A 144179-nucleotide genomic window follows, 5' to 3' on the forward strand; every position below is an offset into this window, starting at 1 on the left:
CAAAGAAGGCCCTTAGGGGTTGCTTGATCCTTTCAACTTGAATTAGTGGGCTCTCCCAGCTACCTTCCTGCATAAATTTGAGATAAATAGAATAAAGCCCCTCTTTTCTTTTCTCCTTTTCTTTTTCTATTATTTATTTTTAATTAATAAATTTTGCACATTCATGGTATAGGCAACATGGCTTTGATGAAGCTACAGTTGTGGAACAATTACATCAGCTACTTAACATATGCATTGCCTCAGATACCCTTTTTTAGCAACACTTAAAATTGATTTTCTTATCAATTTCCAAATATACAGTATATTGTTATTACTGTAGTCATCTTGATATACATCTCTTGAACTTATTCCTCCTGTCTAACTGAAATTTTGCATCCTTTGGCCAATATTTCTTCAATCCAGCTACTTCCCAGACTCTGTCTCTATGAATTTGATGTTTTTTATCCTTCACATATATGATACCTTGTGTTATTTGTCTTTCTGTGCCTAGCTCATTTCTCTTAACATATATATGATTTTGTGTGAACCCCATGAGTGGTGTTCTAAGAAACAACAAGTTTTGAAAGCAAAAAATATATATACATACAGTATATGTATATATAATATTATATATACATTTATGTGTGTGTATGTTTACTTTGTGTAAACCCTGTGAGTGGTGTTCTAAGAAACAACATGTTTTGGAAGCAAATAAGTCCTTGAATTAACATTGGGGATGTGTGATTTGTGTCATGCTGTTAATCTTTCTGGGGTATTGGAATGTCTGTGTTTGAAATACTACCTAAAATGCCGAAGATGAGTATTCCATGTTTGGCTACTCATTATAGTCTAATGTGTTTGGAATATGCTGATAAACCTAACATTTATAATTATTAAACAAATTACAAATACCTTTCATAATGACAAGAAAGTTACAATTTTAAGAATGCTTTTTAACTTCATTAGAAAGTTAACTTCATTCTCAGTCTCCACAATAGGGAAAACTGAGAGCTCTGATTATGTGAAAAATTGAATTATTATGAGAAAGATAATATGTTTTAAAACTGAATTATAAACATGACTGAGAAGATAGATGTATCATATATATATATATATATATATATATATATATATATATATATATATATATATATTGGAAACAAAGAATTTACATTCATAATATAAAATCATTTATAAATCAATATAAAGCATAACCTAGTAGGAAACAATAGTCAAAAGATAACAAGTAATCTACAGAAAATAAAATATGAATGAGCCATAAACAAAATATATGTATTCACAAGCTTGCACATAATGAAATAAATTAGAAAGATTTAAGGGTAAGCATTTTAGTCAATCTGATTAAACAAGCTTATATATCGCTTCTCGGCCTTTTGGCTAAGATCAAGTGTAAACAAGCTTATATCTGATATGCATAAAGATGTAGGGTAACAGAGGCTCACAACTATTGTAAATGTAGATTCCATACCATATTTGGGGAGATATTTGGCAATATCAAATTTTACTTAAAACATATATTTACTTGTGCATTACCTTTTATGACTTTTTTAATTTTTGTTTTTTAACTGATATGTAAAAATGTAGAGTATACATACTAATGGAATAGAATGTAATAGTTTGATAATGTATATTATGTAATACATTATGTAATATTTAGTTAAGTATATCCATCTCTTCCTATATCTTTATGGTGAAAACATTCAAGATTCTTCCTTCTAGTTTTTTGAGATATACAGTACATAATTGTTATCTACAGCCACCCTACTGTGCAATAGCATCCCAGAGTTTCTTATTCCTGTCTGACTGCAGTTTAAGACCCATTAATAACTTCTCTACTCCCCCTCTACTTCTACAGCCCCAGTCTCTGGTTGTGTTACTTTTAAGTATCTATCCTAAAGAAATATCTGCAGAAGTGCATAAAAATATCTAGAACTATTTCAGTTCTCCATTATTTGTAAGTGGAAAAGTTAGAAGCAATCTGATAACCCTTTAATATGAGAATAAAGAAATCGTGCATTATGCCATCATAAAAAATGAGGTACATCTAGGTATACTCTTGTGGAAAGTTATCCTCAGAGACATACAGAAAGGGGCAGAAGGGGGATCCTAAGAACAGGGAGCAAAGAGTGTGCTCTGCCCTGTTAAGCTCAGCACTGACAATGTTTAGCATTGCAGGCACAAGGTGATAATGAAAGGTAGGCTGTCTTTTTGTTATTTTTGTTGCTGTGTTAAATTCTTTGCAGACAATGCACCCTCTTTCTGCCTACACCTGGATGTTCTACACCCCCGACCCTCACCCACTCTCCATAGGTGCTGTCTCCCAGGAAGACCAGGAAGATGTGCTGAATACAGAGCACAGGAGAGTAGCAACAGCCTGGCCCTGCTGGGCAACTTCATCCCTTGTCCATCACCATGTGATGCTCTAAAATATGACCTCTTGAGAGTAATGATTTCTGCTGAACTTCATCCTTACAAATTTTTTAAAAGCTCTTTGGCTAATTCTATTCCTAAAATAGCACAAGGAAGAGGGCTATGGAGAAATCATTTCCCTACCTTAGCTAAGTTGACATATACATTCCAGTGCAGCTAGATGTGGGTTTGCCATTCCTGTCCATAGGATTCTGCCAGCACAATCCAAATACACAGAATGTCTAAACTGTCATTATAAGAACATCTCACACAAACTGCCTGGGACCAAGGGACTCTTTTTAGGCCAAAGATGGTGTAGCAATGAACTCATGACCACAGAATTCATCCTTCTATCACATAATCCATTTGATAGAACAATGGAGCAATCTAATTAAACTATCTAAGGTACCAAGCAGGAAGCAATATCTTGTGAGTTGGGTAGTGTCCTTCTGGATTGTGCATATTCTTCGAGCCAACCTCAGATAAGCAGGAAGTCATCCTTCATAGCTAAAACACAGATTCAGGAGCCAATGGATAACAGCAGGAGTGGCCCTTCTCTCTCACACCCAAAGTCCAATTTAGGCAACTGTGGCTTCTCATTCCTGAAATCCTGAACCAGAGTAATTCCAAATTATAAACTGTGATAAGCAATGATCACAACCCAAACCCAGCAAGATCAGGGCCATAAGAACTGGGATCCTTCAGGGGAAAAGGTCCAACTCCCAAAGACCAACACTGGTCAACCAAACTGTGAGCTGAAGTGTGAGGGATGGAAGACAGAATATATCCATCAGAGCCTGGGTGACAGCCACAGAAGTGAAGATTCTGGAATGCATGTGGACAGCGTTCCTGCCTCAGCATTTTTGATCAAGACAAAGCATCACCTTGTGAGAGACTCTAGACCATGCCTTCTCAACAGGGACAAGTTCACATCCACATGGCCCAAATTTAGTCCTACAGGGGAGAAAAAAAAATTCTTAGATATTGTCGTAATGTGTTTCTCTCCAAAGCTCAATGCCATCTGAGAAAAATTGTTTCCCCAAAGTATTTAATGTCATGGGGGTGAGGTTGTGAAAAGAATCCAGGATAAAAGTCTACAAAGGCTCCTAAGGTAGTATCTGAGCAATAAAAAATAAAATATTAAGGAACATTTTTATGTATTGGCTGAGAGTTTTGTTTCCCCATTCAAATATTTTCATTCTCCTAAGAAAATGGAGTCACCACACTGTACTGTCGATGGGACAGCATGAGCCAATCCAGGTAGCAGGACAGGTGAACTGCATTGTACACCACATGTCCCTCCTCTTTCTAACAACACCACCCACCTCTCAAAGCCTGCTTCCTCTTCCCAACTTCTCTGAGCCAGTGACATTGAGCCTGTGCATCAACTCTTCCCGCACAAAATTCCCCTTCTCTTCTAGACTCGGAGTGAGAGACGTATATTGTGGAGCAAGGTTCCTAACTTCTTGTGTGGCTACCAAGTGGCCAGAGAATGCAAGGTGGAAGCTCAAGATATGGAGTGGACCTTAGCTACTGGAAAACAGGAGATGAGAAGGAAAGACCATATAAAGATGACTTCCTATCTCCACTCTGTAGACCGCTCCTGGCTGTGACTTCTCCTTCCATAACAAATATACCCTGAGTGAACATATCTGAGGAATAACCTTATCTGGCTCTTCCATGCCTGTTGTAAACAATGATTCTTGGAGTAATGCATTGTGTTACATTTTATTGCCTTTACCGTAGTCTCAGATGACTGTATTCCTCCTCCTAACCTCTCTGAGGTTTTTCCTTTCGGTAAAATACCAAGACTTAAATTCTTGCCTTGGGCTCTGCTTTCTAGAAGGCCCATCTTAAAACAGTAAGAAAAGGGACTGATAAATATCCCTCATGGACCAATTGCCAACAAAAAGATACTAACTCCACCCACATTTCCTTCCTGTGACTAGACATGTAGATAGATAGATAGATAGATAGATAGATAGATAGATAGATAGATATAGTCCAGAAGAGAAGAAGAATTTTATGTGGGAAGAGTTGATGCACATATAGAAAGAAAGAATAACTTGCCTTTAGTTTCTTCCCCATTACCTCGTTATTTTAAATATTAGTCATGAATACATGTTATTCAATCCATGTCATGAAACCATGTTGAGTTGCTTGCTGTTTAGAAGAGAATACATGCTCTTGGTTTGAGTGAGAAATAACTGCACCATGTTATGAGGCACATGTATATATTAGAAGAAGAGAAGTATTAATTGGGGCTGTATATCCAGCTGTGCAGCTTCTTTCATTCCTGTCCATTTTGGGGTCTGTTTTTTCAGATTTCCCAATGTATTTTGAACCACTAAATATGATTTCAAAGTTTCTTCTCAATATTATTAGCACACATCCATTTTCTTTGTTTGCTGGGTCTCGGACTCCCTTCTAATGTTGACAACCACTGGAGTGCTTAGAGGTCATGGTCTATACCCTTCCACAGGGGATGGCATCTCTTTGGAGTCAAAATCACTAGCAAAAGAATGCAAACCAGTTCTCCAGTGTTTACTAAGTGTCCCCTCCAGCAGGCTCTAGAGAGAAAACAGAGAAGGGACTTTTGAGATGCTATCATCTCCCCAGGAACATGAGACTCACACAAGTCAGTAATTGGCTTGCTCTGAAGAGCAATATCCAGCCAAATTACAAGTAGGAAATCACACATAGGAACAAAAACAGACAGGAAAAGCAGAGCTGCCTGTCTATTCCCCATTTACCTCATCAAGGGCAGGATGTGAATATTTGTCTCTGGGGAAACACTTCAGGGATGTTATCCCAAAGGACTCAGAAGGAGCTCAATGTCCCCCGTGAGCCCAACACTATGAATCCATTAACGCTGACGCTCAGAGCAAGAACTCAGCAGCTCTGTGAAGTGCATGACAGCTGCCCCCAGGCCCCATCTGCTACAAGAAAGCTTCTGAGTCCAGACTCCTGTAACTTCCTGAGATCTTACCGACATTCAGAGGTGAATCTTTTTAAAATTTAGCAACTGGTCTTACTTAACCAGCTGATCACTTCAAGGACTCAGAACAATGTGTGCAAGACGGCTGGTGGCTGGGAGAGGGGAAATGGCAAGGAGAGATTAGAGATCAACACTCAAAAACACACAAGCCCCCTTTCTAGTGAAGCCCAATCCAGCCCAAGACCTGGAACCACAAGACCCTCTAAGATCAGTCTGTGTCTTAGGCATAGATCCCTGCTGGTCCCTTCTCTCATTTTAGTTTTGTCATGGAACCTCCCCTTCCCTGTTTGATTTGTAAGCCAGGCTTCTCAGAAGCAAAGAGACCTCAAAGCTCCATTGACCTTCAGTTTTCCAGAATCCCAGAGGTGGAGATTCACTGTTTCCTGACCACTCCATGGGAATAAAAAAAAAACCTTTGAGAGACAAGGGACTTGGGAGACAAGAGAAGAAAGAGAGGAAAAATGAGAGGGTGACTATATAAGGAGATTAGAAAGATGGCAATCAACCCCCGTTTGGTTCTCACACTGATATTCTTTCCAGTAAGTCACTAATCCACGCTCCCTTCCCAGTCTTTGGTGAAACCACGTGAGTCCTGGCAGTTTTCTGGGTCACTTATGGTTTAACAATGACTTTTACTTTGGCACTGAAGATCTACTTCCAGGTATTAAAAAGCCAAGCCCAGCCAAGCCTGGCCCAATTTAATCCTTTCATTTTATATCCACTTCAAAGCCCAGGTCCTCCCTCTGCAGCTCACATCTGATGTACAGCATGGAGCTCTACAAACCAGAGGCAGCTGTTCTTCCCACGTTCTTTAACCCCACATCCCCATCACATGGCTGCCATTGTCATTGTCATTGTGGTTGTTTGGGTCCTCCTTTCTTTTCTTTTTCAGCTTTATTGAGCCAGGGAGGAAAAATGAGAGTGGGGAGGAAAAGGTGGGATGGTCCAAGTCTATTACCATAACACACCCAGCAGTTGGTGCCTCCCATGTGTCAGACATGATTCCTCTTGAGACCATTTTTGGGTTCTTCCAAGGTGTCCTTTTCAGACTACTCCATTATGCAGTTCCCTGAGAAGGGCAATAACTTTTCACCCTCATTTCTTTCGTAAGAGAGCTGTCTCTGGTGTCTTCCTGCTATAGCCACCTCTACCCAGCACACTGTTTCATGGCTGGAATCCCAACAGAGTGGCTTGAGTTCCAATGACCCCCTGTAGCATTCACTTCACAGACTCCTGCCTGGCCATGAGTGGTGATGCACGGTTTTCCTACTAACTCCCATTTTTCACTCTGCCCTGCTATAGTAAGCTGATCCAGTGAGCTTCCACTTTTAGAAGGGAGAGCTACAAGTCTGAAGGTTCACATGAATCCTCTAAATTCTCATGGATCACCTAAACAAAGGTGCCAGTGAAACAGAGTTCTGGTCATCCCTTCTTGCATTCATTTCCCAAGAGCAGTTCTTTTGGAGTCCTCCCCTAGTGTGCCTCTATAAGGATTCTCATGTTCAGTTGCGTCTCCTTCCCTGAATTCTTCAGTTTTCAAAATGTTATCTCCTTAGATTGAAAGGATGAAGTGGACAGTGGAGACAGCCTTTGGATGAGTTTGTTCATTCTTAAGTAATTCCTATAAGGGTATCTCGCATCTTTGGAATATAGGGTGCACTTCATCTGTGGTCCTCAGTTTGGGACATTTAAGAAATATTCAGAGCTACCTGGAAAAATCACATTCAGAATCCTGTTAGAGTTTAAAACATGTTAATTGAGAATTATCTACCATGTGCTGTCTTTTTCTTAAGGCATTTCCTAAGTCTCTGCACTGCTGAGATAGTTCCTTATTAAGTAGCCCTTCTACTAAGTAGGAGGAACTTCATTCTCCTTCAGTTTAGAGGAGGTGCCCCCACTCATGGAAATGGCTGAGGGGTACCATTTTGTTATTTCTTATGGGGGTATGAAGACTTTGTGTTCCATTCTTCAGGATAACAGAAATATGCATCAAGGAAACACCACCATATCAGAGTTCATCCTCCTGGGACTCTCCAACAAAGCTGAGCAGCAGAATCTCCTCTTTGTGCTTTTCCTGGGTATGTACCTGGTCATTGTGCTTGGGAATGGACTCATCATCCTGGCCGTTGGCTTGGATTCATACCTGCACACCCCCATGTATCTGTTCCTGGCCAACCTATCCTTTGCCGACATTTCCTCCACTTCCACCTCAGTCCCCAAAATGCTGATGAATATTCAGACCAAGAGTCAATCCATCTCCTATGAGAGCTGCATCACACAGATGTACTTCTCCATCGTGTTTGTCGTCATTGACAATTTCCTCCTGGGGGTCATGGCCTATGACCGCTTTGTGGCTATCTGCCACCCTCTGACCTACACGACCATCATGCATTCCAGGCTCTGTGTTTTACTCACTGTCATCCCCTGGTTCCTCAGTAATATGGTAGCCCTGACACACACCCTTCTGCTCACTCGACTGGTCTTCTGTGACAGCAATGCTCTCCCACACTTCTTCTGTGACTTGGCCCCTCTGCTCAAACTGTCCTGCACAGACACCATGATCAACGAGCTCGTGTTATTTACCGTGGGCTTATCAGTTATCAGCTTCCCCTTTGCCCTCATCTTCTTTTCCTACGCCTGCATCGTCAGGGCTGTCCTGAGAATCTCATCCGCAGAGGGGAAGTGGAAAGCCTTCTCCACCTGCAGCTCTCACCTGACCGTGGTACTGCTCTTCTATGGGACCATTGTGGGGGTTTACTTTTTCCCTTCGACCACTCACCCTGAGGACACAGATAAGATTGGGGCAGTCCTGTTCACTGTGGTGACACCCATGATGAACCCCTTCATCTATAGCCTAAGGAACAAGGATATGAAAGGAACTCTGAAGAAGCTCATCAATAAAAAAAGGTTACTTCCTTTGATACCATGAGCATCTGAATTCCTTTGATCTTCATGGCCAGATGGATGATTGAGCCCAGAGTTTGTGACAGAGATGGGATGGTTCAACTTTGATGAACTTCCAGATAGCTGCCTCCTATTCCAAACTCTGAAGGGTTGGTGATTTCCCACATAGTTCTGATCTTGAAAACAAGATCCTTCACCCCCACATACATATTGTTGTCCCAACAACACACATCTTGATTGCAATCTACAAACTCTGGTGTAAAATTTTAATAACTTAGAAACTAGTTGGTACATGTAATGCCTAGAGTCTAGTTTTTGCAGCTTTGAAGCCAGTTATTATTAATCATTTATTCAATCTGTTTTCTAGGTAGTTTTTCCCCAAAGTGTGTTTGCCAAAGTTCTATTCAGTGAGATGTTTAATAGTTGTAAAAAGGAATATTCCCACTTTCAAATACTTTGGGGCAACTCTGAGTTAAATAAGGCAAAATGTTATGAACTAGCCAACTTCTCTGAGTTTTCAGCTAATATTAATTTAAAGGGTAAAGTGGTATGCAGCACTTCTCAAAACTGAGCTGATTCGATAATACAGAAACTAATTCATCTCAGGGTGGTTTGTGGAACTAGTGTTGCATAGAATACATTTTGAAAAATGTGATTCCAGGTGACTTCAATTATTTCCATAGAAAACCATGCAAGTGTGTATACAGAAGTTATCAGTGATGGTCCTGACTCTGTCCCCAAGGTGCTATTAACCTTAAAGCATGCCAGTTCACCTTTTTGAGACTATTTTCTTATCTACAAAATAAGGTGATTGGTCTAGGCTGCTTGTGCATCAGAGTTACTGGGGAAAATTTTTTCCAAAATTCACATCTTTAGATCCTGTGATGCCTTTTTTCCTTGGCCAGATGCAGTGGTGTGGATTCAGGCTTTTTAACTCCCTTGAGTCAATTTTACTGAGTTTTAAGAAAAGAATCAGGACAGTCACATAAAGCAGTTCAGTGGAAATCTCCTGACCTCTAGGCATGCTTTTTAAATATCCCAGTTGTTCCATGTATGGTCAAGAGAGAGCACTGAGTGATATGAGCCACCACAGTTCTGGAAAACATTAAGCCTAGAGCTCCTTAGGCATTATACCCTGCTGATCATAAAAGACCCTCAGAGGCATGTGACTGATGCTCATTTGCTGGTGCAACTGCATCTCAGCAAATATAGATTACTCATCAATTATAAAGATTAGTTGCAAGAAGGCTTTGACCAAGGTTCAAACGTTCAGTCTTCTCCGAGGTTAAAAGAAATGCTACCAGCCATGTTTTACTACTTTCACCCCAAAACCCACCCTGGACATGCTGACCCAGCCTCTCTAGAGAAGGAATCAGGCACTCATGTTTGCAAAACACAGAGGGCTACCCCAAGAGATTTGGGTTAAATTGGTCTCTATCCCTATGACCTGTTCTGTCTATTGCCTTTGGATTTGAGGTTCCACAGGAGACTGGAAGGCAGGGAGTGAGTAACAGGAAAGCTAATTTGGCCAGAAATAGACTCATATGCAAATTGAGAGCTTGCTCAAGAACATGAATTAGAATTAGGATTAGAACATAGAAGATAATTGGGAAAGAAGAGAGAGTCACAAACTCTTAAGAGGACCTTGACAAATCTTCACAGAGGAGAAGTCGGGATTTGTATCTAGATGCTTGCATAATCCTTAGACCCCAATTTGTCATCGTCAACAAACATCTATTGGGAACCTTCTGTTTACCAGTCTCTGAGTCTGACCACAGGACTAAGAGAATAAATGACTCACCATGCATGACCTCAAGCACTACCAAACCAGAGAAAGATTAAAAACAATTTTACATGATTTTTAAGACTTGCTAAGCAAAGGCAATGTTTGGCCAGTAATTCGTGTCATTAAGGAAGCATAAGATTTTTGCACAACACAGTCAAATGAATTGTATATTATTTTTGCTCTAGCCATGCCTGAGAATAGCCAATTTGTGATTTGATCAATAAAAAAGAGAAACCTCTGCCATCTAACTGTAATGCAAATGTAAGATGGATGCCTATAAAGACCAAAAAAATCTATATATTTGGATATTGAGTGAGCTATAAAATCTATATGTATAAAAAGCTTGCAAATACTCACTAAGCAAAATTTTTGAGTACCTGTGGGAGTCAGAAGGAAATAGGGGCAGTGTCTCTGCTTTCTTGACTCTTACCTCATAGGTCAGGAGACAGTGAGCTTGTAAATGAATAAATGATGACTATAATACAAGGCAGAAAGAAGTAAGCAGGGTTTGGGGAAGATAATGAAATAGGGAGGAAGGTGTCTTTTAGGTAGGGAGGATTAGGAGTTGGGGGACACTTCCACTAGGCATTTGAGCAGAAAACTGAATAAAACAAAGGAGTGAGCCAAGAGAAGATCTGGAGACACTTTCAAGACAAGGGAAGAGTGAATTTAAAAGATAACCTACATAGGGACAGGGTTGTTTCTCAAGGGACAGGCAGCAGATAGCCCTAGGGCAGAATGAGGAGGAGAAGGAAGTAGAGACAGCCATGGGGTGGTTAGGAACCCATCCAGATGCAGTCTTGTAGGTCATGTCATGGCAAGGAATTTTATATCAAGTATTTATAGAAGGACTGCTTGGTACATACAGCTGAATGAAATCACCTGTGACTAGAGAGAAAGATTCTGACAAAGCCCTGGAAGACTCTGATCTTTAAGAACAGAATAACATAATGCCCAGAAAGACAAATGAATTTTTCCAAGAAGAGAAAAACTGTTTCAGATCCACTGTTACAAATACTCTCCAATTTGCTATCATCCCTAGCTATCTTTCAACCTCAGCAATGAAATCAAAATGACACTGACTTCTGCAGAACAGATTTGTAAGGAGATACAAACATCTCACATGTCTTCCTTTCATTTGCTCTATTCTCCTTGTAACAAAGGACTGTCAATAACTCAGAACACAAACCTCTTTTATAATTGACAATAAACCTATTATATATTTTATGAATAACTAGAAGAGGGGAGCTTGCAGTCTCAAAACACAAAGTAGTGATAAGGAAATAGAAATTTTAATTACCTTGATTTGATATACATATTGTATACATGCATGGAAATATCACACTGTATAAATGTGTACAATAATATGTGTCAATCAGAAATTTTTTAAATAAATAAATGGAATTAAATTAGCATACAACTTTAGGCAATATTATCTGTGGCCTTTTTGACTACTCAAGAATGATCGAAAATATCTTCTATTTTTCTCTCATAATAAAGAGAATAGTACACTATTGACCAAGTATACACATTCCAAAAGCAAACAGTGTATTCAACATATTAATAAACAAAAATTTAAAAAAACAAAAGGGTATCTCATGGATGCATAAAATCTCATGAAAAAAATCCAAAAATCCATTCCTGATATTAAAAAAAAAAAACTCTCACAAACTAGAAATCAAACAGAATTCCCTTAACCTAATGAGAAATCCTCAAATGAATGGTGAAGAATTGAAAGTTTTCCTCTAAGATCAGGAACAGGAATTTATATCCCCTCCCCACTTCTATTCAACATTGCAATTCCAATCAAATTTTCAATAAGCTTATTTTTTTAAGATTGAAAGACTGGTTTTAAAAATTATATGCAAGTTCAAAGGGCATAGAATACCTGAAATGGCCATGAGAATAGTGAAGTTTAAGGACTAGCACTAATTGAAATTGAGATACATTAGTATTCAACATGTGGTATTGGTACAAAAACAGAGAGATCATTGGAATGGAATATAGAGTCCAGAAAAAGGCCTCCACATACATGAACAACTGATTTGGGGAAGATGTGCAAAGGGAACTCAGTGAAAGTCATCCCACTGTCACCTTGAATGCATATCATCTTTATTTGTCACTTAAATATTTACATCAAATGTTTTTAAGTGGGCAACAGACATTTCTCCAAAGAAGATTCACAAATGCCCAACAGGTATGAAAAGACACTTAACCTCTTATTCAATACTCCACCATCCAAAAGATGGTTGATGAAAGGAAAATGTGCACTCACTACCATAGAGGAACGAGACAGCTTGCAATGTGCCCGGAAGCCACATCAGAGAGTGCTGCTTTGGGTACCTGAGTTATCCCAGCAATTCACCTCAACTGTCTTCTTTGGTGGGGTCCTTGATCCCATGAGGGAGCTTTTCCCATTCCCTCCTTCTCCCCTATCAATCTTCTTTCTCTGCTCCACTGATCACCCTTCTATTTTCATGGAATTCCCCTCCCCCACTTTTTGGTTCCCCTCACCCCCATTTTTTTTCTAAAATTGATTAAGGGGTAGATTTTATGTTATCTTTTCTTACTATGATTTTTAAGAAAGGTCTAGGCATGCCAAGTGTCCATGAGAATTTGGAGTAAGTGGAATTCTTATGCACTGCGAGCATTGCTGATGCAAATGTTAAGTGATACAACTACTTTGGAAAACAATTTCAGAAGATTCCCAGAAAGTTGTACACACATTCTACTTTATGAACCAATCGTTCTACCCCTAGGTATATACTTAAGAGAGGGGAAAGTATATATCCAGTCAAAGGTTTTCCATTGACAATTTATAATAGCCAAAAACCGGAAACAACCCAAAAGTCCATAAACAGATACATAGATAAACAAACATGGTATATCCTATGATATAATAATACTGAGCAATAAGGAGTAAATTGTTGACATATGCAACAATGTCAATGATTCTTGAAATAATCGTGGTAGTTGAAAAAAACTATCCATTATTCCTTTATACCAAATTTACATGATTTTGTAAGAAATTCAAATCCATGTATTATGACAAAAAGCAGATGAGTGTTTTTCTGGGATGTGGAGAAAGAGTAGTAGGAAAGGCCACAAGGGATGAAGTACAGTAGGGCATAATAAAATTTTTAAGAATGATGTATACATTTTTTATCTTGATTATGGTGAGAGTTTCATGAGCATATTCATTTGTTAAACATATCAAATAGTAAATTGTTTAAATATACAATTTGTTGCATGCCAATTAAACCTCAACAAAGCCACTTTTTTAAGTCAGCAAATCAGAAAGGATTTTTAGACACATCCTTTGAGTATATCTTAGGTTGATGATCATAGAACCAAAAATAATGAATTATATATACATAAATATTCAATTCCATGTTTTTACATGGTATTAAATAGTAAGAAATAGCAATGATCATATTTGGAAAGTAATCTCAATTCCTTCAATGATTCCTTAAGCCCAAAAAAGAAGATTTGAAGGCAAGGTTGGTGACTGCATGGTGGCACCATATTGATTAGCTGTTTATTGGAAAAAGCTTTGACAGAACAGGTCTTTCTGGGAAGGCTTTGGTAGGCATAGCTCAGCTGAACCAATCCTGTTCTTTCTGAAAATACCCCCAGACCTTCCACATTGTCCCATGGGAAGTGCCTAGGTAAGTTTCATGAACTTTCCATTTATGTCAGTCTCAAAAATGTCCCCACTGCAGCCCACAGTGACAGAACATTGAGAACAAGTGTGCAAATGAAACCCGGACCACTCTGAAGAAAATCTCAAGAATGTGGGGCCTTGGAGAAAGAAAGGGCAGAGCACGCAGAATCAGTTAAGAGGAGACACTTTGGAGTAAGAGGCCTCAGAACAGAACCTTCATCGTCTGCCACTTTCTTGCTACATAGTTTCAGTTCAGTCAGTTAAGTCACATTACCTTTCTGGTCTTAGTGGGTTTTTTTTTTTTTTCTTTTGCTAAGTGGAGTCAATAATAATTATTTTCCATTACAGTTGCTAGGACTAAAATCAATGATTCATGTAAAGCTTTTAGCATAGTGCCTTGCATGTGCTTAGGATGCATTAACTTAAGAGTTAAGTTTAAATATTATTAGTGAACTCTCCACTTGTAGAAGTGTCTACCTCCAAAGCTCAAGGGACCAGGAGGGACTATCCCAGACAGTTCTGAAATAAAAAGCCCCACAGATCAGCTCTTTGTGTTCTGAAACCTGGACGATCATTTTAGTAACATGTATGGATGGTTATAGAGCTTAATCAGCACACTCCTATTCCACAAGCATCCAGTTGGTTTTAAGAATAAATGATACATGAAAAGCCCACGCAGGGTAAGTGCTCTGTAAGTAGAATTTCACAGATGAGAAGCAGGTTGAAAGGCACTAACTAATCTGAAGCCATACAGCCAAGAAGTAATAAACTGGATACAATGATGCCAAATTCAAAGACTTTTCTACAACATAAACACATCTAACACTCACAGGAAGCCAGTGTGTTGAGGGAACACTTACATAGCAGTTGATATTTGAAAAAAGGCCAAACGTTGGATTGTTTTCACCCCATTCAGCAGTTTTTAGGTGTTTGATGCAAAGACACGAAAGCTGACAGGTGAACTCCAATGTTGTGGCCACCTGCACAATTTTTTTCCCCTATATCTTTACCTTTTAGAGTTTGAAAGCTGCCATCTGTTTAATCTGCGCACCTCGCTTTCTCATACACAACTATATGTGCAAGCACACACACACACACACACACTCAGTCACATTACACAGCACTAGCACTTGGGCTATAAAATGAATGATACCAGCTTCCTTCTACTTCCAGAGATTGGACTTTTACCTTTTCTCCACCAGACAAAAGGAAAAAGAAAAGAACAATAACAATAAATTCTGGGCTGAGTGATTTAGAGCAGGCAGTAGATCACAGCTAGAGACAGGAGGTATGGCAATTAAGAGCTCGGACTCTGGCTGGGTGGAAGTGGCACTCTACCATTTGCTTGCTGACCTTGGGAAAACAGCTCAACCTCTCTAAGCTTAAGTGCTACGTCGACCTGCAGGAATAATAAGAGACCGTGCCTTATAAGGATATCTTAAAATTAAATAAGGTAATTCCTGTAGCAAATCTCCTATTATTTCTGGAAGGTAATATCGAATAAACATTAGTTGCTATATATTAATATTATTACAGTCTTTATTATTATCATTTCAAGCCACAGAGAAAGAAGGAAAACAAAAGGAGAAGAAATAATGGGATTTGGAAAATCCCTTCGAATAAAACAGAAGTTTCCTTTGTAGACAGCTTCATGATTTTTCCAAATATTTTTTCCTAATTCATCATGTACTTCTGTGTCAGGAAATGTACTGGGGCCAGCAGATATTAGTGAATAAAGACAAACATGGTCCCTACCCATTCGTGCATAAGATGCTCAAAAAAAAAAAAAGACTTATTAAGTAAGTAAACCCATAGGGCAGATAAGAAACTAAGGACTGAAGAAGATGAAATTTGAAGGTAGACACTGAAGCTTCATTCATTCAACAAATATTTATTGAGGGCTTTTTATGTGCTCCATTCTTTGCTAAGCCCTGAGTATGAAAACATGTTTGTCTCATGTCAATTACTTTCCAGTTGTGAGTATCAGACAATATCAAACATATAAAACATCTAGTATGTCCAATTATGACAAACATTACATAGAATAATAAGTCAGAGTGTAATTAGGTGCGATTTTTACTAGAATAGTGCAGGAAAGCCTTCCTGAGAAGGTGACATTTGAGAAATGACGGGAAGGATGGAGAAACTGGGAAATGACATATTTCACAGGGGTCTGGCTAGGGCCTTCTGGAAACCTTTGATCTGCTCAAGAATTTCATAACTGCCTCCTTGACCTCCTTATTCCTCAGGCTATAGATGAGGGGGTTCAACATTGGAGTCACCACTGTGTAGAGCACAGACACCACCCTGTCGCCCTCCGAGGACTGGCCTGAATTATCTCTCAGATACATGAAGATGAGGGTTCCAAAGAAGAGAGCGACAGCAGTGAGGTGGGAGGTGCAGGTGGAGAAGGTCTTGGCCCGGCCTCCAGCGGAGCGCATCCTCATGACGGCCACGATGATAAACAGGTAGGACACCAAGATGACCAGGATGCAGGCAGGCATCACGAAAATGGCGAACACGACAATCACCACTTCCTGGGTGTAGCTGTCCCCACAACTGAGTTTTAGCAGAGGAGGGAGGTCACAGAAAATGAAGTCAATCTCATTGTTCCCGCAGAAGGAGAGAGTGAAGGCTGTCACTGTTCGAATGAAGCCACTGGCAAAACCGGCCACGTAAGCCCCAGCTACCAAGCCCACGCGGGCCTTCTCGGTCATGATGGTGATGTAGAGCAGCGGTTGGCACACGGCCACATAGCGGTCATAGGCCATGATGGCCAGGAGGTAGCAGTCAATAGAAGCAAAGAAGGTGAAGAGGAAGAACTGAGCGGCACAGCGAGCTTGGGAGATGGCCAGGCCGTGTTCCCACAGCATGGCCAGCATCTGAGGGACGATGACAGAGGAGTAGCAGATGTCCACAAAGGCAAGGTGGCTGAGGAAGAAGTACATGGGAGTGTGGAGTCGGCGATCTTTGCGGATCAGGAGGATCATCCCAGCGTTCCCCAGCAGAGTGGTGAGATAGAAACTCAAAAACACCAGGTAGAGGGGAAGCCCCCACTCGGGGTGCTCAGTGAAGGCAACGAGGAAGAACTCAGTCACCAAAGTGTGATTCACCTCAGCCATCCACGTAGCGCTTCACCAGGAGCCAGAGGAGGGGACCCCTCCAGAGAAGTTCAAGTCATTTCAAGTAATAAAGCTTAAATTGAGTGTCTGACATGTCGTCATTTTGACTTCAACACACTTTGCCATCTCAGGGTGACATAAGCAAGTTGAGAATTCGCGGTAATATAACAAGTGATGAATGGTTCTATTATAGTGGGAATGGAAAGCAAGTGATTCTCTAGGTTACAAGTCAGATCTTGTATTTGCAACTCCCTTTCCAATTAGCTGTTTGATGTTACCAAGGCACTTAACCTCTCTCGACCTCAATTTCTTCCTCTGCCAAAAGGTGATCGTAGTATCTGCCCTGCTTAGGAGCTAATGCATAAATTAAAACAGATGTAAATGCACATTGAAAAGTGAAAAGCATTCTATGGATATATGTGGGCTATTTACAATTTTAAGTGAAAACTTTAAGGAAGGAAAATTAATATTCTATGAACAAAAGAGCACAAACCAAAAAAAAAAAAACATTCATTAGCAATCAGCAACGGGCTCTGCTTATAGGAATAAATCTATTCTCAGTTTACAAACATGAATGTTTAACAAACAGCTGTTATCCTCATTAGAGTTGGCTGGTTTACTGAGGCTTTATATAAATATATACACACACTAGCATTAACCCTGGAAACAACAGCAAACATAAGCTCCTTTAGGCACCTAAAAAAGCTCCAGAAGCATTTTTCAGTTATTCCCAAAGACTCTAATAAAGGAAGAAACTTGATAATAAACAGCAGCATACAAATTTGAAATCAGGAGGAAGCAGAAATGCTTTTGCAGTCTGATGTTGTCTGAGTGCTATTGGACAGGAGTCTGGGTTGATAGATTTGGGGGTCCTTGATGGAGTTCTAGCACAAGGCTGTCAGGAGCACCTTGGTCATGTTTGAATAGCTTGGGCACCAGCAGTCAGGCCAATGCTGAGCTCACCCGAAAAGGATAATAACAAAGACAAGAAGTTGGCCCTGCAGGCCATCAGCTGGGCTTGAACTGTCCTTACCCAAATTTCACTTTGCTGGTGTCTTCATCCTCTGTTTGCTGTTTCCTCTGCCTGTAACCTGGGAATCCAGAGGACACTTGGGTTGTGGTTCATCCACATCAAGTGTGAAACCCTGGGCAAGTCACATTTCCTCCCTGGGCTTAATTACCTTGCCTGTGTTCCCTTTCAGTAAGCAACGGTGCAGCCTGTGTCCACAGTCACAGGAACCTGATAGACATGGGGTCATTTCTAGTACCTCTATCCCCTGTTCTCACTTCTTGGAATCTCTCCTCTCACCCTTGACAAAGCAATACATCTCTGACACTAGCATTTCCTGGGAGGTTTTGCAGACCCACCCCAAGTCAGCAGGGCTAGGAGACCAGCCTTTCTCCCCCTGCTTCCTCTCCAGCCTCACCCCTGCTGGTGGCACTTCTTATATTCACCGCCCCAGCATGGTACCTCTAATTGGTTCCTGAGGTGACTCTCCAGGGGAAGGTGATTTTGTGACTTCCTAACAAGGGCTCTAATACCTTTGAAGATTTCTCTTTCATTTCAAACTCCCAAAGCCCCCTCCTGTGTCTTGCCATGCCTCAGCAGGGTCTGATGGGGCTCATTTCTAGTCTTCCCTCCTTCCTGCTTTGTCCTTGGAGCCTTCCTATGTCTCAGTAGCATGCACTTTTGCTCTCTATCACCAGACTGGCTGGAACTGGTGACTGAACATTGACATGTGGCAGAAGTAGTGGATGGTGCAAGTGGGGCGTCACAAGATGACATGTGACGGAGGCAGGTGTGAGTGAGCTGTGAACAGACTTCCTTCAGAGAAACAGAACACACTTGATGATGACCACATTCTGCACCAGAGTTCTGGTTCTGAAACCTCGGTATGTATAAGAGCTACCCGGGGAATTTGTCTACCATGTGAATACCACTGTGCATCTCTCATGGGGAGCAGGAAGCTACATTGTTAATGGGTACCCCAGGCGACCTGATAGAATTAATCCTCAAAAACTATATCTAGAGACAGTGTCTAGAGGAGCATTTTGGGGAGCTCTTGCCCCACTTGACCTTCTGCCACCCCTTCCCCAGGCTGCAAAGGAACCCTGTGCAATAAACCAAATGAAAATAATAAAGACGTGTTCTTGAAGAGCCTGATTGCTCCAAAGTCCCAGTGATGTCTTCCTTCCTTGTAGGAGAACTGAGAGAGTTTTGATGTTTTTTGGTCTTATGAAAAATTTTTTAAAACCTAGATACAGAGATAACCAGGAAGGTTCTTGGTGGCAAAACAATAATTCAAAGCAGGCCAACACTCTGTCAACTAAGCCCATCCGGAAGTTGCTCAAGACAAGACGACTTCAGGGAAGTAATTCTCAAGCTATCTGCACATAAGAATCTCCTGGGGAGTTTCTAAAATCCCAAGGCACAGCCAGATGCAGTGGCAAGTTCCTGTAATCCCAGCAGCTCAGGAGTCTGAGGAAGGAGGATTGAAATTCAAAGCCAGCCTCAGCAATTTAGGGAGGCCCTCAGCAACTTAGTGAGATTAAGTCTCAAAAAATAAAAAGGGCTGGGGGTCTGGCTCAGTAGTTAGGTGCCTGTGGGTTCAATCTCTGGTATCAAGAAAAATTCTTTTTAATTAAAAATAATAATAAAATCCCAAGGCCCCAGTTGTACCCCTGAATAATTAAATCAGAGTATCTGAGTATAGGAGCCCAACATCATTCCCTGGTGATTGCAATGTGCAGCAAGGTTTAGAACTACTAACAGAAGGCTCCTGCATACCACCAGGTGTCTTGGGACATCTGGAGCTTGGAAACCGCATTGTGCTATATTCCTATATGGAGAGTCATATTGAATTACAGCACATTTGAAGATAGGTAAAGTCCTATAATTAAGAAACCTCATCAACTTTATCTAAACCATGATTTCTCTAAATTATTTAGTCACAGAACTTCTTTTTTATTAGCATCCCACAAAACCAGAGTTCCTAAGGATAGATGCTCTTTAGTAAAGAAATAAAGAAGCTCAGAAACTGTCCCAATGCCAAGCAGCAAAGCAGCAATTATTCTAAGAAACAGCGTCTCCTAATGATTCATCTCAGGATCTGGCTCCTTAAAGTCTCTGTGAGACTGGTTCCCCCAAGAGCAATTGCTCCTACTGGGAAAGGAATTGGGAGGGAATCTGGGGGAAAAACACCCTTCCAGACAGGTCCCCCAGGAGCTATGGAAGTGACACCACCTTGCCCTTTAAGAAAGGTGTCCTCTTCCATCAGGAAGTGGATCCCATGGCTGAGTCCCTCAGTTCTACTTCATGAACAACCCTGGACATACCCACCCCTTCCCCAGGCTGCAGAGGCCACTGAAACCCTGCTTTCAGGAAGCATTGAATCAAGTTGAATGAATTCAACTTACTTAATTAGGTTGATTGAATCTTTTCACAATGTTTACTTTGATCAAAACATCACATCATACACATAAACAAATACACTTATCATTTGTCTGTTAAATGAAATGAACTTAAATGGCTTAATATAAAAGCAAACTAAAATGATTATTAAGCTGATTCAGCCACCATGTGGCCGGCTCTAGAAAATGAACCTCCAAAATGAGTTTTCATCACATTTTCACACATTGTATTAGGACCCATAAAAGTAAAGTAAAAGAAGTTTAGATTATTTTTTCCTAAAACCTACAACTCTGAATAAAATTTTGAAGGAAAATCCAACAAGATAATAATAGCAAAGACTATTTTAACTGCTTACTATCTATATAGCACGCCTCTTCACTCTTCTAAAATAGATGATTGATGGATGGATTGATTGGTTGATACACTAGCTCATTTAATCCACACAATGATCCCATGACTTGCATACTATTATTACTCCCATTTATAGGAGATGAGTGCTTAAGTAGATACCCAATATTCCCACAGAAAGAGCCAAAGGTTTGAATCCTGCAGTCCGGGGGCTGGGGATGTGGCTCAAGCGGTAGCACGCTCGCCTGGCGTGCGTGCGGCCCGGGTTCGATCCTCAGCACCACATACAAACAAAGATGTTGTGTCCGCCGAAAACTAATAAATAAGTATTAAAAAATTAAAAAATAAATAAATAAAATAAAATAAAAGCTGAATCCTGCAGTCCGGCTCAGAATGAGCACTTTTAACTCCTATGCCATACTGCAAACACTCACAAAATGGTCTCTAAATTCCACAATTGGAAATGGTTGAGGGATTCTTGCATGTCTGTATTTTCCTTCTAGACTTTTGGAAAGAAAGGGTCTTGGCTTAGAGATGGCATAAAGCTACAGGTGAGTAGATAGTGATAGGAAATTCTTGGGTACTTTCCTGGGTCCCTGCTCTATTCTGCAGACTATCACCACAGCCACTGCTGATAGCAAGGACTCAGACCCACCTATTCACATGTAGTCTCACCTTCCTAGACATAGTACATCAGACAGGTCCAAGACCTGATCTGAGTTGGTTGCAAAGAATAACCCTCTCTTCTTCCAAAAGGAAGATCTGCTCCAAGTGGATATCTGTTCCCTGGAGCCCAGAAGTTGTGACATGTGACTTGGAGGGGATACTAGGAAGGATATAAGAAGGACATATCTTCAATTCTCACTTTATGATCCCTGGTCACTATCTTGCCCCATCCATACTTGGGTGGATCTCATGCCAATTTAAGGCTGAGGGACACCTAGTACCAATAAATTTGCCTTGGAAGAACTTTGGAAGGACTTATCCTGCCACAAAAACTTCTCTCTCAATTCATTATTGGTATTCCTGCTTTAGCTTTATATATTCTAGAACTGTAGGATTTTTATAGTCTCTCACAGCTATTAGAACTAATAGGAATATTAGAGGTCAAATGACCCAGGCTTTCCGATTCACAGGCAAACTGTTCCAGGCCACCAAACAGGAAGATTGTTAGTGGTTGGCTCAATTAAGTTGATTGTCATCCATGACTGATAATCCAGCACTTTACCCAGTGGGCCCTTATTGCTCACAAACAAAGAAGATGCCCCACATAAAAATGACCAGATAATCATGTTAATTCATCTTGATGCAATTCTATGCATGTCTGCCCCCTAGCCCCAAAACACTCCCAGAGGCAAATAGTCCCAAGATGAGTTTCTTCAATTGTTTCATTATAAGGTTTCTCAAAGTTTTCTCAGAGTCTCCACATCTGAACCTCACAGAAGGGTGGAGTCAGAAGGAACTCAGGAATCCAGTCCAACCCTTTACTTTATGGGCATGGAGAATGAGACCATGAGGGAGAAGGACCTATAGCCCTTGGGTTTCTTAATGAGATCTTAGTTGCAAATGACAGAAGCCCAGAACCTGGTATAACTTGAACACATAGAATTTACTGGAATATCCTGAATTCTTCAAGTGTACACCAGAAATTTCTCAACATCATTTAAAGGATGGGCCAGGATGCAGCTAAGCCTGGGGTACAACTGGGACCAGCAACTCTTGAATTGAGCAAAAATTTCTCTTTTGTCTGTAATTTTCTCTTGAATATCGGCTTTATTTTCTTCCTAAACCTACTTCTTCCACAAATTGGGGAGGGGGAAAATCCCTCTGGTTGTTCCCATACTTTACATACAACAAAGAAGATGAAAACCAGTTGTTATAGTGCAAAATTAAAACAAAAAAAAAAATCCTTTCAGATGGCAGAAGGCCAAGAAATGGGAGGCAGGGATTGGCCAATGTTGGCCAATCAGTGAAGACTAGAAGAATGGTATTTATAGGGAGATGGAAGTACTCCTGTGAACCATTTGGTTAGAATTAAGGAAGGAGCATTTCCAATATTAGAAAGATGCTGCTCTGAGAACACAAAAGAATAGATCTTCACCACAAAATGGCAGGGAGGGTCAGAGCAATTGCTACTGCCCTGTGCTTTAGGAATCCCACAGAGCTGGTGACAGGTGGCAGAACTGAAAGGTCTACCACTGGTGGGTGCTTTAAAAGTTCACGTTCACATCCTATCTGCCATCAACAAGGCATTGGAAAGACCACTGATGCTTGGGGGTTTCTTTAAGTTTTCTGCTTGACCTTCTAGAGTGAATAAAACATGTAGAAATTTTTGTCTCTGGACATTCCTTCCTTGGACTTGGCCCCCATTCCTGTACTTAATTGCCTGGTTCTCAAATGTTCTCTCTCCATCCAAACCCATCCCTGGAAAGAGTTCTGAGACAGTCCTTTTATGGCTGGCAAAAGGGTCCCTTCTCAAGTAACTTAAATGTCATCAAAGTTAAAGCCCAAACCGAGGGCTGGGGATGTAGCTCAGTGGTAGTGTTTGCCTATCCCATAGGTCTGAGCCCCAGTGCTGGTGAAATAAAAATCCCCAATAGATATATGAAATCTCAGGCCACAGAAGGATCCTTAGAATTCCCTTATTCATCTTTCTGCCTCATTTTGCCACCAAAATAAAATAAAATCTGCTGATTTGCACTTCCCTGGAAGGACCGTGGCCTTTTTTCTTCCACTGTGGTCCTCAGAACATCTCATTGATGTGTGGGTAAAAAATGGTGGGAGGGTCTTCTAAGGCCCTACCTGACACCAACAAACCCCTTCTTTGACAGCTTCCAAAGGACCTGAACCTAAAAGTAAAGCTCTCCTTGGAGGGCACCATATGTTGGCAGACACCTGAGGAAGGTGATGTGAGGAGCCACGCGAGGGCCAGGCATGAGACAGGCAGGGTGCAGGTGCGGCACCATGTCCCTCATCCCCTCGTTGAGCTGGATTTCCATGCTTTCACATCAGAAGATCTTTTTAGTCTCCTTTTAGATATGATAGCCACATTCAAAACTTCCCAGTAGATGGTGTTTCCTAATCTGAATAGCCTAGTTTTCCCTAAGCATGTATATCCAAAAGCAGAATTTAAACTTTATTGAGTTATAATAGGTACACAAAAACATTGCATTTACTTGATGTAAACATTTTACTGAGTTTGGATATATAAATATACTCATAATACTACAATCAAGGTGCAAATTTTTTCTCATGTTCTTTTTTGGATTTTCTTTTTTTGTTGTATTCTGGGTTGTTTGTTGTTATTGTTATTGTTGTGTTGTATTTTGTTTTGTTTTTGTTGGTTGATTGGTTGGATTTCTGGTGCTAAGAACATTTAAGATAAGACCTTTCTTCTTTCTTCTTAATATAGTATAAAGGGTACACTATCATATCGTTAGCTGTAGGTACTATGTTGTACAACAGATCTCTAGAACTTATTTGTCTTACTGTAACTATACCCATCAAACAATTACCTGTTTCCTCCTGACCCTAGGAACCACCATCCTACTCTCTTCTATGGGTTTGACCAGGTTCAATACTTCACGTAAGTGGAGTTCTGCAGTATTTGTCTTTTTGTGGCTTGCTTAAATCACTGAGCATATTGTCCTCTGTGTTCATCCATGTTGTCACAAATGGTAGGATTTCCTTTTTTCATGGGGCTGAATAGTATCCCTTGTACATATATATCACCTTTTCTTTATCCATTCATCTATCAATGGACATTTGGGTTGCCTCTACCTCTTGGCTGCAATGAACATGGGGACAGGGGTGAACAGATGTTGGAGATGATGATTTCAATTCTATTAAATATATACCCAGAACTGGTATTGCTGGATCCTGTTAGGATTCTATTTGTGATTCAAAAGCAGATTTCTAATGAGTTATCAGCAATCATGCATTTTCTATTAAAGCAGAACTTTTAGAATCAAAATAACTGAATAAAAACAACCACAGATTGTTTAAATAAGTTCAACACAATGTGCAGAAAGATGTACAGAAATACTAACACCATACCCAAGCGACAACCCACTGACCTCCCTATTATCAACTACTCTTAATTTATTCCTAAGTAAGTCTCATGTCCCATTTCATACATAAATAGAATGCATTTTTCAACTTTTGCTGAGCTCTTTTCGCAGTAAAAAAAAAAAAAGTAAATGGAGTCCTACCTACAACTTGGAGTTTCATAGTCAAGTTCCTACAACCTTCTCACTTAACCCTTTGATTTTGAATAGAAGTCTTTAAGTGCCTGCTTAAAATTTAACCAGAAGGAGGCAGTGAAGTGCATCCTTGGACCTGACAACTCATTCTCTTGGTACTCCCTTTCCATTCATCGTGTACCCCCTGCCTTCTGGCAGATTCTAAGGGAGCAAATAACTCTTCAGTGTACTGCGTTTTTTCCAAGACTCAATACTGCCTTTTTAAATGAAGAGTGTTTGGGTCAGCTTTTACACTGCTGTGACCAAAAGACCTGATGAGAACAATTAAAGGAGGAAATGTTTGTTTTGATGCTCACAGCATCAGAGTTCTCAGTCCATAGACTGCCAGTTTCGTTGGCTCTAGGCCCAAGGTGAGGCAGAACATAATGGCAGATGAGCGTGGTATAAGAAAGCAGCTCAGGACATCGCCACCAACGAGGAGAAAGAGCTCTCCTCACCACAGACAAAATATAAACACCAAAGGGCACATCCCCAGTGATCCACCTCCTCCAGCCACACCCTACCTGCCTGCAGTCACCACCAGGTTAATCCCTATCAGGATTATCACACTGATGTGGTTAAGGCTCTCCTAACCGAACCATTTCACCCCTAAGTTTTCTTACATTGTCTCACACGTAAGCTTCTTGGGGACATTTCATGTAAAAACCATAACAAGAAGGGAAATTCCTATGACTGACTCAAGATCTCCAACTTCTTGCTTAAGGTTGTCTACTACTGTAACACACGGACACTTGAATTATATGTTAATCATGCCCTTTGATGGAGCTATGCATTTGCAGCCTAAGCATTAATTCTCAGACAAAACTCTATTAAAAATTTAAAATGTTTCTTATAAAAATTATAATATTTGTTTTAAAATATCCTTTCCTCTAAAAAGAAACATAATGTCTTTGAAGATTTCTATGTGTTTTATTTTACTACATGATCTCAAATTGAGTATCCCTGGGGCTGTGTTCTCTGAATCTTCCACCTTTCATAAAATCTGCTTCTTCCACTTTGAAATCCTGTTACTATTCTGTGGAACTGAGTTTCGAATCATCTGTTTCTTAGATACCGTCATCCTCCACCTCCCAGAATTCTGCACATGGTTTGTTCAACCGGGATCTTGTTTATTTGGTATTCCAGGTAGCAGGGAGAGAAGGAGTTTGAGTTTTGGAAATGAACAATCAAAGAAAATGAGTAGATGGGACTGTTGCTTTCCAGTGCAACTGGAAACTGACTGAGACAAGATACCTGTGGTTGGAGAAGTGAAGATCAAGAACCAATACCCTTTAGGAGGCTTTGGGTGCAGCCTGAAGTGGTGCAGCATACAGAAAAGCAGGACAGGCTGGGATGCCTCCCCACCACCCCTCCAGGGACTGAAGCTCTGAGAGGACAGAGCCCATGCATGTGATACCATTATGGGCAATGGGAATAGTAAAATTCACCAAGTGGCTTCTCAGGTCTGCAACATGACTAGGGAGCTGGGACAGGTGGGATAGAAGAAATAATAGGGTGTGTTTCCAGTGCTGAGAGCAACTGACAGGCATGTTATCACGGGTGGCTGTCATCTAGAGATTCGTATGAAGCATCCCTGGGAACCACAACCAGGATCTGAAGGATTCATTCAGCAGGGTCAGCTTTAGTAACTGGGCCACCAAACTACCTTAACTCAGTCATTAAAAATGAATAGAATCTAAATATCGAATCCTAATTGATAGCATTGACTCTGAGGTGCATAAGGATGAAGGACAATGCCAATATCTGCAACTCACCTTGAAATTATTCAAACAACAAGGCTGGTTGATGGATGAATTGATGGATAGATGAATTAATGGATGGATTATCCATACGGGATGAAGTAAATATAGCCAAATATTAGCAATGACAGAATCCAAGTACTGAGTGTTAGGAGCTTACTATAGATTATTTTTAACTTTTCTATACGGTGGAAATCTTCCATAGAAAATTTTGCAAAGTAAATATAATCTTGTTCTACAATCACAGAGCAGTGAGGTGTGCCGTATCTGGATGACCCAGGATTTAATTTCAGATTCTGTTGCCGCTTGTCCTGGGAGTCATAGCTCTTGTTCCACTCTTTTCTCAGCCCAACTTTTCCTTCTCTTCCTTCCTCTCCCTGGCGCTGAAAGTCCTGGTTCTCTTTATGCTTTGCACCATGAGGGCCTCACTCGACCATTCTACCTGTTATAACAGGTATGGCCAAGAATGCTGGCCCTACAGAGTGGGTGACCCTAAGACTTCTCCAAGGTTAGGACAGCTGGATTCTGCTGAGAATATTCCTGAGTGCCTCCTTCACTTCCTTGTTCCTCAGGCTGTAGATGAGGGGGTTCAACATGGGAATCACGGTCGTGTAGAACACAGACACCACCCTATCTTTTCCCGAGGACTGGCCAGAGTTATCCCTCAGGTACATAAAGATGAGAGTGCCAAAGAAGAGGGACACTGCAGTGAGGTGGGAGGCACAGGTAGAGAAGGTCTTGGCCCGGCCTCCAGCTGAAGGGATCCTCACAATGGCCACGATGATGAACAGGTAGGACACCAAGATGACCACCATGCAAGCGGGGAGGACAAAAATGGCGAACAGGATAATGACCACTTCCTGGGTGTAGCTGTCCCCACAGGTCAGCTTCAACAGAGGAGGGAGGTCACAGAAAATGAAGTCGATCTCACCATTCCCGCAGAAGGAGAGAGAGAAGGCTGAGACGGTCCGCACCAAGGCGCTGAAGAGACCAGCCACGTAAGCCCCGGACACAAAACCCAGCTGGGCCTTCTGCGTCATGATGGTGACATAGAGCAGGGGTTGGCACACAGCCACATAGCGGTCGTAGGCCATGATGGCCAGGAGGTAGCAGTCAATGGAACCAAAGAAGGTGAAGAGGAAGAACTGAGCGGCACAGCGTGTATGGGATAAGGCTGCCCCGTGCTCCAACAGCACGGCCATTGTCTGGGGAACGGTGACAGACGAGTAACAGATGTCCATGAAAGAGAGGTGACGCAGAAGGAAGTACATCGGGGTGTGGAGTCGGCGGTCCATGCAGATGAGAACGATCATCCCCAAGTTCCCCGACAGAGTGATGAGATAGATGCACAAAAACAAGAGGAAAAGAGGGAATGCCCGTTCAGGATATTCGGTGAATGCGATCAGGAGGAATTCGGTCACTAAGGTGAGATTGGTCTCTGCCATGAGCCAGTGGTGCCTGAGGGGAAGAGCATGAAAAGCAAGTTAGGAAGCTGCAAATAGGACTTCCCTGCATGTCTACTTTACATTTACTAAACATGCACCATGGACAGATCCTGGCAGGTGCTACGAGGGGTTTCAGAAATGACCTATCTGAACTCCCGCCTTCAAGCAAGTTCTGTGGCCTAGAGTCATGTAAGCATGTCAAGAACAAAAGATACAGGTATAGATTTCAGAATAGGGGTGCATATTCTCCCACTTTCATTGCCAAAGAGCTGTGTGAGCTCCGAGAGTCAGATAATCACTCTGAGCCAAAATTTGCGTATGGCTCCAACGGGAGCTGACTGATCATCTCTCACCTACCCTGAGGCCACCCTTTTCCTCCATGACCACAGGTCCTCCCTTATTTCCCATCCTCTTCATCTTTTGTCTGCATTAACAGCAGCCATGGAACTGACTGTTCTCCCTGCCATCAGATTCACTTCTTGTGAATTCTTGAAACATCAGTTAAAAATCTCAGTATTTTTAAGACTTTGATCATATCACATTCCCCTGTTAAATATCACATTACCCTGCCATGGTATCCCATCGTGGATAGGGTGTCGCTCAGACTCCATAGTTTGGGAATTCTCCCCTGGAATCTCCTCCATTTACTTCCTCATGCCTCTTCTTACTTCTGAGACCTCACACCCATGTCACATCCTCCCACAGTCTCTCCAGCCACACTGAGTTAGCAGGATTTCTCTGATCCACCATGTTCTCTCACATCTCTGTGCTTTTGGCAGAATACTTGCCTGGTATACCTTATCCTTCTCACCCATGGGTTCTTGCCAACTCTTGGGCTGCCTTCAAACCTCAGCTCAGGAGTACTCTTAAAGTCTCTGGGGTCACCTCCTCCAGTCAGTGCAGGGCCCTTGGAGGTCAGCACATGGCAAGGGCTTGAGATGTTTGCACAGAAAAGCCATCAAATGAGATATGAAGCCCCTTGCAAATGGAAAGGCACCATGCACATGTTCAAGTTTTATTTTTTATTTTATTTTATTGACTTTATTCTTCTGTTGGCCAACAGAAAATGCCTAAGAATAAAACTAACTGAAATTGATGAACAATCATGAAGGTCATAAGCCATTCTTGAGTTTACATGTCTATCTTCAAACTAACAATATGCTAACTTAATATCTGCTATCATATTTAACCCTCTTGGTTTTTACCAAAAATTGATTTTTTAAAACTATATGGTCTTGCCTGTAATCCCAGCTACTGGGGAGGCTGAGAAGGGAGAATTTCTTCAGTGCATGAGTTCAAGGCCAGCCTCCTTGGCAACAGAGTAAGACACAGTCTCAAAACAATATTTATTTATTTTTCTTTTTTATTGATTTAAAAAAAATGACAGCGGAATGCATTACAAGTCTTATTACACATATACAGCACAATTTTTCATATCTCTGGTTGTATATAAAGTATGTTGACACCAATTTGTGTCTTTATACATGTACTTTGGATAATAATGTCCATCACATTCCGCCATCCTTGCTAACCCCCTGCCCCCTCCCTTTCCCTCCCACCCCTCTGCCCTATCTAGAGTTTGCCTATTCCTCCCATCTCCCCCTCCCTACCCCACTCAGCCTCCTTATATCAGAGAAAACATTCAGCATTTGTCAAAAACAATATTTAAAACAAGAAAGAAAGAAAACTCTAATTTTCTTTTTTTCCTATTGTTCTTAATAACAGAAAACAATATACACACTACTCTATGTGATTTGCATACTAATTTGCTTAATCCCCATAATCACTTTATGAAAAAGGAGATTCTCTTATCCTTATTCTACAGATGAGGAAACTGAGGCAAAAAGAGTTTAGGTAAGATGGAGAAGACAGCACAACTAGTAAATGAAGCAACCCTCATTAGGGCCAAAGCTGCACCCAGAAGTGCTGTTTACCATGCCACGAGATTTCACATGCTTCCCAGGGCTCTTCCAACAGCCCCTACTCAGGAAGTGCCCACCATTAAATCAACAAGCACAGATGCCTGCACTGCAGCCTATGAGTATCTGAAGGCTGGTGGAGGCTTTTGGACTAAGGGATAGAACGTCCTTTGGCAGACTTACAGTGTAACAGGATAGAGGAGGCATTGATCATCTTTAAAGCATAAGACTTTGGCAGCTAGAGCAGTGTTGGACTGACCTAGTGGGGAACGTGGTAAATAAAGGAAATTGGATCTGGTGACCTGAATTGAACAAAGAACCAGAAGAACCAGGTCAGTTCTCTCACCTGAATTCCACTTTGGCTTTACCTAGCTGGTCCTCTCCTTTGTCCACTATTTTTCCTTAGTCTCTAAAAGGTCATTTCTCTTTCGCTCTCTGGAGAAGGGTCCCACGGGTGTGGAGGGACCTGTGTGCACGGAACAGCAGGAGGTCGGGGTGGATCCGTTTGCACTTCCATGTCTGCTCAGTTATGATCGGAGCCAGTCTCTTGGATCCTCAGTGGCCTTCTCTCCTCCCACAACCCCTCACACACATGCCTGCAAATGTATGAATCAACGTGGGGACAATAATGCCTTAGCTGCCCGACGGTTTCTGGACTGTATGGTTCTCAAGAGTCTTCTAGGCAGCACTGTTCTGTCAAGGACTCTCTTCTCTTCCTCTCTGTTTCCATGACCTGCTAGGTCTGGTTAGGATACATTCTTCACCCTTGCTTTTGTTCTATTCCAGGCAGAAGTAGACACCCTGCTCTAACATATATCCCTTTAGGAAGACACACTAATATTTGCTAGAAAAGCCCTGAGGTCCCCAGTCAGTAAAGTGATCTCTAAGGAAAGACAATTATTGCTCACATGGACTCCTCACAAAGCACCTGGTAGATCTCACTTCAGAGGAAAGAAGCCTTCCCTCCCAGTCCCAACTCCCAAAGCCCTAACAAATACCCAGAGTGGAGTCTGAAATTAACAATCCCAATTCTGCATAGTCCCAGGAGGAACTAAATGTCTCTGGCTTTAATTTCTCCAATCAGAGCAAGGTCACAAAGGATGCCAATTGTCACCCTCACCAGTGTGGCTATATTCTGACAGAAGGGAGGCTTTGATCCACAGAATTAGGAGGGTCAACAGAGCACCCTGCAGAGAGACCTCAACAGGATGCATTCATTGTATCATTTCTTTGCCCTTTCTGGGAGTCAGAGGTTTCATTAAGCTCCCCCCTGCCTTTTTTTTTCCTTTAAACACAAATGAAACCAGAAGGAAAACAAAAGCCTGGGATGTTATCCAGAGGGGGATTGGGCAAGTTCTTCTTATTGATATGCCCTTTGCCAGTTCTCCACCTCTTTGACACCATGAGTTGTTGTTTTTTTTTTAATCCTCCAATTCATAAGCATTTTGCTAAATTGAATTTCAACAGTTCTCAATTCATAAAAGAAAACAAGATGAGAAAGAACAGAATAAATCTCCTCTTTGACAATTATGAAACCAAGAGAAAATGGGGCCGCCTGGTCCATCAATTCACCACTGTGCTAAGAATTCTAAATGAAGAATGATTAGAATAAGACATACTTCATGTTTGTATACATGTCAAAATACACTGTCATGTGTAACTAAAAGAACAAACAGAATTTTTAAAAAATGAAACACACATACAAAACACACACAACATCTGCCTGTTGGAAATAGGCAAACAAACAGGTGAGATAATCATCTATCGTTCAAGATGACAAGTACTAAGTTAAACTGTTAAGCAAAATGTGAATCATGTGCCATGGGGAGTCAGTGTAGGGTGCAGTTACTTACAGGTAGAGGAGATCAGGGAAGGCTACCCAGAGATGGGCTTTGACAGTCTGCTAGGATGGAGGAATGTTGACAAGTTCTGTAGGAAGAGGAATCAGCATGACCAAACATCCACAGTTAGATGATCCCAGGGACGACTCCTAATGCAATAATTGGCACTTTGATGACAGCTCAGAATGGTACAGATTCCAAAATGCTGGGGACATATCAGAAATCAGACATTTTCATATTTTCAAATATTTGCATGTACATAGTGACATATATAGAAGATAGGACACATATCTAAATCTGAAATTCATTTATATTTCAGGTATATCTTATGCACACAGCCTAAAGTTAATTTTATACCGTATTTTTAATACACCTATGTTTTGACCGTGACCTGTCACATGAACTCAGTGTGGAATTTTCCACTTGTGTCCTCAGGTAGGTACTCAAAAACTTGAATTTCAAATTTTCATATTAGCACTACTCAACCTATATGAGGCAAGTCAAGTCCAGGACTCAGGATAAAGTATATAGGTGTTGGTTCAAGTGCAAAAAATAAGGTGGCAACAAAAACCTCAGTATAGAAGATAAATAATATTTTAGCATAATACTTTAAAAAATCAAAATCAATGCAATATAGTCTAAGATAAACAAATATAAAAATTGTAAATAAAGGCCGCACAGCATTACTGATTTTTCCCTTGGCCTCAATCCCATCATGGTTCGACAGTTGCACCGGTGCTGGGAGATATGTTGAAACGGGAGGGCAAGACCAGAGAGCTTCCAAGGGACAGACTTTCCCTTGGAGAAAAAGCCTTTCCATCATCTAGGGATTTTCATTTCTTTTCTCTCTGTTCTCTGTGTAAAAAAAAAGAAAATGCAAGAAAGTCAACATAATAAGATCAATACTTGAAGAGTGCCTTTAACCATTTCAAATCATTCCCTTCATCTATCTTCACAAGAGCCCTATGGGATAGAGAGAGAATGAGACTCCTCATTGTACTGAGGAGTAAACAGAGGATTAGAAAGGTGTTCAGGTCATACAGTACATTTTGTCTGTCCTGCATACCCTGTTTGCTAGAGGACTCTGCCCTGGGCACAGCCCCTTCTGCCCAAGGGGATTTTTTTTTTTTTTTAATGATCATGACACTCTCATGCATATGCATGTCAGAGCTCTCTAAATGAAAAAGTCTTCCAAGCTATCCTGTGTTAACAAATAACAGTAACACAATGTGACTTGCAAAATAAACTTATTTCTAATTCATGAAAAACACAGTGTGGTTTAGGTGGTGCTGAGTCTCATAGCTATGCCCTTTGGAGCTGGTGGACTTGGGTATAGCTAGCGCAGGACACAGCAAAGAGAAGACTGTGTAGAGGAGAACCAAGGACAGCCTGGAAGCGATCTTCTTCACCCCAACATCCCAGTGACCAGAAGCAAGTCACATGCACTCAACATAACTGCAAGAGATGCCAGGAAATGCACAAGAGCACACAGATATCTGCGCAAACTAGTGTTCAGGCTAACATCTCTGCTACCTTTCCTACCCTTTGTGCAGTATAAAGTCTAGAACCCTCCTCAAAATTTTGAAGGCATGCAAGGGTTCACTATTACATTTGCATGGCTCCTCCTCATCCTGCTTCCACTAATACATTATTTATATTTGTGCACATTTCCCATAATTGTGTTCACTCTTCTCTGCACCACAGCACTCCAAGTGTGAAACATGACCTGTTTTCTTTTTGTTTGGTTTGGGGTTTTGTTGTTTTATTTTGCAGTACTGGAGATACAACCCGGGGTGCTTCACCACTCAGCCACATCCCAACCGTTTTTTATTTTATTTTATTTTTTTTTTTTTTTGAGACAACTCATTAAGTTGCCCAGGCTGTCCTTGAGCTCATGATTCTCTTTTTTTTTTAAAGAGAGAGAGAGAGAGAGAAATTTTTTATTTTTAATATTTATTCTTTAGTTCTCTGCGGACACAACATCTTTGTTTGTATGTGGTGCTGAGGATCGAACCCGGGCCGCACGCATGCCAGGCGAGTGCGCTACCGCTTGAGCCACATCCCCAGCCCGAGCCCATGATTCTCTTGTCTCAAACTCCTGAGTCTGGGATTATAGGTGTGTACCACCGCACCCAACTCATCTGTTTTCTTTTTTTCTTCATTTTCTAAAATTGATACAGAGTATGGGCAGCAGACTTTTAGTAAAGATACTGTAGAAAATTTAGGAGGTTTACAGTACTGCACAGATGGGAGGAGAATTTAGAACTGAATAATGAATGTTGTTCTGCAAGTTTCCCGGCCATTTCCATCTGAAGGAACTCATTACCAGCTGCTCCTCACCTTCACCTTCAGCCTGCCTACTACCATCCAACCCCATCTCTTTCTCTACTAAGGTAATCTTTTATTTATATCTATATTCTCCCGGTGGCAAAGTCTTCCAAACCCCTTTCTATCCAGTCCACTAGAAAGAGATTTAAAATTCTTTTCATATTGTTATGCATGATAATGTAAATCTTTAATATCTAAATTTCTTCCATTTAGATCATGCATTGAAAGTTCTTAAATTTCATTATCAAGATGCTATAAATCACCATGTGCCTCTATCTTTCAAGAGTGTTTTCTTCAACCAAAAAAAAATTCTCTAACAGAGAAAAATTAGGTCAAATGTCAGCTAAGATTTTTTTTAACATACCAATAAAGGATTCAATGTTCAAAGAAGTCTGGAAAAAAATTAAATGAAGTTAAAAAACTATCTTTCCAGAGACTTTAGTATTTCATATGCTTTATAAATCTCAAAAATAAAGAGTATATTATGAAGCAATTCTCAAAAGTATTTAACCACAGAGTGCTTTGTTGTCTACAGTGGTGTAATAAACACCCACAAATTCAGTGGTGCACAATAATGAGTGTCTTTTTCCCCTCACATTCGTGATTTCACGGTCAGCAAAATTCAGCTTTCTTAAGCTGCATTTGGCCACCTTGTCAAGCTGTCAGGCTGCAGTATGTTCCTGATCTGCTTGCATGTCGTCTTTGGATAAGCAAGCCTTTCAAGGAATGTTCTTTTTCTAACAATAATAGAAATACAAGCAGACAAAGCCCCATTATCAAAACGCATCTCCTTCATCGACTCTACTGATGTCCCATCCGTCAAAGCAAGTTGTGTGGTCAAGCTCAGCATCCTCAAGGATGGGAAGGAGGGGAATTTATTCTATTCCCAATTGGAAAGGAGTGAAATGAATATTTTCTGAACACTAGTCCAGCCATCACTGTTGTTCATAAATGTTCATGTCCTACCAACCCCCGTGAGCCACATGCAACATACATTCGTCATCACCCAATAACCCCCACCACAAGTTTCAACAAACTATATCATCGAGATGAAACTGTGGCATCTTGCAATCTTCACCATGTCCAGAGATAACTCCCCCTGAGTCTAAAGAATTATAATCTAAGATGGGCACAGTGGTGCATGCCTATAATACCTGCGCTCACCAGACTGAGATAGGAGGATATCGAATTCAAAACTAGCTTCAGCAAAAGCAAGGCACTAAGCAACATATTGAGACCCTGTCTCCAAATAAAATACAAAATAGGGCTGGGGATGTGGCTCAGTGGTCGAGTGCCCCTGAGTTCAATCCCTGATACCAAAAAAAAAAAAAGAAAGAAAGAAAAAGAAAAAGAAAGAAATATAAACTTAAAAGACAAGTTTGATGTCATCCCACAAACTTCAAAAATGCATTGATGAGTCAGCGATGAGCACTTCCATTAGAAAAGCAAAAGAGTGACAGACACCTGCAGTCATTGGTCTATAGCAATTCTGAAATCCTGGTAAAGTGTTGCTATGTCTCCTTATCCTGGAGAAGAAAACATGCCTGTCAGTGCATGAATCATCTCCCCTGGGAAGAGGAGAGTGGCAAGTGGCAGAGAAAAAAATACCATGACCATATTTTTTTTTCATAACCAGAAACATGCAAACAGTTTCTGTGTTTCACTGTCTCTTTTTTGCGGTACTGGAGATTGAATCCAGGGGCACTGTACCACTGAGCTACATCCCCATCCATTTTTATTTTTAGTGTTAGTTTGAGACAGGGTGTCTCATGAAGTTGCCCAGGCTGGCCTGGAACTTTGGATCCTCCTGCCTCAGCCTCCTGAGTCACTAGGATTATAGGCATGCGCCACCCCACCCAGCTCCTGTGTCTCTTTCAATTAGCATGCTGTAGCCACTTAGAGTTTACCAGAAAGAAGGGGTAAGAGTAAGGGTTCTGGTCTCAGATGGCTTGGGTTTAAATCCTGTCTCTATCATTTTCCATCTGTGCAATCTTAGGAAATACACAAAATCTCTGTACTTCAACTTCCTCATCTATAAGTTGGGGGATAATAGTAACAATCTCAAAACATCATGGAGAAAATCAAATAAAGACAGAAAGTAAAGCCACTGTTGAGTTAGATGCCCTGGTCTTCTCTGCATCAGAGGGTGTTTCCCAGACAATTTCCCAAATTCAACCTTTCTTCCTACTTCCAGGTCAGAATCTGCGTACATTCAATAAACACTATAGAGCTCACACCAACTAGTTACTTTAAGACAGCAGTAAAACCTATCTGGACTCTAATGAATATAGAGCCCACTAATAACAGATATGATAACCACAGAAATAGTCTCTCTGAGTGCCCATTATATGCCAGGCACCATGCCAAGCATTTCACATAAAACTCCCCTCTTAAGAATAAAATTATAAATTGTTCAAACTAAATATGGCATTTCTAATTATGTAAGAAAATATCCTCAAAGATTATTTAAAAAAAAAAAAACTTTTCTTTAGATGAGAGCTCTTATAACTCCATCACTCAATGTCTCCCATGGTTCTTCTATCCCATTTTGCTCTTCTCTAGTCCAATGTTAATTGACTATTGATGTCAGCCTTCCCTGTCATTGCCTTTACATAATTTGATTTCAAATATATGTCAATCTTTCTTTCCATTAAAATATGAAATTTTTTGTCATTATGCCTCCGTCTTTCTCTGTCTTCCCTGGTGCTAAGCTTCTTGGGAAACTCCTTATTGAAAGATTCCCTACCTCGGGGGCCTGGTTCCATGCCTAGTATGCAGTGAACACTTGCAAATGATTATGAGAGCCCAGATGGTTGGTACAACAGAGGAGGTGCTGATGGACACTTTGTACAGCTCTGGAGATAATTAGAAGAACGTGGCTTTATTAAAAGCTTTCCTCGGGGCCTCCTTTACTTCCTGGTTCCTCCGTTCATAAAACTGGAAAGTTCAACCTGGGGCTCACTACTGTGGAGAACATGGCCACAGCCTTTCCCCCCATCAGGGAGGGACTTGCCTAAATCATTATATACACAGATTAAAGCCAGAGTCCCAATGATCAGCCCAGCTGCAGTTACACAAGAGGCAAAGGGACTCTGCCTACAGACGTGATTTGTAGATGTGCAGACGCCCTGGTTGTTGAAAAGGATCACAGCTGCTCTGGGCAGAATCATCTAGAAAGAGAAGAATTAGCAGCTGCTTGAGGACACTAACCTCCGGGTCAGTGCCAGCAGCAATGGAGGTCACAGAACATGAAATCGACTGTTGAGAACAAAAGGAGAGACAAGGCGTGATGTATTGGAAGGCCAACAACTGTCAAACTCTAAATCATGCATCCATCACCCTCTGCCCGACATCTTGGGAATCATAATAGATAGGGGGGTAACAGTGCCACAAAATAATCACAGTCCCATCTAAAAACCTGACTAGTATTTCCAAAGATGAGGCCCTAATTTTAATCAAATAATACATTCAAAAATGTTAAAGCAATGGCTTTCAGTCATCCCTGTGATCACCACCACACGATGCCCTGTGTTTCTTTTGGCCCTTGTTTAGCCACCCTGCTTCAAGAAACAGCAATTACCTGTCCTATACTTTCCCTTTAGAAATAGACCTGATATATCATGGACTTAAGGAGCCAAGAGAATTTCTAAGTCAGTTTTAATGCATTAAAGATAAAAATTGCCTTAAGGCTAAAGTTTTTCATTGAAAGAGAGACTATATTGAAAATTAAAAAAAAAATTCATTGGAATTCCCCAAAAAGGATCTTCTGATATAAAGAGCAATCCTGGAAAACAAGGGAGAGATTATACCACTGAGCATAAAAGTCACACTATATAGAGTCATATTCTTTTTTGTTGTGGTTGTTATTTAATTTTTAAATTGATTTTTAAAAAATAAATGAGAGCAGAATGCATTACAATTCTTATTACACATATATAGCACAATTTTTCATAACGCTGGTTGTATATAATGTATGTTCACACCAATTCGTGTCTTCACATATGTACTTTGGGGAAGGGAGGGGGCAAGGGGTTAGCAAGGATGGTGGAATGTGATGGACATCATTATCCAAAGTATATAGAGTCATTCTCTTTGTTAAAGTGACACGTTATCTGTAGGTAAGGGGGGGGGGAGGGTACCTTGATTAGATTACAGGTGTTTTCTGGATTCTTAAGAAGTAGCCAGTGTCCGACATCCCTCAACCCAGGATGATTCCCAGAGGAAATCATCAGAAAGCCACCTAAGTCTTCATCCTGTTTTCAGCGGCATCTGGAAGATGGGATGCTTGTGTCTTGCTTCCTAGGGTAATGGCAAACCTTGGCAGAGAATCCCTGCACCCCACATGCCAGCAGAACCATGCACCAGCAATGGTTGGTAAAGGTGTCAGGGCAGAGGGGCCAAAACAACCTCACAGAACCCTAAACACCTCCATGCAATAAACTGCTGAGTGCTGGTAGCCACAGGAGCCTCTGGGCCATGCAGAGAGAACGTGGAGAGCATGGATCTGAAAAGGGAAGCTGTGGCCTGACTATGGGCAGCAGCAGCCCAAGAACAAAAAGCTAGCTAGCTGCATCTAGACAGAGGACAGGGGAGCACAGGGAACTGGCTGTGCCAAATGTCCTATCTAAATGCCAGAGTGATTGGCAAAGCCCTTGAAATTTTAAAGAGCTCCCAGGGAGAAGAAGAGAACAAAAAGGAGAATTTCAAACTAAGGTTTAATCCTGCATGGGCTTCGCTTAAAACTGAAAGTGAGAGAGTGGCCTTGCATTGGAAAGGATTTGCTTCACCCCCCACATCCCCCAGTTGAAAATGAGTGAGTTTAATTAAAACAAACTTTTAAAGTTGTTTTTTTCACACACCTATATTGAGACTATAACTTATACACCTGCTACACTTAACAGAATATAGAGCAAAAATGGGACCAGAGAGAATGAGAATTGTGAAAAAAGTTAAGAGGCACAAAAAATTTAAAAAAAAAAGGTAAAGGAAGATAAAATTAAAGAAATAACAAAAAGAAACTTTCTTGAGTCTAAGAAAATAAATCTTAGGCCTTCAGATTCAAAAAACTTGTCAAGACCCTGATGCCAATATTGAAACAAGACATACTTCTATATGCAAGGATAGAATGAGTACATTGTACATTTCTGTAGGGAAAAACAAAAAACAAAAACGGGTGATTTATAAGGAAACAAGGAGACTGCCATCAAATTTTTCATCTTCTATACTGAATAATAGAAGCCGAAAGAAAGAAAAATGTCTACATAGGTCAGAGAGAATGGCTTTCAATCTACTATTCCATACCTGGCCGACTTATCACTCAACTGTGAGTTAATCATACAAGACGCATATTCTCTGACCACAACATAAGGCATAGAGAAATTAACAAAGGACTAACTGAAAAAATGATTAGCCATTTTGACATAATGAAGTAACCTGAACAGTTACTCTTGAGATAAAATGAAGCTCATCCCAAAATCACAAACTATTTAGAAATAACTGACCTTGATTAATTACATCTTAAAATATGTGAATCAGAGCAGCAAGAGCAGAGGGGCAAAGTAGGCCTTTTAATATATTTTATTAGACAATATGGACATCAAAAAACAAACGGAACAAGGAGTCTCAGTGGCGCTTGCCTGTAATCCCAGTGGCTCTGCAGACTGAGGCAGGAGGATCACAGGTTAGAAGCAAGTCTCAGCAATTTAGCAAGGCTGTAAGCAACCTAGAGGGACCCTGTCTCAAAATAAAAAAGGGCTGGGGATGTGGCTCTGTGTTTACATACCCTTAGGTTCAATCCCTGGTACCAAAACAATAATAAATAATAAATGAATGAGTAAATAAACAAACAAATAAAATGGAATATATATTACACAAATAGCACATGCACACACACACACATCAAAAAGAAGCTACAAGAAAGTCTAAAATTTTTCAGTAGAAAGTAATGACATATGCAATAAATTTCAAATAGACCTGATAAACCATGAGTTGGTTCTTTGAAATAATCAAGAAAATAGACAAATATATTGCCAGTCCAAATGAGGGAAAAAAGACATAAAACAAAATAAAGGAGTGCCACTAAGACTGATCAATGAGAAGACACAGTTTGTGGAGTTAATAGTCTATTATAAGAAAGAACATCACAAATATATCATACTAACAAAAAAATTAAATATGACCTGAAGTCATGTGTATCAGTATGGATAAATCTCATAAGCATCAGGCTTATGATGGTTATAAATAACATTGCTGGAGAGTTGGACATTATGAACACCACAGCACCAACAGATGTGAAGTTTTAAAATAAATATAAATAAATCGTGGGTTGATATGGAGACATAAATGTGTGCTGAATAAGCAAAAGCATGTGTGGGAATGTTAGCACCAAGTTCAATGTAGTTATGATCTCTGCAGAAGAAGGAAAATGGTTACACCTGGATGAGCACTCATCATATAACTGTTTGTGTTTTGTGTGCTTAAGATATTTTGTAATAAAAACTGTGAGAGATACCCTACACAACTATTGAAGGCCTAAAAATCATGCTTCACTTCTCAAGAAAATGTTAAAATTATTAAACCAGCACAAAAGAAATAGGAAAGTATGTATATCATCAGAGTTGAAGAGTAGTAAAAGACCTACCCCCATCAAAGGCATCAAAATATTATGGGTTTTATGCCAACGACCTTTGGAACTTATAAGGATAGATCATCCCTATGATATTTTAAAACTTCTGAGCACATAATGGCTAGCACAGCATTAATATCAAAACCGGACAGAGATAGCATATATGCACACCAAAATAAAATCATACAAAAATCTCACTTTTATCTCCAGTTGCAAAGACTTTGGATAAAAATTAGCAAACTGATTTCACTATTGTCAACATATAAGCTTGTGACTTCTTACAAGAATGTAAGGATGGCTCAACAGTAGAGCATCTATTCATGAGAAGGTTTTTACATATTAAAAGGAAAAGACACGTGTCCTTTGTGATACATCCTTAAGAAAAAGCACTTGATAAAGTTGAACACTTATTCTTTACATGAAAATATAAACAACAACAATAACAAATTTGAGCAATTAATAGCAGAGCTATATTCAATCCCAAAAAGCCAAAGACCAAATGTTTTCTTCAATATGAGGATGCTGATTCATAATGGCCATGGCAGGGAGCATGGGAGGAATGGAGGAACTTTAGATAGGGCAAAGGAGAGGGAGGGAAATGGAGGAGGCAAGCGGGTAGGAATGATGGTGGAATGAGTTAGACATCATTACCCTAAGCACTTGTTTGAAGACACAATTGGTGTGAAAATACTTTGCATACAGTGACTTGAAAAGTTGGGCTCTATATGTGTAATATAAAACTAATTGCATTCTGCCATCATGTACAACAAATTAGAATAAATAAATAATTTAATAAAAAAAATAGTGGAGCTATCTTGTCTGTGCTGATGAGGGACAGTGGATTCCAGACATTAATGGCAAGTGCCACCCTGAATGGCAGGCTACAGAAGACATTTTGACTACATTCACATGCAGAGCAAAGCAGCTTCCCCTCACAGTCCTGACCCAACATTATTCTGAGGTCCTAAGCAACACAACAGATTAGAAAAATAAAGCAAAATGTTACATATTTTGATGAATTGGAAAACTATCATAATTTATAAGTCATATATTGTCAATGTAGAAAAATCAAAGAATTGGCTGAAGAGTTATCACAATCTAATCTATCAATGGGGTATCTATGTACAAGAAAAACATTAAAAATTAATAGCTACAAATGCCTACAGCCATGTTGTTTGTTATGGCAGAACTAACCACAGGTGGCTATTAAGCACTTGATATGTTGCTAGTCAGAATTCAGTTCTAAGGGGCTGGGGTTGTGGCTCAGCAGTAGACGGTTTGCCTAGCACATGAGAGGCCCTGGGTTCAATCCTTAGCACCACATAAAAATAAGTAAACAAAATAAAGGTATTGTGTCCAACCACAAATTAAAAATAAATATTAAAAAAGAATTCAGTTCTAATATCAATGCTGGATTTTGAAGATTTAATATGAGAAAGAATGTAGAATACCTTAAAATTACCCACTTGAATCAAAGTGTGGAATATGATATGTCAAGAAATTTGTAATGTTTTGAACAACCCACAATAAAAATTAAAAAAAAAAAAAAGAATACCTTAAAATTTTTATGTCACGTTTAGATGCTAGTTTTTTAGATATAGTATTAAATAAAATGTTATAAAAATTAATTTCATCTGTTAACATTAAAAGAATTTTAAATTATGTTTGTGTGCCATATTTATGGTTTATATTATATTTTTTGGATAACACTAGATTAAACAACACAGTAGAATAGAAATTTAAATCATAACAGTAACAAATACTATGATTACTATTTAGGAACAAACAATAAGAAATATTCCGCTATATGTAAACAAAATTTTAAGAATCTATTGAAGGAGCTAGGGATGAGGCTTAACGGTAAAGCACTTGCCTGGCATATGTGAGGCCCTGGATTTCATCCTCAGCATCATAAATAAATTTTAAAAATATATATCTCAATGGGGAAAAAAATATCATGTTGTTGAATGGGAAAATTCAATCTTGCAAAAACTGTCAGAATGAAATCCATTGCTTTAATTCAAATCTAATCAAAATCCCAATGAATTCCCTACTCATGTTGTTGGTTGTGTTGTAATGATGGTATATCAATGACCAAATTAAGAGTTATCCTCTACTGTGACCTTTGCAATGTGGTTGCAGCTTTGCCCTCCCAGAGATGGAGTCTGTTTCTCCACCCCTGAATATTTCTGATTTTGTGGCTTTGTCCCATGGATTGTCACTGAAGGGATGGCATGCCATTTCTGAGCATTAGCTTCAAGGCACCTCGCTCACTTCTGCTCTAATTCTTGGAGCAGCTCTAATTCTAGATCCATGTGACTATTATGAGCTATCTTGTTGGAGAATGAGATAGCACATGGAGGAACATCCAGCTGTCCCAGCCAAGGACGACCTACAGCCAGGAAACTACCAAAGATGTGAGAGAAAAGTAGCCAACCTACAACCTGGTCCACAGTTCACAGATGCGTCAGCCTCCTCAGCCAAAACCAAGAGCACTAGTCAACCCACAGACTCAGCTGAAAATTTCAGCAATCATAAAAATTTGGCAACAGATAACTGATCCATTGATAAAACACAACAAGTTGATTTTAAAGTTTATCTCAAAATTTGGAGAAATAAGAAAAATAAAGACTTTTTTTTAAATGCTAATGAGATACTTTGCCTTGTCAGAAACCAAAATCAACTCCAAAGCCTCAGAAATTCAACATTAAGTTAAATACTACTGCAGAATTAAAATATATCCATGGAACAAAAAAAGAAAAAGAAATTCAAATCAATATGGAAATATGATATGAAAATGAAGTGTCAAAATAATCGATAAAGAAACCAGTAAACAGTGATTAGAAAATTGGCATATCACATAAAATAATGTATGACTCAGTATCATTTTATTTATAAAAATAAGAAAAGTATTTTTAAACTTTGGGGAGAGAAGGATGACAGGAAATACCAGGAATTAAAGCTTTAGAAGACCCCTGGCAGGAGAAGTGGCGGCGGTCTGGGAATGGTCCACTGGTGGAACAGCAGACATAATGCTGTAGGAGGTGAGCCCCAACATTCTCCTTCTCTCCATCCCCTGGTCCCCTGCACCAGTCTTCAGAGCCTAAAATGAATATGGCTTCTACTTCATTTCCTTCATTCCTCCAACTCCCATGCAAATGTTTATTATGGCCCAAACTGAACTAAAACTATGCAAAGAAAATAATTGTAAAAAATGTTGCTCTAGCTTGGCTGGATAGTCACAGGACAAATCTATCAGCAATTCCACTTCTAACCCTTATCACGTGAAGATCCCTTCCTACTAAGAAACATTATGCAGCTTTTAATAAGAAGGCATGCCTGGTATCGTGATGCCTCCTGCTTCACTTTTCTTGCTAAGGATTGTTTTAGCTATTCTGGGTCTCTTATTTTTCCAAATGAATTTCATGTTTTTTCTATTTCTATGAAGAATTTCACTGGGATTTTAATAGAAATTGCATTAAATCTGTATAATGCTCTTGGTAGTATGGCCATTTTGACAACATTAATTCTGCCTATCCAGAAGCATAGGAGATCTTTCCATCTTCTGAGGTTTTCTTCAGTTTATTTCTTTAGTGTTCTGTAGTTTTCATTGTAGAGGTCTTTCACCTCTTTTGTTAGATTGATTCCCAGGCATTTTGATTTTTTGAGACCTGTGAATGGAACAGTTTTTCTAATTTCTCTTTCAGTAGATTCATCACTGATATATAGGAATGCGTTTGATTTATGAGTGTTGATTTTATATCCTGCTTCTTTGCTGAATTCATTTATTACTTTTAGAAGTTTTCTGGTGGAATTTTTTGGATCTTCTAGATATAGAATCATGTCATCAGCAAATAGTGATAGTTTCAGTTCTTCTTTACCTATTTGTATCCCTTTAATTTCTTTCTTTTGTCTAATTGCTGACTGGAGTTTCAAGGATGATGGTCAGAATGGCAATTATCAAGAATATAGGCAACAATAAATGTTGGTGAGGATGTGGTGAAAAAGGTACACTCACACATTGCTGGTGGGACTGCAAATTGGTGCAGCCAGTATAGAAAGCAATATGGAGATTCCTCAAAAAATTGGGAATGGAACCACTACTTGACCCATTCCTTGGTTTGTACCCAAAGGACTTAAAATCAGCATATTATAGTGATGCAGCCACATCAATGTTTATAGCAGCTCAATGTACAATAGCTAGACTATGGAACCAACCTAAGTGTCCCTCAATAGATGAATGGATAAATAAAATGTGATATATATATATACCAAATGGAATATTACTCAGTTTTAAAGAAGAGTGAAATTATGGCATTTGCCAGTAAATGGTTGGAGTTGGAGAATATCATACTAAGCGAAATAAGCCAATCCCACAAAACCAAAGGCGGAATGTTTTCTCTAATATGCAGATGCTAATTCAAAATAAGGCGGGGAGGGGGCTAGGAAAGAATAGCATTACCTTAAATTAGGTAGAGGGAAGTGATGGGAGGGGATGGTAGAGGATGTGAGGATAGGAAAGATAGTAGAATGAAATAGACATTATTACTGTATGTATATATGTGACTGCATGACTAATATGATTCTGCAACAGGTATACTCAGAAAAATGAGAAATTATATCCCATTTATGTATGATGTATCAAAGTGCATTAATGTATTCTACTATCATATATAACTAATTAAAACAAATTAAATTTTTTTAAAAAAAGAGAAGGAATGCCTGAAATTAACAAATGATGAGTTATACATAATTGTAACATAAAATGAAAAGTTTCAGAAAATGATGTAAATTATGATATGATTTTTGTTTAGAAAAAAAGCAAATAGTTTAATGAGCATAAACAGACTCATACAAAACTAATTGTGTACCTGGGTGATAAGATTGAAAGTCAGAATCTCTGAAAAGGAAGGAATCGCACTTTTTTTTTTTTACTTTATATATTTATGTATGCTTTAAGTTTGTTAAAACAAAAAAAAATCTGATTTTCGTAAAACAAAATCCAACCAAGTCTGTAAAAGAAACCAAATATCTAAAAAATGTATATTATGGAAAATTCACAGGCTGTGCACTCATTACATTTAATCATATCTCTTCCATTAGGATAAATCAAGTTATAGTGAAGGTGGTGGTGGTGGTGGTGGTGGTGATGTTATTAGAATGAGGCTTTTTGGTGGCCCACTATCTCCACCTCTATCCTACAAGTTGGAAGACTTCTGAACAGCAGTTTTAAAACATAAATAAATCCTTGGGCTGGGATTGTAGCTCAGTGGTAGAGCACTTGCCTGGCATGTGTGAGGCACTGGATTCAATTCTTAGCACCAGATGTAAATAAATTTAAAAAAAAAAAAAGGTCTATTGGCAACTAAAAAATATTTTTTAAAAATAGAGAAATCCAGGGAGTGTTTTATAATTTTCCTGTGCTAAATAAACAACAGAAATCTCTATGTTCAATCTTGAAACTCCAGAAGGTGCACAATTTTGTAAATGTCAACGGTTCAGAAGAAGGAATTTCCCACATGATGTACTCACCGAGGCACGAGGGGAGGGACTTCCCTAAAGCATCCCTCAGTGGACCCTGAAGTCAAAGAATGTATTCTACTCTCTCCTTGGCACTGCTAGTGGCACCTGGCCCCTTCCATCAACAGATACTCATTAGCTGTCCACTGACGCCAGGCAGTGAACTGAAGGTACAGAAACAGCAGCAAGCAAGGCTCACACTGCCCCTTCCCCACTGAAAAGTTCAAGGCCCCCTGGGGAAAACAGACATCAAAGCAGTCACGGGAAGTGACTGGCGTATTTCAAAAAGGAAGGGAGAGGGAGCTACAGGAGCAAACAGTCCACTGGGGGAATCACAGACAAGCTTAATAATGTCTGCAGAGGATTCTGGATGTGGAAAGCCTGTTACCTAAAGAGCCCATTTGTGACAAGATCGAGAAGAAGACTTTCTTATTGGGAGAAAGAAAGTGAGTTTTTCCTTCCACAGACATTAAGCATATGTTATGTGCCAGGAACTGTGGTATTTCTAACAAGCCATTGTACGTTTATTCATTCATCATTTATTCCACAAATATTTCCTAAGTACTTTCACCTGCCAGGGACTTTTTTTAAAGCACGGAGAACACAGCAGAGAGCTATGCCCTCATGAACTTGCATTCTTGTAGGGTGACAGAAGCTAAAATTCCAGAGGAAAACATATTAGATGGTGATAAGGGCTATCTAGAAAAATACAGCAGAAAAGAATGTCAGGGAGCCTGTTTTCCATTTTAAACAGGGTGATCAGAGAAAACCTCATTAAAAGGTGATCTGTGAGCAAAGATTTTAGAGGAATCCAGACAGCAAGCTAGCTAGGAGAATAGTATTGTAGGAGAGGATATAGTAAGTGCAAAAGTCTTGAGGTTTCATCATGCCTGGTGTGTTCAAGGGACGGCAAGGAGTTCAGAATCTAGCAAAAGAATAATCAGATGAGGGCTGGGATTGTGGCTCAGTGGCAGAGTGCTTGCCTCGTATGTGCGAGGCACTGGGTTCAATCCTCAGCATCATATAAAAATAAATAAATAAATAAAAGTATCGTGTCCGTCTACAACTAAAAAAAAAAAAAAGAAGAAGAAAAAAAATAATCAGATGAAAAGGAGCGCTCTTAAAGTTCAATGTGACAAGCAATGTGGCTGGAACATTTTGCTAATGAATTAAGGAAAGCCATGCCAGAATTCTAGAGCTGGGCCACATAGGCAAGGTTTAGTATTTGCTGGAATGAAATGTTTTTAAAGAGATGGAAATGTTAACTACCCTGAGGTGGTCATTCCACATTGTATGTCTATGTCAAATTATATACAATTAAAATAATATTTTATTACAAAGAAACTGGAAGCAAGGTCAATGTTAAACAGAGCCATTGTCCTCAGGACAAGTAAAACCAAAAGCTGACTTGGCAGCACAGGGACAGGTGTGGTCAAGGTGAATGGGATCAGACTCCTCCCTGAAGCCCCCTTCCCCTTTCCCCGGTGTGTCTCCTTTGTTCCTTGTTTTTTCTCTGCTCGTGACCTTCTGGTCATCCACTGATGGTGATCTCCGGGTGAACTCTGCTCGGGGTGACAGCACACCCTGGCCCAGCCCCACCACCATCCTTGACCAGCTGTGTGATCCTGGGTGAGTCCATCTCTGAGCTTTCACACTCACATCTGTTGCTTTTCACTATTCCCCACACGCACACACAAAATATAGAGATGATCACAGTTTAGTCACTTAACGACAGGAAGCTGGAGACGTTTCACTTAATGATTCTTTTTTCTTCCCACATGTGCATCCCCCATGCAAGCAGAAGCAGGTTGGGAGTCATCTGCTGGGGGCTCCTGGCTCCTGCACAAGATTGTACCGGTGTGTTCTGTGCTAGCCCTGTGGCCAGTCAGTGACTGGTCTGAGTCTCCAAGGAGAGGTTATTGCTGATACTGGAGTTTCCTTATGTACAGATGGCACACTGTGGCCTGAGGTTCCCCTTCAGCCCCCATTTCTTAAAGCCACAGGCTTTATTGGGCCATCGTTAAGAAGGATGAGGGAGCCTGAAGTTCCAGTTCTGCCTTGTCCCATGAGGAAGCATCTATCTCCCAGTTTCCTCTGTCATAGTGATGTCATGAATGAATAGGCTGCCACCCTTGCCACCTGTGACCTGGGAGAACGGACGCTTTGTAAATACCCAGCCTTTACCCAGAGATGGTAAAATAGAAACCCATTCACTGCAGAGAAGAAGAGGCCCATTGTAGCCACCAGTTGGCCCTCTCTGGGGTCAGGTGCTTCATCGAGTTTCTCCCTTTAATCTTTAACACAAGAGAAACCCTAGGGGGAAAATAAGTAGGACAAGCGCATTTCCCCGAGAAGCAATTGGCAGAGTGAGCAGGTTGGCATAACCTTGGCCAGCTCTCTGCAGCTGAGAAATTGTGGCAATTATTCTTAGCATCAGAGGCACAAGCACTTTTTATGACTTTCAAAATGTCCAGGCAAGAAAAAGGAAAAGAAGAAGGTTTAGATGAAACTCCTTTGGGATAGGAGGAACCAAGAATAGGACAGGTGGGAGCCACCTGCACCCTTGGTCATTTTGTCATCCATCTTTCCTTGTGGAAGGTGCTCTAGTAGCCAGGACTGACATTTATACATATAGAGAGAGACATACATATTTCCTGCCTTCAATAGCTTTATAGGCTACCATAGGAAGGCCATATATATGATCAATCATTTCTAAACCATGATGCAAATTCAGAGGAGATGATTTCTAAGGAAGTGGCATTTTGGCCTCAACCTTGACACTTAAAATTTCAAACTTCCTGTTCTCGTTGTCCTGCCTAATTTTCTTGGATAGCCTAGAAAATGACATATAACTTACTTATTATATTTATTGCCTGTCCCCCTCACTGCCATGTAAACTCTGACCAAGACTTCTGCCTCACTTTCTGTCCACCTCAGCCTTCCCCCTGAAGAAAAATGCAAAGAAAAAGTGATGTGCTCTATGTTCACAGAGTACCTTCGATGTTTCAGAACAGCACCATATGCACTGTATCCTGAGAAGGTTATGTGACTTTCCCTGTTCTTCTGAAGCAGGGACACAGGGAGGCAGGGGCTAGAAGCTTACCCGGGCCATTCACACCCACCAACCTTACAGAGATGAATTAGAACCTCATGGGGCATATAGAAAGTGCTCAAGAAACAGAAGTTGTTATTTCACTTTTTCTTGTACTTTTCAAAAGGAAGATATCAAATTATCTTAGTACTAACAGCTGGCATAGGAAGCCGTGTTTTTCCTTTGACTTTCCTGCTTATTACAATGCCAGAAATTAAAATCACCCTTCATTTAGTGCCTTACCTTTTACAAAGATCCAAGAAGGTCTTTTTCCAACTTCCGTAGTGTGACACAGATGGCCTCGCTGATGGAAGACTCTTTCTTATGCTTTGCTCTGGAACAATTCATAGCATGTATTCACTAATCGCATCCTCAGTACAGTCGCAAGCCAGTCTGAATTTTAACACCCTGACAACCCATCATTAGAGGGATACACTATTTCTATGTATAATTACAATAAACGCATTCAAACAAAGCATAATACTTCTCAGCGATGAAAGCTGATTTTCTCAAAGAAGTGGAGACATTTTTTACTAATGACGCCTCATTACCAGTAACTGGTGAAAATAATGGCATGTTAGCACATTACACAGCTACAGAGAATAATTGTTAGGAACCTTCCTCAAGGACTCCTTCATTTTCTTGTTTCTCCAAGATATAAACCAAAAGATCCCATGTAGTAACAATATGTGTAAAAAAGTAAACCATATAATCACCTTAACCAAACCAGCATGATCAGTATGGAGTATCAAGTTGTCTATTAGCACCATGAGGTCAAGATCTGTATATATCTTGAGCAAGTGAGATGGCGCTTGGGGTGTCCAGGAGGCTCCATAGGTGAGGCAGAGCTCTGGGTGTCCAGGAGGCCTCATAAGGTAAGGCAGAGCTCGGGATGTCCAGGAAGTCTCCTGGCAATGCCATTTCAAAGAACCTTGAGCTTGGTGTTACCTACTGGAGAGGAAAGGAATTTCTGATTAACTGTATATGTCAGCTGGGACTCTTTTATTGTAAATCACCAAAGACAACTTGAACAAGCTTGTACAAAGCAAAATAAATTTTATTATAAGAATATGTATATTCAAGTCAGGGCACAGTTGCACACTCCTGTATTCCCAGAGGCTGGGGAGCCAGAGGCAGGAGGATAGTGAGATCAAAGAGAGACACTCAGTGACCCTGCCTCTAAATAAAAAATATTTTTTAAAAAGTGCTGGGGATGTGGCTCAGTGGTTAAGCACCCCTGGGTTCAACCCCCAGTGCCAAAAAAAAAATGTTATTCAGAACCCAAGCCAGGATTCCAGTTGGAAACTCTGTAGGAAGTCGGGTAGTACTTTTTGTCCATCTATTGTATAAGTTCATTCTTGGTATTCCTCTCTCTCTCTCTCTCTCTCTCTCTCTCTCTCTCCACCTTCTACCTACTGTGCTGTGCAGAATATATAAATTCACAGAATCCAAGTTTAGATGCTTTGGGTTTAGTTGCATGCATACCTCTTAACTCTCTCGACCTACTTCCAAATTCCCAGGAAATTATTCTAATTGGCTTAAACTGAGTTAAGAAAAAGTTGTGGTTCAAGCCACTTGTGACCCAGGGTCACTGCCATCTATTACAAAATATATGACTGGTGATTCTATCATTGTAGGCTAGAAGGGGAGTAAACATGCTGTGTTCAAGAAACAGGAAGGGCAATGTGAATAGAGGGTGCCGAGGGACACTATCTCAAACCTAATATTCCCAGGGAGAACTCATAATGAGTCCACTTTTTTAAAAATGTTCTTAAATAGAAGGGAAAGCAGTACAGTAGAAGCAGGGGACCAGTGAAAAAGGAGGTGGGGAAGAAAAGGGAAAGGGGGAGAACTGACCAACTTATGCTGTACGCAGGTGTGAACATATCCCAATGCATTCTAATTTTATATATAACTATAATGCACTAATTTAAAAATAAATAGAATAAAGACCAATGGAATAGAGTAAGGGGATCTGAGGATAAAGGAGGGAAGAAGAAGGGATAATACTGAGGACTGAAATGGAGAAAACTATGCTATATGCATTTATGAATATGTTTAAATGAACCTCACTATAATGTGTAACAACAGTGCACTGAAAATGAAAACAAAAAATGTTCTGCTCCCTCTGATCAAAATCCTTACATTCAGTTCTTCCCTGTTTTCTCATACATTCAACATTTAATCTGTGGTTGTCTGTTGCCACATAATAAATTATTCCAAAACTCAATGGCTTCAAAAAACAATTATTTATTATCGCTCATGGGTTCTTAGATTCATGGATTCAGACAGGACATAGCAAGGCCACAGATACCATACAGAAGGGCTAGGACTTTATTAACTCACTCACTTGCATATCTGGCTACAGTTGAAGGACTCTCAGGGCTGTGACCATAACACTCCTCCCATGGCCTCTTCATGTACTATAGGCTTCCTCACAAAATGGTGGCTAAGTTCTTTGGGCAAAAGTGGGAGCCAGGCAGAAACCATCTTGCTATGCTATACAGGACCTAGCATCAGCATTCACATAGTGTCTCTTTCTCCACATTCTATTGATTGAACTACTTGCTAAGATTTGCCTGGTTTTGAGAGGAAGGATCATAAACCCTCACATCTCGATGGAGGCATATATCAACATCATATTGCAAGGAGAGTATGGGTGCATGTATCTTGGTGTGGTTATCTTTAAAAACTAAAGTCAGCTATACTATCTATAAATTTTCTTAAATCTACCTCCAGAAAACATCTCAAACCTGACCTCTTTCTCCACCATTACCATCCTAGATCAGCTGTTTTCAAAATGTTTTAGACTATTGTCAATTGCTTTCAAACTGGTCTCTCTACTCTCACTTTTAAACTCCTTTCTGTCAGTTCTTTACAGAAAAAGCTGAAATGTCTTTTCTCTGTTCCACCATCTTCGTCACCTTCAGAATAAAATTCAAAGTATATACACCCTTCATAAATGGCTCATGGCTGGCCACCTACAATAAGAAGTTCTATTATAGGTTTGAGGGCAGGGAAAGCTGTTGAAGATTTATCAATTCCTCCAAGCTATCACCAATCTAGTCTCGGTGTACCCATGACTAGAAATAAGTAGCGTTCCAAGAGATCTATGGTGAACTTTGGCAGATTTCAAAGATGTGTGATGCAGCAGGGACTTGAACTCTGAATGCTTGTATAATAAACATGGTTTGGAATTGATACCCCCACGCATGGTCTATTTCTTTTAAAACTCTCACTATGAAAAATATATAAGGCACATCAAACCTGTGCAACCCTGTTCATGTCATATGCCCCAGACCTTATCTGAATGCATGATCATGATGGACAATATAAATACTGAGGAAGGTCAGTTGATTCATGTTTCTTCTCTGAAGAATTTTAACCAAGAAACATAGATACTGTAAGCCACTTTGGTGGTAAGAACTTGAACTGATTATCTTCATATATTTTAGGGCTGGCGGTCATATTTAGCCCCCGTACAGAGGACATTGGTCAAAGGATTCAAAAAGAATCAGAGTGAATCAGAAATGAATCAGACCACAACACCCCTGAGATATGAGAACAAAGTTTTGGTTCCCAGTAGCTTTTGGAGTCCAGTTCCCAGGGTGCCTATCTGCATTCAGCTCCCTTATCCTTGAAATTGACTATTTTTTCTTGACAATAAAACTCCCCACTGTTACTGAGGTAGCTTGAAATGATTTCCATTTGCCACAACCAACAATCCCTGACTAAGAGAGCCTGAGAGGGTGTCAGGTGGAGAATGGAGCTTGAACCATGGGAAACATGTTGCCACCAGCCATTTAACTGAGGTACTCAGAAGAGCATCAACTCACGCATCTACCTGCTCACGTCTACTTCTTTGGTTCCCAGAAAATTAAATTCTTTAAAAAACCTCCAATCCATTTTCTAAGTCTCATCAGAAAAGCACCTGCCAGTCAGTGAAAATCTACTAGACACGAGAAGAGCAATGTACAGTTCTTTCTGGACAGGATGGGCCATCCTTACCTGGCTGACAGGTCATCAGTGGAAATTCCAAGCCTGCCATATAGCATTAAGCAGAAGCTACTTGCCAGCCACTCCACAATCTTCTTCTCTCCCTCCCTCCCTTCTTTCCTTCTTTCATTTCTTCTTTTATTTTATTTCTTTTCCTTCCTTCCTTGCTTATTTCTTTTCTCACAACCATTATTTTTTGTTACTAAAGGATAAGAGTCCAATGATGACCAAAACAGACAAAGCTCTTGCTCTTTTCAAGTTTGCAATACAGTTGGGAAAATAGACATTAAATAAATATCAAATAATCACTCAGCAATATAAATATATACCTACATTAAAAGCTACAAAGAAGATTTATATGAAAGAGAATAAGAGGTTCATATGACCCTGACAGGGAAGTCCTGAGAAGATTACTGAGGAAGGAAGTTAAAACCGGTGCAGGTAGGAGCAACTTCCAGGAAGAAAGTGCTAGAAGGAACAGATCAGCCGGCATGAATAGGTCAGGGACTGCAGCTATCCAAAGTCATACACTTGAGTGAGTAGAAGCAGCTGTTGGTGCCAGGACTCAGCTAAGAAAAGTATGGAGCGAAGCGAGGATAGCTGTTAGTTGGGACTGGATTACATAGAGTCCAAGAGCCAGGTTCAGGGATTGCTGTCCACCCTAACAGCAACGGAAATCACATACGCCAAGGCATAATATTGGCTGATAGGTTATTAGAGAGAATGTCTTATTATCCTATAAAGAAGTTTGTTATGGTTTTGTTCAGGAATGTTCTCCAAGGGTTCACATGTTTAAGGCTTAGTCCCCAGTGCAGCAGTGTTCAGAGGTGGGACTTTGGGGAAGTGATTGGATCATGAGGGCTCTAACCTCATCAATGGATTAACCCACTGATGGATTCATAATTGAATGGAAACTGTATGATGTAGGACGTAGGACCTAATTGAAGGGAGAGGGTCTTTCAGAGCATGCCCTTTGGGACAATATCTTGTCCCTGGCCCCTTTCTTTTTGCCTCTTTTCTTTCTCTTTTCTCCTCCTCCTCCTCCTCCTCCTCCTTCTTCTCTCTCCCCCCTTTCTCTCTCTCTCTCACAAATGGAACTCAGAATTTAAGAAGACACTCACTTTAGGGACTGACCTCATACTTTACCAGTTTCAAGAGTAAGCACCTCCTTAGGAGTAGTCGCTATGGTATGCCATCTTCCAAGGGGCCTGTGATGGTCACCTTGTGCCGCAGTCCGGCTGCAGCAAAATAACCGGGGGGTGACGAACAACTTGTGTAGATTGATACAGCAGGAGTGGAAGCCGTTTATTGTAGGACAGGAGCGGTATTTCTACATTCCACACAGCTTATCTTAATTAACATAAAATAGATACAGCAGTCAACCAATCAGGAATCTCCACACTTAATGGCTTGCTTTTGTTACTTCTCAAACCACTCCCTCTGGCATTTTGCCAGGCGCCATCCAGACTTGTTTACAGACTCTAACAACCTTGGGTAGGTGATAGTTCTCAGCTATTTGGTCAAACATCAGTCTAAGTGTTGCTGTGAAGGTATTTTTCAGATACGTTCAACAGTTAAATCGGATAACTGAAGAAAGCAGAGCACCCTGCATAATATGAACAGGCCTCATCCATCAGTTGAAGGCCTTACTGGAAAAGACAGAGGCTTCACAAAGAAGGAAGAATTCTGCCTCCAGATGGGCTTCAGAGTGAAGATCACAGCCTCATCTCTCCCTGAGTCTGCAGCATGCAGCTTTCAGACTTATTAGCCTCCACAATTGTGTGAACCAATTCCTTAAAAGAATTACTTGCAGATGGATGCATAGGTGTATAAACAGACACACAGATGATTTATTAATAGATATGTGTATAAATATATATGCATAAAAAGTGAGAAGTATGTCGATATGAATATATCTCCTGTTGTTTTTTGAAGAACCCGAATGCAGGACTTTGCAATCACTATCATCAAAAGTAAGTCAAACTCAGAAAGTCCAGGGTCAAATGTTTTCTCTCATCTATGGAAGCCGGAGAGCAAAATAAAATAACAAAGGGATCTTGTGAAAATAGAAAATGAGAGCAACAGAGTAAAGGAAGGGAAATAGGGGATAGGGGAGGAGAGGGAAAGGAGAGGTACTTGAGAAGAAAGTCAACCAAATTCTGATATGTGCATGTGTGAACATATCACGACGAATCCCACTAAATTGTGTAATTACAATGCACCCCTTAAAAAAGCCTATGTCTAAGCAATTAAAAGCTCATCTGCTCAAGGTCAGTGTAGTGAGAGGTGAACTTCGTGCAACTCTGAAAACAAACGGCCAGCATTCAATTCTAGATATGTGTCCAGCTTTCTTGACCTCCTTGTGCCTCCATTTCTTTGTCCATAAACGGGAGACAATATCGGTATTAATCTCAAAGCACTGTTGTGAAGAATAATTGAGGGAATGTATACAAAATGCCCAGAATAATGCCTGAGCCAATAGGAAACCTCAACAGGTGTCAGGATGTGTTAATTTACTAAGGCTGTGATAACAAAGGACCACCAGCTGTTTGGCTCAAATGACAAAGTACCAAAAACGTGGGCGGCTTTAACCGACTTGTCCTCACAGTTCTGGAAACCAGAAGTCTGATATCAAGGTGCCTGCAGAATTGGTTTCACTTGAGACTATGAGGGACGGTCTGTTCCAGTCCTTTCCTTAGTTTGTCTTCTCCTTCAGTATCTTCCATCATCTCCTCTCTCTGCTGGCCGTCTCCGTGTCCAAGTTTCCCTTTTCATAAGGACACCAGTCGTATCGGACTAGGGCCAACCTAATGACCTTGTTTTTAATTGATTGCCTCTATAAAGATTCTACCTCTAAATAAAGTCACATCCTGAGGTACCGGAAGTTAGGACATCAGCAAGTGAATTTTGAAGGGGACCCAATTGGACCATTAACCCAGAATTACGATTCCCCTGGATTCGTCTGCACAGCAAGTTCCTTGTTGTCTGTGGTGGGCTGGGCTTTCCTACAATCAGACCCTGAGCTGTGGAATTGAGGGCAAATTGTTTACCTAAGAGGTGACCCCAAGAAGTGCAGGTAGGGAGGTGGACAAGAGAGATAAGAAAGGAAGAACAGGCCAGGTCTGTGAGCAGCTGCTTCATGCTGAGACCTGTAGCAATGTCCGGGAGACAGCCGGGAGCACACCTCGGAACTGGACCATCCTGGAAGGAGGAGTCTGAGAATTTTCCTACAAGTCCAGACACTCCTTCTGGAGGGCTACTCTCCCGGCCTTAGCTTCCTTCCTGACAAGCTTGAGGCTAGAGAAAGTCCTCAGGAAAAGAGGGGAGGGTGTTTACAGGAGAAATCCCCCAGGTGGTGTGCACTGGGGTGGCCAGTGCTGAGGGGACATGAGAGGGGCTGCGACAGCCTCTACTGTGTTGCTGTGCACGGCTGAATCCCACCAAGCATGACCATGACCTCGTAGTGCATGGACACTGGAAGGTCTGTCTGCCCTGAAGGAACTGCTTCCTGGCATTCTGCAGGCAGAACATCCAAAAGCTGCAGGGAGGAATCACTCTATCGGGTCTCGGGTGCGACAGGAGGGAACGCCATCTCTCCCTGGCTGTGTTTTCAGTGTCCCCAATCATGGCTATAAAGATCAAAGAAATCATGAAGGATTGGGAGGTGATAATAACTCCTGTTCCTTTCCAACTCTCTCAGCTTCACCACAGAACAAAACATCCACAGCATTGATTTTTATTGCAAGCCAAAACACTCTACTTTATTAGTGACTAATGCAGTCTGCAGACAACCCTGTGTCTCCAGGCCATTCACTGGGCTGAGAGCAAAGTGCTCAGACTCTTAATTTCCTTTCTGAACACCAAGTTTTAGTCCAAAATTGCTTTCCTGCCCCCCACCACCTCTACTTTAAATATCTCCTGGCTCTTTCTCTCCTCTTCCAACTTGCTTATGTGATTTCCCCCACACTATTATTACCAGCAATTAATATTTATTGGCATAAAATGATACAGAGCAGATTAATCCCAGAAACATTCTTCCATCCATCAAATCCTAATTCTTCCGCCATCCTATCTGCTCTTTTCGTATGCTGAGTCATATTCTAGTGATATAGCGACACTATTAATAATCCCTCGCATTTAGATAGCTCAGGAAATCAGAGAGCCCGAGAAGTTGTGAAAGGTCATCTGATCCAGAGACTGTGCGGCATCCTATGTACCAGGCCCCTCTTATCTGAGCCGGGGGTCACACTCTGGTGGGCCACAGAAGAAGTAGAGATATCAGGTAAGCATTTTTTAGCCCATACGTGATTTTTAAAAATCAAGAAACTTCCCATTTTTAAAACTCAGTTTCAAACTTTCTTTAAAAAAGAAAAACTGTTTTCTCATAGTGCATGGCAATACTCGGTTAGAGCCCAGAGGTGGTGGCTCCTATAGAAGAGGGTTTTCTTGTGCATGATTCACCACCCTTCCTGGTGAATAGTCTCAGTCTGAATCACTCAGTTACTCGGGTTCTCTGATGTTTGAATCACCATTAAAAAAAAAAAAAAAAAAACTCAAAAGACAAACTTGGGAAAAATGTTTGCAATACAAATGACGAAGAACTGGTTTTGCTAATATACAAATTACCCTTACAAGCCAAAATTGACAAAATACATTAAAAATTTACAAAATAAATATAAATGATGTAAGTATATGAGACAATTCTAAGCCTTATTAATAATCAAATTAACACTAATTAAAATAATGAGATGCTTTCCAAGTAAATATTGGTCATGATATTTTAAAAAGGTTGTTCCCCGGTGCCATGAGAATGCTGGGACACCAGTGGTTTCATTCATTGTGCATTGGAACGGCCCTTCTTTAGGAAATCCAGCAATAGCCCACTTTGCATGTTCCAAGCCTGTGATTTTAATTGTTCCCATCCTTCATTCTCTCATCCAGTCTATCCCCCAGTCACATCACGGCTTCCAGAGCTAGCTCCCAGCTGCACCATCCCAGATCTCCATACCAATCAATTCTCGTGATTCCACTCAGTCTACAATTCCTGGGACTCATGCCCACTGGCCTTACCCTAGAGGATTCCCACACAGCTTGTCTCTGCCCACAGGTCTCCCGGGAAATGCAACAATGGTGGCTAACATGGTGGTCTCCCCGAATTCGGGTTCCTGAATTGTCCAGGATTGCATTTCTACCCCAACTTCTATCCCTGCAGTGGATGGTGATCCTAATTGGAAAAGAAATGTAAGGTCCTAGGACAACTAAAAACAACAACAACAACAACAAAACAGTAACAGCAAGACCAAAACCATTCACATTGATGCCTGGGGTAGTTTGGTGCAGTGTAGAGAAATGGAACATTAGTTCACAGGCCTCATTCTCTAGAAATATCTTTGCTCAGCAAAGACTGTCTGTCCTCATGGTTAGAATGAAGTAGTACCCATGTGCCCCCAGCATCCTTAGCTCATGCTTCTTACCCAGCCCTTGCAGTCTGACACCCACACAGCCCCACCGCTGTTAGTAGAAGTTTACTTATTTGAGTTCAGTTTTTTGTTTGTTTGTTTGTTTGTTTAAGATTCCATAGGTAAGTGAGATCATTTGGTTTTTGTCTCTCCATGTCTGGCTTATTTCACTTAACATACTGTTCTCCAAGTTCATCCATGTGGCCACAAACGGCAGGTTTTCCTTCCTTTTTAGTGTGGAATAGTACTTCAGTGTGTGTGTATGTGTGTTCATATGTGTTTGTGTTTGTGTGTGTGTGTGTGTATCATGTTTTCTTTCCATGACTCATGGATGGATACTTATTTTGATTCCATAGCTTGACAGCTGTGAATTATGTTGCAACTTTAAAATACAGTTGTCATCAATAAGTGGGGGTGAAGACTAGTTTCATGGATTAAACAAAAGGAAATAAAGGGAAGGGAGGAGGGAGGAGAATAGGGGAGACAGTAGAGTGAATGGGACATAACTTTCCTGTGTTCATAGATGGTTATGTGACCAGTGAAACTCCACACCATGTACAACCATAAGAATGGGATCCTAATTAGAATCAGTTATACCCCATGTTTGTGTAATATGTCAAAATACACTCAACTGTCATGTATATCTAAAAAAAAGAACAAAAAAATTAAAACAGAGTGGCCATTCAGCCATAGTGCCTGGGCTTATCTAACCTTGCCAGGCCTCTCTTGTTCCTTGATAAAAAAAGAGCCAGCAAGAGATGAGAAGGGGAAAGCTGGTCCTACACATGAGTTGAGAGTCCTTCCCTCAGAATCCTGAGACTATGTCTCCTCTCATTGAACAAAGGACCTCAATAAATTAGTCTAGTGACACTTTTACCAAATGATGATAGGAGGCTGGTATCTGCAGGCAAAAGAATAAAATTAGACCCTTACTTTACACAATATGCAAAAAAAATAACTGAAAAATGCATCAAATACCTAAACATAGGGCTAAAACAAAATTTTTTAAACAGAGAAAATTTTGTGTCCTTGGACTTATTTTAAATATGACAGCAAAAGCACAGGAAATAAATGTAAAAATAAACAAATGGGGCTTCATAAAAATTAATAACTTGTGTATAAAATAATGCTATAAACAGAGTAAAAAGGCAACCTACAGAATGAGCAAAAATATTTGTAAATCATGTAACTTATATGGGGTTAATATGCAGCATATAAGGGAACATATACAACTCAAACAACCTAATTTTAAAATGAGCAAAGAGCTTGAAGAGCCATTTTTTTCTAAAGAAGATACAGGAATAACCAAGAATCACATGAAAAATGGTCAATATCTCCAGTCTTTAGAGAAATGTAATTTCAAATCCTCAATGAGTTGCCACTTCATATCCATTAACTAGGATGGCTAGTGATTAAAAAAAATAGAAAATAAGTGTTGACAAAAATGTGGAAAAATGGATTCTTTGTATTTTCCCAGTAGGAATATTAAATAGTGCAGCTGCTGGTGAGAAGCACTAGGTGTCCCCTCAAAAACTTAAATATGAAGCATACCATATGGGCCAACAAGTCCACTTTTAAGTGCACACCCAAAAGAATTGAAAACATGGATTTGAACAGATATTTGCACATCTGTGTTTATAACAGCATTTTTCACAATAATCAAAAAGAGGAAACTCAAGTGTCCGCCAACAGATGAATGCATACGATAATGTGGTATATACGCATAATGACATGTTATTCACTCATAAAAAGTAATGGAATTCTGATACATGCCACAATGTGGATGAACCTTGAAAACATTGTGCTAAGTGAAATAAGTCAAAAACAGAAGGACAAATGTCATATGATACCACTCATATGAGGAACAGAGAAAAGGTAAATCCACGGAGATAGAAAGTGGAACAGTGGTTCCCAGGAGATGGAGGGGGAGGTTGATGGAGAGTTATGGGCACAGAGACTCAGTGTGGGAGGTTGAAATAGTTCTGGAGATGAGTGTGCAAATATACTGGGTGCCACCAAATTGTACAGTTAAGTGGTTAAAATGGTAAAGGTAATCTTATCCATACTTTACCACAATGAAAAAAAAAGGTTAAATAATCAAGGGGAAGATTTTTAAGTTAGTTTTCAAGCTGTGGGCCAAGTTCTAAGCTACCCACTGGAAATACAGTGAGACACAAGATCAGCAAAGTCCCTGCCCATACACAGTGTACCACTACCACAATGAAGCACACAGCTGCATAAATTTAAAAGATATAATTTGGGGGGGGGGTGGTTCTATGCTCAGGCAAAGTAATGTAAGGAGATAATGCTCAGGGAAAGGAGGCGGGGTAGGAGTGCTATTTTAGATGCAGTGTCCAGAGATGCCTCTTGAAGTTGGCAACATTTGAGCAGAGACCTAAATGATGAGGAACAGCCACTTCAGGGTTTGGAGGAAGAGTTTGCCAGGCAGAGGGACATCACATGCAAAGGCCACAAGGTAGAGATGAGCTTAATAATCAAGAGCACCAGGAAGGAACAGATGAGAGCAGAAAGATAGGCAGGTGCCCGCTCATAGGGGCCTAATAGGCTGTAGTAAGGAGTCTCGATTTTTATTTAGGACTACTAGGGAGTCATTAAAAGTATTTAAGCAGGAGAGTAACATAGTCTCATGGACATATCTAGAAGAACACTGAATCACCACTTTGGAATACTGACAAGGCAAAGAGAGAACAGGAACCCCATTAGTGAGAAATGCCCCCCAAACTCCATATGCAAACAACTGAGCCAGAAATAGTTCTATGCAGTGACTGATACATAGAGCAAATTAGAATCCAGGTCATCTACCTCTTTGGTAATATCTTCCCTTTGGATGCTGAACATTCTTGCAAAGTTAAATCTATTCCTGTACGGGAAGCTAAGTTGTGTTCCATTTCAGATCAAGAAAATAGGTTGTTTCCAATCAAAACAGCCAGGGACTTTCCCCACCATCCACCATTTATTTCCTTATATTTCTCTAATCTCATGACCACCACTTAGGAAACCAGGACCAGTTTGCTGGGGCTACGCATGAACATGGGCCATTTTCCTCACATCTGAAGTTTGAGAAACCCAGAATGCAATCCTTTGATTCATAAGACTCAGCACCTCGTAGCACCTAAATTTGGAGGATCCTAAGAAGAGACTAAAGATGATTGGGAGGAGAAAATAGCATTAGGCAAATGAATTTCATAAAGGTTTGATCATCAGAGTCTCTTTATTGAAGATGAATGTCTCTTCAGACAGTGAGCCATGCTGATATAATGCTGCAGGATCTTTCTGCACTTGCATCTGGAAACATCCTTTCTCTGCTTTAAACTCTTCATTGGTTCCCTAAGGGCTGTGGGATTGAGTACAAACCTCAGAGCATCAGAAAGGAGCTCTCAAGATCTGCCTGCTCTTCTTGCTCCACCTTCGCTTCAGCAACTAAAGATGCCTGGGGTAGCCCACCACTACCCCAGCAGCCGGTCCATGACATGAACTTCTTTTTATCCTTCAAGACACTGCTGAAATGTCTCCTCCCTTTCAAAGCCATCTTTGATCATCAATCCCTGAAAGGAAAAGTTTATCATTTCCCACTCTGGCCACTACTATACCTTGCCTGTGAATCAACGGCAGAACGTGTACATGTATATTTTTGTACATGTTGCAAACATTTCTTTACATATTTCTCACTCCTTCTAAATTACAAGCTCCTTGAGATCAGGGACCATGTCTAAGTGGTCTCCAGCCCTCACTGGAGGGTTGTGAACAAAATACAAACTCAGTGAACGTTAGATCAAATTTATTATCAGAGATTATATTCAGCCTAGAAAGCAAATAATACCTCCTACCTCTTCATTCCAGTATTTCTGAAATAGGAAAGTACTCATTTAGGTTGTAAGATTCACACCTCAGTTTTTCCACAGCACTTAACACATTTTAACATACTACATTACCTACTATACTCTTTACTCATTTATTATAGTCAATGTTTCTCCTCTGTTGACTCCGTAAAGATATAAGCTCCACGTGGACAGAGAATTTCTTTGTCTATCTTCTTCATTGATAGCTCTCCAAAATTGCTCCAAAGCAGTGCCCAGCAGGTAGCAGTCCCAAATAAAGGATTAATTTATTGAATTAATGAATGAATAAAACATTTTAGGTTGTGTCTACAGCGAATCTGCAAAGCAACACACGTAGATGAGCTCTTCCTACAATACCTTTCTGAGGAGTTTTGAGACCCAGAGAAGCACATTTGGCAAGAGAAAGGTACTTTTTATTGCTGTAGCCATCATTTTTTTTTTTTACTTTTTTGTGTTTGGACTGTTATGTTTTAAATAAGGACAAAGACATGTCAAGAAAAGGAAACAGACACAATGTTCTTTTTGACTATTTTCAGAAAGCTTCATGACTTTTGAAGAAGAGATAAGTGGAGAGCCCTGAGATTCTCCTTCCCAACAGGATTAAAAGGATGAATTGTATAATGTCCACGCAGCATCTTGATCTCCACAAGCCACCTCGCAGCCCCACCACAGGGAAGCAGGCAGCCTACTTTCCTTTCAACTTCTGTCAGCTATCCTGATCTCCCAGTGATTCATCCTCCTGAACACACTATGTCTGAGGAAGATTTGCGAGAAAATATGCTCTGAAGGTTGAATTCAGCATCAGGCAAAATGAGACTCAGAACCTAGAGCTATCCTGCCTCCTTTGAACTCCATCACCAGTGAAAACCTTTCAACCAAAATGCTTCATTCCCTTTCTGCTCCCTGCACCCACTGCTGCCGGAAAGGTGTGGGAGATCCACAGGGAAGGGTGGTGTGGGTGTCCCAGCATCTCTACCCTCTGGCCATGTGCATGTGGCTTTAGTGGGGTTTTCCTTTCCTTGTAGGTTAGACAGCAGGATTTGAGCAAGGGTCGGGGGAGAAATATGAAAGTGTTTTATCTGTCCTGTATTGATCCTCATGATTAAAAAAAAGTGACTATTTTGCTCTTATCTGTGTATTGCAGATCCCCATCACCTCACCTGTACCCACAGACCAGCGTCAATGTATAAACACACACTTCCTCCAGGGGCCTAAGAGCCTGTATTGTGTGGGTTACATGCCATCGTCCCCTCTACACCATGTCCTTATGCTGATAACCTAGTTAATCTGTCCTTACACCTACGTTCCTTCTTGGAAATTAATATATATGTACAGGTAAGACCATGAGTAAAGTGTTAGTGCTGTTCTAAATGATGACAAGAACACAGCACTTTGGCTTCTGGATGAATGGAGTTAAATAGGTCAGTGCAGAGTTCGAGGGTCTACTCTCTTTATTTTTGGATATATTGAAGTCAAAGTGTTACAACTAAAAACTTGCAACATCAAAGCCCAGTTCCTAAAAAGAAAGAAATTCCTAAATTCCTAAAAAGTTGAGAAGGAATCAAAAGAAAACAATTCCAAGATTACCGGCTAGATTCTACTTCTAAAAAATTATATAAAGAGTCTATTTTAAGAATGAGACTTTCATTTTTTTAAGAACAAGAGTTTTAATTGAGATAAAGGAAAACTCAGGACGGAACTTGACATGTATTAGGTAACTTATGAATATTTCCATTCAAATGTTAATACATGTAACTGTCAAAACAACATAAACACCATTTCCTCTGTGTCTTCTATATGAATCAGAGGGAAATAAATAAAAACTTCATTTTATTTTTACCTACTTGGTACATACCTAAAGCAATTATACATATGTATCTTCAAAATCATACATGTACCAAACATCATTCATTTGTGGGCAGTGTTGGTTGTCACTCAGAAAGTAGAAGTTGGGAGGAAAATGAGGTAACAACACCCACCACCACCAATATAGCAAACCCCTGTCTAACATTTTGGTCTTTAATTTCTTTGTTTTGTAATTTAAAGATGGATTTTCTGCCATTAAACACATAAGAATTCCTGCAAAGATGGTTTCTTAAGCTCAGGAACACAGCCGAGCATGTCATGGGAGGTTAATGAGTGTGTTGACCCCCAAGGAGTATGACCACCCTGAGGAAGGAACAAACAGGTTAGCCCCTCAGGTGCCCAAGGATGGTCATGCTGTATAGAAATAAAGGTGCACCAATGAAAAGGGAGGCAAGCCAACCTCGTGGGCATGCACCTGCTGGCTTTCTCCAGCCCAAGGTGAATCCTGGAATGAAGCATACACAATCTCATGAAAGTCAAATGCCATGCACACAATACCACAATTTGTGTTTCTTAGACCTAGAGAGTCTATGTCCCTCCATCTCCACCACCACGTATGCCCGCTTTCCACATATCATACTGCAGCCAAAGAAATTTCCCCACATTCAGAGCTGACCATTCAATACCTTGCTCTTCTTGGAATCAGTTCCACAAGTCTCTAAGCAGATCTGCAAGGCCCTTTGCCCTGGTTTCTTCTGAATGCACCAGCTGCACCTCACACTAAGCTTCCCCACCTCATGCTACCGCCACTGTGGCTTCTCTTGGTTCCTCAAAGCATCCTGCCTCACAGGCTCTCACTCATGCAACTCTTCCCGTCCAGAACAATCTCCCCATCTCATGACTGTGGCATACTTAATTCTTTAGGTCTCTGCTTAAATGTTAGTTTTGCAAGGACTTTTCTTACCACGCCAAAAACGATCAGAACTCTATGATAGACAATATAACAATCCCTGTGTTTCATTTTTTGTTCTATTTTCCAAAATGATTTTTAAAAATTAATTCCCTGTAAAAAGGGTTTACTATCTGTCCATGCCCCAGGTTCTAATTCCCATGTAAGAGGAGCCATATGTTGTACTGAATACTCTGTTCTGAACTAATATCATGTCTGAGGCATAGTAGATAGTCCATAAATATTTGCTCAGTTGATGGATAAGATTGTGGGATCTCCATGGAGATGTTTCCCAAGTAATATTTCTAGCAGATATGGAGGTCATTAAAAAGTGACAGTCAGAATTCATAGTTATCTGTCTTCTGACAATAAAGTAAATGTCCTAGAGGAGATGAAAGTAGATAGTGGGTTTCATTACTGGAGGATAGGAAATAACTTGAGTTAATTGAGGCAGATGTGCATGAGTAATACTTTAGAAATAAAATAGAGCTACAAAGATATATATATATATATATGAGATTCAGTTCAGCCCTACATCTAGATAAAATTGTTTCCAACAACTAATGCAGATCATTACATTTTTCTTTCATTCTACAGTGTATTACCCTCTATGACATCTTGAAAAGTAGGCTAATATACTAATTGAACATTTCTTAGCTCACATATCCTTTCTTCTCTTTATTTTTCCTTCTGTTCACTGCTTGTAATTTTTCCATGGCAAACACCTAAATTGGATATGACTAAATGTTAAGAAACATTAATATCCACCCCACCATCCACAACCAAAGAATTTGACTGACCTTACTATGTAAAAACTGAGCTATAGGTTTGTAATTATTTTAGACACAAAAATGAGCCTCAGGAAAAAAAAACTCAACCTATACCTTGGGAAAGCATTAATAAAGAACTCAAAAAAACTTAACAACAAAAAAACCAAATAACCCAGTCAATAAATGGGCTAAGGAACTGAACAGATACTTCACAGAAGAAGAAATACAATTGATCAACAAATATATGAAAAAGTGTTCAACATCTCTAGCAATTGAAGAAATGCATATCAAAACTATTCTAAGATTTCATCTCACTCCTGTCAGAATGGCAATCATCAAGAATACAGGTAACAATAAATGTTGGTGAGGATGTGGTGAAAAAGGTACACTTATACATTGGTAGTGAGACTGCAAATTGGTGCAACCACTATGGAAAGCAATACGGAGATTCCTCAAAAAAATGGGAATGGAACCACCGTTTGACCCAGCTGTCCCACTCCTTGGTTTATACCCAAAGGACATAAAAATCAACATACTGTAGTGATGCAGCCCACATCGATATTTATAGCAGCTCAATGTACAATAGTTAAACTATGGAACTAACCTAGGTGTCCCTCAATAGATGAATAGATAAAGAAAATGTGGTATATATACTCAATGGAATATTACTCAGCTTAAAGAAGAGTAAAATTATGGCATTTGCCAGTATATGGTTGGAGTTGGAGAATATCATGCTAAGTGAAATAAGCCAATCTTACAAAACCAAAGGCTAAATGTTTTCTCTAATATGCAGATGCTAATTCACAATAAGGCAGAGGGGTACTAGAGAAGAATAGTGTTACTTTATATTGTTAGAGTCTGTAAACAAGTCAGGATGGTGCCTGGCATTTTGCCAGGGGAATGTTAGAGTCTGTAAACAAGTCTGGATGGCGCCTGGCAAAATGCCAGAGGGAGTGGTTTGTGAAGTAACACCAGCGAGCCATTAAGTGTGGAGATTCCTTATTGGTTGACTGATGTACCTAGTTTATGCTAATTAGATAAGCTGTGTGGAATGTATAAATACTGCTCCTGTCCTGCAATAAACGGCTCCTACTCCTGCTGTATCAATCTACACAAGTTGTTCGTCACCCCCCCCCCCCCCCCCCCCCGGTTATTTTGCTGCAGCCGGACTGCGGCATTATATTAGGTAGAGGGAAGTGATGGGAGGGATGGGGAGGGGATGTGGGGATAGGAAAGATAGTAGAATTAAACAGACATTATTACTGTATGCATATATGTGACTGCATGACCAATATGATTCTGCAACATGTACACTCAGAAAAATGAGAAATTATATCCCATCTATGTATGATATATCAAAGTGCACAAATGCATTCTACTGTCATATATAACTAATTAAAACAAATTTAAGAATTAAAAAAAACATTCAAACTATATCTAGAACAGGTAAGAAAAATAAATCTTATATTCTATAGCACATTGTTATTTACAAATGTGGTATTCCATTTCTCTTGAGCCTAGCTGAAGGTCTCTCAACCCTCAGTCATAGCAAGGCAGAAATTTGTCTGATAAGAAAACTGATACAGAGCATCTCCAACTCAAGGTCATAGAACTAGCTGCCCCAGCCCGGCTGGCTGGGCAAAATAACTGGGGGGTGACGAAGAACTTGTGTACATTGATACAGCAGGAGAGGGAGCCATTTATTGTAGGACAGGAGCGGTATATATACATTCCACACAGCTTATCTTAATTAACATAAACTAGATACAGCAGTCAACCAATAAGAAATCTCTACACTTAATGGCTCGCTGGCGTTACTTCACAAACCACTCCCTCTGGCAAAATGCCAGGCGCCATCCAGACTTGTTTACAGACCTTAACACTAACAAAGTTCCAGAACCCCAAATTCCATTTCTCTGCTTCATGATATCTTAGTAATTATGAAATCTAGTTGATGTTTTAAGAGAGTGAGATTAAAAACTCAAAGCATGACTTGCAGGGACTTCTGGCCTGATGAAGCGCCAGCCTTTCTCCGCTTGGGAAACCCTCACAAATCTTTTGAAGACTTTCTTCAGAGCCTCCTGCACTTCCTTGTTTCTCAGGCTGTAGATCATGGGGTTTAGCATGGGAATGATCACAGTGTAAAACATTGACACAATCTTGTCTTCCCAGAGGGACTTGCCCATGTTACCTTTCAGGTAAATGAATATGAGTGTCCCAAAGAACAGAGCCACCGCCATCATGTGAGAAGTACAAGTGGAGAAGGTCCTGGCTTTACCACCCGCTGTCTGAATCTTCAGAATGGCCCAAATGATGAACATGTAGGATATGAGAATCACTGAAACGCTCAAGATGATGACCAGGAAAGCAAAGAGGTAGATGACCTGCTCCCGGGGCCTGGTCTCACTACAGGCCAGTTTCAGCAGCGGTGGAAGGTCACAAAAGAAGAAGTCCACTTGATTGGATTTACAGAAGGAGATGGAGAAGGTACACCCAGTGCGGACCACGGAATTCACCATGGCACCAGCATATGCAGCAGCCACCAGCCCCAGGCGGGTCTGCGGTGTCATGGCCGTGGCGTAGAGGAGGGGATTACACACAGCCACGTAGCGGTCATAGGCCATCACAGCCAAAAGGAAACACTCGGTGCTACCATAGAACGTAAAAAAGAAGAACTGGGTGGCACAGCGCTCGTAGGTGATGACCGTCTTCTCAGTCCTCAAGGTCTCAAGCAACTGAGGGACAATAACAGAAGAGTAACAGATGTCCAGGAAGGACAGGTGGCTGAGGAAGAAGTACATGGGAGTCTGCAGCTGGGGTTCACTCTGAATCAGCATGATCATGCCCAGGTTTCCCCCCATGGTGGTGAGATAAAAGGCCAGAAACACGAAGAACAAACATAACTGCAGCTCTGCGTGAACCTGGAACCCCATCAAAATAAACTCCACCACCCTGGTGCTGTTCTCTGCCATGAAGCCAAGGTCACCTGCTGAAATAAAATAATAAGTCTCATTGAGGATCCACTAAGGTGACGAAGGCTGGATTTAATCATTGCTCAGTAATATAATGATTTTTTTTTTTTAGATTTGTAAACTACTGTACATTTTTCACAAACTTCGTTTCACTTGATCCTTCAGAAACCCTGGGAAGCACATGTTGTTAATCCCACTTTTGACAGAAGAATATAAGGGAAAAAAGAAGTGAAGTGATTCGTTCAAGATTCATCGTAACCAGGCAAAGCCAGGGTTAGAATGTGCTTCTTCGAATACTTCCAAACACTTGCAGGTCCCATGTTAGAGGCTATATCAGCTTCACATAGAGCCATAAAACACTGCATTGGAAAAACCCTAGTGTTATAGTCCAAAACCCTAGTGTTATAGTATTAAGGACTGGGCTTTGAAATCACCAGGTTTAAATCCTTTCAGACCTTGAGCAAGTAATTCACTTGTCTGACCCTAGGCCTCCTTCTTGGTTTAATGGGATTACAACCCAAAGTCTTAACATTAAGGTGAAGGACATATTTGCATACTGTGCATGGCCCTTGATCTCACTCACACTTAGAATTATGTTTTCCAAATGTGGTATACATACAATGAAATACTATTCAGCTATAAAAAGCAAGGAAATCCTGTTATTTGTGAAACATGGATGAACCTGGAAGACATTACATAAAGTGAAATAAAGCCAGGCATAGAAAGATAAGGACCACATGTTCTCACTCATACATGCTATCTGAAAGTTGAACTCAGATAAGCAGAGAGTAGAATAGTATAGCAGGGGTACTAAGGAGATGCTGGTCAAAAGAAAAAAAAATGTCAGTAAGTTCAGGACATCTATTGTACAACAAGGTGACTATAGTTAATAGCAAGGTATACTTAAAAATTGCTGAGAATAGGTTTAAGTGTTCTCACCACAAAAAAAGTATAATATATATTAAGTATCTTGATTTAGCCATTCCACAATATGTGCATATCTCAAAACATTGTTATAAATACCATAAATATACACATTTTTTTCTTGTTAAAAAATAAAAAATGATGAATCCATACAAAATTTTTTCTTAATTATGAGATAATGGGAATGACACACTACTAGATTCAGTCTGGAATCTTCATATCACCAAGTCCACAGCCCCCTGGAGTTCCAACATCAACTTTGCCTATGTGCACCTAAGCACAGTGAACTTAGATGCTAGACAGAGGGACATAAAGAGCAAGCACAGTTAGAACCTCCGCAGCCTGCTGCCTGCCAAGTCACTTCCCCATCTCTGCTCCTGCCAAGCATTATGGCCTGGTTTCCAAGTGCTCTTCTTATTCCCAAGGACCTGCCCCAATTAAAAAAAAAAAATACCAGATCATTATCAATCAATGAGATGCCTGCATCCTGCCATTCCAGAATTAGCCTGCAAAACTCATTAAGGGACAAAGCCGTCACATTGAGTTTACAATTCTAATACAGATGGGGTTCCTGCCAGGTACAATCTTGTCTCTGTGCCTTTGGATGCTAATAATTTGGGGAATTGAAAATATGGAATGTGGACTTCAAAGATAATTCCTCGTATACTCTTTTCATCCTTGAAACAAAACCCGAATTTGAGAAAAATCTCCTATTGCACTTTAGATAAGTAATAAATCAAACTTTGATCAGCGTTTGGCAACAATGCTCTAATGGTAGAACAAAGGTCAGCATCTGATGGGGACTTTCACCTCACACCAAGTTCTTAATAGTATAAATATTTAGATTGTTTTCCTGTTCTGAGGGCTAAATCTTATCTTGATCTTCTCCCAGAACAATGACTTGCTGTGTTCTTCAGAGTTCAAGCATATCATCCTGACCCGATGGAAAAAGAATCTGTATTCATGTTTTTATTCAGTAAGAATCTACTGAGAATTTACCCTGTACCAGGCTCTCTTCTGATTGCTTAGAACAAAACAGACTAAGAAAGATCTCTGCCTGTGGAGCAGACATTGTAGCAGAACCGTCTATATACAATATGCTTTAAAGAGAAGAAATATATTTTCTACCATGATAGCAGATGACAAGTTCTATGAAAAGAAATGCAGGATGTGGGGAATTGAGGGTATGCAAGTAAGAAGGATATTGAACAGGACCATCCTAAAGCTCATTGAAAAGCAATGTCAAGCAGAAATGATGAGATCAGGTAATAATTATTCACATTTATTTGCACACACTATTTACCCAAAATAATACTTTAAATGACATTTAAAAAAATAGCAGTAGACTTTTCCGTTCCCATTACAAACTATGTGAAGTTTTTTCAGGTCCTTTTGAGACATTTTTAAGACAACATTCTTCAAGGGTATTATCCTTCGAATAACAAAGAGAAGCCCCTGAAGTACTGGAAGTTCCATAGGGAGCCCAGGATAACCTAGCATAAAGGTAAGGCTGGATCCCAGAAATAGAGCACAGTGGCCAGGAAACGGGCCCTGAAGATACACTGAGCTTGTTCCAAACCTGGGCCTAGCCATTTCCATTTGTGTGAACTTGGACAAATTCCTTGACCCCTAGAATCAATTTTGATACCTATTCAATAACAATAATAGCACTGTTGTGCTTTGAGCAAAAGATAGAATTCATGGCAACACACTGTGCCTAATACAGAGCATATCTGACACATGAAATTATTACAAAAATGGTTTTATAACCCTTTGGTTCTTCAGCCGTTAAGAAATTTAATTTATCACTGCTTTATTGCTGAGTAAAATCAGTCTCAAATTGGGTAAACCACTCTCTCAAAATCATGCAGTTGATAAACAGCACCAGGGTTTCCACCTCTAAATCCACCACACTTTCCACTAACCTAAACCATGGCCCATACTTCAGCTGGACACATAAACTAAATTGGTTGTACTTTTATCTTTTGGTAATAATTATAATGAGCGATGTGAGGAGAGTGCCCAGGATGTTAACTATTGCTCTAGGTATTTCATGTAAACTGCTTCATTCATTCATTTCTCACAATACCCCAACATAGCCTATCTTCTTACAGACACACAAGCAGAGGCTGGCAGAGATTAAGTCGTTTGGTTAGGTAAACCACCAAGCAGGGATTTGAATCATGACCTGTCAGACCCCAAGGTCATGCTCCCAATCATCCCCTTGTTCATGAGTACAATAACAATGGGAGTTACCAGGCTGTGAGCACTTTTCTTATACCCAGGACTTTTCCAGTAGTTTTACAAACATTACCCTCTTACACTTGGGGCAAGGAGAAGACTAATATTAAATAAAAATCTTGGCAAATTACCCTAGTTCTGAGTTGGAAGCACTGCCTAGTTTCTCCTCCTTGTAACCTCACCGTATTTTGTGTGTCCTATCTGCAGGAAGGGGAAGGCAGGAGAGGTGCTCAGGCTTACAATCAGAACGGAACTCCTAGCCAGGAGTCTCACCCTCTCAGAACATCCCCTCTATTGTAAATCCATTCTTCCCTAATCCCCCATTATACCTCTAGCACAGAATTAAGTTGAAAGATGACAGTCATGTGAACATGCCCTGATTACCATCTGCTAGTAGATACTCCCCCTTTGCCCAAATCTCATTCCTCATTTTTAATTTATCTTGCTGCATGTTGTGCATTTTTATAAACCACTTTAAATCTCTTTTGGAAAGAGGTATTGATGAATAAATAAATACAAAATAAAATTGCCCATTTGCTGGATGCCAGAATAATCAGAATAATTATCCCTATCAGCATCAGGCCAATAACAGTGCCGCCAGAGGACTCTGCCAAATGGGTTCTGGAAAGACAATGCACAAACAGGCATTCAACCTAAATCAGACTGATCTGTGTATGGGTGATGGAGAAAGGCAGATGCTCAAGGAGAAAATGGAAAAGCTTAAGGAGGTCTCCAGGTCTGCCATACTACAGCCAGCTCCTGAAATCTTAAAGTCTCAAGATAGCTCCCTAGACCTTCATTTTGAGACAGTGTGGGGAGAGGTTCTCCTAATCCATAGCAAACCTGATGAGATCCTTCTCCGCATCAACTGTGTCCACTTTAATGGGCAGAAGAAAATTTTGAGGGAAACCAAGATTTTCCAGTGGTTGCTGATCTTCAGAAGAGCTACCATATTTTTTTCCAAAAACTATCACCTTGCCATGTGATACACAGTCTAAATTCCTAAAACACTGCTGAATGATTTATAATTCTAGGCAGAACAGCCTTAATCAATTTCCGAATAATTAAGATTAGGGAAAACAGCAACTCCACATAACATCAAGGTGGGAAGAAGAACCATGGATGTGTGTAACCTTAGAAGAAAGTATTTGGTCCCAGGTATTCAGAAAAACTAAATGACCAGGAGAGTATGAATAGAATACTGAAGAATCAGTTTCCTGTTTTTGAAGCCCTCAAAATAGTTGAAATCATTGGCTTCTAAGGACACACCAAAAGAAAGTGAGTCTTGAATACCATCCTCCATCATATTGAGCAGCATTAGCATTTAACATTCACAACAATCTGTTACCAAATTGTTGATCAGGTGTGCAAACACTTCACTTCTGGGGGCCCTGCTATAATGTGGCTCCGTAATTCTGGGTCACCCTCCACCGAGTTAGTAATGTCTGCCCAAGACTCACAGCCTCATTTCTATATCAACCAACAATACACACAACTAAGATATGTGATCCTTTACAGCTAAAGCAGATTGTCTGCTCTTTGAGATTATTAATACTCCCCAACCCTCCTCTTAATCTCAGAAAACTAAAGGGGGTTTCAGAAGAAAGTTCAGTGGACCTTAATAGGCTCCATCTGTCATTCTGGAGAAGAAAGAGTACTGTACTAAGAACCAAGAGGCTGCTAAGAATCAAACAAGAAAATGCACAGGAAGATGATTCTAAAATTTAAAAAGTTTGCACTTGCAAGGGATTTCTATAAGTGCCCAGAGATCAGCTTTATAATAGCACATGCTGGGGGAAATAAATAGTCATGGATCTGAAGAGTATTTATATAGCTCAGTAAAACTAATCCACTTAGATCCTCCAAGTGGGTTTAAAGTTGTCTTTAAATGGTGACATGTAAAGGTGGTGTTCTATGCCTAAAGTTATGTAGCCAGTTTTCTCGGCTGGAATCATGCAACAAAAATTTATAAAGGCTTTGCCCATGAACTCTGCGCCAGGCAGTATACTGGACACAAGGGATGTAGTGAGAAATATTTAGAGCTAAACAGACATGGATGATGGTGATTTGCCCTCTGCCCCATAATAGAATTGGCATCCTCTGCCTGTGCTGTCTTAAAGAGGAAAGAGGAAAACAGATGAGGTATAATGTTTTGGCTGCCTCTCAATGTGACAGGGACAACTTGGACCCTCAGGATGTTTAAATGATGGGAAAAGTATGTCAGTTCCTTCTGCCACGTTTGAAATGGTTCAACTTAAGGATGAAAATAGTTTCTATCCAAGGGCTCCCTGTTACCCTCAGAAAACATTGGTTGATTATTTTCTAATTGAATAAAAACTCATCAAGACATAGAAAAAAATATTATCTGGCAATATATTGCACTGAAAATAGCCAAAAAAAAAAAAAGGCAGAATCAGCAAGGTATCAAGGAACTAAACTGCTTTGAAGTTCTGTCACAGTGGGGTCAAATCCCAGCCAGTCACTTAAAGTCCCTGGATTTCAGCTCTTTGTTCTATGCAATGGTCACGATGCTACCTAAGCCACAGGAGTGTCGTGAGGATGAAGTGAGATGAAATATTGTGGGTTCAGAAAAGGACAGTTCTGCTGCATACGAGAGAAGATGTGAATTCCATCTCCCAGATACTACAAACTGCTCATAATCCCTCACTTTAGAACATTATGGACCCGTTACCTCATTTGACCCTCACACAAACCATTTTCAGATAAAGAAAGTGGGACACAGAAAGTTCAATGGAATTGTCCAAGGGCCACACAGCTAGAGAAGCAAAGCTGCCAGACCCAGGACATAGACCCTTCCTACCACACCACACGTCACAGAGATATGTGTACCCTGTATGAAATAGCCAGGAGAGGGGACGTGAAACACTGAGATCTTAAGACTCTTCCTCACTTTGTGATCCTGGAATGAGCTTCCATATTGGCATATAAAGTCTGCCCAAACACTTACCCTTCTCCTCCTCTGTCCAGCTCACTCTGACCTAGCTTCTTCCCAGATTGAATGCAGAGGAGTTTTGAACTTAAAGGAGCCTCAGAAGGTGATGGTTTCAACCTCCTGCCTTCAGAGGTAATGACATAGTATTACCTCCATCCTAGAGATGAGGAAAGATGAGCCTGAGGTGAGAAGCATCTTGCCCAGATACATTCAACCAGGGGGAAAGGTTGGGGTAACTAGAGCCCAGGTCTCCTGCAGCCTGAGGAGATGCTCTTTCGGCTGCCTGGGCTGCTCCTCCTGTCAGAGAACACAGCTTTTCTAATTCCAAAGCTACTGCCCTTCTATCAAGGGGGATTAGGAGGGGAGAGGAGCTGCGATGCTGAGGATTCTCGACAGAGCCCGTCTTACAAAGCAGGACTGTGGGCATGGGTTTTCATGAGCCCTGACTAGGGCTCTTTCACCCCCTAAAAAAAATCTCCTTGAGCTTCTCCCAAAGTCAGCATCCAGCTGACCAGTTTCTAAAGGAGAGACCTCAATTCTCTCTACTTAGAAATGACTGAGCCAAGCACAGAACATTGTTCCAAAGACTCTGAACTGCAGGGATCTAAGACTTACCTGCCACCCAGGACAGAAATCTCCTCTCTAGCTTCACTGACAGATAATTTCCGAGCTGACAGTGATCCTTTCTGACCAGTTACATTTATGCAGCCTGAACAATTCCAAGGATGGAGAAATTACTCTCCCAGGAAGGAGTTTGTTCTGTTTTGGAGCCTACCTATAACTTTCAGCTCTCTGTAAGGTCAATGCTATCACACTGGATAACTCCAAACACCTGACAGAGTTTTACAAGTTTTTTAAGAGATTCCACAAGAGCTTTCCTTACTCTCTCCACTTTCTCAATTAGAATCCATGACTTCCAAATAGCATCCTTACCTTTTCATGGCATGCCACCTACTTTGTGACTTCTGATGCTAAAAACAATCACCTAAAACACATTTGAGAGACATTATCAGTCCGGTGTTACAGAACAAGAAAGTCCCAGCACATTGAATTCCCCAGAAAAAAATCACACTCAGTGTTGACCCTACTTTATAAAGGAAAACCCACTTCAGAAGAGAGGAACCCAAGATTCAGATTGTCAAGTACACTTCTAGTCTAGACTGTGGTTCATTTTCTCTCTGATCTACCAGAGCCACACTCACCTTCAGCAGCACCAAAAGGCCCTCCCCAGTCCAGACGCCTGAGTGAGTGCAGGCAGGGTGTGGAGACTAAGTGGCTCTTCAAGGAGCTGGAGAAATGGACATCGTCAGCACCTGCAGCTCACAAGCCCCAGCACCCACAAGAGCGACCGTCAATAGGTGTTGGATCTCTGCCCTATCCTGGGCTGGATCCTTCACCCCAAGAAGGCAATTAGAAGATGGAGGCAGGGGGATTGCCATTGATGGGAGTTTCTAATCAGGCCCTAAGCTTCTAATTAGGCTTCTCCAACTCCCAGAGGAAAGAAAACTTCCAAAAAGGGCCCATACACTGTTCTCATTCTCCATTCCTCCCCATCAACCTTCATCCTGTCTGGAAGCCTCCACCGTAATTCAACTTCACCTTGGGGTTGAGGAAGCTACTTCTGTGTTCTGCTGTCTGAGGAGTTGTCATGAACCCAAGGTGACCCTTCTGACCCACCTCCTTTATAAGACACAAGTGAAATGTGTATGTGAAGCCCCAATGGCCTGCTTACTCAATTATTCAACTAATATTTAATTAGCTATAAAAATAAAATACTACAACAGTACCCCAGCACACCATATTAATTTTATTTATGTTTAGTCTATTGAATCACCTAGAGAAATCCTGTGAAGTAGATAATATTGTTGTAGCCTACCAAAGGGTGAACTTAGAGAGGTGAAACAGCCACTCACATAGGAAGGGGAAGGGCTGAGATTGCAACCAGGGCAGGCTGATTCCAATGCCTGACTCTCAACCACCATTGCTATCCTAGCTGATGTCACTCAGCTGATAATTAATAAGCTTCTTTAATACAGAAAACTTGGGCAATGTCCAAAAGGTATAACAAAAGAAATGGAAACCGCTATAATCACACCATTCCAATAAGCCCTGTTCCCAGTTTGAAGGGAAATGCACTAAAATGTGCTTACTTAGCACATAAACTCTGACAGTCAACTGCGTGGGTTTAAATCCTCCCTCTACTTCGTGAGTGTAAGGGAGTTATGTCACCTCTCTATGCCTGTCTCTTGGGGTGGTTATACATGATTTGAACAAGATGACTCTTGTAAAACAAACTGAACAGGGTCTGGTACTGTTGTACCTGTCCATAATTTTTTTCTATAGGCATTTACACATCTTTTTTTTAATTGGGATTGAAGTTCATATAATGTTTTATATTGTTCCATTGAGTAAGTTAATAAGAAAAAGATTAACTGTTATAAAGTTGCCTAAGTAGGAGGGACCCATGACCCACTGCAGTACCAAGTTATCTAGGGATGAATCACAGTATATGGGAGAACATATATGCAAATACCTAGCCATATTTTACAAGATACATAAGTATCAGTGGATTGGGCTCTGGATATCCCCTGGGGAATTTGAGAATGACTCTGTATGTCTGTGTGTGTGTAAATATATGTATATACATACACACAGATGGAAAATAAAGATATGTATGTATCTTAACCTCGAACACAATAGAGAAAATTTATATTCCCAAAAATGTATACCCCATACTGACTTGTGCTTCATCTAACACCAACACTTGCCACCAGTGATCCAGCTCTGCCCAAAGGAAGATCTCTCCTTCCTTCCTTTTCGATGAATTCCACAGAGGCTCACTCCCACCCAGGACTGCTGAGGGTATTTTACATCCCAGGATCTCTGCAGAGGCCAGACTTTGAATCCTTTATCTCAAGGGAAATTCCTCTGTGTCCTGTATAGATAGTGGCCCCTGGATCTTTCCCACCAAGAAACGACCAAAAGACAGAGACTCCCCTATATTGTCTCTCTCATATCAAAATTTTCTAAGGAAAGTCTTAGAAACAGTTCAACATTCTCTTTCCAAATAGTCAAGAATTCCACCATCAGTGATTCAATACACATTTCTTTCTGGGGCTGGGGTTGTGGCTCAGTGGTACAGCGCTTGCCTAGCAAGTGTGAGGCACTGGGTTCCATTCTCAGCACCACATAAAAATAAATAAATAAAGGTATGGTGTCCATCTACAACTTTAAAAAAAATTAAATGTTTCATCATATATAAATAAAATTTTTAAAAATGTTTTATGGGAGACCAACCTTGCACGTGACTGGGTCACACTCAGCTTCATAGTAAGTTTATATCAAGCAGGTTATTTGCTATTTTTGTATTTCCAGTTTTTCTCTGTTATTTTCACCTCATTTGCCCTTCCTATTGTACTATAAATACTGAAATATTTTCTTTCTGATAATATGTCATTTTTCCAACAAATCTCCAAAGATTATGAAAGTGATATCCTTTTTATAAGGCCTGCTGATACTCATTTTGACAGATCTATACTCTTATAGCTATTCCAATGCCTATATAAATATTCAGAACAATAAATACCTCAGTTTGGTATATATTCTTCTAAATAGTCCTATGCCTGTATATAAAATAATAAATACCTCAGAGTTGGTATTGAAACTTTTTCAGTTGAAGTGGTTAGAAAACTCAATAAAATATACTTACAATACAAAAAAAATAAATTTACCAACTCACATAACCAATACCATTTGATTCCAATGCCTTCAGGCATGATTTCTCCAGAAATTCAAATTTTCTCATCAGGTCACATCTCCTAACTTTCCCTCTGATCCACTTCCACTAACATGGTGGTATCAGAAGCCCCAGATATAAACACTCAGAAGTCCACTAAAAAGAAAGACCATCTCTTAGTACCCCAGCTACTAGTCGCATATCACCTGCAGCTACTGTGAGCACTGATGACTATGGGCTCACAGCTATATCCTTCCCTGGAGTAAGGGATCACTGTTCCTAGAAATTTCTAGGAAGTCACACCCCTATAGAGGGATATTGAGGACAGCTCAGTCATCTAGTGGCTGTTATGAACTGCAAAAAGTCAAATCCCTTGCCAGAGGCAGAACTAAGTTCATGGTGGAATTTGCAGGAAGTCAGAAGTGTTCTCCAGGAACTCACAGCTCAGCTAAGGAGATGAGACTAACCACTAAGGAACAACTATGAACAATGGAAGACAAGTGGACTGCAGGGCCACCATGTGTGGTTCTAACAAAGAAATCATGAGTTTCAGAGGCCAGGGAAGAAATGAGAACTGGAGTAGCCAGAGAAAGTTGACCAAATGAATCTTCAAAGAAGGTGAGCTAACAAGCTATCCAGGGTAGATGTGATTGAAATGTGTGTAGGCCACCCTGGACACATTCCTTCCAATAATTGGTCTTCTTTGTAAAACACTAGGCAGCCAATGCAATGAGGCTTCCACCCCTGAGATGGGACTTGACATCAGGACCAAGGATGGGTGCAATGTAAAGAGAATTTCACCAAAAGTCCACATCCAAGCTCCAGTCCTGAGAGCACTCATTGCAGAACACAAGGACCAATGATGAAAAGAACCAAGTCCTTCCCTGCAGAAGCCTTGAGACTAATGAGAGACTCACAAGGCCTAGGAGTTGCCACAGAATCCCAAAAGATTTGCTTTTATCCTCTAAGATGTGTGGAGAGGATGCGATAATGAGCTCTGAGGAAGTGCATTCTCCCTGACAGGGCTGGCTTTTCCCAGGAGCCCCGGGGTGTCTCAGGTGCTGATTCATGATCCAGCAAAACCCTCTGGGCTCACAGCATCTCTCCCACAAAACCACCTCCAAAGCACTTTAAATACTCACTGGCTTGATGAATAAAAAGGAAACCTAAAATTGGTCAGCTACTGCCTTTTATGAATTGCCTGAAAAACCTTAGGTTGGTTTTTCCAAGATGAATCAACTGGATTATTGCACCAGGTAATAAACACATTAATTCTCACCCTGAGAATCCTGGGCAGATACTGGCTCTGAGGGAAGGTCCATGCACACTAGGGAAGATGGAACTAGGCAGAAAATCTGGCCTTTGCTATCAGAACTTACCATCTCATGGGACCACATCCAGCCTAGGATGTCGGCTCTTGTATGAAACACGCAAGTAAGACTGGAACATTTTTTTTTAACCTACAGCTTTAATCTCTCTGGGTTTATGTATCACTAGGTCAATTTTAGAAAATATAACTTCATGGGAAGTTGATATTACAAAGTGTAGAGTTTATAAAAGACATGTCACTGTAAATTACTATGTTTTCTATATCTATGCTGGTAAGAGAACTAACTATACATATTAAAACTCTGGCTTTGGAATAATATAAACCTAGGTGAGAGTCCGGGTTTCTTTACTGACTTGTCATGTGACCTTGGGTAAGAGACTTAACTACTCAGAGTCTTAGTATGCTCCAGTACAAAATTTCATAGCATTGTGAGATTTGTATAAGATAATGTGTGTAGAATGTGTAACATCATGATTGACAGACAGCAGATGTTCAATGGCTACCAGTATTTGGAAAAGTAATACAGCCTAGTCATTCAACTGGGGTCAGAGAACCAGTGAAGGATCTAAATATTTTTTTCTTTCTAGCTGTGAAATCTCAAGCAAAATACTTAATGATTCCAAGCCTCAGTTTCCTCATCTATAAAATAAGGGCAAACACCCCTAAGTCATAATGTTCTTGTCAAGTTAAAAAGGAAAAAAAGTCTTTAAATGTCTACCTGAATCAAAGACCTCTACTCCCTCTGCTCTTGCCTCAATCCAAGTTGATGTTATCACAAACCTTTCTTAAATAACATCATACAAAACTGGGCGTCGCCAGCCAGGTCCTGCCATTTTTCCTTCTGGAAAATATCTTGCAAATTTCTCTGTTTGAAAATAAGCAAAATTTACCATTAGGTAAAAATCCATTCTAAGTTTTCAAAAATCATTATTCTGTCCTCATTTTATTCTTGGGGAAATTGAGGTTCTAATAGGTTAAGAAGTTTTTCCAAAAAGAGATTATGGTACAACTAAGTCTGTCCCAACCCATAAAAAAGGAAAAGAAGAAAAAACTTAGATCACAAAAAAAGACTCCAAAATCATTCTTGATTCTATCCTCCCATGGAAGTTGAGTTTAGACCAATTAATCTACTAGAGGTTTAAATTCTTCTTTGGTAAAAATAGATAATAAAGGCTGCTTAAAGGTCTATTTCAAGGACTAAATAAGATAATACATGCAAAGTATTCAAAGTCTTTAGCAGAATGGATCAGTTAAATATGCTATAAGCATATCAAAAAAGATGATAATGAAGTCACCAATAACAAAGTTGCCTATGTTACATAAAAGATCACAAAAAATATGGTGGATGTGGAAAAAGAAATAAAGTGTGATTTGTATCACAACATCACACGTGTAAATTTGAAAACATAACTAAACCACTGTATTTTTAAATATATACATACCTGTAAATAAATATAAAAAGAATAAACGTGGAAGGATATATATTTTGTTATGTTTTAAGTTTTTAAAATATTTTTAGTTGTAGATGGACACAATATATTTATTTTATTTGTTTTTGTGTGGTGCTGAGGATCAAACCCAGTGCCTCACACATGCTAGGCAAGCACCCTACATCCGAGTTATGACCCCAGCCCTGCATTTCAAATATAGTAGAGGGAATACCCATGAGGACAAGGAAAGGCATGAGGAGGGGGTGAGAAGCCCAGAGACAATAAAATATAATGAAGAAGTGCCTTGCCTTGAGCAATGAGGACCGCCATCGGGAACCGGAGAGTATGAATCATTCAGCTCAGACCTAAGGTCCCACAATATTATGTTTAAGTAATTACAAATCACTTGGAATAGTGCCTTCACAGTTTATCTAATCAGTACGTAGTACATATTTAATCAATAATTAGTACATATCTAATCAGTAATTAGTGCACATATTTCTAATAGTATGGATATTAGGAAACCCATCCAAGAGCCTCCTTTAGCCTGTACACTTAGTCATAAGATCCTGGGTTGTAAAGGCAGAAGATGACCATATAATCTAGATCCATTGTCTTCACAATAGAGTGAAGCCCAAGGAGAGGAAGAAACCCTTTGAAGTTTCTTTAGCTGTTCAGTTCCTATCATAGAGATGGCAACCACCCAGCTTGAACAATCCCAAGATAGGTTTCCAACGAGGCTGACTCATCCCTGAACCCTGCTGCTGGGGTGGCATGGAGCATTGTGTGTGACTGACAATGTCTTCCTCTACTAGGGATCCTTGATTAGACCCTGAGGATGCTGTGGACTCAAGGGCAGCTTCCCCTGGCCCCTTCATGAAAGTGTGTGCAGCTTGAGTCTCTACATGTGGAATCCACAAAGCTATCATGACTTTATAGATGCCCAAGCTGGTTCAGGGCCTCATCACAAGTTCAGAACCTGTTGCAGGAAGATCCTGGCAGAACTGGAAATAGAACAGTGCTCCCATGGTCACCAGGAGAACTGCCTGCTCTCCCCAGGTCTGCAGACAACTCACTCCTTGACTTTTGAAGAAGTCATTAATCTCTCTGGGCATCAGTTTTCTCATCACCAAAGTGATAGCACGACCAGTCATGTCCATTTCACAGGGATGTGAAAGCAATGACAGATGATTATGAATATAAAAATGTATGAAAGAAAGTAAAAAAGAGGTATTCTGATGAGTAAGTAGTTTTTACTACCATGAGTCTTATCAAAATGGCGATCCCGTGTAGTATAGCTGTTAATAGTTGTACTAATGAAAAAGAATTTATTAAAAACTAATTTTGATATTTATAGATCTGGTTATAGATTCAATAATTCTGAATTAGCAGATGCCAACATGAAAGAGTTGGGGATGTGGTACTAGGAGGGCAGGGAAATGGTTCAGGGGAGCAAAGTAAGAAAATGGAATCAGGAGTCTTGGATGAGGACCCTGCCCCTCCACATGTGAGGTCAACAGCTAGTTTTACATGTCTGATCTGTTTCTCATCCACAAATGAGACAAATGTCACTTGTCCAGTAGGATTGTTGCCAGGATGTATAATATATTGTATATGGAAAGTTCTAGAACAGTAGAGATGACATTGAAGAAAAAAGGTATGAATCCTGATTTCCAGGCAAAGATCTCAAGCATCACTTGGACTTTAGGCACTTTAATGGGGATTCTGGATGGACTTGGAAAGGGGCCAGCAACAAGCACTCACACTCTAATGTGACCCCAATCTGTGCCCAGTGACAACAGAAAATTACAGGGAATGCAAAAATTTCCATGACTCAAATATAAAACAAACTAAATATAATTATTTTGAGCATCTGGTAAAGTATAAGAAAAGAACATTCATTTCACTTGATATTTGAAAGCTTGTCCTCAAGCTAAATTTTAGTGACATTGCTTCCTCTACAAATTCTATCATGCTATTTAGTCTTTTAGTGCATGACAAGCATGTAATAATAATAGAGAAATGCCTCTTATTATTGTCATAATCAACCCATAGAAAAGTATAGAAGAGCTAATTAGAATAGAAAACATTGTCACATGAATGGAATAAAATATTTGTTTGTTTTAATGGGGTAGAAAGGAAGAGAGAAGAAACGATAGGGAAATGACTTTTTCACCTTAGTAAGAGTCCAAATTTACTCAATTACTGAAAGAAAAAAAAATATACACACATAGGGATATATATATACAAACAAATATAATATTAAAGATATAGACAAATTGCAATATAACAAAATTTACTTGAGGGAATGCATTATTTTTCAGAACAAGAAGTCAATAGTTATTGTTTAAGACTGATGATAATAACAAAAATAACATTAGCTAGCATTATTCAGCTCTTTCAACAGCTGGACTCTGTAGCATTCCTGTTACAGGTATTAACTTATTTAAAGTCCAAAATAACCCTATGGTATAGGCACACATTTTCTGCAACATGGATGAGAAATTGAGGCACAAACGTGTTAGATAACTTTCCTAAAGTCAGATGGTACTCATCCAAGTGGATGGCCAGCTCCACACCCCAGTATAATCATGGTCTTCTAAATGATAAAAAAAATAATATTGTGAAGATGATGACCTCTGAGCTGGAGTGGTAAAGATTAAAGTGGAGAAAAACAATTTTTATCTATTAATTATCACTAACTGACCAGGAAATTTCAACTGCCTGGTTGAATAATCATATAATAATAAGAAAAAAATATGTCAATGTATACAGTAAGGAATTATTCAACATGATGAGAAGATCATCATCTTCCACCTTCTGAACAGATGGTAAGAAGAGATTAAAATTGTTGCATGTCTGGAAGGGATAAAACTAAGGCCAGTGGGTGGAAGGTACAGAAAGGAAGAATCCAGGTCCAAAACAGAGAATTACCGGTGGAGCTGTCTGCAGATGGAGGCTCAAGTAGCAACTAAATGACCACACGGGGTATGCAGGAGAGGGACTCCAGCCCCAGATGGGATTAGAATACATGTCACTTTGCTCCCTTCCAAACTTGAGAATCATGTGTCTTGTATCTCCACAGAAATCACCAAGATGAAGCAGAATTAATTTGAATCAGAAGCACCAACTCAGGGCTCTCAGCTCCATACAATGCAGAAGAAGCTCAAGAAGAATTAGCCGGGTTCAGGATTTCTAAAGAAAAATTTAAAAAAAAAAAAAACTCTATACCTAAATTCAGAATTATAAACTCATCTTCTACCATAGAGAAAAAGATTCTGTTCCTGATTCTAAAAATTTTGTTTTGTTTTGTTTTTTTTTTGTTTGTTTGTTTGTTTTGTTATTTTCTTTGTTCTCATCCTCAGACCAACAGTCCACACTGAATCCATGGCCAAGAATAATCTCACTACAGTAGCCGAGTTCATCCTCGCAGGCTTTACTGACCACCCCAACTTGGAGACGCCCCTCTTCCTGGTCTTTCTCAGTCTCTATCTTGTCACCCTTCTGGGGAATCTGGGGATGGTGGTTCTCATCCGAGTGGATGGCCAGCTCCACACCCCAATGTACTTCTTCCTGAGCCACCTCTCCCTGCTAGATGCCTGCTACAGCTCTGTCATCACCCCCCAGATCCTGGCCACACTGACCACAGGCAAAATGGTCATCTCCTATGGCCGCTGTGCTGCCCAGTTCTTCTTCTTCACCATCTGTGCAGGTACAGAGTGTTTCCTGCTGGCAGTGATGGCCTATGACCGCTATGTAGCTATTAGCAACCCTCTGCTCTATACTGTGGCCATGAATCCCAGAGTCTGTTGGAGTTTGGTGCTGGGAGCCTATGTCTGTGGGATGTCTGGGGCCATCCTGAGAACCACGTGCACCTTCTCCCTCTCATTCTGTGAGGACAACCGGATCAACTTCTTCTTCTGTGACCTCCCGCCCCTGCTGAAGCTTGCCTGTGGTGACACAATGAACACTGAGATCATCATTGTCTTCTTTGGCAACTTTGTGATTTTGACCAATGCTTTGGTCATCCTCATTTCCTACGTGCTCATCATCAAGGCTGTTTTGAGGGTGAAGTCTTCAGGGGGCAGGGCCAAGACTTTTTCCACATGCACCTCCCACCTCACCACTGTGGCCCTTTTCTTTGGGACCCTCATCTTCATGTATATACGAAGCGGCTCAGGAAAATCCCTGGAGGAAGACAAGGTGGTGTCTGTCTTCTACACTGTGGTCATCCCCATGCTGAACCCTCTGATCTACAGCCTGAGGAACAAGGATGTGAAAGCTGCCTTCAAAAAGGTCACTGGTAGAGTCTAGGTGTCCCAGAGAGGGTAGGTAGAAATGAGAGGACTTCTCATCCTAGGTAATTTTGTTCCCATGGCTACATATCCTAATAGGTTCCAGCACTATATGCATCCTATAGGCATGAATGGAGAGAAGGCAGACCAGGGCCACCAGGCACATGAGAAAAACTACAAAAGCTGTGAAGTTTTAACCAGCAATACCCCTTCCAGCCCATTCCTTGTCACTCAACAGTCCTGCCACTCTCTGATGTCATAACTTAGAAATCCTGAAGTTCACCACTCCAACGCTTGCCACTCTTTCCCTCTGCTCTGGGCTCCCATCAACCATTACCCTGTTCTTGTCAAAGATGGCATCTGGGGACCCCTGTGAATTGAGCTAATAATTGGTCTTCCTTTTTCCTTTTAATATATAAATGAATGATCACTTCAATTAGCAGGAGGACTATATAAAATAGAACTGAGACTCTAACTGGCCCAGGGAAGGAGATCTTTGAGACACAGGTCTCCCTCTTCACCATTAAGGTGTCTTGCCCCTTAGTGTCTTCCTTCCTGCTCAGGCCATGGTGGAATTTGCGAACGGCCTTGCAAGCTGGAAACTCACTGGCTCTGTGGTTCTGGCCTCTTTGCTCTGCTGATATCTCAGGAAGCACTAAGCCACTTACCTTTGGGAGGGTCTCCCTCAGCTCTGGCTGCTGAAGCACACTGTGCTGCCTCCTCTCCTCACCCACTGCCTACCTCATGAACAGTTCCTGCAAGCAAAGGGCTCAGAGGGATATAAAAGACAGCCGAACCACATATCACCTTCTCTAGCAAAGATCTTGCTATAAATTTATAAAGACTATTGCTATTTAGAAATCTGAATTTGCTCATTACTTGGTTCACATTTTGAAAAATTCAGAGATTCAGAGCCTCAAAGAAAATTGTATTTATAATCTTGTGCTTCAGAAATAGAAATAGCAAAAAAGAGTCCTTGGAGACCCCCTAGTTAGGCTTATCCCAAAGCATAGATTCTGTCTCTAAACTTCCATTCCAAAAAAACAAAGACTTTGTAGCTAAATAAGGATGGATAATCTCACCTCAAGAGAAGGAGCTATTAAGTACTAGAATATAATAATATTTGTGTGACAATTCAACATGTCTACACTGGAAATTTCCAAAATGAGTTATGGACAACTCTAGATAAGATGTGGCACTAGACCTATCCGTGGCCCAGACTGAATGTGTGAAAGCTGCTTTGTGTCACATAACTTGTCTTGTTGACACAGCAGGCAGTTAATATTTAAGCTGGTTACATTCTTTCAACTTTTTCATTTATGTACTTCCCTCAAACAAAAGACAGCTGGATGAACCTAATCTCTTTTTAAAGCATTTGAACTAAGAAACCCTGAAATCATTTTTCTGTTTCAATGAAATGAAAGATGATGAACTTCAGTGAGATCAGGATCCACAGCCATGTTTAAGTCAAAGTTAGGAGCAAGCAAAGTTGAGGACTCAAGAATCTTCTTAAATTAATCAACCTAAGACTTGCTTCTGTCTTTAGTTTTTATTAGGCTCAGGTCAGTGGCATCAAGTCAAACAAAATGGAAGCAATGGGAGAAATCAAGGCTGTCCATGCCAAGATACCACTAATCAAGAGATTTGATGTGCTAAGCCAAAAGGGCAAGATAGCAGTATAGAGGAACCCACTTCTTGCCTGATTGTTCCCAAGATAAAACCAAAACAACCGATATGTAGCTAGCTGAATGTTGAGGTGGGTAGCCATGGGAGAGCACTGGAATTCTCAGAGTGCTTAAATCCAGAGTCATCTTGAAAAGGGCCCTGTTGTCTGAGCTTGAATCACTTTGGGAATCAGAAACATCTGAATTTTCCTATCTCTGTGACCCTGCAGCCATTCAACTGCTCTCCTTTGATAATGGACTTCCATGAGACAGTCTTGGCTCAGGGTATGGAGTCAAACTGCTAAAGAGTTCTATGCTGTGGGAAATGTGGAGTGTGATGGAGAGGGGAACAAAAGGCACTTTGGAGAACCTGCCTTCTGAGTTCAGTGGCGTGCACAGCCACATGGCGTTCTGCGTGGGCAAGTCTGATGGCACCATGAACAAGGATGGCAGATCTCACAGATCCCACCACACCCATCTCGGCACAGATCTTTATGGCTCTGTGGCCTTTCCCACCCTCAGAACCATCTGGGTACACACCATAATGCTGGTGTCTGTCCTGGCCCACCCCCAGCATTGCAGCCTAAAAAGCTCCAGAAGAATCTTTGCATGAGGAGTTCCACTTTTCAACTAGGTTATTCCAGTAGGCAAAGCAGCTGAGAAAAATTTAAACTGCCTTCAACCACAAATCACTCTGGCTAATCTCTGGAGGGCATCACGGCTGAACAAAGGAGGGTGGTGAAAAGCCCATATGCTTAGCTTTTTCCTCAGGAGCACACAGCTCAAGACCCAGAGAGAAGCTTTGGTCCACATAGGTCATAATTGCCCTTGCCCTCATCCAAGCACCTTGGCAAGTAAGACTGTTTTTTTTTCTTTTTTATTCTTTATTTCTTTTAATTTTTCTATATTAAATAATAAATGTAATAAATATAGAACAATATAAAGGATCCATGAAACAAAGGGTTGATTCTTTGAAATGAAAAAATAAACAAAATTTTAGGTAAACCAATCTTTAGGAAGAGAAGGAAGAGCCAAATAAAGAAATAAACAAAATTACAGTTGAAAAAGGAGACATTACGACAGATACCACTGAACTTCAAAGGATCATTAGGGAATATTTTGAAAAATATATGCCTAGCTAAGCACAGTGATGCACACTTGTAATCCCAGCAACTTGGTACACTGAGGCAGGAGATCACAAGTTCAAAGCCCATCTCAGGAACTTAATGAGGCCCTAAGTAACTTAACAAGACCCTGTCTCAAAATAAAAAAAATTTAAAAAGGGGACTGGGGATGTGGCTCAGCTGTTAAATATCCCTGGGTTCAATCAGTGTATATATAAAACTATGATATAAAAACCTAAATAAATCCTTAACAAGCATTGAAATTGAATCATTAATAAAAGTCTCCCAACAAAGAAAAGCCCAGAACCAAAGGACTTCACTACTGAATTTTATAAAACTTCTAAAGAACAGACATCAATGTTCCTCAAACTATTCCATAAAATAGAAAGGAAAGGTCACCTTAGCTCATTCTACAAAGCCAACATTAACCTACTACCAAAACCTGACAAGGACACAACAAAAAGAAAAATATATTTATCAATATTCCTGATGAACAAAAAACATACTCACAAATTGAATTCAACTGTACATTTAAAAGATCATATGTCACAATCAAATTGCCTTTATTCCAAGAATACAAAGAAGATTTAATATATACAAATCAATCAATATATCACATAAATTGAACCACGGACAAAATTCACAGAATTATCTCCATATATGCAAAAAAAGCTGTTGATAAATTTGACATCTCTTCATGATAAAAGTCCAGAAGAAAAATACCAGATACAGAAAGATCATACCTCAACATAATAAAGTCTGTATAGGACAAGTCTGTAGCCAACATTATACTGAAAGCAGGGAAGCTAAAATTATTTCCTCCAAGACAAGAATCAAGATAAATATGTACATGCCCATGGCTCTTATTTAACATAGTACTAGAAATTTTAGCCAGAGCAATTAGGCAAGAGAAAGAAATGAGTCATAAAAATATGAAAAGAAGTCAAATTTTCACTGTTTGCAGATAATACGTTTCTATACATTATTTCTATACTTATAAAATCCCAAAGACTCCACTAAAAGACTCTTAGAATAATAAATTTATTAAAATAGTAGAATACAAAATCAACAATAAAAAATCAGAAGTTTTTCTATACACCAACAATGAATTTACCAATAAAGAAGTCTGAAAAATAAATTCATTCACAATAGCCACAAAAAAAAAATAAAATTAAAAACTTAGGAATAAACCTAACTAAGGAAATTTACAATGAAAATTACAAAAATTAAATAAAGAAATTGAAGAAAACAGAAGGTGGAAAAACCTCTTCATAATCATGGTTGGGATAATTAATAATGTTAAAACAACCAAACCACCCAAAGCGATCTACATATTCAATGCAATCCACATCAAAATATCAATGACATTCTTCACAAAGCTAGGAGAAAAAAAATCTTAAAATTCATGCAAAAAGCACAAAAGACCCTTCAAAAACCAAACAATCCTGAGCAAAAAGAGCAATTCTGGAGGTATATCAATATCTAATTTCAAAGCATGCTATAGAACAAGAGTAATAAAAACAGCATGGTATTGGCATTAAAAACAGACTCACAGACCAATGGAACAGAATAGAAAATCTAGAAATAGACCCATGCATTTTCAGCCAACTGATTCTCAACAAAATTGCCAAAAATATACTTTAGAAAAAGGACAACAGCCTCTCAGTAAATTGGACTCGGAAATCTAGATATTCACTTATAGTAATTTGAAGCTAGACCACTATCTCTCACCCTGTACAAAATTTGACTCAAAATGGATCAGACCAAAACTACTCAGACCAATTTGACTCAAAATGGATAAGACCAAAAACTACTAGAGAAAAACAGGGTAAGCCCCTCGAGGTAGTGGCACAAGAAACAACTTCCTCAGTAGGAAGTACAGGAAACAAAAGTGAAAAATGGGAATGCATTCAATTAAAAAGCTTCCACTTATCCAAGAACACAATCGACAAAATAAAAAGACAGTCTACAAATGGAAGAGAGTCTTTGCCAACTGCTTATCTGAAAAAGGAAGATTTAATATATACAAATCAATCAATATATCACCTAAATTGAACCCAGACAATATATATATATATAAAGAACTCAAGAAAACAACATTAAAAAAAACAAATAATCCAATCAAAAAGAGGACAAATGATCTAAAGAAATTGAATGAACATAACAGATATTTCTCAAAAGAAGTACAGATGGCCAACAAATAAAAAATTAAAAAATGTTCAATATATTTGTCAATCAGGGAAATGCAAATCAAAACTATGATGAGAATTTCATCTCATTCCAACTAGAATGGCAATCCTCAAGAATACAAGTAACAATAAATGCTGGCATGGATGTGGAGGGAAAGGAACTCTTATCAATATTGGTGGGAATGTCAATTAGTATAAGCACTATGAAAATCAGCATGGAAGTTCCCTAAAAGGCTAGGAATGGAGCTACCATACAGTCCAGAGTTTATTCAAAATAATAGGACACAATAGAGATACATGTATACACATGTTTATAGCAGCATAATTCACAATAGCCAAGTTATGGAACTCACTTGGGTGTCCATTAACAGACAGGTGGGTAAAGAAAATGTGATAGATAGATAGATAGATAGATAGATAGATAGATAGATAGATAGATAGAAAGAATAAATGATAGATATGATAGATGGATAAATGACAGATACACATGTGTGCAGGCCCATACACACATGTGCACCCGCGTGCATGCACGCACACACACACACAATGGAGCTTTATTTGGCCATAAAGTAGAGAATGAAATTATGTCATTTACAGGAAAACAAATGGGACTGAGAGCATTCTGTTAAGTGAAATAAACCAGACTCAGAAAATAGAGGGTCATATGTTTTCTCTCCCATGTGGAAACTGGATAGAAAAAAAGGAAAGGGATATCATGAAAATAGAAGGGAGACCATGAGGGCAGAGGAAGGGAGAGAGGATGGGGAGGAAAAGGGAAGATACTGGAAAATGAAATTGGTCAAATGATGTTATTATGTTCCTGTACAGATATGTCACAGTGAATCCCGCTATTATGTATAATTATTATGCACCAATAAAAAGGTTTTTATAAAAAGGTCAGTAAATATGTAACAAAACCCTCAATATGTTTAGCCATCAGGGAAATGCAAATTTAAACTATAATGAGGTTCTATCTCACCCCAATGAGAATAGCTATTACCAAAAAAAAACTAAAATTGACAAACGCTGATGAGGATGTGGAAAAAAGGGAACCACTATATACTATTGGTGGGACTGTAAACTAGCACATCCTCTTTGGAAAACAGTGTGGAGGTTCCTCAAAAAACTAAGACGGATCTACTGGGCAAACCAGCCTTCCCACTCCTGGGTATGTGTCCAAGGGAAATTAAGTCAGCATACAAAAGAAACAACAGCATGTCCATGTTTATTGACTATTCACTATAGTCAAGCTGTGAAATCAGTTTAGGCACCCATCAACAGATGGATGAATACAGAAAATATGGTATATAAACACAATGGAATATTATTCAGCCATAAATACCAATGAAATCCTGTCATTTGCAGGAAAATGGATGGAACTAGGAACCATTATGTTGCACTAAATAATCCAGACATGAAAGATGAATATTATATTTTTATCTCATATGTGAAAGTTTTTTTAAAAAAAATGGCCTGAAACTGAAAGTATAACAGGGCTATTAGGGACTGGTAAAGAAGCCAAGGGATGGTGGGAGGAAGAGGAAGAATCATCACCAAAAGCTGTGACTTCTGACCTGTGGTCATTACCAGCTGCTAACTGTAAGCTGTTATTCAGCAATAGAAAACTAATACATGACACTCTCCCTATATTTCTTGTAAAATAAAAGTTAAGTTTAAAGCAGAGGCCAATAAGCTTTTTCTGAACTGGGTCAGAAGATAGTAAATATTTTAGGCTTTGCAGGCCAGACAATCTCCATTACAATCACTCAGGTCTGCCATTTTTGTGAACAGGCAGCCATAGGCAAGCATCTCTAGGTAGCCATAAAACATTTTTTACAAAAATAGGCCGCAAGCCACATTTAGACTGTGAGCCATGGTTTGCTGACTTCAAAACTAATATATATACAATATGTGGAACACAAGCAGGCATACAGTAAGTGATCATTCTTTTAATAATTATAATTTTAAAAAGAAAAGAATGGATCACACAGATGTTGGTTCATGATGGTTGGACACAATTACCTGCACACCTGATCAACACTTATCTTCATTGGTTCAGGCTGCTAAAGCAAACTAGCATAAATTGTGTGCTGTTCAACAACAAAAACTTATTTCTTATAATTCCAGAGGCTGGAAAGTCCAATGTCAAGGCATCAGTTGATTCCGTGTCTAGTGAGGCCTCACTTTCTTATTCACAGCTAGTGCCGTCTAGCTGTGTCTCCATATCGTGAAAAGAGCCAGGTAGCTCCCTGGCACTTCATTGATAAGGCCCAACTCACATCCCAAAGTTCTCACCTCCTAACACCGTCACACTGGTGATTAGATTTCAACCAATAAATTTTGCAGCACAGAGCATCCAAACTATACGGTTGCTCATACCTGGAAAATTGTTTGCTCATCGCACGTAGCTCTAAGTCTCACCTATAACCCTTGGTCACTACCTTCTTCTCATAGCTCTTTTACTGCTGAGAGCCACGGCTGAGTCTGTATGGACCCTGGCATTTTGCCAACAGTATTGATTGACAGGCGAGGCATTACTATCCGCCTCTGCCGCAACTTTTGAGTTCTCGCAGTATTTTGGAGTTCTCGTGGGGATTTCCGGGGATTCCCCGAGAGTTCCCATTGGTTGGGGAAGTGCAGGAGGAGGGATTTCCGGGAGAGATATTTCCGGCTGGGGGTTCCTGGACAAGCCTCGTGGCGCGTTTGGGAGGATTCCCCGGGAGCTGTGTGAAGTGTTTTCCTGCAGTTTAAAAATAAAGTTTGTTCCTGCTTCAGTGGCTCGTGATTTGTGCCCAGCCAGACTGCGGCATTTTACACCATTGGCAGATTCAATCATAGGGAAGCAAATTTACTCACCCAGACTCTAGGAGTTCCCTGGGAAAGAGATGTCTGTCTGACTTTGTGGGGAATTAATCTTATGAGATAAATATGCAGCTCATTCGGGGGCAAGGCAAGGGCAGGCCTTAAAGGGGACCATTTCTCCTCTCATGGCTCCCCTGGGTCCAAGGATGTTAGACCTCTGGAACTGAAAGAAGTTCGCCCCTCCTTGTGTGTTTCATAAACTCTGTGGAACTGGTGACCTCTGCCTGACAAGATCAAACCACAACTTCTAAGTTAGCATCAGCCATGAGACCAGGGACATCAGTGGACTGCAGAAAGGAGGGGGCTGGACTGGTCCCTGCTCACCTGTGTCAGGTGAGGACACTGTTTGGCCTTCTCTAAGGACACTGTTTGGCCTTCCTAAGATTCCATCTCCCAGAAAGAGGCCCAAAGGACAAAGAAGTCACTGTGCATCCTGGAGAGAATTTAGGCAGCCCCATCCTGTCTCTGAGCCCCTCAGCCAGCCCAGAACCCAACCATCTGAGCATGATAATAAGGACATCAGTCATGGCCCAGTACCTGGCTATGTTGGTGGCAATGGTTTGTGTTCTGTGCTTTTTGTGGTGATTCAAGAGTCACTGTCCCCAGAATGCTCTCAATTTATCTATCACTGAAGCCTCAAGTTCCAACATTGGTGCTGCCTTCCTTCCTTTGTTAAATAGCAGAGTGGTCCTAAGCCGATGGTAGGTGGACCCTGTGACTACGAGGGTCCCAACTTGCATGGGCTTTGGGAGCTCAGGGTAGAGAGGGGGACATTTTTGCTCAGAAACCTAGAAGCCAGGGAAAGGGTGACCCAGTCTCTGTCCATGGACCGCTTTTGAGCTCCTATGGTAGGAGCGTATGATGCACCAGCTGCAGAAATTGATTCCAAGGGTTAAAGTGAGATGCTTAGGGCACAGCCAACTCTGCTCAGGGCCCAACTGAAAAAACAAGACCCACAGATAGGGAGATGGATAGTCCTCCTCTCTCAGGGAGGTGTGAAGCAGAGGTCAAGTGCAGCAAGGACTAAAACCAGGAAAAGGGCCTCCTCACACTTTGACTTTGGCCACTTTGTGTCTCAGAGCAGAAGAGCCACATTGCAAGCTCCCCACGCCAACAGGGGTACCATTAATGGGAATAAAGTGCCTCCTCCAGATTTTTGCCCACTGCAGATATCAACAGGAAAGACAGCATGGGTCAAGGGGTCTTTTTTCCATTCATATATCAAATACCCGCCATGGCCCCCTAAGACATCGGTAGGGAAGGCTAAGACAGGGCCACACAGCATCTGCTCTGAAGCCAGCAAGTGCAATGGGGACACATGCAAATAGGGTATTGATTCCAGATGAGGTGGGGACACTCCAATGTGCAAGGCATGGACACATCTAGGAGCAGTCAAGAGCAACTCCTATGAGAGGGCTCCCCAAAATCACAACCCACAACCACAGGACAGCTGTACTGTCACCCCGGATGTATGGGCAGACAAGCAGTTTCTCTCTGGGCCAGTTGCTCCCTCTTCTTGACCCTGAAATTCCTTTCTTGTAAAATTATGGAGCCAGACATCTGGGCCTGAGCTCATTTGTCATCTAGGCAGAATGATGCAGTGGACAATTTATCTTTACAGACCCTGTCTCTGGCTGGGCACATCTCCTACTCCCTGGACCTGGGATTCCTTCAGGTCCACCAGCACACAGTACCTGCCCCTGATCTGAAGCTCCAGAGAGCAGATACACAAATATACTGTTGTTACTGAATTTCCCTGGAAGAACCATCCCTATTTTTCCTAAAATTGGCAAATCTCTTTCAATTAGCTACTTACCACATTTAGGCTTCACAAGTGGCACATGGGCAAGGAAGGCACCATGTTCCCATTCTACATGAGAGGAAGGTGAGACCCACAGACACTGGATGACTTGCCCCTTAGGCCACACAGCAGTAGTCAGGATTCAAATACTGGGGATGGTCTAAGATGTAGCTTGAGAAGCATCTGAGGGCTCACACTAGGGGGATCTTCTCACATAGCATGAGCTCATTGGCATGGGCTGGAGGAAGCATGTCAGATAACAGAGAAATTTTAGGCTTTAACCATTGTGTAACTCAGGTGTTCTTGGAGCTTGTGGCCAGCTGTCTGTCCATCTGCTCTGCAAGTTAGCTCAGATGAGAAAGTACGTGGCTCAAGGCCCTGCTCTCTACCTGCATTCAGAAATATTTCAAACACTCAGCAGCCCAAGTGCATAAGTAGCCTCATCCAGAAAGTCAGCAGGTAGCTCTTGCAGATGATGCTCTACCCTGCTTCTGAAAGACAACCTTGTAACTCAGGACAAGTCTGGAACTGGATCCAGGAGACTTGGATTGCATTTACTTCTTCTGTGGGCTGGGGGCAAATCACCCTCTAAGGACTTCAGCATCGCATCTGTAAAATCAGAGGGATGGCTCCTCTGTGGGCATGGGCTATCATGAGGACTAAATGGGAAAAGCTGTCCGAGGATGTTTTTATGCTGTAGAGTTGCACCCTGATCTGGCCCTTCGGAGAGGCCCTGGCTCCAGCCTCCTCTGGCCTGCCCTCAGGTACTCACCTGAACCTCTCTGGAAGAATCCCTGTCTCAGGAACCATTTGTACTCTCCACACTAAGTAAGGTGTCACAGAGGGTTTTGCTGTTGAAATAGAGTTAGGGTTAGGTATTTCCCTATTACACAAGAGAAAACTGAGCCCCAAGAAAGAGGAGGGGACTTGCCCATTGACCCTGAAACACATGCATGGCAAAACCAGGAATAAAATCCAGGTCAAAAGTGATTAAAGATAAACCCTAGGGTTAGCTGTCCCCCTGCAGGTGCCTCACAGCCTGTAGGATACCAAGCATACCACCCCCCAGGGCCAGCTAGATCTGAGAGAGAGCCCTGCAGCCTTGCACTCGGAAAAGCTGCTTCACTGGTTGTTTTTCAGCTTCTCCCTGGAGACCTCAGGCCTCTGCTGAGCATCGTTGGATTCATTCTGGCTTTGAAGATTATAGGGTGCAAGCAGGCCCAGGAGATCCAAGATCAGAGAAGTCGGCCTCCTTCATAAACACAGGCCCAGGAGCAGGGTCCCCAGAAGTAAAGAAGTATTGAGAGGCAGGGCCCGTCTCCCACACCGTGGGGCTGTCTCTGCCCGGCATCTCAGCCACAAAGTAAGGAAGGGTAGCAACTGACTGGACGCAGAAGGTGTGGGGCTGCCGGAGGCCAGCGCCACAGGGGGTCTCAGAGACCCAGAGAACTCTGAAGTCACAGTCTTGTAGAGGAAAGGCTTGGAGATCCCTCCCTTGAAGGGAGAGGGGTCTCCTGGAAACCCCAGCAGGTATGTCTGGAGCCTCCTAGAGGAAGCAAGTCCAGATGCTCTGATAACAGAGGACCCCAGCCACACACCGACAGGGAAGGACAGTCCCCATGCTCTGTGCAGTGGTCCTTTTGTTCTGTTCTCAGCAGCTGCCATGGTAAACACTATCCATGCCCTTGGCTACATGCCAAGGCTCAGACTCCGGAATATCCTGTCTACGGAGGGAGATGTGCTCATTCATTGGAGCTGTGGCTCCCTTACATGCCGTGGTGGATCAACCAGAAGTCAACTGACAGCAGCCTCTGGAGCAGCTGCTGTGCCGAGAGGAGGTCATGATCTTTATCCCTAGGCAGGGGGTGACAGGAACAGCTGTCCTCATCCCCTACCCAGCAGGGTGCCCCGGCAGCTGTCACCCACCCTCCAAGGATCTCTGTCAGGGAGACATTTGAGCAGGACAGCGCATTCCTCCTGAGTTCCCTTGGAATCTTTCAAAGGTTTGAGAGGCCTGGTTCTAGTCCCCACCCTCTCCACATTGCTGATTAACTAATGTCAAGTCCCTTTTTCACTCTAGGCCTGAATGCCCCCCTCTGTGCAGTGCTAACACTTCAATCTGAGGCCAGGGAACACTTTCAACATCGTGGTGTCTACAGCTATGGAGAAATGCATATGAAGGCAGAGTCATGGGGTGCAAGCAGACAGCCCCAGGCCCATGTTGGCAGCATCTCTCACCCATGAACCCAGCTCTCAGGACTATCTGAAGCATCTCCAAGGCTTATCCAGTTTCAAACTAGAGTTCAGTCTTTGAGCCTATAGGTCCTACCCAAAAAGATTTCTGGGAAGTGTTCAGCCAGGACCCTATGTCACCCTGCCCCTATGTCTGTCTTAGTTCTTCCTGCCTAAGCCATTGTCAAAAGCAGTCTGTGTGTCTGTTGCGTCTACTCGGAGCTCTGTGCTTGTATCTGTCGCAGTTTGTCTATGCAGGTGCTTGTGCCCATCTGTCTGCCAGTGTGTAAGGCTACCACTCTCTATATGTGTCTGTCCCATTCACCGGGTCTCACTGACTCATCCACATCCGAGTGCTGGTCTCTGGATGTGTCTCTGTTTCTGCATCTGAGTCATCTCTCCCAGTGTTTGTGTCTTTCTGTGTCATATCCATTCTGTACCGAGTTTATAGATGGACGCATATGGGCAGTGAGAATATGCACTGGTGCATATGTGCCTACATCACTGTCAGCCTGTCTGCACAACTGCTAGTATGTGTGTATGTCTGCATACTGTCACTTTGTGCGTCTCCTTATCCATCTCTGGGAAACTGCATTCTTTCTCCTTGTCAATCTACCTGTGTATGTCTATCTTCCCTGGAGTCCCTGCTTCCCCAAGGCTTTTTTTCTTTAAGCAAATGCACATCCAAGTTCATTCCCACATTCTCACCCTTGCTCCTCCCAAGGAGAGATTCTCTGGGGCTGTTTTGTAGGGCTCTGTAGAGCTACTGTCCAATCCCAGCTTTCCCTGTTCTTTCCCTTTTCAAGACTCCAGGCTCACCTTCTCTGAAACACTCTGAGGCTTCTCTTTGCTATGGCTGGGGCAAAAGAGGACCCAGCCTTCCTTCCAACATCATGGCGGGACAGCAGATCTACAATTCCTGCATCTCAGGGGTCTAGACCCCAACAAGCTCTAGCCCATGCCCAACTTTGGCTGCAGCCCCAGAAACCCCTCTGAGTGAATGGAGGGAGACTTTACTGGAGTCAGAGCCCATAGCTGGGCTGCTTTCTGCGGACAGAGTCCTCAGGTGAGAGTCGTACCTGGAAAGAGGAAACCACTTCATACAGGTGCTCCTAGACTTACGGTGGGGCTACATCCCAGTAAAGCCAACATAAGCTGAAAATATCACTCAGTTGAAAATGCATTTAATAACCCGCCAAACCTCCTTGCTTGGCAATGTGGTACGCTCGAGAGTTTCCTTGTGTACCCACATGATGGCACAGCTGACAAGGGAGCTGTCACTGCCCGGTACCACCAGAGAACATTGTACCTTATGTCACTAGCCCAGGAAAAAAACAAAATGTAAAAGTTGAAGTATGACTTCTACTGAATGCCTAACATTTTACACCATTGTAGACTCAAAAGTCTTAAGTGAAGCACCTTAAGTCAAGAACCATCTGTACTCTGGCACAGGGCACAATGACAGATACAAGCAGGGAGAAAGACTGCAGGCTATGAGCTACCAGCAAGGTGACTACCCAGAGCCTGGGAGTTTTCCTTCCACAAAATGGGATGAAGGTCTTGGACTAGCTCAGTGCTTCCCTGATTCTGGTCTAAAGACCCGTGCTGCTCCATGACAATCTCTGGTCTGCAACAATATGACAAGAAAATGATAAGGTGACACACGAGTCCAGGTGAGGTCACCAGCCCTCTTTGAAAGTTGGAAGTATTTTTCCAGTGAAATTTTGGGCCAAAATTAAAATCTGTCTAACTTAGGCCAAAGTCCCATAACTATTCTATTAATTTTTTAAAGAGCCAGGGAGCCAAGGGATTAATGACCCCTAGCAGCCCTTCCCTCTCCACCTGCCCCACATTCAGGACTTCCAGGCTGGGATGGTCTCATTTCTCCCCTCTCCCCTCATCAGAGGTTGGGAAAGTAGCAAACATAACAAGACATTCCGGGAGATTTCTTGAGACTTCTATGAAATATTTGTCTGACTATTTTTTATTTGACTTTCCATATCCACCAAACCTGTTAGGCAGGGAAGCAGTGTTTATCAAATCACTTCAAAGGTGGAGAAACTTTATCTTCCCCAGCATGCCTAGAGAAAGGTACATGACTGCCTAATTGTGATTTTTTTTAAACCCCTAAAGACCTTCCTTTCCAGACTCCATTGTGGTTTCAAATGAAAAAATCATCCAACCCGATGAGAATACTTTACCCTCTAGGAGGAGTGGTGTGTGCATATTGTCAGTCATTCAGACCCTAGTAGAAAATGAGTTCATCATTCCTTCTTCCTTCTGCAATATTGACTTAGTAAAAGTTAATAATAGCTACATCCACCGTTTATCGTGTATCTGCTACTCCAGAAACTGCTTTTCCTATATTTTGCATGTATTACGATTCTTAAGATCCAATGAGTTAATATATCTAAAAATTTTATTAAAATGCCCAATTTATAGCCAATGTTATGTTCATATTTCCTATTATTTTATTATCCTCATTTTATTATCTCATTTAATACAAAAACTCTGTGAGAAAGCCACTATTATAATTCACATTTTATAGATGGTGAAATTGAGGCTGGAGGAGGAAATTTCACTTGCCTAAAGTCACATAGCTAATGAGTAATGGTTTGGGATTGAAAACCAGACCACTGATTCCAGGGAGAGAAGAAGTTACAAAACCAGGAAGGGAAACCCCGCTTAGACAGAGGTGCTGCCTATGGGCTGGGGCTGGGGCCGTAGCTCAGTGGCAGAGTGCTTGCCTAGAATACGGGAGGCAATGGGTTTGATCCTCAGCACCACATAAACAAATAAATAAATAAAATAAAGGCATTCTGTCCACCTACAACTACAAAAAAAAATTTTAAAAAGATGCTGCCTATCTCTGTGCTAGTTGTTTCCAAGTTTTTCCTGAGCACCCCTCTCCTTATGGTGTAGAGCATTATGCTACAGTCTCATGTCCTTTGAGGCACATGGGGGCTACACTCTGTCCTGCAGTTGAGGAGAAGGTGAGCATGAACCCACAGAACCCCACAAAGATCTGCCGTGGGAGAGCTCAGGGTGGAACCACCCTGCCTCAATGCTCCACATGGGAACCGTGGGTTACAGTGACCACATGTTCTAAGTCAGACACTAGCGAGGTGGCTGACTGTGGACTGTTTCCTCCAATTTTCATTTGCATGAACAGTCTTCCAAGGTATGAAAACAAATCACTTATTTGGCTCTTAATTTCTTTCACTGATCAAGTGCATGAGATCTGTCACATCCCCATGGTTTCAGGTTGCTTTGAGGTCCCACTGCAGTGCCATGGTGGTGTCAGACCCAAGACCATCCACCCCACGTGGCTACTCCCTTCACCAGGGCTTCCTTCTCCAGCCCCGTCACCCTCATGAAATCAGGGCAGCAGCCACTGCTTTTAGGTGAAGGACCCCACTGACAAGGGACTCAGGCCTTCTAACAGATTCACACCAAGGTATTGTTTATTGAAGACTCTGCTTTGTAGCTCCAGAGATACCCCAGTTCACGCCCATGCACCAGGTGTGTTCTGATCAATAGCTACAAGCCACTTCACAACCTAATATGAGTGAGGCCTGGCTGTCAACCCCACAGAGCTCAGAGCTGAGTGGGACACAGGCAGCGTGGGGATATCATTGTCTCAAGAAGTGCACCCTCACCCAGAAGCGACAACTCTCAATAGAATTGCCTCGTGCTGCCCCAAATCATTGTCAAGACCAAACATCATGTTAACTCTGAATAAGAACTATAACCTCCAGTGCTACCAACGCTGTGGCTGCTCACTGTACTCTCTCCTTACAGAAAAGCCCCTGACTGAAACCAAATTATTCTTTGAATGATGAACCATGAATCTAGCATCAGGGCACAAGGAAATACCTGGACCATTGCCACTGTGAAGTCAGACCTGCCGAGGCAGCCAACATTTGGCTCAGCACAGACTGTCTCTTTTATAAAAGAGAGAGACACCCAAGCAGGCTGAGTCATTTTTTTAGTTGATTTGACTCTCGTTCATGTAGGAGAGAGAGAAGAGAGTCCCTCAGGAACATTACAGTCCTGAGTATATGCCTGTCTCACCTCCCAGGTCACGCCAACATCAAGCCCAAAGTGTGTTTAGTGGGGATATTAACTTCAGGGGATTGAACTTAGCCTTCCACAGGGTCAGCCTTGGAGGCTACACATACCTGGGTCTTGAGCCCCCCAAAATGAACTCATTTAGAATACTGTATGCATCTTGGACTGGGGATATAGCTAAGTTGGTAAGTGCTCACTTCACATGCACAAGGCCCTGGGTTCAATCCCCAGCACCACAAAAAAAAAAAATACTAGAATGTTATGCATCTTTTCTCTAGCACTGGGGTCTTCACCTGTTGGGTATTACCTTTATTTTGCTAATATTCAAGGGAAGTCCTAAGTCTACCTCAGGAAATTACTAAGCATTTTGCAATGGCCCTTGACATTCCCAACTCTGGTTTGCAAAACCCCAGAGTCCTTAAAAACACAAAGGACCCAGTTTAGACCCTCCTTATGCATATGACTCCTAGAATGACTCCCAGCAGACACAGAAATGGGTCAGGAAGAAGAAGGACTAGAAACTCCAAAGGGCACTGGCTTGACATTCAGTAAGCCAGGATCTTGAGAAAATTACTTGCACTTATGTGATATAGACAAGTTAAGTCATCCTTCTGATCATCTCATCCTCTTCTACAATAAAGATAACAAAGGCTAATGACAATGTGTCTAGCTTTTAGTCTTTGCAGGTATTAACAGGACCATAACATAGTATAACAATACATTCTAAATGACGTTGATTGTTATTTTTGTTGACAATAATTATAACAATACAATTAACTTTGAGAAGAGACAGTTCCCTGATCCTCTGTATGTTTTATACAGTATAGACCCAGAGAGTCACCAAGGACTTGGAATAAAAGGACTTTTATGTGTAACGGGTGGGACAGCTTCCTGACAGAGTGCTTTTAGGTGAAGGGCCCCACTTACAGGGGACTCAGGCCTTCTAACAGATTCACACCTAAAGACCTTCCTTTCCAGACTCCAAAACAAGCCCCATACTGAGTAATCTGGGGATTTGAGAGGGAGAGGAAGAGTAGGAAGAAAAGGAAAAAGGAGAGAAAACAAACCATAATTGCTTAGTCCTTATATTTTCTACCAAACATAATATCTCTTAATCCCTTGACTGTCTCTTAACACCAGTATTCAACTTGCTGTAGCACCGCCCTGTCATTGATCCTGAAAAGTTTTCTGCTAACAAGCAGATTTGAGAAAACTGAGTATACCACGTGACGCCCACTTCACCTGCCCACCAGCAGTCACTCCCTGACTGGCTGATCCCTACCACGCTACTCTAAAGGCCTGGCCTCCTTCCATGGGTCAGAAGGGCTGCAAAGCCTCTAGATCCAGGGCCCTCATCTGAAACTTCAATGAGACACATCCCTTGATACTGAATTTTCTTCTGATTTTGCTTTCTGTGTGTCTCTTTGAAATGGCAAATGTCTGACTTTTGCTCTTTATTCAACTCTTAAGTGTCTGTCATAGTCAGGATCTGCGGGGTCCCCTCCTCTTTGCCCCTGAAAAGGAAAAACCCAGATGGCACACTGAGATGAGAGCTTGATGGAGGGGCTGTTTCCAAAGCCAAATTCAGGGTGAAGGATGCCAAGGTATGAAGCTGCTTCTATCCATGGGGAGGAAGAAGGAGAGCCCCCACCCCATACCAGAGCTATGGCCTTCATAGAGAAGATTGCCACTGCCAACCGTGGATGAGCAGAGAGCACTGGCAGCCCCTGCCTCACTCTGCCCCAACTGTTCTCCTATCAGGCCTCCTGCCAGAAGACAGAGGGCAGAACATTCATAGCAATCAGTCTTCTGAGGCCCAGAGCACAGAGGAGGCTGGAGCATTCACCTAGACAGGCAAGTAGGGGAGAGAGCACACTCTTCCCACCCCAGAAGCACGACTCTCCACATTTACTTTTGTTGCAGATATGTTTCCATATACTCATCTGCTTCCATATACTCATCTATTTACTGTGTTGTGTTATTGCTTTTGATTAATAAATTAAAAACATAGTAATAGAAATAATAAACATAGAATATTTTCATTTGATTTTGTGAGAAGATATCTTTATGCTTTTTATGTACTTTTTCTATTATCCTAAGTTTGCTGACTTTTTTCCAACTCATTTTTTCCTTCTGCTGCTTTGGAAGGTATGTATGTTGTTTCTAGTTTTCTAATGATGATGGTATTTTTTAATTCCCTTGAGTTTGTACCCCTCAATGTCAAGAATAACATAATGCAGAAAGAAAAACCCTTAGAAATCCATACTTCTCTGTTTCTCCCACCTGTGCCAAAAGACCTGATTTTTCCACTGCATTCCTTCTTAAGGTGAACTCGCTTCTCAGACCTGAGACTGCAGGTTTGAGAAGGGCCTGGACATAGCATCTACCAAAGGTCAGTGACGTAGTCTTTGAAAGTAAATGGCAGATGGGGACTAGGGTGGCAGTGTGGCCTTCTCCAACAGGATCGGCAATCTAGACAGCAGTATTGACAACACAGCCAAAGTCATCACCTCCACCCCTACCACCAAGGTCATGCTCTGTGACTGCCACCACTTTCGCTTCAGATTCCTGGCTGAGGCCCTTCAGGACAATGCGACTAGTAGGACATGGGTCTTCTCCACCTCCTTCTTCTACAGTCCTTCAGTGTTGGGTCCTGGAGCACAGAAGCTCCTGAATGGTAGCTTCAGCCTGGCCACACCCTCAGGAATGTTGCCTGGCTTTGAGGATTTCCAGTTGACCCTACACCTAGCCACATTCCCAGGCAACCCTCTGGTGAGAAAAATGTGGGAGGGCTGCCCGGATCCAGATGGCCTTGTCTCGGGGCCTCCACCCAAAGTGCCAGAGAAGGGCTCAGACTCCCACAGGGCGGGAGAACATGAAGACTGCCCACCTGTCCACCTTCAGCCTTGCTGATCTCACTGCCACTCACCAAGCCTACCTAGCAGCCAAAGCCCTGCTGGTCACCTATGGGAACCTGATATCCTGCTCTCCAGGAGAGGGACCATTCCTGGGAGGCACATGTGCCAATGCATAGGATGCCAGGTCTTGGCAGGTGAGCAAGCAAATCCCTCACCCAGCCCTGTCCACCCCGGGTAGGATGAAGCCCAGACATGCAGAGAGCCAGTGCGGCCTAATGAAAGGAAAGCTGAACTGAGAGCCCCAAGGATTTGAGATCAATCCCAAAATGACATTTCTGTGGGATCTTGTCACTCACCTTGGTCTGAGCTTCAGCTTTCTTCTCTCTAGAGTATAATAATATTTACACTGCAGGGTTATTTGTAAAAAAAAAAAATAAAAATAAGAGGTCATGCATATGAACAGGTGATGAGTGCCCGTCATCAGGTACAACCCGCTCCGGGTGATCTGGCGTTGCTAACAACAATGGTGATGATGTGAGAACTGACAGAGGTCTTAGAAATCAGCTGCTCTGACCCATAGAGGAGGTCGTGGAAATGGAAGGCAGAGCCAGGAGGGAGGCCAGTGGTCGGTCAGGCCACTACCTGCCAATGCTGACATGCAGCAAAGACAACATGAGGTCCAAAGTAGGAAAGAATTCACCAAACAGTTAAGAAAACAATACAGCTGCAAAATCACGCATGAGATGGGTAACAACCACCCATTCTTCATCTGTGGCTCAGCAGTGGGGCATGAGGTAGTCCTCCTGCTGTCATCAGAGAGGCAATGCTAGAACAGCCTCAAAGAGAGACCAGGCAGCCAGGCACTGTGCTGCACACCTGTAATCCCAGAGGCCTGGGAGGCTGAGGCAGGAGGATCACAAGTTCAAAGCCAGACTTGGCAACTTAGCAAGGCCCTAAGCAACACTGTAAGACTCTGTCTCTAAAAAAAAAAAAAAAAAGGACTGGTGATATTGTTCAGTGATTAAGTGCCCCTGAGTTCAGACCCTGGTACCAAAAATGAGAAAGAGAGAGAGATGGATAGTGCATGTTTGGGAGGACAAAAGCTTCAGCCAAGAGCTTCAAGAGACAGCACTGGTTTTTCAGCCAGTGCTGGGTCTGTGTTATTGTTCTATCCCCAGTTTGCTGTGTGATTTAAGAAAAGTCTCTTTGCTTCTCTGGAAATTAGGTATTTTGGTCAAACGAACTAGACAAGGAAGATTTGTATAACCATAGGAAGTTTGGAATAGATGGGTAATTGTTATAGTGTGCTCCTTAGAGCTTCAGGGCCCTAGAGTTCCTAAGAGTTCCAGGCTTATGAATTGGTCTTCGGGCAGTAAGAGGCTAAGAGGTAGGAATCTGGACCCCCATTCTGCCTGCTCCAATCAGAGATGCTCTATTTTTCTACCTGGTATATTGGTATTCAGAATAACATTTTACTTGGAAAAAAAATTTTTTTTCCAAAGTATCAACTAATGGATTACATTACTAAGAATGATGCATAAGCCTTCTTGGTGAAGAGCTAGATAGTAGTATTTAGGATTTTCAGTCCACATAATCTCTATCACGAGTACTCAACACCACTGAGTAGCATGCATGAAGCCACAGGTAATCCATAAGCTAATAGACATGACTGTGTTCCAATAAAACCTTGTTTATGGACACTGCAATTTGAATTTCTTCCACATATCTTCCATGTGTGATATAACAGTATTCTTTTAATTTTTTAAATGATTTAAAAATTTAGAAGCTATCATTAACTCACAAGCCACACAAAAACAGGTGCAGACCATGTTTGGCTGCAGGCATAGTTTGGCAGCCTGAGAACAAGAGGATCTCCAGCAGAGAGAGGAAGAGGTGGACAGCTGCCTCTTCAGGACATTCGTAAGATACCTCACCAAAGATACTAGGGGTCTCGAGTAACAAGACAGAACTGGCTCCCACCAACAAGGGTCCATTGTCTATTTTTCAGGAATTGTGCAAATTGTTGATTACCCCCACTGGGAGCTTGAAGCTGGCCATGTTGTGAATATTTGCACCAAGAAAATTAGAGAACACTAAAAAAGCTGACTTTTTTTTTTCTCCCAGAGAGACAGTTGTTGAACAAGCAGTACACCACTGCTAACGTCCAAACAATGTTGTAAAGTTGAAGTAGAGGAAAATTCTTTATCATATTTTATTTTTTGTACTGGGGATTGAACCCAGGAATGCTTTGCCACTGAGCCACATCCCCAGCTCTTTTTATTTTTCATTTTGAGACAGTGTCTCACTAAGTTGCTTAGAGCATCCCGAAGTTGCTAACGCTGGCCTCAAACTTATGATCCTCCTATCTCAGCCTGCAGAGTTGCTGAGATTACAGGCAAATGCTATGGTGCCCAGAACAATTCTTCTAACATTAATAGAAGTTTTTCTTAGTGCCTCTGTGCCAGTGTGACAATTTAATAAAGACTGGGTACTTTGTGAATAAAATAAATTTGATCCCCCAGTTCAACAAACTGGAAGATCCAAAATCATTCTGTGTCTGGTGGGGACCTTCTTGTGTTTGATGTGGTTGAAGGCAGAAGGGTAAAGACAGGCCTACCTAGTTCCCTCCATCGCTTCTATAAGGCACTAATCCATTCATAGGGACAGAGCCCTGTGACCGAATCATCTCCCCAAAGGCCTCACCTGTAAATACCACCACAAGACAGATGAGTTTCAATGTGAATTTTGGGAAAAACATGTGTTTAAACCAAAGAAATCTTCAAATCAGGAACGACTTATTTTATTGTCTTTTTATTAGTGCATTAGAGTTATATATAACAGTGGAATTCATTTTAACATTACCATAAATGCATACAATATAGTTTGCTCATTCTTAATCCCCAGCACTTCCCCTTCTCCTCCTCTTCTTCCTCCTCAATCCCCCTCCTCTACTCTACTGGTCCTCCTTATACATCTTTGTCTGTTTTTAATTGATGCATCATGGTTACACCTAAAAGAAGAATTCAATACAATATACTCACACATAGCATAAGTTGGTCAGTTTCATTCCACAGTTGCTCCCTTTACCCATCCCTTGTCCCTTCCCCTCAATGCCTTTCCTCTACTCCACCTTCTCCATTTTTATTTTCATGTGATCTCCTTCTTATTTTTTTTCCTTGTTTTTCTCTAATTTTCACAAATGAGAGAAAACTTTGGCTCTTGACTTTCTTTTTTAATTTTTTTACTTGTTCTTTTTAGATATACATGACAGCAGAGTGTATTTTGACATACATGCATGGAGTATATTATTCTAATTAGGATCCCATTTTTGTGGTTGTATAAGATGTTTCACTGCTCATGTATTCATAAATGAACATAGGAATGTTTTGTCAGATTCATTCTGCCATCTTTCCTGTTCCCATCCCCTCCCCTTCCCTTCATCTCCCTTTGTCTAATCCAACAAACTTTTATTTTCTGTCCCTGCACCCCTGCCCTTGACTTTCTGAGTCTGGCTTATTTCACTTAGTGTGATATTCTCCAGTTCTATCCATTTACCAGCATATGCCATAATTTCATTCTTCTTCATAGCTGAGTGAAACTTCATTGTGTATATCTACCACATTTTCTTTATCCTTTCATCTGTTGATGGATATTTAGGCTGGTTCCAGAACTTGGTTATTGTGAATTGTGCTGCTATAAACATTGGTATGCATGTATCACTGTAGTATGTTAATGTTAGTTATTTTGGATAAACACCAAAGAGTGGTGTCCCATTCCTAGCCTTTTGAGGAATCTGCTTTTCAACATGGTTATACTAATTTTCCATCCCATCAACACTGTGTAAGCGTATCATTTTCCCAGAAATCATTTTTTGTATTATTTGTATTTTTGATGATTGCCATTCTGACTATAGTGAAATGAAATCTCAGTGTATTTTTTGATTTGCATTTCCCTGATTATTAAAGATGTTGAACATTTTTTCATATATTTGTTGCCCATTTATACTTCTTCTTTTGAGAAATGTCTGCATAGATCATTTGCCCATTTATTGAATTTTGCTATTTAGACTTTTTGTTTTAAGTTTTTGGGGTTTTCTATATATTCTGGATATTAATTCCCTGTTGGAAGAGTAGCTGGCAGACATATTTTCCCATTCCATAGGCTTTCCCTTCACACTCTTAATTATTAATTATTTCTTTTACAGCCCTGCCCCCAATCAAGAAATTTCTAGAAAGGAATGATCCCTCTTGGCTGGAATCTCTCAGGCTAACTCAACAAAGAAGTTTTTATGCCACAAATATGTATTAAGCAATGTCCAGACAACTTGGAGTAATAGGGGATAGGAAATAGGCAAAAATATGTGCTTGCCCCCCAGGTGTTGACCTTCTGATTGGAAAGAGCCACAAATCATCATAAACATCAGGTAGAGTTTTGGAGAAAATGCATGAGCAAGCGTGGCCCAAAGCATGGGGCAGACAGCAGAAGGACTTGAGTGGATAGATGAATAGGTGGGTGGGTGGGTGGTAGAAAATTGGATAGGTTCATATTCACAGAGCAGCATAACTCTGAACCTATTTTAGACAAAACCCAATGCTTCTAGATTTCCATTGCCTTGTCTTTCACTTGGCTATCCAGCCCCCATAGATGAACACAACTCACAGCATGTGAAAAGAGAGGTTTTTTTAAAAATCAAAAGTAATCAGATGTGTGGATATCAGGTCCCCCCCCCAAGCACCAGCAAGCTCAGATATGGGGGAACCATGCAGTAGCAGGGAGGAAGCACCCCAGGACTGGTACTGCTCCTGTCCACTTTCTGTCTCCTTGTCCTCTCTCAGGTGCTCCATTACACCAGGAACGTCCACCTCACCACCAGAACCCAGGAAGAGATTTCTTCACCAAGGATGGTGAGACGCTGACAGCATTTGACATTAGAAACATCAGTGGTCCTCCCAGGTCAGAGAGGATAGAAAGTCGTTGGACATTCTGATTTTAGGGGCCCCAGTGGAAAACAGCTACCGATAAATGAGAGAGCTATTACCTGAGCAGAAGAGCACTTATAGGTAAGCTCTGCACACACAGGAGTGTTTGTTATATTGAACCTGCTTGGTCAAAAGGGGTGAATTATTAACCTACACATCTCTGAGTGGAACCTTCTTAAGCCACTCCGAGGCTCCCCAAATGAAGAATCTTACAAAAGACAAAGAAAATGAGAAGATAAATTGTATTCCACTGCAGATCCAAGCTCACCTTGAGGTAGCTAATGTGTCCTCCTGGAGTTGCTAGGAATAGTCAAGAAATAGTCAATCGATGCTGAGCTTTTTTAAAACAATGGGAAATGACCCAGGGAAACCCTTTAGTCCTTGGCCAGACCCCACAGCAGCTCAGCGCAGCAGATGGGGGAATTCTCATGTAAGTGCAGTTACACCTCAACTATCAGGGCAGGCCTCCTGCAGTTTTCTCTATTACAGCAGCTTAAACTCTCCCTTCACTGGGCAGCCAAAGCATGTTCCGCAGACCAGTGTAGTAAGAATAAAAGTAGAAGATTCCTCCATCAGGTATGCACGTTCTTCTCCCATTGTAGAGATTTCTAACTATTTTCCTGTGGTCCTGCTTTTAGTCTGAAATGTCTCTTTCCATGCGTTCATCTATCCTACTCCATTTCCAAATTCCTCCACCCTAGGAGGAGGAAACTAGGTTGCTGGAGAGCAGGGAACAGAGCACAGGCAGAACCTGCACCATTGCTCCACAGACAAGAGCTGCCACCCCTAGAGGTGGAGGTCCTTGCTCAGTGCCACCATCTGAGGTAGCTTGCAGCTCGGTACTTCCTTCCTGGCTCATTTCTCCTTTCCCAGGCTACAATATCCTTTCATCATACCTTTCCAAGAAAATTTATTCTGCAAGCATCATCTGAATCTCAATTGTTCTCAATTTGCAGTGGATTGTTCTCTTGGAGAACAATCGCAATGTCTGGAGAACTTTGGGGTTGTCACAACTCAGGGGAGTGCTCCTGGCATCTGATTGGTGGAGGACAGTTGCTGCTAAACCTCCTGAGATGCACAGGACAGGCTCCATAACAAAGAATTTTCCTGCCCCAAAGTCAATAGTGCAGAGGTTGAGGAACCCCAGGCTTAAGAAACCCATGAGTGGTGCTGAGGCTTGGATAGTTTTTGTAATCATTGTTTCTCATTCACTGTGGAGCTTGATTCTGTCTGGGCTGGGGAAATGAGTCTTTTGAAATACAGATGGAAGGATTCGTTGAGCCCAGAGTGAAGGGTACACTCCCCAGCTAATACTTCACAATATTATCCATCTTGAGTATTTGCTGTGCACTTACAAAGTTCTAGCCACTATGACGTAGCTTCACTTGGATTGTCTCACTCAAACTTCACACGATTTTCAAAACAGATATCACTACTGTCCCCAGTTTATTGGGGGAGAACTGAAGCCTGGAGAGGTGAAACTCAAGGTCACCCAGTCCATACATGGCAGAGCAGTTCTAACCGAACCCTGTCTCCGGCTCAAGAAGTCTCCATTTCCCCACTAGACGGTGAAATTGTCGAGAGCGCATCCTTACCTATTTCAGCTTCCTTAATGCCTTTGACAGAACATAGTATGTGAAACACATTGATAATTATCTGAGAAAGAGAGGGAGGGAAGGGGGACAAAAAGAGAGGGAAAGAAAAAGGAGTTAAAGAAGGGTTTGATTTTAAAGGGAAGGAGTGGGAAAAAGTAAGAGAGAGGGAGACACCTACTAGGTGAGGGAGATACTGCTGATCCCTAAAGCCTGATCACAGAGTCTCCCCTGCAAAGTCCCAGCCCTCTCTCCCTCCTCTCCTGCACAGGTACCCTCTTCAATCTGCAATGAAAAATGTCCTGTGGGAACAAGGAAGTCGACCTAATTGAACAAGATAAAATGCTGCTACATTTGGCCATGTCACCAGGTAAGGAGGGAGGCTGGCCCTCACCAGACTGTGGTCAGCAGCAGCAGCAGAGTAAGCTTCAGATCAAACCTCATGTTCACATCCAGGGAAGATCCTTCAGTGAGAAAAAGCACCAGAACAATGAGACCAAAAAGATGGGGTCAATGTGTCCTTCCCGCAGGCTACACTCACATCACTTAAGCCTCGTACATCCTTTTTTAAGTCAACCATGAGTTTGTCCAAATCCTATAACTAGTTTAAGACCTGGCACTTGGTAGTCCAAAAACATTGAAGAAAATCCCCCTGTGGACTTAAACGTATTTTCCTAAGATGTCATTCATTCATCAGGTACTAAGTGGCACCTACTGTATACTGCCATGTACAAGTGTAGCAACAGCCAAGGAGACACAGTCCCTGGACTCCTAGAGCTCCTGATGTGTTCAAGTACAATGATGTTCTGCCCCCACCCTGCCCTCCTAGATCAGCTCTCTTGAGAAAGAAACTAGACCATGAAGCCAAGTTATCAGCCGTAGTAAAAGTTTGAGCCTTGAGCTCGTAAACAGTGGAATAAGTAATCCTGAAGAAGCATGTGCAGGGAGACTTTTCACAGAAGGGAGCGGTGTGTGATGCAGGCTTTACTATGAGTGACATCCTAAAGGTAACAAGCCATAACAAGGACAGCCCAGGCCTAGGGGTAAGTCAGCAACGATTCAAGGTTTGAAAGCAAGGAGGAGCCATGGGCAGATTGAGTTGAGACTGTGATGTAGGAAGCAGGTGACCAGATCACAGAGGGCCTCACTGTGGACCCAGGCACACAGACTCTATTCTGTAGGAAATGAGCAGCTGCTGATGTGCTCACAGAGAAGCCAGGCATATGTTGCTGTGGGATTAGGGGAGACGAACACATGGTGGACGTACTAGAAAGGAGGATGATCGGAACGGGGACACTAGGTCCAGGGTCCCGGGAACTAAAGAAGCCACCGAGTTGGACAAAGGCTTTTCTTACACTGAAAACTCTTTCTGAGAGGGTGGAATCGTTGGGAATACTCTTTTCCCTTCTAAAGGAAAACGTGCCACTCAGTGAAGTCAAGGAGAAACCACTGGATACTGAAAAGGATGGGAGAAAGATAAATAAGAAGGAATCCTTAGACTTGGAGATTAGGGGAACATGAAATAAAAGTCTCTAGAAGCAAAAATAAACAAAGCCAGGATAAGAGGTTAAATAGGAGGGACTGCGTAACCATTTCAGGACCCAGCTGCAAAATCTGTCCTATAACTATGAAATACAAAGCTCTGTCAAGTTCTATCACTGGAATGATTTAGAGACTGGTGGCTGCATTCTAAAAAGAGAGGCTTTCTTCTAACTGGGCATGGTGGTGTCTAGCTGCCATCCCAGCACTCTGGAGGCTGAAGCAGGGGGAATCCCTTGAATCATGGAGTTCAAAACCAACCTGGGAAACATATAGTGAGACCCCCATCTCAGAAAATAATCAAAATTTTTTAAAAAGAGGTGGATTTCTTTTAAATGCTAAGGACTTCATAAACATTTGTTAAATATGTTGTTGGGTAAATAAATGCACAGATTAAGTAGTTACAACTATTAATTACGACAGTGCAGAGATGGTCGTTCAATTCAAAAGGACGCAGCCCAGAGAGGAGGTTCGGTAGGTTGCTCAATGTTATTTCATGATAGTCTGATGCATGATAAGCAGCCACCATGGGGATTTCTGCCATCTGTGCCTTTGGCTCCAGTTCCGGGGACATCGCACAATCTGGAAGGCCCACTGCAAGGAGACGGAAATACTCGGAGCCTCCTGGAAAAGCCACCACACGTCGTGGAACCGCTCAGCTGTCTCCAGGAGCTTCCCAGCTCTGCTCTCTGACCCAGTTTCTTTCTCCCTCAGAGAGTGCCACACGCCAGAAGTGTCCTGTGGACCAGGGGCCCAACGGGAGGAAGACCCGCTGCACCGCAGATACCCTGGATGTCATGTCCTACCAGGAGCCCCTCAGCACAGCGCTGGCCGTCCTAGGCATAGTCATCAGGCACCAGCACACCCCCATCGTCCCAGCCAATCACAGCCAGCTCAGCTACCTCCCACTGTCCTCCTTGGCACTGTGTTTCCTCTGTCCCTTCATGTTCATTGGCTACCCAGGTCCCCTCACCTGTGCTGTGCACTAGGCAGCCTTTGGGGTCACCTTCACAGTCTGTGTGTCCACTGTGCTGGCCAAGACCATAGTGGTAATGGCAGCCTTCCATGCCACAAGGCCAGACACCGAGATCAGGGTGTGGGCAGGGCCGATGCTCCCTGGCACCTCCCCAATGTCTGTTTCCTGCTCCAGACGGCCTTGTGCATACTCTGGGTGACCAGATGGCCCCCACAGCCCATAAACTCCACAGAGCCTGGATCCACGGTGACTTTGAAGTGTAATGGGGGTTCCTTGGAACTGTTCTATGCCATGCTGGGCTACTTGGGCTTGCTAGGTCTGCTCAGCTTGCTGGTAGCCTTCCCTGCCCACAGGCTGCCTGACACCTTCAATGAAGCAAAGCACATCACTGTCAGCATGCTGGTCTGCTCCGTGTCTGGGTGTCCTTCATATCTGCCCACAAAGCAAAGACACCGTGGCCGTGGAGGTCTCTGCCATCTTGGCATCAGGAGCAGGCCTCCTGTTCTGTCTCTCCGTTCCCAAGTGCTACATCATCCTTCTCCACCCTGCCAAGAACACCAAAGGACAAATGCTTGGCAGACCTCATCCCAAGTGAGGAAAGCAGAAGGGGATCACAGGAAGTCCTGCTTTCTGGGGAATGCCCTCTTAACTCCCTACCAGGGGGAACACTCCTTCCTCTGAGCCCCATCACACTGGTCCAGAACCCCTGCTTGTCCCCAGCTGCCTCTGTTTTGTATTTCATCCCATCAGGGGAGATAAGACACATTTGCAAAAAAATACTGTCCTTGATGGAAGCAGGTGGTGTCTTTCATCCTTGGCCCCTAAGCACAGAGTCAAGGCCAGGGACACAGAAGAGACAGATTACGTCTGATGAACGAATGGATCGACTTATGCAAAGTTAGCACTGGAGGAGACCCGGGAGAGGAGGCATCGAGACAGAGGGGTTGAGTGGAGTCCAATAAATGTGGTTCAAATTCTCTGGCTCCTCCCTTTGTAGCTGTATGAACTTGAGCATGTGGCTTAACCTCCCTGAGGCTCCGTCTCCTCCTGTATAGGATGAGGCTGAGCTCTCCCCTCCAGGTTGTGGGGATGATAAAATGAGAAAAATAGTGAAAGTGCTCGGCACACGTGAAACACATGAAAAGTAGAGAGTTAAAGACACCTTGTCTGCTCTGACTTCTTACAGATAAGGGAATAAGTGCTGAGAGAGGACCAATTTACCCAGAGCATCACCACTATACACAGGTTAAGAGGCAGATGCACAGGGCTCAAGCCTTAGCTCTGCCACTTAACTGCGTGACTTTAGACAAGTTTCTTAGCTTCTCTGTACCTCAGGAGGATAACAATAGCACTGACCTCATGGAATTATCAGTGAGGAGTAAATGAATTAATATTTATAAAACATTTAGAAGAGTACAAGGCACATGGTAAGCACAAACAATTATTTGTTAAATAGTTCAATAAAATGATGAATCGTGGCAAAATCTGGATATCTTGTTTTATTGCCAAATGACTAAAACTTTTTTTTGAGACCCTTGATCTAAGCTAGGTCATAGGGAGGGGGCGCTCTTTTGAGAGTCTAAAACTTATTCTTATAAGCAAAGAGCTTGGGGTCTAACATTTCCAACATAACCTGTTTGAACTACACTAGACATGTCTACTATGAAATTTGCTTCTAAGTAAACAACCTGTCCCTGCTATGGTTAGCTACTTGCCTTTTCGTAAATGAGGACAGGTGACTGTCACAGACCCCCCCCCCCCCGGGGCACACTAAGCCCATGCTTCATTCTAGGAACAGAAACCCTCAGAGAAGCAATTGTGTTTTCAGAAATTTTCTATTTTCTGAAATGTGCATTTTCCCTGACATGATTTCCTAGTTTATCTTCACTGCACGTGGATCTACCATTAGTAGCCGCTTTAAAAACATTGTCTGTTGATACCTCCACTTTTCGTATGCCCCAGATTCTGATGGTAGCTGTTTTTTTAAGAGAGCGATTGTTTCAATTTTGTAATGTAAATAATCACACTCACAAGAGTAGGGTTTTCCCCCAGTTTTGTTTCTTGTATAAGGTTTTATTAAAACAAGATTCACTTTATACGTGCAAGAGCCTTCCTGATGCGATTTGTCTCAAAAATATAGACTTATTCCTCAAGAATCCCAAAATAGTAGACTTTATTAATACTTCCCATGGAGTTATTCTCAGAGTAGTTCTCAAAATTCAGAAAACAGTACTTTGTTTAAAGTTGAATTCTTCTTGCTACCATAAATGAGTACTACATCACCCAGTGCATTTTCTTTTCCTGAGTCAAAACCCAATAGCTATTGTGTTAATGTCTCCTCAAGTCAGGTGCCTGGAAGTGTAGAGTGCTTCTGTTTCATTCAGGTGAATTCTTCCATTTGATCCTGAGAAGTTCTCACTTTAGTACTATTTTTGCGTCCCATAGTCATTGAAAAGAATCTAAAGCACATTAGTGCTATAATACTCAGTAAATGAGCCAGGTGCAATGGCACACGCCTGTAATTGTAGTGACTCTGTAGGCTGAGACAGGAGGATTGCAAGTTCAAGGCCAACCTCGGCAACTTAGCGAGGCCCTGTCTCAAAGTAAAAAATAACAATAACTGGGGATGTACTTCAGTGGTAGAGTGCCCCCTGTTAAATTCACAGTACCAAAAAAAAAAAAAAAGTAAATGAAAGGTTTTCAAACTTGTGCACTCCCTACTAACAGAGGGAAAGACAACAGCTCAAACGCTATTAGGCAAATCTGTGGTGTTGAAAGACACTGCCATGTCATCTGGCCAGTTGAGGAACATCGTCAAAGAAAATCTCTCCTTCCCCTCAATCGGTCCCAAATTCAATATTTTCTTCTTCCATTTACTGTAGTTTCTGGAATCCACATTCAAATGGTGATTATACATGCCTTTAGGAACGCAATTGGTACATATAGGGAACTACTTGAATTGTAATTGTCTTTTTAAGCATAAGTTAGAACTGGCATTGCCATAGAGATCTCTTTAAATCAATTTGCAAACACCATTTGATTTGTGAGAAGATCGGTATATAGTTCAAATCACAGAATGCAGATATTACAAATGAACATAAATCACATGGAAAATCAGCTCTGATTCTGGGAATTTCATCTGTGGTGGAAAGTGCTGGTTGTCTATCAAATTGTGTTTTCTTCCATTTTTTACAATAAGTAAACTGGGCATCTGGTTGCCCACCTAGAGACTAATTTTACTTCCTTTGTGATTAGATGTAACTTTTCACTAAAAAAGGTGAGTGGAAGTGGTCACTACCACATCTGCTCAAGATACTTTAAGGCACAGAAGTGTGTCTCCCCCAGGTTTTACTCTGGCCTCTCTTGCCCAGTGCTGACCATTTAAATAGCAAGAAGTTTCTAGATCAGGGGCTGCAAGTCGTCTCTGTCACAACTACTCAGATTAGCTATTGTAGCAGAAAAATGGCCCTCGTTGTCATTATAGCAAGATACATGGATGTGATTATGTTCTAATAAAACTTAATTTATGGACACTGAAATTTGAATTTTATGAACTTTTGTGTCAGGAAATATTATTATTTTAATTTTCATTCAGGCACTTAGGAAGGTAAAAACCATTCTTATCTCACAGGCCATTAAAAAGCATGTGCTGAGCCAGATTTGGCCTGCTGGCTTTACTTTGCCAACATCTTAAGGAAGGTTGACCTTATGAGATAGAAAGAACTTGAACCTTTGAATACCTGCTGATCAGAGCTACCCATCAACCTGGAACACTCACCGTGGACTTCTGCCAGGAAGACAAAATATCCTGCATTCTTAAAGCTACCTTGTAGTTAAGTCTCTCTTGTTATAGCAGCGCAGCATGTTCCTTTAACTATTGCATAGTCTATAACTCCTGGGTACCCAGCCATACCTCCCTTCCATAGTCCTTACCATGCTCCTTTTGGATACCCCAGAAAAGGAGGCTGGGTATCCTCCATCCACCTCCTCAATGTCTCTTCCAAGACTTGAGGGAAAAGGCTCGGCCCAGGGCTCCCTTCACCTCCTTGTTCCGAAGACTGTAGATGAGGGGGTTGAGCATTGGTGTGATGATGGAGTAGAAGACGGACACCACCTTGTTGAAGTTGATGGAGGAGGCCACTTTGGTCCGGACATACATAAAGAAAAGAGTGCCATAGAAGAGGCCCACTACTATGAGGTGAGCCGCACAGGTGGAGAAGGCCTTCCGGCGCTCAGCAGCTGAGCGGATGTGCAGCAGCGTCCAGACGATGTTGCCATAGGACACGGCGATGACGGTAGAGGAGGCCAGGAGCATGGCCAGAGATACCAGGAAATCCACCGTCTCCTTCAGGGTGACATCCGAGCAGGACAAGGCCAGCAGGGGCGAGGCATCGCAGAAGAAGTGGTCCACAACATTGGGGCCACAAAATGCCAGCTGAGACATGAGGTAGATGGGCAAAATGGGTGTAAGGAAGCCTGCCAGCCAACAAGCAGCTGCCAGACGGATGCAGGTGCCCCAGGACACCAAGGACCCATGGCGGAGGGGCATACAGATGGCCACATAGCGGTCGTAGGCCATGGCGGCCAGCAGGAAACACTCAGTTGCCCCAAGGAAGGTGAAGATGAAAAGCTGGGACAGGCAACCAGCATAGGAGATATACTTGCCCCCCTCTACCCCAATAAAACCAGCCAGCATTTTGGGCACCGTGACTGAAGTGTACAAGATTTCAAGGCAGGACAAGTGTGTCAGGAAGAAATACATGGGTCTCCGGAGCCGGTGGTCAAGGCCCACCACTAATATGATGGCCAAGTTCTCTGCCAAGGTGAACAGGTACATGGTGAGGAAAAGCACAAAGAAAAGGAGGCGTGCCTCTTGCACCCCAGCAAAGCCCACCATGACAAACTCCGTTACTTGGGTCCAATTTGGGGTATATGGCTGCATATGTGGGAGGGAGAACTTGGTAGACTCATAGCCTCCTCGATGATGAAAACTCCAAGAGAGCCTAAGAGGATGTCGACTATAATACCTTCCAGGGCAGAAAAGGAAGGTGAAGTCAGACACTGCCCCCACCCACAAAGAATGCAAAGTCTAAGGGACACGGGAAAATGGACAATTTCAGTACAAAATGAAAAGGGTTGAATAGGATTGAGACAGGATATTATGGAAGGAAATAGCAGGGAAGCTCAACCAGTCTTGAGAGGTCTTCCTGGAGGAGACAGTAAACTTGAACCTGAAAAAGAGGTATAAGTTCACGAGATGAACAGTAGAGAAGTAGAGAGAATGTTGCAAGTATAAAATCCCAGGTACCATAGAGGACATTGTGGATTTGTCAAGGGAAAGGAAAAGCTAGCTCCAATCTGAGGGCCACAGAGAGCTTGAAGAGTTCTAAGAAGGACACAATCCTTGCTTTTTGCCCTTCAGAAGGAGCAAGTTTGGCAGAAAGAAAAGAGGCAGAGAGGCCAGATTGGGAGGTTGTTGTGAGTATGACATGGAGTGATATTGGCCTTAACTATAGAAATATCAGTAGATCTGGAGAGTGAATGTAGCTATTAAAACATAGAATCCACAAGACTGAGCTCAAATACAAGCTGGATCATCCCATTGTAAAAACATAATAAAAACGAGGTACAAAGAGATTAAACTCCTATCTTATTTTAAGAGTAAAGGGAAAATGTAGAATCTCCATTCCTACAGAAGTTTTAAAATGTAACCCAAAGCCTGGGATGGTGATGCATGCCTGTAATCCCAGTGACTTAGGAGGCTGAGGTAGGAGGATCATAAGAGCAAAACCAGCCTCAGCAATTTAGCAAGGCCATAAGCAACTTGGCAAGACCCTATGTCAATATAAAAAGGGCTAGGGATGTGGCTCAGTGGTTAAGTGCCCCTGGGTTCAATCCCTGGTACCAAAAAAAAAAAAAAAAGCAACCCAAAATTCTTTGACACTCTTCCCATTGAAATGTGGGATCAATAGCTATTCCCTTGAATCTGGGCTCTGTGACTGACAGCAAAATAACATGGAAGTGATGCTGTGCCTGTTTTCAGGATCAGAAGAAACTGTCAGTTTTCACTTCCTGCTTTTTGGAATCCAACCACCATATTGTAAGGAAGCCCAAGCAGCTTGCAGAAAGCCCAGATAGAGAAGAACTAGGGTCCCTACCCTGGCCAAGCTCCCACTGACAGCCAGCAGTAACATGCTAATGTAGGTGAATAAGAAGTCTAACAAATATATCCTTCAATCTCCAGTTAGGACTGCCAGACTGACACCAGCCTTCCCTGATGGACCCTCCCTAGTTGTAAATTTGTGAGCTAAATAATTGGTGGTTGCCACTTTAAGCCTGAACTAGAGTTTGAATCCAGGTTTGCCAAGTTCTTTAAAGCCCTTTCCCCTGCTGCTTGTAATTAAGCAAGTTCCTTCTGGCTTCAACATCCCATGATTTCCAGATGAGGAAAGCACGCAGAGATACAAAATCAGAAATGAACAGGTAAGTGACTTCAGATTCCTGTGCATATCCTCACCATTTCTAAATCCAAGCTGCAACATCCTTACATGCCCCCCCCTAGAGGAGATGTTCACTGTACACAGATGCTGTAGAAGCCTGACTTGACAGCTGTTATAAACAGATTTTGGAGTAAAGTTCTCTGAAATGTTCTCTCCTCTCTGTATTCAGGAGGAACATGAGATGTAGAGTCACACAGATCTGGAATCAGCCCTGGATCTGCAATACACTAGCTTGGCTGTCTCATATATGAATTGTTACTATTATTTCTAAATCTTACCTGTCCTTCCAGCTGTGACACAAGTTTGTTAGTCCTATCTTCATTTGAGTGCCTTTGACTTCCCTCATTCCCCCCAATTTGTATGCACATCAGGCCAACAAGTGCAAAAACACAGCTGCTCTGTACCAGGAACCTTGGCAGATCCTGAAGAGCATCCTGGTACAGAGCAGGTGCCCACCAACAGCCAACCCGAGGTCAAGTACGGAGCCTTGTAATTCTCTGATCCATGGCTTAGAGTATGCCAAAACCTGTGGGGTTCATATCGGGTCCAGATTAGATCCACTGAAAGAACCTGCTTTATTACTCAAATGCTGAAGGAGGATAGAGAAGTAGGATATTTCAGACAGAGAAAGTGCAAAGATTCATGCTCGCCCAGTATGGCGTAGTTGCCAGGAGACAGCTGGAAAGGGACTACATTTTCACCTTCTTGTATCCACTCAGTGATGCATGTCATCTGTGGCTGGGATTTTTTTGAGAAGCATGTGTGGCTTCCCTGTTCTTTCCCCATTGTGAAGCCAAAAGATAGAAAGAGCCCGAATTCCCTGCAGAATACAACTCATGTCTTCCTGAAACAGAGAACATCAAGCTTTTTCTGTACAAGGCCAGACTGTAAATAATTTAAGTTTTGGGAGCCACAGATAGTCTCTGCCACATATGGGGGGCGTGCAAAGCTTTAAAAATGTAAAGATCATTTTCAGCTCATGAGCCTTATAAAACTGGGCTACAAGCTGGGTATGGACCGTGGGCTATAATGTGCTAATCCCCGCACCCACACCGGACTGTTAGATGAACAAAAAAAGCTTACTGTGGTAAGCTTCAGTTACCCTACTTGATGGACATACCACCTCTGCTACCACCACGCAGCCAAGCTGTTACCAAATCATCTATTTTCTCTTGTTCTGCAGAGAGATAGGGTGGGGGATAATTGACACCCAAGAAGGTATAGGTTGGACACAGGTGGGCAATTGCAGCCTGATTTAAAAAAAAAATGTTTCTTTATTGTTTCTCCTATCCTATTATCTACTTAACAAAGTGCAAAGAGACCTTTTCTTGAATTCCAAATTGAAGGCCAAAATCTAAACAAAAAAAAATCCTAAGAATGAGCTTGAATTCTACCAGCTCTTCCTCTACTGTCTGATACCTAGTTGCATCCTTTGAAAGACTCAAGGGATGAACTCTAGCTGTCAAACGGATTGGATGAATATATTGAGAAAACCATTCAGAAAGATTAAACGAATAAAATAACTGAATGAATGTCCCATCGCTGCACTTACTAGCATTCAGGTATGTACCACTTAACAACAGGAATATGTTCTGCAGACAGCATCATTAAGCAGTTTTGTCATTGCGTGAACATCTTAGAGCGTACTTACCCAAACCATGACAGCTATGCCACCAATAAGTGATGGGGGGACGATTGTCATACATGCTGCCTGTTCCTGCCCAAGCCAACTTATGCAATGCATGACTGTATGTTAATTCACTTCCATTCATTAAATAAGAGAATCTCGGGATTATCTAACTCGTGGCAAATTTTGAAATCCACAGCATTCAAACCCACTAACTCACCAATGTGGTGTATGCACACTTGCATGCTGACCATTTCCCCACTCAGCATTCGTCAGGGAGACCCTCCATGCCAGGCGTAGGACGGGGCATTAGGCCTCTAACAGTTAATAGGGGCCAAGCCCTGCCTTTTAAGAATCCACGATGTGATGAATCTGTTATGCATCCAGGAAAACAAAATAGGGGACAATTAATTTGGCCTAGAAGGAAGACAGAACAGAGGAGATTAAGAAGCAAATATCCCAACCAGATCACAGTGAGGGTGGTGGAGGCCAGACAGAAGCAAAACCAAGAGCAGCATCAGGAGAAGAAGGCATTCCAGAGGAAGAGGCCTAAACCTCATTAATAAGACCAAGCGAATCACAAGAAGATGTGCACAGGAAGACAGGAGACTACCTGGTGCCTTCAAATCCCAGGCCCTCCTCCTAACTGAAATGAAATAAAAGAAACCCAGATGGAGGGTGATGCTTCCCACAATGGAGTAAGTATATCTGATCGGATCATTTAAGACAGTGTAATGAGAAATGCTGTCTGAACAAGAGCCTCAGAATGGGCCCTGCCTCACTCCACAGCATCCAGATCCTGCTTTGCATCTTCATCCCCTCCACCTCCACAGGCCAGGTGTTGGTAGGAAGGTGAGCCTCTCACCAAAACAGAGAAGGGATCATAAACTGTATCCCTCCCATGGGCCAAATTCTGCCAGACTCCTATTATCTTATTTTTTTTCATAACAATATCATGATACAATGGTCTATCCTTGATAGGAGTATTATTTGTCCTGGTTTTCATACCACTGAAAAAACTGAGGTTCAGGAACAGTTAACTAACTTGCACAAGATTAAAGAACTCATATATAGCAGAGATAGGATCCAAACCTTGGGGTATCTGATGTGAAAATTGTGCTTTCTGTCCACACCATGCCACCTCTCTGCCATTCCATTTCACCAAATGACATGTCTACAAGCCCTGACTCCCAGCCCTGACTGTGAGGTTAATTTCTTGGCAGCTCACAGCCCTGCTGGCTGGAGGAACCCCCTGCAGGCTGCAGCAACCTGCAGGAGCCCAGTGAGGCACCCAGATATCAGCTTCCTCTCTGAGGTCAAGAGAACTTCATCAACCAAGTGCCACATAGGGAGCAAGTGGCCAAGGGGAGAGGAGACGGTCACACAGGACAACTACTAAATAAGGAGAGAGGCCGCCCAGGAACTTGACCCAATTTTGTGTCCTCAAAAGATGGTGTTTCCTTGGCTGAGATTTTTTTCTTACAAAGATGGAAAAACAGTTTGGGATTCATGCAGGGAAATTAAAAACTTAGTTCCTGAAGCCATTAGCTTGTGTGGCTCTGTGACAAGGCTGGTAAAAGAGACTGAATTTCTCCATTTCCGTTCTCTCTACCTGGCCCCTGGGAGACTTGTTCCCAAAGGTGAAAGGAATGGAAAATGAGCTAACTGAGATCCAGGTCATGATTTCAGAAAATAACCACCAACCAAGGTGAGCGAGCAATGGCAGGTGGGTGCCATGAGGCAGACAGAAGGGGCCCCAGGATGCCCACACCTGCTGTCTGCTTGTCCTTTGCTCTTCTTCACTGCATGGCTGATTCCCAGCTCTCACTGCAAAGAGGCAGCCCATCTCACGCAGATGGTCCCCTGTGTCAACAGCACTGTCTCAAGGACCAGAAGAGCAGAGTTTGACCCTGGCTCCATCTAGTACTAGCGATGATTTTGACAAAGTCATTTAAACTTGCTGAACCTCAGTGTCTCCATCTTCAAATCAGGAGAGTAACACGGACATTGCAAGCGTGATCTCAAGATGGAGGAAGCAGCATCAAGTGAAATCTCAGGACCTATGCCATTCTTGTTCCCTCTTTCATCTCTATGTGGCTTCCTCTGGCGCTTCCTTCAATTCTGTGCACAAGGCCACCTTAATGGAGAAGTCACTTCTGACCACCTGTCTGAAAATGCAACTTCCCATCACTCTCTGAGCCCCTTCTCAGCTGGAATTTCCTGGTCACAACTTCCTTTTCAACTGATAGATATTTATTTGCTCGACTATGATTCTCTCTCTCTCTCTCTCTCTCTCACACACACACACACACACACACACATACATACACACACACACACACAAAGTTCCTTGAAAATAGTGCCTTTGACAATTTGCTCATCATCGTCTTGCCAATACCAAAAAGAGTCCCTGGCATGTAATCCACATGCAATAAATATGTTGATGAATAAAAGAATGAATGCATGTTCCTACCATTATGCTGACCCAGAGTACTTAGTTCTCTTTCACCTTCCAGCTACCTATTTTTGAGGAAATGGGAAGAAACAGAAGCCCACCTATACTTACAGAAGAGCTGTCCAATCTGGGTGAGGTCCATGAGACCAGGCTGCCACTCAGCTCTGAGATCACTGGATGCCTGCAGGGATGACACCCTGTGTGCCTAGAGCAGCCTACTGTCACTTCCCTTGTATGGGAGGCAAATTGAACTGATTTTTTTCTATATAATTTCTTTTTTCTTAGCTGCTGAGTTGGATTTTAAATTCCCTGGAAAGCTGTACTATATTAGCTGTTTTTAAACTCTGGTCTAGCATGCCCTATATTTTCTCTGTCGCCAGATAGATGGGAAAAAGAACAAAAAGTACATAAGCTTTGCTCTTATCAGCTAGTAAGTGACAGAGTCCAGATCAGAAAACAGCCCAATCTGACCCCTCTCCAGTCATGGGGGCAACAGAGACCCCAGAGTCCCGTTGAAATGGAGAGTCCACTAGAGCAGGAAGGAACTACGGTGGGAATCAAAGTTTCTGACTTCCAGTTCCTAGTCTCAAGAAAGGAATAACAATTCCTGTTCTTCCTGCCCCACTCCCCACCTGCCACGCCCCTGACATTCTGAAACTCATTGAGAGGGATGTGTCAGTTCTTTGAAAACTTCAACATTACCTCTGGGAAGACCTTACTGTCATGTTTCTCTTGCTTATAAACCATTCGATCACCGCAGCATTTCACTGGATGGAAAGCCGAGGGCTGGGGAATCCAGGGGCTCCCCAAGTGGTCGTGAAGCTGCTCTGGACTAACAAGCAAATGGATTTTATTTAAACTGAAGGTTTATTTGAGGTGGCTTGAGGGAGGCAGCCACAGATAAAAGGACCTAAAACCCCCCAATGTCCCTCAGCACCCTTACTCTATGTGAGCATAAGGTACTCCAGAAGCCAACAGCCCATGTCCAGGTGTGCAAAGGCCTCTAGAGGAACCACCCCTGTCCCTGCTACCTCTTCCAGTGGCTTTCTTCTCTGGATGGAACACGAAAACCAAACATGCTCAGAACTCTGGAGCTGGTGGGAAGGGCAGGTTATTGGATCCCATTGTTGAACAGGGACCCCAAATTCAAAGATCCCAGCTTCTCTGAACCAAAGAGAGAGGGCAGAGGTCTGCCCTCAACTGACCTGGAAGGGGAAGGAATAGGGTAGTTATCACTGGCAATAAAATGATGCTGGCTCCATGTTTAAACCTAAACCCCCCAGGGGTGGCCCATGGGATTAGGTCTCTGCGGAGGTGTGAAGCCTTCAGAAAACAAAGGAGAGAAGATAATAAATCATGAGGAACTCTGCCCCAGAGGGTATGCAGAAGCTATAGGGGAGTCCCAGTTTTGTAGACTCTCAGGACAAACACTTTAGAGCAGAGGAAGAGGGGTCATCAGGGAAAGTTCCATGCCAGCTAGACTCCGCCAGTCTCTGGCTCTGAGCTACTACAGGAGAGAGGGAAATGAACTCTCCCACGTTCCAGATGTTATCATGGATCCAAGGAGGCCATTCTCTTCTAGAGTGGGGGCATGCCCCTGCACACCTGCATGTACCTGTCCACCCCTACAATAACAACAGGCATTACTGAGCAGCCCTGAGGTAGGATAGAAGAAATATTGTTAAGATGGGTAGAAAGGAGACATAAAGACAGGACAATGAAATAAAATTTTAATTCAGAAGTTTCAAATACATTTCCAAGTCTCTCTCCCAGGACATTTATTCCTAATTCCTAGAAAATATGTAAAACTTAGTTAACCATAAATCTGTTGACTTATGATAATCACCTTCAGTACTGTTAATTAACCCCCCTCCATAAATCAATTAAACAGTGATACAATATCTTGAGCATCCCATAATTCAGGGTACTTTCCTGTGTTCTCTGTTGATCAGATAAGGAAGACCATATCAGCCTGAGGATCCAGAGATTGACCAGACAATCAGAAACTACCTTGAGGTCACCAGACTGATACCATTCCTACAGTCTTTCCCATAGCCACCCCTCACCACAATTTTTTTTAAAAGAAGAGCCAGGAACCCCAAAAGCATCTCTCACTCTCAAGATGGCCTGCATCCTCCTCCAAATGCAATTCTTTACACCCTAGGTATCTTCTCTCTTGAGATTGCCCTCACTCTCCCTTGAATATTTATCTACTTACACATGTCATATATCCAGGGGTGCTATTCCAAATATTTAACCTCATAGACGTCAACCAAGCTTTGTTCTTAATGCTGCTTACCTACATTTATTACAATGTTATAATATGATCGTTGTATTAGGAACATGGAATTTTGTTGTTATTATTATGTTTCTTGATGTGTGCTCTCACTTATTATATTTTTTTAGTTTCTTTGTTTATCCTTAAAATGTTTATTGCTTTAAGACCTATTTGGTCTTCTGATAATTTTGTCACAGTAATTTCTTATTATTTGCACTATACATCATCTTCCATTCTTTCATTTTCAACCTGTATATGTCAATGTGTGTGTGCGAGTGTGTGCGTGTGTACATATTTAATCATTAATTTATTTCGTGATAAATCTTATGAGAGTTTTGCTTATTTCATTATTTCCTTTTTTTCATTTTTCAAAGAATGAGGTTTCGATGGTCTTAATTTTCTATTTCATTAAGTTTTGCTCTTATATTTATAATTTCCCTCCTTTTACCTTCACGGATTACTTTATTTTTCTTTTTAAGCTATTTTGATTGAATACAATGCATTTATTTCCATTATTCTTACTTTTAATGAATTCAATGAAGTTATATATTTTACTCTAGTCACCTCTCTGACCAGTTCAGGTGCATTTTTATTTATAATACACTTTATATTCTTCAGTTTAAATATTTAATTGTTTTATTTTTTACCTTTTCTTTAACTCATGAGTTCCTCAGGTATGCATTAGAAATGTTCTAATAAGTAGGAAAAAGGAGAAAGTAGGGACATTAGACTGATTTTTGCCATTTAGGTTATTTCTAACTTGATTCTGTCCTGAGACATGGTGGTCATTTTTATATCAATCCTTTGAAAGTTGAGTTCCTTTTTGAACTCATGTTCAAATCTCACAAAGCTTCTATTTGTACTTGGGAGGGATATGTACATGTACATGTTGTGTGCGAATGTTTTAAGTATGTATATTTAGAGATTAGGTCACATTTGCTAATTTTATTATTCAAAGCTAATTTGTTTCTAATTGGTTTTAGTTTATGAGTTGTACTACTCTCCTACAATGATTTTACGAATTTCCCCTTACTATTCTGTCAAGGTTGCCCTATTTATTACAATGTTATAATATATGATCTTTGTATTAGGAACATGGAATTTTGTTATTATGTTTTCTTGATGTGTGCTCTCACTTATTATATGTTTTTAGTTTCTTTATTTATCCTTAAAATGTTTATTGCTTTAAGATCTATTTGGTCTTCTGATAATTTGTCACAGTAACTTCTTATTATTTGCATTGTATATCATCTCCATTCTTTCATTTTCAACCTGTATATGTCAGTGTGTGAGTGCGAGTGTGTGTGTATGTACACATTTAATCATTCTATCTTGTAGGTAGGAAGCAAAGAGTTTCATTTTTTTATCCCTGGATTGCTTCTGTTTTTAAAACAGATTATTTTGATTCATTTACATTTTTATAAGTCATAAACTGATTTAGACTATTATATTATCACATTTTGTGTTTTCTGTTTACCATTCTTTCTGTCTTCTTCTTTTCTACTTCATTTTCTTTAATAATGTGTGTTCACTTTTGATTTGAGAACTGTAGCTCTTATTTCTATTATTTTAATAGCTGACCTGAATTTTTCAACCTAAATGCTTAAACTTTGTGTCAAACTTTACATTTTTTGATTCCTTCGAGCTACAATTGGATCCTTAGAGTGTTTTAAGCCCCACATCTTGAATAGTTTCTCCAAATTGCTATTATTGCTGTTAAAAGTTGTAATTTTTAGACTCTAACCATTAATTAAAAATTTCAACACATTTTATTAATCTCCAGGCTCACCAGAATGTTTTAGAATTGGGTCAGAAAAGTATTTAGAAAATGCTTGCTTTTTTGGATTCCACATCTTCCCTCCATTTTTAAAGCAAATTTTAAGTCTCCTGGTTACAATCTATGTGTAGTAAAGTCTTTTAGTATTTATATGTCTGAAGATGTTTTTATTTAACTCTCCTTGAATAATAGTATAGCTGATGGTAAAATTAAAGGTTGACAGATTTTCCTCCAGCACCTCAAATTTATTCTATTATCTTCTGTTTTAGTCAGCTTTTCACTGCTGTGACTAAAGGACCTGACCAGAACAACTATAGGGGAAGAAAAGTTTATTTGGGGTCTCACAGTTTCAGAGGCCTCAGTTTTAGACAGCCAGCTCCATTCCTCTGGGCTCAAGGTGAGGCTGAACATCGTCGCAAAAGAGTGCGGCAGAGGTAAGTAGCTCACGTGAGCATCAGAAAGCAGAGAGAAAGAGATTTCTACTCACCAGATATAAATATATACCCCAAAGCCAAGCCCTCAATGCCCCACCTCCTCCAGCTACACCCACCTGCCTTCATTTACCACTCAATTAATCCCATCAAGTGATTAATTCACTGATTGGATTAAGGCTCTCATAACACAGTCATTTCCCCTCTGAACCTTCTCACATTATCTCGCATGTGAGTTTTTGGGGAACACCTCACATCCAAGCCATAACATCTTCCCAGGTCTGTTACTATAATAAGAAGTTTGTTGTCAGTATGTAACTCCTCCTTTACAGGTTTCATCTCCTTACTCTCTTTAATGAATCCTAAGTGAGTTCCTATATTCTGTCTTCCAATTCTCTAATGCTTTCTTTTCCTGCATCTGAACTAGATTTCAGCCCATTCATTTCACATCATATTTTCTTAAAAATATGTGATATATTTATATGGTCCAAGCCCAAAGCTTACACCAGTAAACAATGAAAAGTTACCCTCCTGCTTCTCCTTCCAGCTGCTCAGTTTCACTTTTCTCTGTGGCAACCAATGCATCAATTACTTGTATTCTTTCTGAGACGTTCTATGCACATAAGTGGAAATGCATGCAAGTATTCATACAGACACACACAAGAGTTCTTTTTCTCCCTTTTATGCACAAATGTTGACACACTGCATACTTCTTCTCGCCTTGCTCATTGAACAAAATATTGCAAGGATAATTTCATATTTGTATGAAATGAGCTTCATCATCTACTAAAAGTGCTCCATTGATGAATATGACTAATTCACGAATCTCCTGCAAGAACCACTTCTAGTCTTTGCCATTAAAATAATTCTGTATTAAATGACATTATTTTGAACATGTAAGGTGGTCTTATCTCTGGGATATATTTCTTCAAGTAAAATTACTGTAGGATTGTACTCCTATAAGGAAAATGCACACACGCCTAGACACGTTTGTTCACAATTATTTGCATTTGAATTAAATTTTAGAAAAAAACTTTTTATTTAATTTTGAATTGGGAATACATACACTTAATGTAAAATTCAAAAGAGGCAAAATTGTAACCAACAGATTATTATTTATCCTTCCAGAGTCATCACTTGCATATGTAGGCACATGTATGTATAAGATATCTTTTATTCAGGAAATTAGTGTTTCCTTCATTTATTTATTTGTAATAATCAATACATTTACATTAAAGGGTTGTCTGATTATTCTGTTCAATTACTTTCATCTGAAGTGAATCCATTGTTCCTTCACTTGGCAGCAAGTTTGTTTCCAGTCTCTTTCCAAAAGGGCCAAGGATGAGATGTGAACGTCACCCTACCCTTGGGCTTCAGTGGGTGAACCTGTGGTGCTTCCCCATCTCACAGGAAATACTCTTGACTCAGCAAGTCTATCTCACCCCTTCCACCCTGACCACTGTATTTCTGTGCCAGCCTGGATCTTCAAAAACACTTGTCTGTATTTGACCCTAACTGCCTTCTTTTGTTTTCTCTTATTTTAGCCAGTGTTGCTCTGTTTTTGCAGGAAAGAGCATTTTTTTAAATTGCTATTTAATAATTATATAGAATATAATAGGTTCCTTTGTGTCACATTTGTGCATGCTCATATTAGTTAATCAATTTCATTCCCATGTAAGTCCCCTTTACCACCCCTCCTCCCTCCCACTCATCCACTTCCTCAACTCTACTATCTTCCTTCTATTTTCATGAGATCCCCTTTTTTTTCCTTTTTTCTCTCTAGCTTCCACATATGACCTTAACATTCTGAGTTTGGTTTATTTCACTTAACGCGATGCTTTCCAGATCCATCCATTTTCCTGCAAATGACAATGGAGATTTTTTTTTTGTTGGTGTTGTTATTCTTGTTTTTTTGTTTTGTTTTGTTTTCCCACATGTTTTATTGGTGCATTATGTAGTTGTACATCTTGATGGGATTTGTTTTTACATATTCATACATGCACACAACATACGATATAATTGGCCAATACCATTCCACAGCCCTTGACAATGAAGTTTTACTCTGCCATAAGTAAACTGCATTCTTGAAGCATGAACTTACCACTCCTTCATATCCAGGCTCTTGGTACATATACTTAAAGTGAGATAGTTGGATTCTGTGAACCTCAACTATAGTAAAATTCTGATACCCAAAGTGGCCAGACCAGTTCAGTAGTGATATAAAAGCCACTTTATTCAGGCTTGCTCTTGTCTCCATCTGTTGCATTTTATTGAAGCATCGGGCCTATGAGAAACAGTCCAGATTAAATAGCAGCTGAATCTGATTCTGAACATTCCCAATTCAAAGAGTAATGCAAAGAGAATTGACTGAAAATGAAAAAAAATTCTTGGAGTTAACTCATGGTAGAAAAAACTGATTCCGGAGTTGCACTCCATGTACGTATAATATGTCAAAATATACCCTAGTGTCATGTATATCTAAAAGCAACAAACAAAAAAGAGAAAGGAAGAAAGATCTATTCCCAAGAGGCCCGACGCACAGGGTTGCAGTAAGAGGGCATTTAGCACACTCTCTGGCATGTACTAAGTCTGCTAGGATGCACCTGGTACCAGACGTACTACAAAAGGGCCAGAGGATTCAGTAGGTACAGAGGTCTTTAAGGGATCAACAGGAAGGGAGAAACAAAAGGGAACAGGAAATGACTCTCCAGCCAGCAGGGGGAAAGGACTAAAAACAGAAAAAGATGATTTTATCACCAATGAAGCCAAGTTTCCTCCCTTCCATCAGCCTTCACCCTGTACACGGGAAACAAGGAATTATCAAGTGTAAACCCACAAACCATATAAGACTAGAGAGGCTATGAGGCAGAAATCAAAGCCCCTCTACAATGTACAAGTACACTCTGCAAGGTCTGGGTCTCATCTGTGTTGTTCAGAGCATGGTGCCTAGCACATAGTGAGCATTTAATAAGGGTCAGATGCAGGAATAAAGGGGCACAGAAGGAGTTGTTAAAGCAGATCCCAATGCAAATACCTGTGAGAATACATATACATTGTGGATACAGAGAGCTCACAAATCAGCAAAGGGGATATCTCTAGCATTGAGGATTCAATGTAAATTTAGGGCAAAGGGGGAAAATCAAAATGAATGAGTGTGTGTCCAACACTGGCCATTGGGAGAGTTCCAGTAGACACATTCAGGGACATCTCCTTACAGCTAGGAAATGATGAGGTCTGAATTGTAAAGTAGTCCACCCCACACAGGTTCAGAGATGAGCAAAACATTGTTCAGTGTGTGTGTGTGTGCAGGGGGATAATATCTTGATCAGCTTGGCAATGTCAATTCAAATTGTGTAGCAAATGTGCTTGACCTGAGATTCAAATATTCCCAGAGGAACTAGGAAAGAAAAACATGACAAGGAACAGCCCTTAAAATCAATTTTGAGGGGATTCAGAAACAAATTGCGTAACTCAGGGGCTATCTGTGTAATCCCCGGGTGTTCCGGACGTAGCTGGTTTCCTGAGCAGCTTTAGAGATGAGTGCCTGCGATGACGAATGCCACTTACTATGCATGTACCCCTGGGGACATCACGTCCCACACTCTGATCCTCACGTTCCTTATTCCTACAAAACGAGACCTGTGCATCAGGAACATTTTGGTTGCAAATAACAGAAAATTCCACTCAAGCTGGTGCAGTCAAAAGTTCTCATTTGCGGGGGGGGGGGGGGGGACATTAGTCAAGTATATGAAAGGCCCTGCATTCAATCCCCAGCACCAAAAAAAAAAAGGACATTAATGGACTAGTATGATGGGAGCCCCCTGGGTATAAACCAGGATCTCAGGTTGGCTTCACTTTTAACAAACCCTCTCCACTTGATGGCAGGGTGGCTGCCAACAGCTCTGGACCTACATCAGTAGCATTAGCCCAGTGGAAAAGAGCACAGCTATCCCACAGTCTTAGACGGAGATGGCATTTCACTGGCCCCAAAGGGGTCCAGTAACCTACCCTATGTCACCACGTGGCCCACGGGGTGTGATGGCCTTAGTCCCCATCTGACATGCACACGTACCCCTGGAGTGAGGGAGGTTCCCCAAGGCACTCTGGGTCAGACCTCATACTCAAGGATTCCTAGCTTTGCTTCACTTGAATATCATCCTCCTCTTTTCCTTCCTCCTGCCCTGCACAGGTGCCCAAAACATCCAGTTATTCAAGTTAAGACAGAAATTTAGATCCCTCTAAAGCTTGTCCCCATTTCTTCACCCCTTCCTGCACTCCCCTCCCGCCACCCCCAGATTCTCACACTTTCATTGGAAAGATGGTGTTGAAACTCCGTCCTGCCAGGATATCTGTCTCTACCTCACTCCTGCGTTGACTCCATCTCAACGCTGGTGGATGACACTGGCAGGTGCTCTGAGAATGGGTGGCTCAGCCCCTTCTGGTTGTCTTGCCTTGTTTTTCCCTCCTGCCTTGAATGATGCCCACAATCTTGAATGGATGCATTCGGTTGGGGCGTGAGGATCAGGCAGTTTACCCACCATTCCCCATAGAAGCTCTCCTTCTGCTTCATGTCTCCTGCTTCCTCCTTACCATCTCCCTCTGACTCTAGCCAGAGAAACTCCTCTGCTCTTAAGAACTCAAGTGGGGCTGGGGTAGAGACCTTGCCCAGCATGCACAAGCCCTGGGTCCATCCCTAGCACCAGAGAAAGAAGAGAATTCAAGTATTTAGATTAAGTCTACACAGATAATCCAGAATGATCTTCCTGTCTCGAGTCCACATAGAAATCACATCTGCAAAGACCTTTTGGCAATGTTAATGTAACAGACTTGGAGCTTGTCAGCCCCCATCACTCTAGGAGCCAATTCCTTATGAGCCCTTTTCTTTCTTTTTTGGTACCGGGGATTGAACTCAGGGGCACTCGACCACTGAGCCATATCCCCAACCTTACTGTGTATTTTATTTAGAGACAGGGTCTCTCTGGATTACTTAGCACCTCACCATTGCTGAGTCTGGCTTTGAACTTGCGATCCTTCTGCCTCAGCCTCCTGAGCCACTGGAGGCTGTAGGCATGCACCACCCCACCCGTCTATGAGTCTTTTTCTACATACATCTACATCTTCTTCTGTTTCTCTGGAAAATGCAAACTAATACACAGGGCAAGATTCCCATGGGTCAAGAGAGCATCATAGCCAATAAAGAAAATAATCTTCATTTATTGAGCACTGACTTTGTACCTTTTATACACACTGCCTCATTTAATCTTACAATAACCCACTAAAATAACATTGTGATTCTGTAGATCTTGGGGAGGTTATACAACTTCTGTATTCAAGGTCCCACAACTAATAAATAAAACAGATAATAATTTCCCGGGTCCGGCTGAAGGATTACTCATTCTGTTGTATAGTGAATAACTGGTTGAAATTCCATGCAAGTGAGGCCCTGGTTCTCAGGATATGCTGAGACCCTTTTCCTCCCAAGATGCAACCAGACCATTCCATTCATAATTCTGCATTTCATGTTAGAGAAGAGCATTTGGGCTAAAAGCTTTTGACACAAGCTCATAATGGACCAGAAGAGAAGCAGAGAGAAAGATAGTCAGGCTAAGAATGGAAAAGACATTGTAATTTATTATCAATGTCTGCTAAAAAGTTTACTTGAGGTAAGAGCTCACAAGCAACATATTCGTCATCACCAAAAGAGGCTATTCAGAACTTCCATTCCTAGGACCAAGGGAATACCAGGTATCAATCCCTTTTGCATTGCTACAATGAAATACCTGAGACTGGAATCTTTATAAAGAAAAGAGGTTTATTTGTGTTCTTTGTTCTGGTCCAAAGGCAAGGGGCTGCATCTAGTGATAGCCTTCTTTCTGGCAGAGTCTGTAGGTGGCACAGAGCAAGAGATAAGGAATGCACATGTGTCTCTTTTGGTCTCTCTCTCTCTCTCTTCCAATAAGTATTCAATTATGGTAGCTCCACCTTGGTGACCTAACCTGATCCTTATCATCTCCCCAAACCCCCACCTCTAAACACTAGAGTTGGGTTAAGTTTTCATTCTTACTATCTCCCAATGGAAATTAAATTTTGATATACTCTCAGGCAAACCACTCAAATCACATCCAAACTATAGCACTCCAACTGGGCATTGGTAACATTAGCAATGACCTGGAGCCAAGACAAATTGTGCTTTCATGTCTGAAATGGAGAAAGGCGGGATCAGGAAGAACTTCCTAAAGAAAGTAGCAATTAGAATGTCTTGAAAGAAGGTAAACATTGTGGTTTAGTTCTATGAAAAAGAGAAAGTCAGAATAATTTGGGCTTGAATCTTAGTCGCTGTGAAATGTGGAGACTTTAATTGTATCCCAACATCTAGCAGAGTCCAGCAGATAATATGTGTCCCTCAACAGTGTGTAGAACAAATGTTAATAATTTACTATGTCCTCTCCACATCCTGAGCATATTGTCATATCGCCTCTGGTCTTCAGCTTTATTGGTTTTAAAAGAAACTTACATTTCCTTATGGGTTTGTTATGAGTCGTCCAAGGGATCACTTCCACACAGTGATCAGCTGAGAGCAGAAACTCATTAGAGGCTCAACACCCCAATTAGAGTTGCTTTTCTTAAACGTTAATTAGTAAGACTACTAACTGGTCCTACTGTTTTCTCAGCACCTGGGAATCAGAGTGTGTGGGGGTGTAAAATATCAAGAAGAGATGACTCCCTTTGACCTTAGAGACTACTGGAGCAAATTTTCACTTGATCATAACTTGAGGAGGCCAATAGAGGGCAGCAGAGAGCTATGGGGTTAGAAGGAATCTAGAAATCGTGGGAAGAGGCTTCATCAGAAATGCAGATGGGTCCTAAAAACCAAGCCAGGAGTCAGGACCCTCAAAAAAAGCATCCTGGTTCTGCCACTCACTTGCTGTGTGACCTTACGTAAGGCATATAAACTCTCTGGTCTATGCTCTCTAATCTCTGAAATGAGGACCTTTAAAGTAGGTCCCAAGACTGTTGTAAAGACTTTTTATACTGGAAGAGTTGCTGAGTTCTGCAGCAAGATCTCCTTAGGGCAAAAATTGAGGACTTCACAAAAACCCTAACTCAGAAACAGGAGACAAAAGAGCTGGCTTTGGGATTATATAAGTAAGATTGTTTTCGTAATAAAGCTTATATCATAATCAAAATATAGGTGCACTTTTCATGATGGTGCACAAATTCCCTCTGACCCCCAGACAATGCAACCTGAGAAGCGACTGTGTCAAGACCATGCCTCTTCAGCTATTATGAATACAAACAACAATAAGTGTTGGCAGGATGTGGGGGAAAAGGCACACTCATACATTGCTGGTGGGACTACAAATTGGTGCAGTCAATATGGAAAGCAGTATGGAGATTTCTTAGAAAACTGGGAATGGAACCACCATTTGACCCAGCTATTCCTCTCCTTGATCTATACCCAAAGGACTTAAAAACAGCGTACTACAGGGACACAGCCACATCAATGTTTATAGCAGCACAATTCACAATAGCTAAATGCCCTTCAGTAGATGAATGGATTAAAAATGTGGCATATATACACAACAGAATATTACTCAGCAATAAAAGAGAATAAAATCATGGCATGGAAAATGGATGGAGTTGGAGAAGATTCTGCTAAGGGAAGTTAGCCAATCCCAAAAAAACAAATGCTGAATGTTTTCTCTGATATAAGGAGGCTGATTCATAGTGGGGTAGGGAGGGGGAGCATGAGAGGAATAGACAAACTCTAGATAGGGCAGAGGGGTGGGAAGGGAAAGGAGGGGGCATGGGGTTAGAAATGATGGTGGAATGTGATGATCATTGTTATCCAAAGTACATGTATGAAGACACGAATTGGTGTGAATATACTTTGTATACAACCAGAGACGTGAAAAATGGTGCTTTATGTGTGTAATAAGAATTGTAATATTCCGCTGTCATATATAAAAAATAATAAGAATAAAAAGGTTTAAAAAAAAAACATGCCTCTTGTTCACTGAATCCCACTTTTCCTCTTTCCTGGGCACATGGGAGACTGTCCATAGCCAATACAACGTGGGAGACGTCTGGAGTAGAGGGGAACCCTCATGTGACCCTGGAGCTACTTTCCTCTTCTGCAGGGAACCGAAGCAGCCATCAGCCTGGTCCCTCTTCCCCATGCTTTGGATGTAACTCAACATGAGTGAGAGGAAAAACGTAGTGATGTTAGGGAGATCTGGAGTCCGTGTTCTTACAGCCCAGCTGAAGTTATCCTAGTACAGTGAGAGAAGGGGTGGGGGGTTCTGGGGGGAAGCATGTATGGTGATATTAATTTAACAAGCTAGAACTTGCAGTCAGAAAAGGTATTAAATTTCCCAATACCACTCTGAATTGATTAAAGGTACACTCCATCTAGAAGCTGTGTCAGGGGGCTGGGGCTGGGGCTCAGTGGTAGAGCGCTTGCCTAGCACGAGTCAGGCACTGGGTTCGATCCTCAGCACCACATAATAATAAATAAAATAAAGGTATCGTTTCCATCTACAACTAAAAATATATATTTTTTTAAAAAAGAAGAAGCTATATCATGACACTTCGTGAATTTAACCATGTAACTTCAAAATTTTGTAATGAAAATCTGTTTAAAACTAAGAAAAAAAAATCACATCCATGTGAAGAATAATTTGGAAAGTCGATAAAGAAGTTTGAGAAGTGGCATGGTCCGGCTGAAACCATGGGTCACTTCTGACTACCGAATTTTTTTAAGAACTGCAAAGAGGCAAAGGCAGGTGCAGGAAGACTAGTTAGGTGGCTATTACAGTGATCCCAGTGGGAAGCCACAGTGATGAGAAGCCGTCAGGTCTTGCACATGTTTGGAAAGTGCAGACAGGAGAGTTATTTGACCAATGATGGGGTGTGGGGTTCAAGGGAAAGAGGAGACACCAGGCAATATTCTGTTTTGGCCTAAGCCACTAGAAGGATAGAATAACCAGTAACTCGTGTGGGATAGGTCATGGGAAGGGCATGTTTGCTGGCACAAGACCAGTAGTTTGGATTTGGATATAATTTTTTAAAAAATTATTTGGAGACCAGGCATAGTAGGTCATGCCTGTAATTCCAGCAATTCTGGAGGCTGAGGGAAGAAGATTGACAGTTGGAGGTCAGCCTCAACAACTTAGCAAGACCCTGTCTCTAAATAAGAGCTGTAGCTCTTTTGTAAAGTACCCTGAGTTCAGACAACAAATCCTTTAGACATATCCAAGTAGGAGAATCAAGGGGAGAACTAGATCCTTGAGTCTGGAGAGATCTGTACTAGAGATATAAACTGGAGAGTCTTCCATTTATGGATCATACGTAAGGCAGTGAGACGACCTGAGAGCACCAGGGTGGGGAGTGGAGGGAGGGAGGAGAAGCTGCCCAGAAACTGTGCCCTAATTACTTCTCCGTTGAGGCTAGGAAGATTGGAGGACCCCACAAAGGAGACAGAGAAGGAGCAGCCAGAATGTGCTTAGTGGGTATCAAGAGAAGAAAGGGTGCTGGAGAATCTGACATCTTCCACTGTGTCAAATGTCACCGACTCACTTAGTATTCACTTACTTTGATTCACCAAATAAGATACAAACTGAGTTCACCACCAGATTTAGTTACACCAAGGCCAGTAAAGATTTTGAAGGAGCTGGTTTTAGAGGAGTATTGGGAGTGAACACTTCTTGGAGCGAGTTCAAAAAGAGGGCTGGGGATATAACTCAGTTGGTAGAGTGAGTACTTTCCTTGCACGCCCAAAGCCCTGGGTTCAATCCCCAGCACCACCAAAAAAAGAAAAAGAGTAGAAAGAAAAGAACTAGAGACAAGGAGTAAGAACAACTATGTAGACACATGTGGATGCAAAGTGGGACAGAAAACTAAGTCAATCCCTGGACAGGGTAGAAGGGTAGAAATTGGCGTATTTGTGTCTTGCAGGTAAGAGAAATTGCCTAGTGTTTGTGAGCTACTTGTATGTTTGTTTATCCTTAAATGCACAGGGAGACTCTTGGTTCCCAGATCTTCTACTGCAGCCGAGAGTGAGAGAGGAGCTCGTGACTGGCTTCAAAGCAGATCACACATTCCACATGACAGCCCAACGCCCCACTCCCGTTAATCCCACACCGTGAGGCCAATCGATTACAGATGAAGTGCTATGGAAAACCACCACCTCATTACCATACCGAGGTTTATTTAATTATCTTGTATTCTCAAAAGACTTCATTATGCAGTTTAAAGAGCTGCTAAGGGCCCTGAGGCTGACTGACCCACTCCTCCCTAGCCCAGACCCAACACCCCCGCCCCAGGCACTTTCAAATCCACCATTCGTTTCTTGTGTGCTGTTTCTAGATCACATGCTTTACCGTTTTTTATAGGGTTTTTCCAAGACTTTCATTTGGGGCTGCAGGAAAACAAAGATTTAGCTCTTTTAGCCCACACATCACATCCACATCTTTATGTTTCTTCTCTATCATCCTCTCAAAAAAAAGTTGTATCAGGATTGTTTGCTAAATTAATATTTAAGGCTTGCATTGTGAGCTAGTAAAAGTGTAACTCACAGTTGACTCATTAGGTATATTACAGTCACATATCTTTTGAATGACTTTTTATTTTTCCTGAATTGACAATTGCCTTAGCTTTTCATTTGCTTAGTTTTCTATGTGCCTATAAATAATGCATCCTTAAGCAACCCCCAAACTATTCCAAAACAATGAAAAACTCACTTTCATATCAAGTAATTCGTATTCATTCATTCAATATTTCTCAGAGACGTGTCTCCCGGGCCCTACAAACTCCTCTCTGGATGGGCTGCCCTCTTGGCATGATGCAGCCACCCTCAGGAAGGGGATTCCTTCCCCTTCTATTTTTTTTTTTTTTTTTTTTTTTTTTTTTTTTGCAGCTTCCTGAGACAGGATGCCTGAGAGTTACATTTTTAGGACCTGGCAGATCTGAGCCTTTCTTTATTGTAAACCACAGGAGCTTAAGAGTTTGATTAAGCTTAGGCCTCAGAAGTGGACATCACCCTCTTGAAGTCATCATCCCACTGTCTTCTGATCTTGGTGCTGATAGTGAGAAGTCCAGGGACATCTAGGTAATCATCTCTTGTTTATGGTCTCTTTTAACTCTATAGGTTCTTATTATCCCTTGCAATCTGAAATTTTAGAGTTATGTGCCTTGTCATTTATCTTTCCAATCAGTGAGCTCCTGAAATCTGGAAACTTGTATGTTTTTGTTCTGTAATTTTTTTTCCTTATCTGTGATGATCTTTTGCCTTCAATTTTATGGGTTTTTTTTTCACCTGAAGTTCTTATTAGTCTGATGTCAAAACTCTTTGCCTGAATTTTCCAATTCTCTTGTGTTTTCTTTATTATTTTTCATCACTTGATTCTGTATTTTGAGGACATTTCTTCAGTTTTCTTTTTTCAAATTTCCTATCAAATTATTTTATTTTTACATCACCCTGTTAATATTCCAGTGTTTTTCAGCATTTTAACATTTTTTATAGTACCTCGTTTTAGATCATGGATTCAGTTTTTATCCACTCAATCAACAATAGTGGTCGAGAACCTCATTATCGGTCGTGAGCAATAGTGACAGAGAATGAACAAGACCAAGTCCCCGCCCTCATCTAGCTTGCGTTCAGAGGTGACCGAATTGAGAAATAACGAATGCTACATAGTTTTCAAGATGTGATAGCGCTACCAAAAAAAAAAAAAAAATGAACATTTTTGAACAAAGAACAGATGTAGAAAACTGTGGGGAGCAGCTCTCCTGGTCTCCCTCTCTCATCTCTCATGCGACATTATAGTATTTTGAAGTTGACGTTTTTTCTCTGTACTCTTTTCTCCAAATTACTTTTCTATTTGTTGACTTTCATTTGGTTTTTCATTCTGGTCCCATGTCCCCCAAAAGACTCGACTGTCCACTCATATTCAAGAATGACACCCAGCCCACCAAGCCTGGGCCTGGCTTCTTGGCTTGGAGGCATCAGTGAAGGGCCAGCTAGGAGTCTGGCTGCAAGCATTCTGGGAGGTTCCCCAAGCTTATGAGTGAGAAGCCTGGGGAACCTCTTTTGGGTTTTCAGTAACCCACATTTGCAATCTGGCATTTGACTACTGCCCTCAACTGGGCCTGGTATCCACAAGTGCAAAAGCTCTTTGCTTCAACTTCTCCAGACATAAAACTTGCCTCTAATCATTTGATGGGTTGAAGTACAGGATTTGGGGTACAATCACTCTTCATTTGGACTTTTAATAGGTTTCTTGTTTTTTGCCCCAGCCTGCCCCTCCTCTAGAGCTACCCTGGGACTCCAGCTCGGCCAACTGTCTTGTTAACTTTTTCTGTCTTCCCGGAGGGGCTTAAAAATAAGCTTCCTCTCTTTCTCAGCTGCTCTGCCCCCTTCTTATACTCCCTTCACCTTATGGATTCATATCTGGTTTTTTCCCCCCTCTTGCTAAAATTTTGGCAGAGCCACGGATGGCATTGTCTATGACATCACATGTTAGTTCCCTTACATTGAACCAGAACCTCCCTTGTGGCAGCTACCCCAAATTAGTGCTGATAAAATAAAAATAACAATTCTGAATCACTGTGAGTGTCACTCTGAGTTTATTGCTGGGCAAAGCAGGGGAAAATCTGATTCAACACAAAAGGACATAACCCTGCGGGACTGGGTCTTCAGATTCACTGTCAAAAATAACTCAGAGAGAATTAGTCTAAGCCTTGAGGGTTTCATCATATACAAGTAGACGCAAAGCCTGCTTCACCGGTGTGTGTGACCTGTGAAAGTGCTCAGAAGGGCCCCTTGCTTAAAGTTCCACTGTGGTCGCCATCTTAATCACTTTTAATAAAGTTTGACTAAAAGCTCCACAAAATTGCGAAGCTCTTTGCGTATTACAGAAAACCTGAGAACACAATCTCCCCAACCCAAGAACAGGACATGTAGAAGCAAAAGCTATAAAGTTCATAAGGAAAAGAGATTGTCTGACTCAAACCATTCGCTGGTATTTTTCATTACAGGATTAACCAGTCGCGGAGCTCAGCTCCTGCCAACTGTTGAACCTCCAAGTCCATTTTTGGTTTTCTGGAATTGTATGGTCAGCACTGGATTCATTACATTGTATGCAAATGAGACATCTGAGTCACAGGCAGCAAGCAGTCACAAGTTCACCACCAGGCTGTTTCTCTGCTGATTCCCATCAGTTTCTATGAAGCAGTTTCTCTGGTTTCTTTTTCTGTGGCTCTGACCTTGCTATCTTGCAATCTCTCTCACCCTCTGAGCTCCTGCTTGGGCAAGTCTACAGGAACGGCTTCAAGGTGTTTTTTTTTTTGTTGTTGTTGTTGTTTTTTCCCTTGTTCAGTATCCATTCCTTCTTCCTCAGTTACAGGAAAGAAATATCCAAGTGGGTGTGCCAGGCTGAAAAGTATATATCCCAGCTTCTCTTTAAGGTCACTCTGAGCTCTGGCCAATTCAGCTCAAGCAGGAGTTGGCTATGGACTCCCCAGGAATGTTTTACTTACTTGACACAGGGGTTAGCCCTTCTTTTAAAGCTTGTCGACTTTTCAGTGGCCTGGAACTCTTAAGTGATAGCTGGAGCTACGACAAACCACTCAGCAAATAGTAAATGCATACTTGCTGTGTTCCAGGCATTTTCCCAAGCCATGGGGATATAGCAGTAAGAAAACCCGTGTCCTTACCCTTGCGATGCATGCATTCTAATGGGCTAGCTGACAACATGAAGAAAAGCAAGGAGCAACCTCAGAAAAGCAACCTCAGTTCAGACATTTTTGAGCCGCTGAACCAAAACCAGAAACTTACTTGAGAAAATAAAATCCAGTAGTCAGGCTTTCTGTTACTTACAACTGAATGCATTCCAAAACACACTTCTGATCTTAGTTCTTTAACTAGGACCAAGTTCCTTCCAGTTTTGACATCTGAAGGACATCTTGGTGTTATGAAAGTTTCTCAACCTCAGCACTCTTGACATCGGGGACAGATAATCCTTTGTTGTGGGTGGGGGCTTGCCGCAGCCTGGCTGGCTGGCAAAATAACCGGGGGGGTGACGAACAACTTGTGTACGTTGATACAGCAGGAGTGGGAGCCGTTTATTGCAGGACAGGAGGGGTATATATACATTCCACACAGCTTATCTAATTAACATAAACTAGATACAGCAGTCAACCAATCAGGAATCTCCACACTTAATGGCTCGCTTTTGTTACTTCTCAAACCACTCCCTCTGGCATTTTGCCAGGCGCCATCCTGACTTGTTTACAGACTCTAACAGGGGCTTGTCCTGTGCACTATGCTATGTTTACCTGCATAGCTGACATCTACCCACTAGATGCAGGTAGGTGCATTCCCTACCCCACACAGCAAGATATGTCAATAAAACTATCACACACAAGAAACCCATGAGGATACAGAGGGGGAAGATGGCCATCTACGAGGCAAGGAAAGAGACCTCAGAATGAAACCAGCCCTACTGACACACTAATCTTGGACTTAAAGACTCTAGATTTGTATGGAAATTTCTGTTATTTAAGCCATCTAGACTGTGGTATGTTGTTACAGCAGCTCTGGCTAACTGATACAAACCCTAGGAGCTCCCTAAAGGTAGAGATTATGTTTTTTTTTTTAATTTTATCTAATCGTTTGTTAAAAGAATGAGAGTGAAACCAATATTTATTACATCCATACTATATATGAAGCACTCCTTAGATATTTTACATATGTAACCTAATTTGATGGTCCCAGTGATACTATGACATGGATATTATTATGCCCATTCTATATCTAAGGAAACTAACATTGATAAGGCAACAAATTAACACTGATAACTTAATTACATGTGCCTTTGAAGGGCTTCTAGAACATTTTCTGGGTCACGATCATTTTTAAACATCTCTAGACATTGCCAAGTGTTCCCTAGAGGCCACTGGTGCAGATTCTCAGACTGAGGCATATGGTGGTGCTGGCAGAACTGAGGCAAGCAATAAAAGCCAACTTCAATCTAGAGTCTCTGGAATCAACTAATTACCTCTCCATCCTGGAAGAAATCCAATATAGCC

The 144179-nt window shown here is 41.4% G+C and overlaps 6 protein-coding genes across 6 annotated transcripts; 2 read left to right on the forward strand and 4 right to left on the reverse strand.

Moving 5' to 3' along the window:
• Window positions 1-7352: 7352 nt before the first annotated feature.
• LOC114099808 (olfactory receptor 1S1-like) lies at window positions 7353-8336 on the forward strand. Its single transcript, XM_027944322.2, has one exon. The coding sequence runs from the start codon at window positions 7353-7355 to the stop codon at window positions 8334-8336; it is 984 nt and encodes a 327-aa protein (XP_027800123.2).
• Window positions 8337-15938: 7602 nt separating this feature from the next.
• On the reverse strand, window positions 15939-16883 carry LOC114100098 (olfactory receptor 9Q2). Its single transcript, XM_027944731.2, has one exon. The coding sequence runs from the start codon at window positions 16881-16883 to the stop codon at window positions 15939-15941; it is 945 nt and encodes a 314-aa protein (XP_027800532.2).
• Window positions 16884-27153: 10270 nt separating this feature from the next.
• LOC114100126 (olfactory receptor 9Q1-like) lies at window positions 27154-32010 on the reverse strand. Its single transcript, XM_027944764.2, has 2 exons — window positions 31862-32010; window positions 27154-28102 (listed from the first exon to the last, which is right to left on the reverse strand). Exon 2 carries the CDS (start codon window positions 28087-28089, stop codon window positions 27154-27156), a length of 936 nt encoding a protein of 311 aa, XP_027800565.2. The 5' UTR covers window positions 28090-28102; window positions 31862-32010.
• Window positions 32011-68226: 36216 nt separating this feature from the next.
• On the reverse strand, window positions 68227-69225 carry LOC114099807 (olfactory receptor 9I1-like). The gene has a single exon (XM_027944321.2). The coding sequence runs from the start codon at window positions 69223-69225 to the stop codon at window positions 68227-68229; it is 999 nt and encodes a 332-aa protein (XP_027800122.2).
• A 16001-nt stretch (window positions 69226-85226) lies between these two features.
• On the forward strand, window positions 85227-86153 carry Or9i1 (olfactory receptor family 9 subfamily I member 1). Its single transcript, XM_027944763.2, has one exon. The coding sequence runs from the start codon at window positions 85227-85229 to the stop codon at window positions 86151-86153; it is 927 nt and encodes a 308-aa protein (XP_027800564.2).
• A 31856-nt stretch (window positions 86154-118009) lies between these two features.
• Or6q1 (olfactory receptor family 6 subfamily Q member 1) lies at window positions 118010-118963 on the reverse strand. The gene has a single exon (XM_027944082.2). It carries the CDS (start codon window positions 118961-118963, stop codon window positions 118010-118012), a length of 954 nt encoding a protein of 317 aa, XP_027799883.2.
• Between the last annotated feature and the right edge of the window lie 25216 nt (window positions 118964-144179).

This window comes from Marmota flaviventris, chromosome 9, assembly GCF_047511675.1.
Source record: "Marmota flaviventris isolate mMarFla1 chromosome 9, mMarFla1.hap1, whole genome shotgun sequence".
Classification (NCBI taxonomy): domain Eukaryota; kingdom Metazoa; phylum Chordata; class Mammalia; order Rodentia; family Sciuridae; genus Marmota; species Marmota flaviventris.

Excerpts from the sequence above, each read along its gene's own strand:
- LOC114099808 (XM_027944322.2), top strand. The coding sequence starts at position 7,353 with ATGAAGACTTTGTGTTCCATTCTTCAGGATAACAGAAATATGCATCAA.
- LOC114100098 (XM_027944731.2), bottom strand. The coding sequence starts at position 16,883 with ATGGCTGAGGTGAATCACACTTTGGTGACTGAGTTCTTCCTCGTTGCC.
- LOC114100126 (XM_027944764.2), bottom strand. The coding sequence starts at position 28,089 with ATGGCAGAGACCAATCTCACCTTAGTGACCGAATTCCTCCTGATCGCA.
- LOC114099807 (XM_027944321.2), bottom strand. The coding sequence starts at position 69,225 with ATGGCAGAGAACAGCACCAGGGTGGTGGAGTTTATTTTGATGGGGTTC.
- Or9i1 (XM_027944763.2), top strand. The coding sequence starts at position 85,227 with ATGGCCAAGAATAATCTCACTACAGTAGCCGAGTTCATCCTCGCAGGC.
- Or6q1 (XM_027944082.2), bottom strand. The coding sequence starts at position 118,963 with ATGCAGCCATATACCCCAAATTGGACCCAAGTAACGGAGTTTGTCATG.